The 144,179-nt window shown below is 34.0% G+C and overlaps 9 protein-coding genes and 3 non-coding genes across 15 annotated transcripts; 7 read left to right on the top strand and 5 right to left on the bottom strand.

Moving 5' to 3' along the window:
- Positions 1–37,595: 37,595 nt before the first annotated feature.
- LOC115442641 (transcriptional regulator ovo) lies at positions 37,596–54,690 on the top strand. Of its 2 annotated transcripts, none has more exons than XM_030167745.2 (4): positions 37,596–37,954; positions 50,368–52,010; positions 52,376–52,801; positions 52,912–54,690. In XM_030167745.2, the coding sequence occupies exons 1-4, from the start codon at positions 37,786–37,788 to the stop codon at positions 53,095–53,097; spliced, it is 2,424 nt and encodes an 807-aa protein (XP_030023605.2). In that variant the 5' UTR covers positions 37,596–37,785; the 3' UTR covers positions 53,098–54,690. The 2 variants fall into 2 exon arrangements, with proteins under 2 accessions (XP_030023605.2, XP_030023604.2); XM_030167744.2 differs by having other exon boundaries at positions 50,368–52,067.
- Positions 54,691–56,406: 1,716 nt separating this feature from the next.
- Positions 56,407–58,984, top strand: LOC115442642. Its single transcript, XM_037441497.1, has 5 exons — positions 56,407–56,497; positions 56,579–57,195; positions 57,706–57,783; positions 58,143–58,299; positions 58,740–58,984. The coding sequence occupies exons 1-5, from the start codon at positions 56,407–56,409 to the stop codon at positions 58,982–58,984; spliced, it is 1,188 nt and encodes a 395-aa protein (XP_037297394.1).
- Positions 58,985–60,206: 1,222 nt separating this feature from the next.
- LOC115442646 (protein FAM71B-like) lies at positions 60,207–63,325 on the top strand. The gene is made up of 4 exons (XM_030167750.2): positions 60,207–60,287; positions 60,360–60,381; positions 61,045–61,443; positions 63,179–63,325. The coding sequence occupies exons 1-4, from the start codon at positions 60,234–60,236 to the stop codon at positions 63,184–63,186; spliced, it is 483 nt and encodes a 160-aa protein (XP_030023610.2). The 5' UTR covers positions 60,207–60,233; the 3' UTR covers positions 63,187–63,325.
- Positions 63,326–63,962: 637 nt separating this feature from the next.
- Positions 63,963–85,149, bottom strand: LOC115442637 (glutamine-dependent NAD(+) synthetase). The gene is made up of 13 exons (XM_030167740.2): positions 84,916–85,149; positions 74,542–74,706; positions 72,832–73,087; positions 72,263–72,408; positions 71,043–71,292; positions 70,495–70,699; positions 69,932–70,078; positions 69,525–69,673; positions 68,885–69,040; positions 68,341–68,555; positions 67,653–67,875; positions 66,912–67,088; positions 63,963–66,325 (listed from the first exon to the last, which is right to left on the bottom strand). The coding sequence occupies exons 2-13, from the start codon at positions 74,685–74,687 to the stop codon at positions 66,182–66,184; spliced, it is 2,214 nt and encodes a 737-aa protein (XP_030023600.1). The 5' UTR covers positions 74,688–74,706; positions 84,916–85,149; the 3' UTR covers positions 63,963–66,181.
- Positions 78,716–84,617, top strand: LOC115442614 (cytosolic carboxypeptidase 2; the record flags this gene model as incomplete). The annotated part of the gene is made up of 17 exons (XM_037441496.1): positions 78,716–78,869; positions 79,339–79,514; positions 79,588–79,740; positions 79,893–80,125; positions 80,206–80,352; positions 80,425–80,683; positions 80,778–80,942; positions 81,040–81,155; positions 81,226–81,385; positions 81,465–81,784; positions 81,893–82,016; positions 82,121–82,198; positions 82,363–82,545; positions 82,617–82,765; positions 82,895–83,071; positions 83,796–83,966; positions 84,341–84,617. Coding segments are annotated over exons 1-17 (3,042 nt in total), but the record flags the coding sequence as incomplete, so codon positions are not given.
- A 1,813-nt stretch (positions 85,150–86,962) lies between the features above and the next one.
- On the bottom strand, positions 86,963–89,459 carry LOC115442640. Its single transcript, XM_030167743.2, has 6 exons — positions 89,283–89,459; positions 88,681–88,781; positions 88,408–88,519; positions 88,237–88,323; positions 88,070–88,168; positions 86,963–87,959 (listed from the first exon to the last, which is right to left on the bottom strand). The coding sequence occupies exons 1-6, from the start codon at positions 89,319–89,321 to the stop codon at positions 87,648–87,650; spliced, it is 750 nt and encodes a 249-aa protein (XP_030023603.2). The 5' UTR covers positions 89,322–89,459; the 3' UTR covers positions 86,963–87,647.
- A 299-nt stretch (positions 89,460–89,758) lies between these two features.
- On the top strand, positions 89,759–92,379 carry LOC115442639 (piRNA biogenesis protein EXD1). Its single transcript, XM_030167742.2, has 4 exons — positions 89,759–89,956; positions 90,037–90,920; positions 90,995–91,111; positions 91,551–92,379. The coding sequence occupies exons 2-4, from the start codon at positions 90,333–90,335 to the stop codon at positions 91,791–91,793; spliced, it is 948 nt and encodes a 315-aa protein (XP_030023602.2). The 5' UTR covers positions 89,759–89,956; positions 90,037–90,332; the 3' UTR covers positions 91,794–92,379.
- Positions 92,380–92,954: 575 nt separating this feature from the next.
- Positions 92,955–95,688, bottom strand: LOC115442647 (vacuolar protein-sorting-associated protein 36). The gene is made up of 7 exons (XM_030167752.2): positions 95,511–95,688; positions 94,998–95,193; positions 94,303–94,661; positions 94,008–94,172; positions 93,687–93,787; positions 93,499–93,613; positions 92,955–93,186 (listed from the first exon to the last, which is right to left on the bottom strand). Exons 1-7 carry the CDS (start codon positions 95,604–95,606, stop codon positions 93,019–93,021), a joined length of 1,200 nt encoding a protein of 399 aa, XP_030023612.2. The 5' UTR covers positions 95,607–95,688; the 3' UTR covers positions 92,955–93,018.
- Positions 95,689–97,385: 1,697 nt separating this feature from the next.
- Positions 97,386–103,467, top strand: LOC115442618 (histidine--tRNA ligase, cytoplasmic). 3 transcript variants are annotated; one of them, XM_030167709.2, is made up of 9 exons: positions 97,386–97,667; positions 97,771–98,040; positions 99,274–99,486; positions 99,828–100,049; positions 100,289–100,495; positions 100,945–101,239; positions 101,437–101,537; positions 101,959–102,141; positions 102,472–103,467. In XM_030167709.2, exons 1-9 carry the CDS (start codon positions 97,575–97,577, stop codon positions 102,700–102,702), a joined length of 1,815 nt encoding a protein of 604 aa, XP_030023569.2. In that variant the 5' UTR covers positions 97,386–97,574; the 3' UTR covers positions 102,703–103,467. The 3 variants fall into 3 exon arrangements, with proteins under 3 accessions (XP_030023569.2, XP_030023570.2, XP_030023571.2); XM_030167710.2 differs by lacking the exon at positions 97,771–98,040 and adding an exon at positions 98,244–98,418 and having other exon boundaries at positions 97,390–97,667; XM_030167711.2 differs by lacking the exon at positions 97,771–98,040 and having other exon boundaries at positions 97,390–97,667.
- A 20,171-nt stretch (positions 103,468–123,638) lies between these two features.
- On the top strand, positions 123,639–123,729 carry Trnay-gua. Its single transcript is given in 2 exon segments — positions 123,639–123,675; positions 123,694–123,729. It is a non-coding gene; the product is annotated as a tRNA-Tyr (tRNA).
- A 1,078-nt stretch (positions 123,730–124,807) lies between these two features.
- Positions 124,808–124,896, bottom strand: Trnay-gua. Its single transcript is given in 2 exon segments — positions 124,808–124,843; positions 124,860–124,896. It is a non-coding gene; the product is annotated as a tRNA-Tyr (tRNA).
- A 14,252-nt stretch (positions 124,897–139,148) lies between these two features.
- On the bottom strand, positions 139,149–139,237 carry Trnay-gua. The gene is given in 2 exon segments: positions 139,149–139,184; positions 139,201–139,237. It is a non-coding gene; the product is annotated as a tRNA-Tyr (tRNA).
- Positions 139,238–144,179: the final 4,942 nt, after the last annotated feature.

Genomic DNA, 144,179 nt, shown 5'->3' with positions numbered 1-144,179 from the left:
TTCTGAGCGAATCTAGAACATTGGCGCAAAATCACGAACCAACTGTGTGATAATATCCTAATCTTGTTTACGACAATACTATCCAATAAAAAAGTGAAATCAACATAAATAAATCGATCGTTACGTTGATTTGGATAACAAATCAAATGGTGATGTAACATTTTCGATCCCCGTATATAAGTTATCGTAGCTCCTGTATAACATAATATAACAACTCACGTGTATTTTTCCGTTCTGCAATTCAACAGTTCAGATTCAAAAACGGCTAAAATGATGCTTCTATTTAGTAACGTATTTTTGTAAAGATGTTTTTCTAGCATTTACGTTGTTATTCAATATATTAAAGTTGGAAAATTCAATTTTATCTTTAAATTACCTCACAGGACTTAGTTAAAATGTTTATGCTTAACAAAAAATATGATTCAAAATTCTAAGTTCTGAGTTACAACTATTACAGGCATATATGTTTCAACAAGGGTTTTTCCGATTATTTTCGGGAGGAACCTGTGTCTCAGAGACTAAATTATCAGAGCATCACACAACTCCCGTCGGGCAAGGCTATGGCGTTTTACATATTTTTAACAGTTCAATCTAGGTCCATTTTAGGTGTTCATGAAAATCATTTAATAAGTATTCACAGTCAAAATCAATACAAAACGTATCAGTAATGGCCATGTGATCTTCTTTATATGTATTAAGCGAAATATGCACATAAAAACCTTAGACAGACAACGTTATATAATATCACATAATATCACGATTTGTGTATTTTTTGTATTTCGAAATAGGTATGTGATAAGGATTATAATATGGTTAGTGACTAATATTTATTACAAAGCCTATCAAATTACGGAAGTTTTGACAACCTTGGACACACTACTATTTTAAGCTCAAAGTATAAACTGTTGCTGAACGCTGTGGGGAGTAGGTATTTTTAAATTTATCCCTAGAATTTATTTTACTAGAATTGAGTATAACACGATCATTATAATATTATCAAGATATAAGCTGAATTAATAGTAATATAAGTCCGACTAATTCTGTACTTATCATATGACAAATCATCGTAAAGTACTACTGCAGAGTAATACTTTAAAAATAAGTTTTTTTTTACAGATTACAGAATACAGACTCTGTGGTAAAAAAAAACTTATTTTTATTTTGCATAGAACAGTGTTGTTGACTAACGCGACAGACTTGTGTATATTATTTTGGATCTATATTGATTTAATGACGAATTTCATGTAGATAATTTGACTTTCAAACTCCTATTTGAATTGAAATAAAATATTCTGATTCTGATTCAAGCCAAATATTAACCAATAAACTGTCTCCTACTTACATATACCAGATTTTTCCAATGCATAACCCGAAATAAAATCATGTAATAACTAAATCATGGTAAACAATTCATAGCAAAAGAATAGGAAATAGAAAACCATTTTATGTTTGAAATATATTAGTTATCTAATATTACTAGTGTCTCGGTGGAGTTGGAGACGCGTGTTGAGAAGTTCTGAGTTTGATTCCGAATTCGGACAACGCATTGTGTGGGGTTTTTTTGACCGTACTAAAAAGTCACTTTATGAGCACTGAAGAATTAGGTATTAAGACCTCCTCTACATGATTCGCATTTCAACTATATTTCTAAAGAGTATTTAATCATAAAAATAATAAAATTTTAAAACAATTTTTCATTTCATTGTTCAATACAAAAAGTATTAAATAAGATGTGTTAAAAAACCATATTGGCCTTTAAACAACTTACTTAAGCACACAATTGATATTAACTAAGAAAACTTAATAATAAAAAGACGTACAACAGTACAAATACAAGGTATTGTAGATCCTGTTGTGTTAAAAATCTGATAACTTGCCAGGTAAACATTGGAACGACTAAACGACTGTGGTGAGGTGGCGACGGCCAACAATGCCACATAACATAATAATCCAGAGAATAAATTTGCCGATGCAATGTTTGCCTAACGATGTCCACTTCGATATTCCAACTATAGAAATTGTATCGGCATTCATTGTATACTGGGGTTAGACCAGTTACCGTCAACTTAAAACTTTAAATGACGGCCAAGTCACGCGCAAATAACACTTGATAAAATGCAATTACTTTACCATGCAATTAAATGAATGCTACAAATAACTTTATTAGTCTGAATGATGAAGCGTGAGCTTACTTTAGCTGGTAAGTTAATGAGATCTGAGCTCGATCTCATTTGGCAAATTGAATTATATTCACTAGCGTATGCTAAAGAAAAGATTTTTTTTTTAACTAAAATACTATTAGTATTCAAAGAAAGAACTATAAAGCACATCCTCCTTTTCGCGTCGTTTTCCTCATTGCTGATGATCGGGATTCCCTAAACATGAAGTTACCTTTCTTTTAATTAAGTTGCACAACCACACATAGTATATAAGTTTTGTTTCATGAACATATAATTCTACTTTAAAATTTATTATATTTTAAAAAGCATTATCTTATTTTGCCTTCTTACATCACTTCGTGGTACGTTACCAAATTTCGGTATTTACGAACAAAATCACGTTCTAATTCCAAAGGAAAATACCACAAATGACTTGAATAACAATCAGTTAAGTGTGCGAAATATTTGTCCCACAAACGATGAGTTCTTTAGCTATCAAAATACCTGAATATTACATCGCAGGATTAAAATGCGATAGCGAAACATGAATTATAATATATAGAAGGTAATAGAAAAATTTAAGGAGATAAAAAAAATCTAGTCATAAATCAAGAATAGATAATTTTCCAGTTTAAAATAAATATTTATTTTTTAATGTCTCGACGATTGAATTCTTAATATTCTACTCTGGTCTCAAAATCAAACCCATGCAAATTCTTAGCTCAAAAAACTTCAATGTATGTACACCTCGACTGCCCTTTTTTTGTGTCCCTGTTGCTACTCTTATGGTGGTCTGTAAAAAATTGCCCCGAGTAATAAGACCGCCAACGTATTTTATTTATAATATACTGAATGTATGTTTCTGAGGTACATGTATAATAAAGTATTATAAATAAAAATAACAATATATAAAATTAGATACAGTATTCATTTCTAACAATGACTTAACAAAACTAAGCCTCATATTAGTATTGTCTAAGACTTAATATGTCCCGTAATGACGTCAAGTCATTGACCTTGTCCTCTTTATTCGTGACACACGTGACATCGAAAGTTTAGCCTTGCAGATATTGAGCGTGACTTAGAAATTTAAAAAGCCTATACATTTTAATTTTTTCTTCTTTAAATTGTTTATTTCACAAGCGCGAGCGGTGTTATCATTTATATACAGTGACTGTTACTAAGCCCGATATTAGTTTTATTTATTCATGTATCTACTTACTATTTTAAATCAATTAGCGATTTTGAATCCATAGAAAATAAATTATTTATAATCGTATATTTGCTAGAATTCAATAACGAGGTAATAATTCTAATAATATATTTAGATAACAGCTATAGATCACAGAACGATATACTAAATACAATGTTTCTAGGGTTGATGTTCTTAAATCGGTACACTGATGAATGATGGGTGACGTAATGCTTCTCATCAGCCTACGTTGTTTTTGCTATTTGTATTTACAAATATGGACAGGAAAAATTGTGAGCAGAACTAAATGTAATGTTGTGTTTATTACTACGAATATTTAGGAGTAATTTTTTATTCTTAACTGTGAACTCAAAGCTACCTAAAGCATCAAGCAAACGCTGTCAACTTGCTTGCTCATAGTGGTTAAAATTGCTGATGCAATGTCAATTAAGACATTATCATAATTGCGCATTATTATGAAAATTAAACTTAAACTTTATCCATTTCAGAATAAATAATTTTATTTCATTACAAAGCAATATTTCCACATCCTGTTTACGTGGTATCTCCCAAACCAAATAGAAACCGCTTTCTTATTCAATTTTAGTTCTCATAAATAATTCCCGTTTATTATTTATAAATTTGTTCGAACACAGAATTAATCTACAAAAGTAAGTTTTAACTTATTAGTATTCGTTGGTAACGTTTAATAATGCAGTCTTCGCTAGATAAATCTAGACACGGAGTGTTTTAGTTTTACCTGTTTCTATAATGATTTTATTTTACTTGCAATAGAAACTCTTCACGTGAGCGTATGGTAATACACCTTATTTAATTCATTTTAACTGTGCTTAACTTTCAAGAACATTGTATAAGAATACATCTTATTACATATCAGACCGTCAACAGCTAAAAAGAAAATAATTTTGTATAATTTTAAAATGTAGGTATTGTAATTATGACTTTTGGGACGACCAACACCTCAGTTACCCCCGTGACTATGAGGGCTGCATAGTCTTCGAAACGTCGGGAATAAATTAAAAAATTGTGATAAAAACCGAAAAATAGTTTAATTTCAACATTGTACTCGAATATTCGATATAATCATTAAAACAGTTTAAATATTCCACTTTAATATATAAAATAATTATGATATTAATTAATCAGTCACTTCTCAAAAGTATTTTAGGCACAAAAATAACGTACATTATCACGTAAAGAATATTCACGAGCGAATTTTAGAAATATTTAAAACCGGAACTAAGCCAAAATCACTTCAAGGTAATGTGGACATTACATAATTATAATTCAAATTTACTGATAATATTTTATAAAGTGTAGTTGGTTAAAATTTTTTTATGATTCAGAAGTAATTCAAATAACAAATACTAGACAAAACTTCTGATTTGTTTATTTCTCTTAAAACTAAATTCACCGTATAACTAAATGAATAAAAATTATTGTATCTAACTTTTTGGCTTGCAATTACTTTATTTCCTTAATAACATTTTCTGATATAATTTTGATATCGCATAGCTTCCATATAATTATTGCAACAAAAATCGAATTACGGTATTTTATAAGAATTAAACATTTATTTATTTAGGAATTCCATTATTTGAAATTTAGAAAAAAATATATATTATATGACAGTACCACACAACTTAAAATATAGTTTTGTTGTAAATAATTGACTTAGCTATTAAGCTGCATAACACGTTAATTGTATATATTAATAACATGGTAATTTCACGAATGCTTATTGTTCTGCTTATAATGTGTTTATTAATAATACATTAGTACTAAAATGTATGAATAAATATATAAACTGATCCTTTGCTAGAATTTTACAGCTTACAAAAGATTTTCAACTTTATCTTCTGAGGAATAAATGTTAGAATATTATTCCTTAAGATTTATATTCAAGCGATCGATTGAAGTGACTACCATATTGTTAAGTTGTAAAACGCTATCTGTTTTAACAATGCCATGGCTTTAAAGCTCTATCCGCTATGCAATAAGGTAAAGAATTGAATGAAAAAACATATAGATAAGTCTTTTTGAGTTGTGCAGTAAGTTATTGCGCGTAGAATATTGCGCGGAGGCCGCTGAGGGTCGATGGCTTCTCGGAGACACGTGAGCGGTTACCGTTAGCCTGCACACACCGGAGCCTCCAACACATATAAAGAAAAATCTGTAAAACAGTAACGTTTGCAAAACAACTTCTTAAAAAATAAAATATCATCATTAAGCAGCGAGATCGGAAGCAATGGTTTCTTAAATTTTTATTTAGTTGCATTGTTAAAGTAGACGTGACTCTTTTTTTTGTACATTTAAAAGTATTAATATTTACCAATATCTTATCGTTACACTGTTTCTATACATAATTTTATTTCAAAAATATAATTGAATTAAAGGTATAGTAATAAGCAACGAAACAATATTTCATCATAGTCAAGTTGTGACATAATTGTTTCTTACTATATTTAATCATACAATGCGAATAAATTAATCACTTAGCTTGCTGACTCTACACATTATATTTTAATTTTATAACATCGTTGAATTTAAATCTTTTATACATGGTAATAGAGTCGAAAATATTAACTACACTTTGGAAAAATGTGTTGAAGTTTTATTCGTTCGTATAATACACTCGCACATACGCACTTCTTGTTGTTTATATCCTTGTTGACCGAGATTTTGTCTGTAGAATTATATTTTGAAGGATTAATTTGTTATACTTATTATAAAATTGCTGAATGCTATAATATTTCGTACATTTTCGAAATAAATCACTTTTTGGTCCATAACAACTACTTATAATTTGGTCATTTTGCTGGCAAATAAATAAAAAAATCGTTAAGAGTAGCACACAGAAGCTCTGTGTAATTGTGCTTATGGTAGAAAATATTTTAATTTCACATAAATATTTATATTAGCAGATTATTTTAAACATATTTTCTATGAAACTAAATAAATTTAGTGTACACTGTAGACAAAATGTACTTGTAATATTTTACACACTCATTTTTTGATGTTGAAGGTATTACATAATTAAAAAATATATCTAAACATACACAGATATCGCACAAATCAAATTATGACTTAAATAAAAAAACAAAAACTATATTTTATTAATTTTAACCTTTTTCACTTACATTAAAATTATATCTCATGCGTTTTTTTTCCTTAGTTGTTTTAAAAATAGGTATCCGCTACCTAGTAAGCACGTTGAAGTCTTTCTGTAGAAGAAAATGTAGTGAGAGATTATCTTGGTATTAATTATGGCTCACGATACTGTATAAACAGTTAATTAATGTTTGATCCACTTAATAGACGGGTCGTGAATGAAATAATAATATATCGGCTGCAAGTACAAATTATATTGAACTAATAGAAATCCTCAATAAGAGAATGTGCATTAAGCTTTAGTTTTAAATGTAACGTTATATGAATTGCTAAGGACATTCTTATTAATTCATTGTTTTAAAAAATATATTAATCAAAATTTTAGGTATATATTTTTTTTATGAACGTCATATTTTTTTTTTATCAACAACTATTGACGGTTCACCAAAAAGTAACAATAATTTGTATGACATAAAATAGAAAAATGGGACCAACTGAAAGCATTGAAAAACTAAATGGAGACAGCGGAGCGCCCCTGACTTCTAGATCAAAATCAAGGTTTTTGGCACATTCTTGTTTACAGTGTCGGAGCACTTTGAATACATTTTTAAGGTCGTTGTCGTGGAGTGAGGACGAGCGTGTTAAATGGGTCGGTACCAGAATGCCTGATCGCATGTACAGACGGATCGGCAGTCGCACGCAATCATCAAATTACAGGTCAAAAACAGTGGGAATTATGGCGCTTTTCTCCTTTGAAAACATGGCTAGCTGTAAATGTTTACAATATTTTTTAAGCTGTAAAAATGCAAAAAATACATTACATAAAGTTGCAATAATATGTATTGCTATTGTATTACTTATAATAAAAAACTGTAATTGAATCAAATTTATTTTATTTTAATGACAGTTTTAGGCGATATTATGTTCGACTTGAAAAATTAATTATGACTCAACCTCACACAATACATTAAAAATGTATTAATTTGTGTTGTTTTCTCACGCTGATTCATAACCTAACTAAAATAAGTGAGCAGCTCTCTGTGTCCCCATTTTTTGCTACAAACAACTTTGGAGGGCATTAGCCTCTATCTTTCTCCCTCTTCCGAATGGAAATACTTAGATTTAAGGCGAATGGCCAAAGAGCGTGGTACTTCAAAAAGTACGTGGTCTTTGAAATAATCACTTGAAAGTGAAGAGTAAAAACTCATACGTTATGTGTAGATTGTACTTACAGATACATTTACCAGTTAAAATTATAGTTTATGAAAAGAATATTTCCGAATTTCATATTCGTATATTAAAACAACATGAATATTATTAATTACACTCATTATGTAAATTGCATATCTTGCTCATAACATCAATAACTATCTAACAAAATTCCTAGTCTAACAGATTGAACTAATACAATATTGTTTAGTTTCATGGTCAAAGACCGCCATGCTGAAATATCCGTACAAAAATCTCAAGTAAACAAGGTTTAATATAATCAATCTTTTAAAATTATGCAACCTCGTTTTGCGCTGTCAAAAACCCGATCCGTGTCGGGTCCGCCTACAGATACGCACGCCTTAAGTTCCACTCTACTTTGGGTCCGAGGACCTTACCCTAGACATTGGCTCATGGCACAACGCAATAAGGTTGTCGTCGGTCATCGGCCGGCACCTCCCGCGCCTCGGCGACCTCTTTTCGTCGCAAACCAACAATTTTATATCGCCAACTACATCCAACAATGACTATACTAACGAACGCACATCTCAGAATAGCAGGTTTATCTAACATGGGCTCGAGAGAATGTATTATGCCTCAAATGCCGATGGGTCTATTTTAAATTTGACACCAAAGCCACGTTGAAATCGAGAATACATTCGTGAATTGTAATGTGCCGATGAGAGGGTATAATTGGAGTTTTATATCGTATCTGCTTTAAGATTGTTTAAATTTTCGGTTACACTCGTGAGAATGAAGCCGTGATTTCTCAATAATTTTAATCTGCTGTGTGGGAAGGTGGGGAATATTAACGTTTTTGTAGGTAATGCGTTAGTGTCCAATCGCATGTCACCTGATGGCGGCAGAATGTGATAATTTGCGAGAACGTGCGACTTTGTACACCATATACTGAAAATTACTGCTAGAAGACATTTGATACGCTATGGAAAATTCCAAATATCTCCAATTTAACTGTAGCAAGCAGGCTTTATATGATACAATGAAGATGTTTTAATACCTCGATTAGAAATCAGAGCATATTACAAAATTAATATTAAGGCAATATATTTAAAAACATAGTATTATATTCGAATGCTACTGAAATGTTATACAAATACTTGATACAATACGTATCTCATCCCATGAAGTGTTGTCGAACACTGACCAAGTACGCGGAGCTATGTCATGGGTAATAATATTTTACATGTAAGTGATTTAATCGAGTTTCGTGACTACATTGGACATCGAATATTGCACAATATAGTTTTTAATTGGCGTTCTACAATTAGTGCGCTCGCCCGATTCGCTCCAGTTGTTACCGATTAAGTTTTTACAGTCTTCCTCTGGCTAAGTCAAGTTTACAGTTAACCCGCGGACTGTTGCCAAGTTATGGTAAAAATGAAATTGATTAAATCGCCGGAAATCACTACGGGCTACGGAATTAAGAGATCAATGCACTTCGCTGGGAAAGCCGTGTGTGCAATTAACGCATTGCAATAAAATTAAAAGCAACCGTTTGGTAATGACTTGCATTTAATAAGTTCGTTATAAAGTACACTCGTGACACCTAATGTTATCGTTCTGTAATAATTTATTTTTCAAATGAAACGTGTTTATTATTTAGTATTTACATATTTTAATTATGTTAATACAATATTTTGATTAGTGCATTTAAATATAATAAGTTATTATTATGTAACATTATTTCTGAAAACTATTAGTATTATAGATACCTCTACCTTATAGGTAACATGCATTAAAATATGTACTATGATGACAAACAAACTTACAAACTATCTTGCCATGCATAGACACTATAACCGCTGGAATAATATACTCTGTCTTAGAAGTCTTCGATGACTCAAGCACTAGTCACGGTTTAAGATTCAAGACTATAGATCTAGTTGGTTCCTCGATAAGCATGATGCTTGCGACCAGTTGGGCAACACACGCTTATTATTTTTTGTATATCTGTTAGTTATCAGATCATATAATTAAGTTACCACTTACCCGACGTACCCGTCGTCAAGACAAAAAGTAAATAAAAATGTTCCTCTTTTGCGATACATTTCCAATATATTTGGATTCTTATGGTCTCCTAGCGGTCAAAATGGTTTTAAATTTTAAGTTTGAAGATTTTGACGACCTTGTTCATTGTTTCTTAATATATACTTTAATTATACCAAATCTCAAATTCTTTACAATGTGTTAAAAAGGAGTACAATGGTATTTCTTCACGTGTTAATACAAAGATTCCGCGCGTGTTCAAGGAGATGCATTCGAAACAATAACTTCCCATTTTCATACAAATAGCGAAGCTAATAGAAAACAATTTCATGCAAATTACGTAACTCTATTTATTTACCGTTACCGCGATCTCAATATTCTGATATATTGTGCAATAATTTAAGATGATGTCTGGATTCGGTAAATTTTTAAATTCAATCAGATTAACCGTACACGAAAATATCTTATTTACTTTGAAACTCAATCCGTGGACGTTTGTCAAGTATTAAACCTTCACGTTTATGGATTGCGAATTTTATCACATACCCACCTGTCATATTTTTAATGGAATTACATTCATTTAATATATTTACCGATGCCGAACGTGTCAAGTGTTTGATGGTGTGGTGAGTACTAATATTTTTGTAGTCAACATCTTCATCGCAAGTAAAATATTATAATGAAGTTTAATTTATTAATATAATTGATGGATTTTTAATTGAGGTAACAGAATAATGAGAATCGCCTGAGTCGAAGGATTTTAAACATAGGTATTTATCAAATCTAAAAGAGTTGTTATCTATGAAAGTTTAAGTAACTTCCAGCTGAAGTAAGCGAATAATTTATTTCCACATACCTTAGTTATGTCTCATCTTTTCTAATAATATGTGTATGTTTAATATAATAAACGCGAATTTTTGTATATTTGTATGTTTGTTAGAGGTAGAAGAAGAAACCGCTGGACGGATTAGGATAAAAGACTGCATATGGGTAGCCCATAATCTAGATCACCATGTAGGCTATTTTTATCCTGATAACTAACATCAATGGGAAGTATTTGATTTTTTTTAAATACATAGCTCTGGTGGCGTATAAATGGTGTAATGCATCTCTACAGTGATTTAGGGACTCTTGTAGCGGAAAATGTTTTTAGGCGAGAGAACCCGTAAACGAACAGTTAGTAATTTATAAATTTAGTAAAGAATAGTTATTTGAGGCTAAAATATGAATAGGACGGGAGCGGCAAGTATTCTCAGACCGGACACGACAAAATATAATTTTATAATTTCCATTATTTCAATGACGGGGTGTCACTATTATGACAAAGGACTAGAGTCGCATTTGTAATTCAAACGGCGAACGTAATTGCGTTTAATGTAGGTGATGTTCATACAGTGTACGCTACATCCAGTATAACATTACTTCCGTCGATACGTGTGGGCGCCCGCATGTATGACACATTTTCACTCGCTATTCAAATAAAATGGATGATACGCAGTAACATTTATTTGCAAAAACAATGGCGTTTAAATACGATATTGTATTCTTAGTGTAACGGAAATTGAAATTATTTACTAGGATCGATGCGAATCTTGACACAGTTAAATATATAGATGTCAAATAGACTCATAAATACTAGATTTATATATTTGGAGTTTTTGCACGTCCTACATAAGGATACATTGAATCAGGCAAGTAACTTTTCCTCGTGACATATAATTTAAATTATATTCAATGTTAAAATCATAGTTTCAAGGGCGGACTTCCCGGTCCATTGCCCTAACATTAAGTCTTAATAAAAAGGAAACATCTTAAGAGTAACACTCCCCGCTGACTGATGAATGATGATATTCCATTTGTCACTGTATGTTATATCCGTATAAGAGTGCACATGCATGCATAACACTTGAACCTGTTGATATAAAAAAGCAGTAATTAAATCTACATTCGCGGCAAGTTTTGGATTGAAGATCCAGTTTTCGCTTAACTTTCTTTCAAATTGTGGATCAGACCTCATCTATATAGAATGTTCTATCTCAGTATTAAAGTTTTATCCTCAATCGATCCATTAAAAACATAATTATATTTTAAAGCTCAAAAATAACACAAGATATCAATAAAGCGTTCACAACAAAAAAAAATCTGCAATATTATGTCACGATATTCGCCTTTATTATCTGCAATATATATACAAAAGATGTTAAATAACAAAACAAATGAAGCCATTAAAGCGAGAAGTTCAACAATAATTGATATGTACGTGATTAATTAAAAATAATTCAGGTTGCGTAGGGAAGTGGTCTGCGCGGCGGGGCGCTCGCGCCGCTCACGGCTGACCGGACGCTGACGCCGCCGCCGCTGGCGACGTTTCCGCCGCTCATTGTCACGCGGACGTGCAATGATTGAACCAAACTTTTATTACACCAATATCTAAATTGGGCGAACAATTCCAATTCACTTCTTCACTACCTTTCCGTTATGTGGAACGTTTATTTATATTTTCCTCGTTTTTACAAATGCGCTATGTGTGTAAAGTCGCCAGTAAGTATATGCGGCTGCCTGATGACTCACATGCAGTATGATTAATATTATATCCCCTGAGGGATAGGCAGATTTGTAATAGTGCACCCACTATTCACCGACCTTATCAATCTCATGTTACGAGACGAGCTTGTTGCTATATCGGGCACAAATTCCAATCCTACGCAATTCACTGAGTTTATCGATTAGGAAAACTCATACAATTTATTTTTATTTTATAAAATAAACTCTGGACTTTGTTCCTCTTTGTGAGTTTATCGTTCGCTTTAACGGTGAAGGAAAACATCGTGAGAAAACCTGCACATCTGAGAAGTTCTCTATAGGAATTTCGAAGGTGTGTGAAGTCTACCAATCCGCACTAGGCCAGCGTGCGCGTGGACTAAGGCCTAATCCCTCTCAGTAGTAGAGGAGGCCCGTGCTCAGCAGTGGGCAAGTATATAATACAGGGCTGATATTATAATTACTTGTTCATAGCGTTCCCATGCTGTTACTATACACATGAGGAATCTCAGTGATTCTCTCTGAAGAAGTGCATTCCGAGTCTTATCCGTACAATACACATTGTAGTCAGTGTGTAGTCCGTTTGTTAGTGTTGTGTTCCGGTTTGAAAGACATTGCAGCCAGTGTAACTACTGGAAATAATGAGACTTAACATCTCATGTCTCAGGATGGCGAGCGCAGTGCAATACCAAACAATACATTGTAATTCAAGGTATTGGATGGTGTTTCTACTGTTTATAGGCGGTCGTATCGCTTACCAGCAGGCAAACGGCAAGCTCGTCTCGTCATTCAAAGCAATAAAAAAAACGTGTAGACCGGTATGGCAATCATGAGTAACGAGCATTTGTTAATCGTCTTCACATTTGGACTGCAGTAAATCACTCAGGTTTATTCTGTTATGTGGAACATCATTCAAATGTCGTCAATGTTATGTTAATACGTAACCTTATATTTATTGCAGTTCAATACTGTTTGTGGGTGTATGGAAATTTTCTTTCATGTATAATATTTCCCAGCATCGATATTTGATTATGCGTGCTTATTTTGTTTGTTGTTTGAACCCAGTTTATCGTATAATTTCGATGGTGGTAAAGTGGACGACTAAAAAAACTGCCTAAATACGCATCGTACTTGCGCCTCGTGGGTCACATATATCATATATATACACTTTTGTCATCGATATTATCTAACTTATCACTACTTATCTCACTAATATTTTAAACATAAAAGTTTGTGAAAATGTTTGCATGTTTATTTATTTTATTTCATTTATTTAGGACTTTATTATTAACAAAAACACTGTATTAAACAATGAAGGCAGATAGGAGCTACATTTGGCACTCTTACAGTTGTTTAAATGTTTGTTGGAAGTACACCCAAAACAGCTCAACAGTTTTTGGTGAATTTTGGCATACGGGAAGATCATATCCTGAATAATAAATGTAGGCCGGTAAAAGCGTATGTTTGGTGCCTATATTTCTACTGTAGTGTCTTAAAGGCCGTACTGAAGGGGGGAAGCAGTGGACCCCTAACAACAGAGTTCCACTGATATGCTTTGGGTATCAGATCCCAAGGCATTAGAGAGCAGTTTGATTTCCTTCGTGAAATATACAATACGATTACTTCGTGTTAAGTTAATTTACAGCATTGCAGGTAATATTTTTTTTAAAACTATAATTAATCTTAGAGTATATTAAAAATTTTATTGTGTTCGCATTATCTCCAACTCTCAGCATCCAGTGTATATTATATCCACATTAGAAATCCTAGAATTTAGATACATTTTTAAATAGACGGAGACGCGGAATACCGAGTTGTGAATTATATTTTGCATCAATTATCGCGTCGCTAATTTTTAACATGAAACGTTGACTTTCCGGGCAAAACAAAGCGTTTTTGTAGCTGTAATTGATGAAAAATGTACAGAAAGAAAGAAAAACATATGTACAGAGAGCCACGAAAGTAAATGAACAAATTGAAAACTTTAAAATGCTTGTACACATTAATTTTGTTTTTTTTTTGTTTAAAATAAACTCAACACTAGGAAGTTTATATTTGTCACGAAAAAAAACATTGTTGATAGTGACATAAAAGTTTAAAATCGATTTGAAACTCTGAATTCGTTCAGGTACTCTTATGGGTGGCTGTACATGGCTTAACTTACAAATAATCCGAACCTTTTATGAGATCATTTTTAAAATTCCGTAAAAAGGACCAATTAACCCTGTTACTAAGCCTACTCTGCCTATCAGCATGACATTTAATTTAACTTTTACGCACTGCGCACACGCTGCTAATAAATAAAAGGGGTCTATGTTTTAAACAGTAAAGGATGACCAGATGATTATTTCGTAGATGGAATGTTATAGATATTTCAAGTAATTATAAAAATATTTCTTTTCGGGGCACGGAACCCTTAATAAGGTTTTCACATGATTTCACGATGACTAGTAATAAACGAAAACTTAAATGTACTTTGTCTATAAATAGTGGCATTTTTTTTTTTCACATTGAAGTTTTACTTGGTAAAGCAATTCTAAATGCAATTTGTCAATACGTTACTAAATTCTACTTTGCTTATCATCGTCAACTTAAAACTATTATCGATGTGTATATACCGTAAGATGTGATTTATTTTAATTACCACACAAACGACAAAAAATAGGTATATTCAGTGAACAAAATGTATACGAACTTTAGCCTTAACAGATGTTTTAAAAATTATCCTTAGCGACAGTTGTATATAAAAACAAATATTAACCAAAGATAAAAAGGAATAACTGAAATTCTAAACAATATATCACAATCAAAATGTAAACCATACCAAAAACGATGTGTTATTGTAATAAAATATAATATAAATCACCCACGTTGCCTCGGGAGCTAATTATAATAAATCAACGATGAGATTTTATTCTCAATAATACAACTATATTAAAAGTTGATTATTTAATATGGCATGTTCTCTTATACGGGTATCGCAGATTTGTTTATTCTTGACTCCAAGCATCACTGCAACCCTGTACCTGTTGGAATTATGAAGTTATTGAATGCTATAAGACTTAAAATATTGGAGGTTTGAATGAGAAGTGCATTATAGAGTCAAATATTTCTTCTTATTCCAAATTCTGGTTCATGTTGCTATTAATGAGCACGGAGCTTAACATAAAACAAGCGACTGCCGTTGCGTAGTTGTATCCCGTGGGTACAATATCGCTCCGCGGTCCTGGGTTCGAAGCACGAGTCGGACAGTGGTTTTAGATTTTTGTGCGCCGTATTAGCCAAGTTTCTTAAATTTCTACGAGATATTGCGATAGCCTCGTCGCCTGTCGCATCACGAGACGAAACACACATGGCATAAAGTGAATTCCCTGGTTACATCTCTGTCTACCCCTTCACGGATAAAGGTATGATGTTGTTTTAAGTTACTCGTCTCAGCATTCAGCAGTATAAAAATCCTTTTATATTGTCGAGAAAACGCAAGTTATCAGATTTCGTAAAATTTCATAAAAGTTGACAGCGCGTCATAATTGTGTAGTGACGTCATCTACCAGTTAAAACCACTGTCCATTTGGCGGTCATTCATCACACCTGATCCCTTGGGGTCATTGGCACAGCAGCCAATGTCCGAGCTTTAATCTATGACCCCAGTGTAACAAATACCTAAACTCATAGAAATTAAGTAACGAAATAAAGTAAAATATATTAGTTTAATGAAAATCATTAACAATATTCAACATTCAGTAATTAAGATTGAAATGAATAATATTTGATTTTATACACATAACCTCAAGTTTAATTTACATTTATTGGTACCATTGGTAGATTATTTCTTTATATAATAATATTATTTAATTTCCTTAGACTCACAGCAATACCTATAGGCCACGAACTGAGTGTTCCCAGCGTTAATATTTTGTATAGCACTTATTTTATAGATTTCAGTCAATTAGCCTCTGGTGGAAAACCAAACGAAGTCCTTTTCGCAATATGCTAAACAATAATAAACTTTATATTATATAATTTTTTGCATCGAATAAGATCAGAAAGATTATAATGATTAATGATCGTCTAAATATTATTCAGAAGCATAAATCAAAAAAAGAACGTTCAAGTCCACATACCAATATTTGAATAAAACTAATCCATATATTCCCTAAAGTATTAAACGTATTCCAAATTCTTGTTATTTATAACAATGTGTTATAAATTAATATCATGACTTAATCATACGAGTTTAGGTATAAATTATTCATTATAATGTCCAATGAATATTAATGCAAATGACAATGCCCTAATTGTAGTCAATATCGTAATTTCTTGATACTACTCTATTGTTGTCTGGAAACTATATTTAAAGTAATCATTTCCAGGATTAGCGCCATATTTTATTATCCCTTCACGGTAAATTTATTGAATTAGACATGACGATCAATACGGTATTCAAAATATGTATTGTACAGTCGCCAAAATTACTTCGGTCTGTTCCCGGTCTATTTTGCGCACGTTCAATGAAGTTGCCGAAAGAATTTATGTGTTTTTTGTACTCTAAATCATTTCTTAAAAGTATCTCTACTTGCAGTTTGTCATATTAGTATAAAAGATGAATACAATAGATATAATACTGCATAATTATTTTAAATATATAAAAATGACTGTACATTTACTTCCAGTTAAATTAGTTGTTGTGTTAAATAAATAAATTACAAAATAAAACCTACGTCTGCCATTTTACAATTTTCCTCCTATAAATAATTCTAATTACAAGCCGGGTTAAGGGCATCAGTTACCCAATCTAGGTTTTATTGCGATTAAGAAATACATACAGACATACAAATCAAATAACAATGCATTGAACTGTGCTCTTTCGTTTCACAATAAACGGTAATGATTTTTTTAAACAATTTGTTAGCGTTTTTGTTACCTTTTTCACTGCGGTAATTAATGGTGCCGGTCAGTTTATAAAAGATTCAATAATGACTGCATAAGATTGATGAGTGGAGCGAGGGAAGTTGTACCTCGCTTTGGACCTCTGTATACCATATAATATTATGTGTGCTTTCGGCGGACGATATAATGTATGAGAAAGAATCGATATTCGAAGTACATAACGTGAACTTTATCTTAAATTATGTGGTGATAATGCCTTTATTTAAAGCGCGCCAATTATGTCACAGAGAGAGAGGCAGACCACTGCACCGGCCCGAAAGTCAGATGAAATGATGAGGTGTGCAAGCAGTGGATGAGGCTCACACAGAGCCGTAAAAAGTGATGAGATAGAGAAGAAGCCTATACCCGACAAGGGATGGAGACAGGCTAGCTTGATGATGATAAATCACCAGTTAATTATTCTGCAAGATATTCGGATTATATTCTAAAGTCTAAACCCATATAATTTATGCGATATGTATGCACAATGCTTAAGTCTATAATTAAATATAGTCTCGTATTGCTTTTTATTCGCGAATATAAAGATAATTTATTATGCTATGAATCAACGGCCAGTTAAAGTAAATATATTTTTAAACGCACGGTTATTGGCATTTATTTGATTGAATCTCCTTCAATAACAAGTTTAAAATATACAACGAGTACTTTGAATAGACTGATAGTAAAATGCTGTGTTTATTATATAGTTAAAATCTATGCAATGTAAGTATTTTTTATAATCATCTACCATTAGATGCCACGCAGATGCTTCCAACTTGATCCCATTTAGACTTGTTCCATAGTAGTATAGTCCCAACAAGTTAACAGCATTTACCCCAGGCTATATGGCCCATATTATAATATATCCTGAACAATACATTAATAAATGAATTTATCTTAATATCAACCAGTATTGCAAAGCAAACAAGTATTAGTAACATACGAAGTCCAGAACAATGATGGAACAGTGGCATGCGTGGGCAAACTAAAGGTCAACAAGGTGTTATAATTCATCAGATAACTTGCAAATAAAAGGTCCAATGCATCGCACACATGCGGCGTCTCGTATGCGCGACTCGCGACACAGTAACCGTGTCAGGCGACCGGCGCGCAACATTTCGCCGCGACATTAGTAAAGGGGCCACGGATGAATATGCATGTGCCTCTTTGTCACATCCAACTGTTTTGAACTCGTTGTAAGTGTGTTTAGTACACACGCCATTTATTTCTGTAACGTTTCTGTTTTTACAAGTATAGATGGCGAATATTATAAATTATATTTGGTTAATAACTGCCATAACAATGGTAAATATGAATTTAGATCTGACATAAATGGAAAAAATATAGTGAAGCAATTTTATGTGGTATGTACTTGGGTACGTATAGCAAATTCAGTGAAATGCCTATTTACGATAGTCTGTGTTTTCCATTCGGATCTTATAAAACCATCCCAATACAAAAAGGAAGAAATAAATCAAGCATACAGATAATTTTTCAATTTAAGGAAAGCCAGATATTAAAGTTGCAAAAACCATCTACAAAAACCAGTCAGTCAGGAAACAGTAATAGATTTCTGTTAAACTTACATTACAACTATTAAAGTCACAATTACTGCGACAGCAATTTTATTGGTGATGGTTTCTGTTTTTATATCCAACATTTTCCTGGGGTCCTGTTAAATCAATTGACAAGAGTATTGACCTCATCTTTTAATTTTCCAGCACTCGCAAAATGCATTGGTTCCTTGAATTTGGTTGCCATAATGTTTACTTGAAAAATAATTTCAATTGCAGAACGAATAACCCTCGTGGCAGAAATGGAGTAAAATATAAACCTCGTATCAAGACGACGCGACGTCCACCAAGTTGGAGAGATGGCCTGATAAAATCGCTGGATACAGGCTTCATTTAAAAGTTGGTCAGGAAACCTTCGGAGGAGACCTGTGTTTAGCTGTTAACATCCTATTGGTGATAATGATAATGATGAATAAATTTTGGATTAATATGAAGTGTTTAAGAGTTTGCCTGAACGCGCTAATCTCAGGAACTATTAAACTAATTTTGGAAATTTTCGCTAATAGGAAGCTATTTTACTCCTGAGTACTACAGGATATTTTTTATCCCGGAATAATATTTATCCCGTAAAAACCTATTCATACGGGTGGAGCCGCTGGCAAAAGCTAGCTATTAATTAAAATTATGTAAAACTAAAATCATAGCTGCTTTAGTCTTTCTTTGACGTTTGTAGTACCCTAAAAAATATACTAACTTGCACATTAATAGCATAAACAATTATATGAATATAAAATCCATTAAAACAGAAATCCTCTGCTTTATTGTAATAAATAAATTCTTGTCCAATCTGTTTTAACATAACCTCGAACTTATTACTTTTTAAGACGCCCGTGATTACGCAAATATTTGATTAAAACAAATAAATCTTTTTGTGTAAGCAGGTGGGGAATATTGTCACGCGAATCATTTTTACAATCTGTACAGACTTGAGCTACCACAAACGTGTCCATACAAACAAATTACTTTCAATATCACTAACACCTGCACAGAATTTTGATAATATTATCATTTACGTCAAATACAGTTACGTACCAAAAGTTTATTTAAGTAAATCTGCCGTTTGACTCTTAATTACGTAAATGACGTATATTGTAATATATACTGGCTTTATTTTGACATATTCTTTTTTGGTATTTATTTTATTTAAAATCAATCTTATAAAAAATTCGCAAAGCTATGCTTAGTTAAAACAAATTTACTCGATCAGTTGTAAATCAAAACCCACCATCTTGCCTCTTAATAAAGTTTATATTATGAAACTGGTGGTGTTTTTGACAGCTATTTAAGCAATTCTTATTACATCTTAACGCTAAAACGTTTATAAGTAAGACTAAATATGTCTAGTAGTTACGGATGTGTAGTAAAATCTGCGAATAAAAACGCTTATTGACGTTCAATATGAATTCTATTTTTAAAATATTTAGAATTTGTTACTATTTGTTACAGCTCACTATTTTTCTTTTATGTTAAACGTTATGTCTTCATCCTTTAGTGTTTCCGGTAGTAGATATTCAAATGAGAACAAAGGCGAACCGGCACAACTCGCTACAAAGTATAAGTAATTGCTTTTGTTGTTCGGTCTATTTGAACTGGCAAAAATATGTTAATAAATTTCTATTATTTTTTCCGTTTTAGTTGTACCGTCTGGACAGTTGAGTATGAATCTTATATAAAAATGTACACTGGTTTATTATACCAGTTCCCTTAAACAAGATACTCCAAATGTTAAGTCCTTAAAGTAATATTATCCAACACTTAATTTTTATTAAAAAAAAACCAAACGACTGACCAAAGACATAAAGCGTAAATGATTTTTATCTTGTTCAAATAATTTGGATTTTGTTAAAACGCCAAAATTTTGTTGGCAAAATTTTGGCGTTGGTTGTTTTGCAGTATGTTCCATGATCCATACTAATATCTATCTATAAAACAAAGTCCCCTTTTCTGATTGTCTGTATGTTATCGATTTTCTCGAAATCTACAGAACGGATTTTTATGAAATTTGGTATGGAGATAGCTTAAGGCCCTGGGAAGGTTATAGGCTTTCTATCCCGGGAAAAATATAGCGGAACTTTTATCCTGGAAAACTCCATCACGCGGGCGAAACTGCGCGCAAAAGCTAGTTACAAATAAGAAAGTAACTCCGACTATATGTTCTGTATAGTCATCTAAACTACTTAACCGATTTTAATGAAATTTGGTCAGACTTAATCTAAACCCCATGAAAGGACATACATATTTTTTTAAATATATGTCAGATATCGAAATCCACGCGGATAAAACCGCGAGCAAAATCCACAATAATAAAATTTATACGCCAAAAAATGAAAACATTCCTGATTCCCGACCTGTGTGCAATTATAATAAAAACAAATATTTAAAGACAGTGGCCAAATGTTAATAACCGCCATGTCGACAAATGAGCTTGTTAGAAAGGAATCGCTAATTGTTGAGAATTGCATTCCGGAATAACAAGTTCAGATAAGTATTGGACTCTAAAAATTATACCAATTATGTGGATAACTTTTTATGACATTTGCTGTATTCCAAATTAACGTCAAGAATATATATTTTTTTAATTGTATATTGATAAAAAAATAGTTTTACGTAGGCAATAGTAAATTTTACAGGCGGTAGGTATTTCAAAGGTAATTCAAAGGGTTTGTTTTCAAAATCCAGGTGTTTATTAACCTCAATTATTCATAATCATGGCTATATTAAAAACCAAAAAGGTTTAATTATTCTTACATATATATTATAAAATCATATATGCTGCTTCCAAGAAATATTTCCAACATCGCAAAATAGAAAATTATAAACAATACTGAGCCAATCGATATTAATCTTATAAAGTATTATGGGCGTAGTCTGCTATAATGAAACATAAGTTTTAATTAATAATCCCTGGCTCTAAAGGTTTCATGTTACAATCAACAATTTTTATACCTTTAGCGCTTTATAATTTTTGTACCCAACAAAACACGGAGCAATTTACTCATAAAGAAAATACAAAACAAATACAACAGTTACTTCCCAACTATGATAACGAAGGCATCAATAAAGCTCGTAAAGGTATTGAAATAACGATATTATTTAGAGAGATAATAACGTCCAATATAAAACGTCAAGTAATAAAATAAATTTAAAATTACGCGTATCCTTTTATTTCCAACAAAAGTCTTAACTACGTCTATAGCGATACAAACAATCAAAAACCATTAGAAGACAACCATTCGATCAAATAAAAACCTGTCAATAAAATGATTTAAGTATTAAGTATCAACAAAAGGCTGACATTTAACCAATTAATGAAACAATAAAATATTTCATATTTGCTAAAAGATTATTCAAAAGCTCTCCGCCATAGTCTTCACTGTCAAATGTCAAACTTGTCATGACTACATTAATGACCTAAGAAAGTAAAATCATCTCTAGCAGACAAAAAGGCTCTACCACACAATAGATATAAACAATAAAGTAGGCTGCCGTTCCCAATTCCCAATTTGAACACGCACGTCTTCACAACACGAGGCGCGGTGGAAACAAGTTCCGTCGATAGCAATTTCGTAATTCGCCTTCGTGGGGTCTGTGTCTTGGTCAGGGCCAAGCTCGATGGTGTGCGGGGGGAGAAGGGGATAAAGGGGCGCGCAGGGGGGGCGGCGTGCGCCGGCGCACAGCGGAACGTCAGATCGTGCTGCACCGCCGAGCGCGACCGCTAAACCAGCTTCGGCACTTGAATTGCAACATCGTTTGCTTTGTAATAGGTTGGGTGCTACGTGATAATGCTTGCACTGGCTCTATTTGTTGGATACTCTTACAATACCACACACAACGCCATGTGTGTTTTATTTTCCTCATAAAAAACAATTTAGAAAAACGTCCATTATTCAATAAGATAATTAAATGAATTGAATGAATTTAATTTCCATATTATGTGGTAATTTACACATATTAATGCACCGGAAAAGATAACATTTCTTATCTTAAATTATGCCCCTTGTGTGACATTTCTCAGACGAAAATATTCGACTCCATTTGCGTATTTCCGCTTAATCTCAGCGATATAACCATTATAAATAAACTAATCTTGCTTAAAAATAACATCAAATATTTGAGACACTAATACGTTTCTATATTTCTATTATTAATGTAGAGGCAGTAGAAAATAGCATTAAGTGAATTTTTCGGATTAGTAATAAAAAGAGGTACAAAAACAAACAAAAACTTATGTTGTAAAACGCTATTAAAGAACCACATTTTAACAGCAACTGGCAAACTGCAAAGAGACATGTTCTTATCATTTAACGAATCTTTAACAAAGTGGTTGTAGAATATTATCAATATCTATATATATCTCATAGAAGCGAGTAGGTAAGTGTGCTTGCAGTTTGCGCGCGCACCGTAACCGGTCTCGCAAGCGTCGTAACGTTATCAACACTGATGTAAGACGAAGAAAGGCGTTCTCTACATTCATACTCCTCTATTTTCTATTTATTTTTTAATTTAATGACGTTATAAGTTGGTGGTAAGAGGCAAGAGATATTGGTAAAAGACTGCCTATAAAAAGTAGCGCAGAACTCGCATAACAATTCGCAGCATGGCGAAGATATCGCGCCACCTTGAGCAATTTTATAGCTCCTATTATTCAGTAATTAATCCAATTCTAACGTTCTTAATGTCCTCCTGATGGTAGCGGAAGTAATCAAGAAGTTGCTCCTTTTCTAGAGGGTTTAATTTTTTTTCTAAAATTAGGAATATTATTTATTTTAAAGTTAATAAATAAGGAAAAACCAACTTTTAATATAAAATATATATTTTCAATTACGTAAACTATAAAATAATATAAGCCGATATATAATTATTCAAAATGGGGCAATGTATAATATTATGTCTCTCAGAGCTAAAATAAATGCAAGCAACAAAAATACTGAATGCAAGTTTAAGAACTGAGTTTTATTCGTAAAATAATCTATAATATCTATCTCATTAAAAAAATTGTAAGAATAACTTCATCTATGGAAAGTTAAAGAATTCTACAAATAAAATGATATTATTAAGTCTATATAAATATCTGTACATCTATATTCAAGTAATAATACTTTACCAAATATTGTTATATGAAGTAGAACTACACGTGTCATAGTTTTGACTGTAAAATGGCTAGGCCAGCTTGACCGTGGTAGTACCTCGGTCTTGTAGAAAATAGGGATGGAATACCGATACTGCTTGGTGGGGTAAATGAGAACGTCGAATGGTATCCACTCCCTCTCTTAAACTCCCTTCCCTTCCCTTAATCGTGAACAATACAGTCCCTATCCCTTAGTGTTGTTGGTATTTATAAGCAACTGATTACTTCAATGACCCACTTACTGATTTCGCCTTCTATAAAATAAAAACAAAGTCAATCAAAACTACGCAAAATATAAAGGAAACAAATATTTTAAATGCAATCGACAGCAGCTCGTTAACCTACGGGAACTTGTGTAATATATTAGATGATCAATTAGAAGTATCCCAGACTATCAGGTGGAGCAAGAAAAGTAATTTCCATAAGTCAAACGGCCTGTAGAGGTCGTCGATCTTACGGACCAGTGGGACCGGATCTCGGAGGTAACTTTTTATACGACCAGCGGTTACATGTTTGCCCAAGAGCTGACGTTGAATGTGCAACCAACTTGTGCTGTTTATATAACATTTTGTAAATTAAAGGAATTAACGTGACGAAGCAAATCTCTTTATTATGTTTAAAATTATTGTTAATTGTTTCCAGCGTCGGTATTTTTGTATTTATTTTATGTATTTAATAGAATTTTCATAAATAATATTTGCATATTTTTCATTAATAATATTTTATTGCTTTTTAAGCATGGTAACAAAATATAAATTAAATATTTAAGAATAATAACTTATGTAATATTTACAACAACTAAATATGTTAATTACTTTAAAATCTTACTACTGTAAAGACAATAAAATCTAAGAAATATGAAATTCGAAGCAACAATTCTGAAACACCGTTTTTGTGGTAATTATAATGATAATATAATAAAATAATAATGTTTAAAAATCTACGGACCTGACACAGGATCAATTGGAATCCTTAATCTGAACAAACGAAAAGAATGCATAAATGAGTATATGGTATATTAACTTATAAAGTCATACTTAAATTCAAGAACTTTTTATTTTTTAAGAAGTTAGTTAAACTTAAAAAAAATAGTATTGATATACATTATTAGTCAAAGAAAAATAAAGTCTTAATAAAATTTAATTTTAAAATATTTTCTAATAATATTTATTCAGTTATGTCCACGCTGATTAACATAGTGTATGCGAAAACAAATATAGGTATTTGTCCACCTAGCTGATGACATCTAAACGTCTTTGCCACTTCAGTCATCGTAAATTGATTCAACAGGATACTATTCAATTATCGCTTAGGAACGAAGTTTTTAATAGTGTTTGCCCACTTGTCGCATGCCGGTTCTCTTGTTTATTTTACAAGAATTTTGTATTTACTAATAAAGTACGGTGCATTTTGTCTGTGTACTGAATTTATAATTTACTCTTAGTATGTATTTTACGTCACAATAAAAAAAATCATAATGCACTTTTTATTTATACGCTATCTTCTGCCAAATAATTATACAATTCTTGTGCGTAGTTATAGGTATTTATTGGGCAAAAGTCTGTGGGCTTAGTTCTGGCATCTGGTAGCAAAGTTTTATATATTGTTGTTTTCGAATCTAAAGGACAATAAAGCCTACTTAATATTATGATTTAGAAAAAAGTTAATAAGATATAAGCCAAACACAACACTGAGTAATAATAAAAATGTGTAAGTAGATTTAAAGATTTTTGCCGTTTCATAAAATTATAAACTAAACAAATTTTACTGCAATCAGCAGACGATGCTAATTACGAACATTATTCAAAAGCTACGGTTCCATAAATATTTGTGGTAGACAAAACTGTAAATATAGACTCGAAGGTCCTATTCAGTTGACGAAATTATGCAAATGTATGTGTGTAGTAAAATATGTCATACATAATTATTTTGTAACTAAAAAATCAACACAAAAATAATGTGAAATATTAATTGCAAATGTCAAAAAAGCATCAGACTCCCTTTCAATATAATTTCACTGGCTAAACTGAGTGAATCCCGCTACATGACCCGTACGCATTAGGGCAGTGTGTGTTGGTTATGCCCCGCGTATATACTCACCGATACACATTGTACAAGTCGTCTGCATGAGCGGCGAGCAGCCAGCAGCGAGCACAAATCGTACGGCATTCCTGAGGCGGCGTGAGGAGGCATGAGGCGGCACGGCGCGGCGCGGCGCAGTGCGGCCGCGGCGTTGCGGCCCGAGCGAGACGACCGCCCCAGTGACGTTGTGTCGTCTCGCTCCACACTCGCAATCCTTTCCTTTCTACCTGTTGCGCTGTTACAAAAACCCGGTCCTTAGGGCCGCTACCTTACGTGAATTGAATGAGGATTGCGGGAGCCTACGGCTCGGCCCATATAAAGATAGGGCAAGGGCTATTATACGTACATGACGACGAACCAAAGCTCGTTGGGAGTCTTGGAACGCTATTTACCGTGGGGACGGCGAGCAAAAAACGGCCGCGCTTATGTGAGCCGGTTGCATAATAACGGCTCGTTTGGGGAACGGGAAGAGTGCGTGATCGCCACTCGGACGCTCCTTTAGGTAAGCACTGAGCAGTGCGCAGATATAAATTAACATATGTAAGTGCGCAACTCCGGTTCCATGCTGCAACTGAAGGAAATAAACATGTTAATGTATTTATGTCGAGTGTAATGATTTTCAAATAAGATCCGCTTATTCGTAAAAAGCTCGCTCGAATTTTCTCGAGTTAGAATTGTATTTTAGAAAGTGGCTTCATGAATATAATGTGTCAATGAATTTGAATATTATGTGTGATTTAGTCGAACGCATAAGGGCCTCATGTATATCTGCAGAGATCACAAGTATCACGTCGCAGATGACGCGTGTCATCTTCTTTTGTGGCGCCGACATCGTTTGAACGACATCGTGATTGCGTTCAGTGTTCAAAATTCGAACGATCCAATCGCGATAGCACGAAGCGCGATCGTGACGTGGCTGACATTCGCCGCGCATGCGCGAGCCGTGATCTTGGCAATGGTGGCTGCGATGCGGCAACCAGCGCTATTGCGGTCGCTGTACCCGGCTCCCGTCCCGCGCGACCCGCCGCGCCGCGCCGCCGCCGCACGCCGCGCCGCGCTCGCGCACTCACCAGGCCTTTTGACAACCGGTATAGCCAAGTACTTAGATGCGCGTGAACATGGGGCTTGAGAATTTTCTGACGTTTAATTCACGTAACGAAGTGTTCTTGCTGCCATACAATTGAACTCTTAATGGAGCCTTAGGTACGTAATGTAATTTCCACTTCGTTAAGGTAAATTATAATATTCATAGATAGCGATGACGGAAACAGCAATTTTTTAGTTATAACCATGGAGGTAAAAATTCAAAATAAAATGAATAAAAGATTTCTTTCTCACACGATTCAAACAATTACATAAATGCAAAAACTGGCTCCGCATTAATTTGTGTTTGTTTAGAATTACGAATTATCATAACACGTATTGTGTGACATGTAACAAATCATAGAATGCACATTGCACACATGACAGATAAGATCTGACAATAGTTACATAAGTGCTAAGTCGTCTTTCGAAACCTATCGTAACATTGCGCGTTCCGCTGAATAATAAACAATTTATGAGTAAAGGTACCGTTGCAAAGCATTATATGGGTCACAGGACCCATAAACATGCACTACAGGTACATCCCGCTTCCGTATTTGCATAAATATTAGGGAAAGTTACACAACTTTCAAATCTATTATTCTAAGACGTTTTACTTAGTCATACGATATGTACATTGATGTTAAATCTGATCTCATTTTGACATGCGACAGACGTCAGATCCCCGACCGGCGACGGTGTGATTACACAATTGTTATTTGCCTCGAAATGAGAGGTGAGATCAATATATCAGTCTTCTGATTCAGAATGATATGTTAAGTCTTCTGATATCCAATGATATCAGAAGACTTAACATATCATTATGTCTCAAGATGAAGAACGTAGCGTCGCAGTCCAGAGCCATACAGAGTCGTTTCATTGTTGTAATTATAATTCCAATTCGGGTATTGCGATTGGCAGTCGTGGCAGCCGTCAGAATAGTAACGTGCTCGTTTTTATTCTAGTGCTTAGTGGCGTAATTGTAATGCGTATAGGGTAAGAAAGAGTACGATTACTGTGCTGAGATCCTAGGTTTAATTCTCGAGTCAAGCCAAAAATAATTAAGACTGGGTTTTTCCATCTTAAATTGACTTAGTCACAGCTCGGAATCAGAAAGTAGGCGGTGTGATACCCCCGTGTTTCGGGAAAAACACAAAGCCGTTGATCCTGCGCCTGATCTTTCTCCGGTCATGTTGGATTGCTGTCTCACCGGAGTATGAGAGTAAAAGAACAAAGAGTGCACCTGTGTATTGCGTACATACTTGAGCACTATAATATATCCTGTGTTTGTGTACCTGATCTCCGTTGAGATTGACCGCCGTGGCTGATATGAAAATAGGAGGAATTCATTAATTGATTAATTCATATTTGTTATTACCCACTTTTACTTCCTCGCTAATGAAAGACCTTTCTTGTACAGGCTGACTGTATCCAGCATTAACATCTTAATATAGTTAATGAAATTAAATGTAGAATTGAGTTGGAAGTTGATTTTTAAATATACGATAAAAGTATTTTACATTTTAAATCATTTATAAAACAATTTTTAATGTGAATAAGTTGTTTATTTATATATTAATATACCGGTTGTATAACGGTAAAGTCGTCTGTAATAGATTTCAACGACCCATCCCAAAACATTATGTATAATACTTTTGTTACTCATAAATCTCTATTTGTCTTAATGCTACGAACTAAAAGCTAGTTAATCTTTGAATATTCGATCAAATCACTGATTTTTTTTTTATAATTTTTTTCTTTCGGTATAAGTCGCGTTGATTTGCCAAAATTCAATATAGTTTATTTTTTTTACCATCTTTTAGTCTATGGGACAGAAAAAAAACTGCAAGTGTGAGCACACCTGTAACCTTCGTAGCGTCAGTTATAATGACTGTATATACATTCCTTTATAGATCAGCTGGCCCTCAATAAAAATACACATTAAGAAAATTCTTCAAGCTATGCCGCTTTATAACTCATGTCTATAAAACGAATACAAGTTTAATATAATAAGAGAATATGTCACCTCTTATACTCTTATTGCTTTTTACATTCATGAATCTTGCTCGCCCCTCCCATTAACAGTACGTAACGTATTATATATAGCCTATAGTACGTACATATAACATGTTGCGAATCACGTAGTCATGATACATAGGTGTGTGCTGAGCGCAGAGGTTTGCGTGGTCTGTTTTCCTTTAAGTTAACGCTTATAGCACGTATTATTTAAAGAGGTCAGGATAAACATCGAGTCTATTCGACGGCTGCTTCATATAAAAAGGCAAATATGTACCTAACATGATTAGTAGACGAATAATAAAAATAGTTTTTTACTGATTAAATAAATTAAACTTTCAATCAAAAAGCGATGAAGCTAAATAGGCATAATAATAGTAATATACAATAAAATATTACATATGTATATCATTAACTATTCTTCATATACTTAGATAATCGTAACGACAAAAATAATTCTAATAAATATGAAAACCCTGCCTTATCCAACAGCAAAGAATTTAAATCGAAGATTCAAGACGTTTATGGGCGTCTCAGACCCGCCTCAACTTTAATCTGCATTATGCGTATAAAGTAGGTATATTATGTTAAATAAATTTAGGCTCGCTTACTGTTTCGCTTAACCTCGTTCCTTATGTGCGGGTGATAACGTTTCTGCCAATTGGAAATTGTATTTTTAATTTTATTGGTAAAATATCACCACCGATAATTTGAGTGGATTTCGAAGTTGGATTTTTGAAGTGTACCGACTATTAAGTTAGCGTTATGATATATTGATAAGAGCTTTATTGTTTTTATAACGTTTGACTCATCAAAAGTTAACTACATCTCGCTTTATATGGACGGTGCTCGAGCTTAAGTTTGGTATTTTGGAAAAGGGACTTCCTAAGACATTATTTCACCGAATTTGCAAAGACTTTCCAAAAGATAAATTTAGATGATTCGTTTGTTTTAACACACATGGACGACATAAATGGTCAACATATCCACTAAAAATTAATCATATCCTAATGATATTACTTGTTACTACCGAATAATTCCTTTAAGATAAAGCTCAGCCTATATCCATAAACACTAAAATCTATCGAGTTTATCACTAAAATAATATATCACACAATTTAATATTACTTAAACTACAGATTAATCGTTGAGTTTACATAATTTATTGTGCTTATTTATATCATCCAACTCAGAATAAATGACAGACCCAGTGAAACCGTTCGATAATGCAACAGGTTGGACACACTCCCGCTATGTGGGACAGCGAGAAGGAAAACAAACATAAAGCCCACTCACCACCAGATAAATGATGCTAAAATTATTAAAGTTACGTGTTTATAGTGAATAGCGGCTTTAATATGTGATAATGATTGAGTGAAGGCACCTGAGACACCTATTTGAAGAGTACAGTGCTGTAGACAAGTTCCGTGGGGATACATTTTTGCTGGTGGTAGGATATATTTTACATCCGCTCGAATAGTGACCGTACAAGGTATTAAACCCGCCATAGTGGTCCACGTAAGTGTGTCGCGTTCCGGGATTAGGGCTATGTATATCTTGCTCCAACAGGCCGGCATAATTGTGTCGACTGTCGCGGGGTACTCTTTCGTCAGTCGACATTCTATTGGACCCTACTCCACTTACCATCATGTGCTGTGGGGTCACTTTGCTGTGCCAGTATAAAAAAATCCTAATCAGGATTATTGTAGTGTAGGGAGGAAGGATGGTGATCAATAAAGCGAATCGCATTCTGAGTATATACTGGATATTCTATTGATTACAATATTATAATATAGGTGTATTATTCGAGCTATTTAGTCGTCTCGTAATGACTAGACTAGTAAATAGCTTATGAATGCAAAACATACACGCCCGAAAAAAAATATCTCAATTGTTTCTACATACTTATCGCATTAAAACATAATCGTCACAAAACTTAACGTGTTAATGATTTAATTACAAGCTATTCAATTAATCACACCCATCTTAGACCGTTAAGGGAAAAAAGCTATGAAGAGTTCATTATAGTAGTCTCGTGCGACCAATTGAATAATATGACTGTCCAGTTGATCGGTAATCAGTGAACCGGTTCTAAACATTAATACTATTGCAATTCCCCGTGATGTTACGTCGCGCGTGTTTGAGCTCAATCATCTAGAATATATGGTGGAATAACCGTTGTACTGTTAATGGTGGACAGTATTGCAACTGGCTATTGTGAACAATTTCACTATAAGCCTGTTTTTAAGACAGCGTAGTAAAATTGTAATTAGTATTGATACCCTATATCCAGTATTGATTTAGCTATATTTGATAGCGCAGTTACAAAGGAAAGTGATGTAAAATGTATGAAAATTCATAGGAGCGAGACACATACAGTTAAAGCAGTTTTGGTAGATTTCAAAATATTTGTTCGTACCAATCCCCTTCGCTTTTACAACAACGCACACACGTTTATTTTTTCCTTATGGGTTTTGTTGGCTGGCAGTAGTGACTAATATCATTGACTGACATACTTACCGAACGCCCTCGCCCAGGGATTATGACTACGCCCAACAAACCCGGAAATTCTTGATTTAATAAGATTACATACTTAATAATAATAGTTCTCTCTTCAGTATCTTATAAATTATACAGAAAGTTACTTATTTAAATTAAAGTTACTAAAATATTTCATCATTCATTCCATTGTGTCACCGGTTAGTGAAATAATCCAAATGAATATCAAAACGTATTTTAAGATTTTTTATTATTTTAAGAATTTTAATATATAGAGTATATATCGTATAAATATCAGCAAACAGTAGCGGTTTTGGAATGTTCTTACTGTTATATTAATGTGTGGCGCAATCCATCGATCCATATACACGACACACTTGAAAGAAGAAGCTTGCTTTACAAGTTGTGCATTTATACTTTATTACTAAGCCCCTTAGCAGTTTGGTTGTAATTCTACGTTTAGTGGGCACGCCTTTGATCACTTATAAACGTGTTCCACATATATAGGCCACAATAAAGATATAAGTTTGTCTATTAATTGCAAATTTTTCTATGTGTATTTTTGTATATTATTTTATATATATATATTTCTTTAGTTTGCGAGGTGTTTCAAAAATGAGCTACAAATTTATTGATAGTTATTGATAAGTTAGTGCTAATTGTTAGTCATTTTTAGATTTAAAAATACTTTTCTTGCTTCCTTTCGTTGCTATTATTTAAACTAGAACTAATATTTTGTTATGTTTTCATATAAATGCAAATTATGTAATTTCATGGGAAATGACATTTTTAACAGAACGCGCAGTTGATGAAAATGAAAACAAACCATGTATTTCATTCTCACTAATGATTATTTTAAAATCAAGAATTATTTTATTTACTCTAAGTTGTTGCTTATGGTCAAATAAAATTCAATGCAACTAACACGCGAAACCAATATTAATCAATTGGTCAATTTTGACAGAACATTAAATCCCTCAAGTAATTACGCGACGTTTTAAGTCACGCACAAATACGAATAAGACGCAATTTCACGGAAAATAACTAATAGATTGTAAAAGAATTTACACAAAAAATTAAAGCTATTAATTTAAAATCGAAAACATAAAATACTGTTTATACTTGTTACCAATCAAGCTAATAAATTTAATCTGCAATGTATGATAGCCGAAATAATATTTATTTTATGTATTCATATATATACATATATATTTATAATTAATTATTATTCGAGTTTAGTTTACTATTTTCAACCTATCTTTCATGCACCTTCCATGATTATCACTGCACCATCTTTAGGATGGCTGGTAGAGAATGCTAATAGCCTAAGTCCGCCTAAAAATGTCCACATAAATAAAATAAATAAATAAAAGTTAATTTAAAAAATAGCTATACTGAAATCGAATAGTGTATATCCATATACTTTATAATATTTACGATAGCGGATTTATTCTAATATATACAATAAGACCGTTATAATTACCCGCCAAATTATTAAATATATTAATTTATTCGATAACATTAACAACTTTACATCACGTCTTCATTAATTATTCAATACTTTGAGCCTTCTTTATAAAAATTAGTTTGTATCCATCAGACTCATTTATGGTGGAACTTGAATTAATTTCAGCTCATCGTGGTGTGCAATGATTAAATATTTTACAAATTCTTATTAAAATCCGATGTAAGGTATTGTAAAAATTACAAAAGCATACATGGCAATTACTAGACCGTGTTTACTTAGTTTAGATTTATTTATTTATTTTTTACTATTATATAAAGTTATTGCGTTTACATAAACTAATTTGGTATACGAATGGCAAAGTATAAGAATTAAGGATTTAAAAAATATTAAATATTATATTTCATTAAAATATACAAGTGAAGAAAACTAGAAAAATTATCGAACAATTTGTACGTTACGTTACGTATAATTTGTACGACAAGTTAAAATAATCATGTTAAATTACCTACTGTATTAGTTTCTCAATTAATCAAACATAGGTGCCAATATTGGTCGGCGCTTCTGTAATAAACTTGAAGAAGGTTAACGTTGCCAAGAACTTGAGTCGGGGCAGTGGCGTGGAACCGGCGCAAGCGCAGACGACACGGGCGCGGGCGCGAGCAATCATTGCACAATCGACGCGCACGCATCCACCGCAGCGCCGCGCCTGCCGCCACTCAACTGCACTCCGTCTATATACGAAGACAGATTTTTATTAAAGAAGACTATTATATTAAATAATCGAAGTTTATGCTACTGGTACTTACGACGACACCCTTGCGTAAAGTACTTAACGGTAAAACTCAAAGTTAAACTCAAAATATTCTTTATTCAAATAGTCTTTCATAAGCTCTTTTCGATCGTCATAAGTCTACCAACGCTTCGGAACGTATTACTGCTGTTATGAAGAGGCTATGCAAGACACTCTCTCCAGCAAGAGGATGATTTATAAGTAAATTACAAGTCCACAGACGTATTAATTTTTTACTGTTACTACTTTAAAAGGACATATAATTAAGATTTTATTACGTAATATATAGATCACATAAACAATAATAACAGTGAATAAAAATATTTACTTTGCATAAGCCCCATTTCTTCCAAGATGATGTTTATCTACGGTCTACATCTTATCACAGTTATCTTGTGGGATCACCCACGTTTCCCCGACGCATCGCAGACGCCTTCACACACTTAAAAGCTCATTTGTTTAAAGCTCTGTGTGATGGCCATATATGTTCCAGTAATAACATACTTATCATATTTAATCAAAACTAAACCAACCAACTTTTGTTATAAACCACGCATCTCACGAGCTTTCTAGAAAGTGCCTAGAATAAAGGATTTTAGGTTTTGAGTTTAAAGGCAAAGACTATATAACTACAGAAAACGCTTTTTAAGAACTTTAAACATTTTTATTTTCATTGGCTTTGTTTAAAGAAATATATCACGATATTCCTGCCTTACATAAGAAGTGACTGACTTGAGTCATATAGAGGTCGTGTTGGTAGTGAGAAATATGCCTCACTACCTAAAGTTCCATACGTGGTACAGCTAAATGGTACTGCTAAAACCTATAATAGGATAATACGAGGATTTTGCCGATGGTGTCCTTATTGATCTGAACTCTAAAGTGCGCGAATCACAAATCTGTACCACGCAGGGATAGCTTCGACAGCCCTTGGATGATTTTACATGATGCTCCGAAAAGAGTAGTGGTGTTTTCCCGCGTAGGTCAATACCCTTACCAAATTTAGATCCGAAATGATGAGCGATTTTTTATAGCCAAGTGTCGCTATGCTTCGAAGAGTACAATAAGTTGTCGGTTCCGGTGTCATCCAAGTCTATTTGTCAGCACTGTCAGAAACCTTATGAGCGGTTCGATTTTAGCAATGCCGAAAAATTTAAAATATCTGTTATGTTGACTTGAGGCAAGGAATAATTACTCATCATTCAGACTTAATTTGTATAATTGGCAATATACTTATAACACGGTTTTGTGGTTATTAATTGTCTCGTCTAAATAAAGTTTCCGTATTTTGTTCTATTGTATTGGCCTATCTTCCCAATGTTGGGCAAAGACCTCTGCAAGATCCTTCTATGAATCGCGATCCTGCGCTGTAGTGAAGCAGTTATTTTTAAATGTGACTAGTTCTTCTCTAGTCGCACGTAATGCTTTAAATTTACGATATTATTACATCTCAAATCTGAAACGTAAGTTGATAAACAGCGTCTAGTAAAAATGAAGTAAAACACTCAACGACTGTTTTTTACCATTGCATACAAAAACGAACGCAGACGACGCAAAATTGCTTCCATTTTTTATTTGCGTTGAAAAAAAAGTAAAAAGGACCATTTCGGTAGCATATTATAGTTTTGCTTTATTTTTGTTACCGAAACAACGTCTTAGCACCTTATAGTCTCGTTAGGAGCATTTTATTCCCACAATAAAATGATTTATGATTAGTAAATGGTAACATTTCCATAGTTATTACTGTTGATTCAACGATACACCTGGAAAGAGTAGGTATATTTGATATAATCTATGCTACTGAATCTCTTAATATTGTAAATATAGAATTAGAAATTAAAACCTGATTCAATTTTATTTCATAAGCAGGGACACAAGACAACTTAATCTTCATAGATAAACCGTTATTATACGAAAACGAATTTTTACACTCCATTGCATTACTAAAGAGGTTTGTCAAAAGATTTGCGGTGGACATATCTTCTGTAATATAACACTTCGTACAAATAAATCCTCAACATAATAATCCCGGAAGATGTTAAAAAATTTTACACTTGGCTACCACTTCCTTACATACAACTTGTATTAGTTGAAATATTTGTCCCGATTATCCTGCAAGAGGACAAATTTACGAAACCAGTAACCACCTACAGTCGTAATCTTATTGTCGTTCGCAAAATGTATATCACAGAACCGTTGATTTGTTAAATAGGCGGATAATTCATCTAAAATTAACATTTGGAATAGGCGTTGTTCGCTAAACTGGAATTTGCATGAACAGCAACATGGCTTGTATACGGCACTTAAGGTGAAGACTACGAAACAAGAAAAACTTATAAGTATTACTTAAATAATCTAAAATGTACGATACCTTGAAAATACTCGTTTAAAGGAAAGTCCTAACAACGTGTTACTCCGAACTGACTAGCGAATAAATAAACTAAATATAAGAAACTTTTCCAAAGCACTAATATGGTTTAATGATCCTTCCAAAGGTAGTCGTACTTTAACGGAGCGGTGTAGGCTATAATTATGTATGTAGATAAAAACTCTTATACGCAGGTATTTACGTATAATAGCAAACGGTCGCTGACTTGTTAGTATTGTGCCGACGTTAATTTAGAAACCATTTTTAGCAACTGTACTAATATAAATATGAACAGTTGTAATAGGGCTAATATAAAAATAAATGATAATAAACTACCCAATGCCGACATTTGGCTTACAAATTTCCGTTAAATCTGAACTGACTTCAAAGGTGCCGACATCAGAACCGGACCAAACAAAAGATTAAAATTCAGTTTCACAAAATATGCTCAGACAATTGAGATTGTAAAGTTTATTGACGCTGTTTCATAAACTTTGTTTTGTAAATCCCTTCGTTTCTAAAAGGAAAAATTTCCTTCCCGTCTCTGTTCGTATCTGTATCTATTGTTTTGTAAATCTCTCTCTAGATTGAAATATGCCGACAATGAAGTCTGTGGGGTCTATACCTGAAACTCGCTTAGTTTTAGCTAAATAAAAATACGTTATGAATATGTAAGATAATCCCATCTCCAAGCGCTAAGAAATAAACATAACTCTTACCTGACTTTAGGGCAATGTCGAAGTTTAGAAATAGCGGAATACGTAAAATTATTCAATTATTACGATAAGTCATAACATTTTTGAAAACAAGTTTGTACTTTATTTTTCTCACAAACCAAACCAGGTCGATGCACAAAATCTCGAAAAAGGAATAAATATGCCTTTACCGTAGGCACATCCACTCCTAATCAGGTTAAGATAAATGTCATGTCATTTTCCGAAAAAAGTTGAATACATATTAATAAAAAAATTGAATAATCGCTATGCGTTTACCGCGAAAGTACCATGTAGAGTATTCTAATGAATCTCTTTTCATTGATCTACAGAAACTTAATGACAATAACAAAAAGTGAATTTAACTTGATAACTGTTTGCAACTGATTTCTCACTCCGCTATTTCGAGCACAACAGGGGACAAGCAACAATTAACTAATCACAAAAGGGTCAAATTATTCGACAGGTATTGTTGCGGCAGCGTCGGCTAGGACAAAACAAAATAGCACTTTTACTGGAATTTGTGGTTGTGTGCACGAAGCGGTGGATGGCCGTGTGGCCGTGCAGAGGTGCCGGTGTGGTCGGCGCGGTTCGGTGCGCGGGCGCACGGGCACACGGGCGCTGGCGCAGGGGCCCGCGGGCGGCGCCGGCGCAGGCGGGGGCGGGGGTGGACCTGTTCGGGCAACGGTGTCGCGAGCACCGCACACTAACTCTCAGTTCTTTCGCAGCGGCCAACGGTATCGCATGTGCCGCTAGCCTCGACGCACAAAACAAATATCAACAACGCGAGGAAACTTAACGTGCAGTGTTGTAAGATGCTAACTTGTGGATTTTGAAAGACCAAGTGACAGAGACGTAAATAAGGATCGAGTGCAGTGTTTACTAGCGCCCGAAAATGCCGAAGATCTTCCTGATAAAGAAACGGCTGCATGAGCAGCAACTGGGCTTGCAGGAGGGGCAGGAGTTGCTCGCCAGCAAGGCTGATCCCCTGTGCCCAGGCTCGCCTCTCGACGATGGGCCCATACCGCTCTTATCCAAGAAGGATAAGGACAGGGAATGTGTTGGTAAGTCAAACCACTTGTAACATTCTGAGTTTCTCATACTTGGGTATCTTTTAATCCTGTCTTCTAGACATAGACGCTCTTTTGCTTTCTTTATTATCTGCATACATCCTCACAAAATCTTCTAATATTTTCGGTAAAAAATATACAATAACAATCATGCACAATTTGATCACATTAGTAATTTTACCTGATCATAACTTTCAAAGTTAAATACGTAAAGGCTTTATTGTTTAATGATGATCATTCAATCTCGAGCTAAAATGTTTGTCCTTTCATGGTGTTTTTATTTATAATTTCCTTCGTAACGGCCACTTGTTTGCCCAAAAAAAGAATACGAACAGAATCCAGTTCTGGCTCGACACCGCTAACGAATGTCTACCTGCGATCACTTGCGTTACTTACGTGCTTCCAATCTATCGTTTCTTAATAAATTGTGCACTTTTGGAAATGGGAATAATACTGAGTTAATAGATAACGTTATTAGCACTGTTACATTAGGAAACCGCGCAATATGACACAACAACCGGTTATAATGTACCACTAATTCAACGTAATTGATCATAATTATCCACAAATATAGTATGTGCGGTGACCGCTGTTGCACATTTTAACGGTCTCAGGTAGTTACCAAGCGTGAATCACTGATATAACTGTCGTGTTTTTGAGTTTTTCCACGAACTGTTTACTCTCATAGACGTGCTAAAAATTCAACATCACGTATTCAATTTAACTCGCTTTATCATTTCGTTAATACCTTGCGTCGTATCCTTTTGTGTCATAGATCCTATCGACTGTCGCGATTGTGATTTGAATAGAAATGTGATAAATGTCTAAAGGAAACTAGGATCGAATCTTAAATATGAAAGGAGGGTTTGAGACCAAGTCTTTAGATTCGTGGAATTAAATATCTTTTTTGTACATCACACTTAAATATATAGCCATATATGAAGTATTCTATAATTTAGTCATATCCATCAAACGTAGATGGGTCATGTTGACAAAACGCGTAGTAAGGGTGATCTCAATTATGAGTTACCTCCGCCCACGGTAAGATCAGCATAAACAATTAAACGTTCCAGTTAGAATACATGACTAAAAGAACGCAATAGTAAATGAGAGACACGCTGTGGGACAGGAACTAGCCGGATGATGGCACGAGGTGTCAATGGTTGCGGCACAATGGCTCCACTTCCGCTCGCCATCGCCACTCGCTTTGTATTTAGGTTAGTCACCGCAATCTCAGCTGTCATTTCAATATAATTAACTTCCATGACGTATGCGTGTCCCGTATTTGCATAAAATTTTCTGCGCATAGTTGGCTCGCTTGTTTGTTCAACAGTTAGTTTCAATTGTAGTTTCTGTGTATAATTCGTGTTTATTTTGCAATTCATTTAATTAATGTAACATGTTTTATTTCTAATACAGATTTTATTTTAATTAGGTTTCATTTTCATTATATTGATATTGTTCTATTTGCCATATTTAGTTTTCCTTACAGTCTTAATAATATAACTAAGTCCTAGATAGACTCTATAAGTATTGAACCATATAACAGAAAAATAGTCTTCATAAGAAAATTTATTCAGTTTGTTCTTCAATTCATTTTGTCACTTAAGTACATAACATCGAATATACATATAAGTAATGACTGAAAACTGTACATTACAGAAAATTATTGTCCAGAATTTAAAAATACGTAACAAACACGGAAATGTATACCACTATTTAACTGTATTTCACTATAGAATAAAATTATATGTCAACCATCATACAGCTGTTTAAATGTATTTTATTTAAACTGCGAACTGAGAAATTAAAACCAGTAGATACCACGCGATACCACATAAATACCCGCATCATGTTTATCAGTTTTGCTTGTACATTTTACTGAAAAGCCTTTAATATTTTGTAAACAAATAAAGACTAACATTTAAGAGTAAATTCTAGGTAGAGACCGTTATATTATTGTTTTATTAGTCGTACTGAATGACCGAAATAAAAACAAGAAAGATAAAACGACAACAGACATATGGTCGCCTAATATCGAGGCTATGTATTGCGTAAAAATCAAATAGGTATCGATACATATTTTTGCTTGTATCATAACCAGAGTTGACAGAGATGCAGCTAGCACATTCCTTGACTACAAATAGAAGTATAGTACAATTGCATCTTGTGACCTAATTGGTAGTCTTATCTCTATATTAAATATAAATTATTAATTTGAATATCTCTACCCGACCATTGAAACCATTGACTATCGATTTTAATAATCCAACTCTACATTTTCAATAAACTAAGGCGTTGATTCAATAAACTAAGGCGTTAATTCAATAAACTAAGATGTTGATTCAAAAAAAGAAATTAAAACACTACATTTAAAAAAATATATAACAATTTTAATTACAATAATAACACTTAAAACCATAGCGACAAGTAAATTGAAAACAAAACAATAGTATCAATGTCGGAACCCGCATGTCACGTACGCGGCGACTTTAAACACAAAAATAGAAGTAAAAATGTTATCCAGTAATTACAGGTGCGTTTTCACCTGTAGCGAAAAGGGCGCGGATGACTTGTTCGCGAAGGTCACGCCCTGCATGTGCAAATAGGGGAGCCGACTACTTATTGTGTTGCTCATTTTGTGAACAATAAATGAAATAAGGTATCGTTAGGGGAGCAGATTTCGTATCATTTTGACTGTAAATTAACTTGGGAAGACTAGAATTTAGATAGTAAATTAAAAAATTAAGAAACGCAAAATAACAATGTCTTGCCTAAATACGTTAATTAAGAAGTTTATCACACGGAATATAAACCACATGCAATTACTTGCGTTTGTCAAAGCTTTTGTTTTTCTGCGGGATTTGAACCCGCATACTATCGATTCTTAGTTGAGTACTGCTTCACTCCGTCTCGGATATCGACAAGGTCAACCATTAGAACTAACAATACTAACCCACATATCGATATAGCAGACTAACATATCAGTAACCTTACACGTAATTTGAGAAGCTTTTGCCTTATTATACCTTGAGGACAATGCATGAGTAATTGTTTTCATTATGTAAAGCAACGGTAATTGTTAGGCTCACGTTAGTCGTGACGTCATAATACAATCATTACATGTGTGGCTATCGCTCAGTTAACCTCTATATGAAAAATACATTTTTGATTAGGCATAAATAATTTTAAATTTATTTTATATAAACCATTAACATGAGATGAACAGTTTTATTATTTGCATAATACTAGAAATATGAGTTTGAAACTCAAAGGCGTGAAACTCGATCCAAAAACATAAGGATAATATAATATGAATTAGCAAACAATGAGTGTTGTTAAATTAATTCGCTGCGAGCGTGTCAAATCCCGTTACATATAAAAGATTTCAACGAGGTTCTCTAACGTCGGAAAAAATTCTTGCCAACTATTTCCATAGAGACACGTTTTGTTTTATCTTAATTAAGTTATTAACTTAAAGTTAAATAAAAAAGTGAGACTTCTCGTGTATCTTAAAATAAAAATTAACCTTAAACCTAGGTGTTCACATGTAATTGTATTATGACATTTGTGCAGTAACAACATAATCTAAAATGTGAAGTGTGTAAATAGCCTCCTCTTAATATGTTAGATGACCTTACTACTGCCTTAACTTAGCAATTTAACACGAAGGCTGCATTACATACAGTAAATAAGTGATCATTAATCATAGAAGCATAACATTTGGGTAGCACGTGTTTACTTATTATAAAAATGTACATTAGTTTTGACTTAATATAGACTAAAAAATATTTTTGTTTCAAGAACATCATTATGATTTACTATGACGTTCTAAGTATATTACAGGCAGTTCTTATACTTAACAGCACTGTGCCACGAAATATTTTTGTTCTCTTGAGCGCTTAATAAACACTGGTAGATTTGTTGCTTATTTCATAATTATAAAGAAATCTTATGCTAAAATTATGTATGTAATTACTGGATAAATATGTTAAATGTAATGTGTAAAATCAGTCATTATATTTTCCCTGCAATCAAGCCGTTGGTCTGCTCAAGACGAGTGCGTCGCTCGTGTTAAACGTATGCGCGCGCACGCTATTGACGTTTGTATTAAGGCCAAGGGACCGCGTCTCGTCTCCAAACGCGCCGGAGCATAACATCACTCAATCCATATTTTATTTACATAAGGTGCAAGCCCTGCATAATACCCAGAGTCGAAGAAATGAGATTAAAAATAATCCGAGCTTAGTTGTTTTTGGATTTAATGAGGCTTACCAGATACAGGTATTCATAGTAATAATGTATTGAATGATACTAATCTCAAAGGATAATAAAATAGATTAGCAGATTAAAAAATCCTCATTAACGAGAAACAATAGTTATAGCATAATACAGCTTCTTTACACAATGAATAAAACAAAACCTCGTTATCGCTTGTTGCCATTTGCGAACAGTAAAATCTGCATCTTTACGAGTTACCGAAAAAGAAGAAATGTATTTCGCCATGTGGCCGAGGCTATTGTATCGTCACGTCCATTGTACTACGGCTACCTTTTTAAGGTTTGGCCTTTTCAAAGATTGGCGATCATAAAAAAGCGATTAAACACTGAATAGGTACTGTAAATCTGTTCTCGGAACGATTTCAGTAAATACTCGTTGCTATTCCGAATCTCTATAATTGTTAAAGAATATTGTATTACAGCTTAACTTTTTCTGTTAGTGAGCTCGTGTCAGTTTTGGAATGCGATCGTCAATGTGACCCTTTGATCGTCGTGGATCACTTCGCGAGACAATGTCAGTTCTATTGTTTATTTTACGCCCACTCACGTCCACGCTAATCATCATTCTCTGTATCTATAGGTAATCGTGACAACCAATGAATAATTTAAAGCATATTTAGTTGATTCATTTATACATATTATTTCTCAGAAAAGTAAAGTATTATAATATTTATATATATTTCATTTTATTATCAACTAAACTGTAGTGTTAGAAATGTAGAAAACTGACTTTAAAATGTGCTTCGATAGCAAACGTTAGGAGCCACTAGACAAGGGCATGGCATTTTTTTTTTTGCGCGGCCCGAGCAAGATGTGGTGCACGTGACGACACGTACGAGTGTTCCGAATGTTCGGAGCGACCACTCGCCGTCACACATGTCCTATCCTGAGCCACTTCGATCACTTATGCACGAACCTTGTTACAATCCATTATTTGTACCTGCTGATTGCGACGCATCTGCCTTTTAGTGCCCGTATAAACGCTAAATATAGACGCGAGACATTTAAATTGTCTAAGTGTCAATGTACGCATTCGTCTCTGCAATTACTTTCAATGTGAGTCATCATCAATTTTCTGAAAGCTACCTACATAGATTTTGTGTTTTTCGTTCCACTAACAGTTTTTTGTAAATACCTAAGTAGCCAGTCATTTATATGAAAATAAATACTTAAATTTTCGATATTAACACTCACACCCGCATTGATGACGCATATTAACCAAGTTACGTTATTATGTAATTCAAATCGAGTTATAATTACCATATAGTATGCAATCATCTCATTAACAACTAAAATACAACTTAATTATAACCGCAAGATCGTTTGCTAAATGTCGTTTCTCGTTATCGAGGTAAAGTTGCGGTGATCGCGGCCGCGAATGTACGGGGGGCTTCAACCAATTTGCTACATTGAGGAAACAATAAAAACAACCTCAATGGCCTCGTGATTGATGTTATAAAGCATGGGAAGATCATCGGACACCGCAACAGTACAGCTAGTTTACGTTCTATAAATGTAAACGGGAAATAATTAAATAATTTAACTAGGAATGCAACAACATTAATACTTTTGAGGACTGTATTTTTTTACTGTTACTTTTTATTTTAAATATAGAACGTTAAATTGCATTGTTTATATAATTTGAAGCATGTGACGTGTAGCCTGCGCTCATCTAAGTAACGGCACGCACAAACAGCGTGTGCGCGATTGTATTCTGAACGTTCGGTTCCGTGCAGCACTTAGTAAATTATATACACGTGTAAGATAATCTCATTAGTTACGTCAATTGCCATTAATTCGTTCCTTATTAAGTTACAACTGTCAAAGGAAATTGTTTGATATAATAGATTTTAGCCACAATGCACGGTTAACCAATTAAAACGGTTACGATACAAATGACCATATAGGAAAATAATATATATAGTGCCAACATCAGTAACAAGCTAGATATTTATACAGTACAAATAAAAGGTGCTTAACCAAACACTTGACAATAATGACATATTCCGCTACAGAGTACAAAACAAACTGTCACCGACTGCATTAAGTGTTAGACACGTAACGGCACGTAGAATCCAAAAGGCATTTTCGATAACGAGGTCCATTTGTCATCGAAGGAATTGCTATTTGTATTATCTAACACATTTACGACCACCGACGAAGTCCCTTATGGCTTTAGTAATAAAAGGATCACGATATTAAATTTCTTAGCATTCAAAAGCTCAGATCCTTAAAAAGATCGTAGTAAAAGATTCGGAATTTATGTAAATGTCATATAAAACATGTGTAGATTAACGCGAGTAATATAAAATAGCGGGCGGTTAGTCGACGGTAAAATCTTGCGATCGTAAGGTCATCTCTTCCATTGTTGTGTCATGGAGCAATAAAAGATAATCATTTCGTGTATTTTGGAGCAATTTACTGTAGACCGCCCACGAACAAGCGCCTTTGAGGACAAACTGGTACATTCTAGTACACTTATGTGTTTTATAACAAACAACAGTGCGAGCTATTTGTCACATTATCTTATTCCTGTGTACGGCGCCAAACGTCATTGCGCCTGCATTAGCATTCTTTGTTTCACGTTTAGATATCCCAAACAACATTACAATTCAAGGATCATCCAACTTGTTTGACTTCCTAATGTGCTCTAGATTATGACAGATCAACCCATATCATCGACGGCATAATTATTCAATGCTCTGTATTCTAAGAATAATGATAACGGAACAATTTCGAGACAGGATAATAAACAAAAATTTTGTTACCTCCAATGAAAACGAGCGGTGCAAAAACAATCTCGCCTCCAACATACCGGATTTTTTTGTATTAGCTAGTCGAATCAGTCGACTAGCCTTGAACACTTCGCTAAACATATTTGGGTCATTAACCCTCGCCAAATCTGGTTGTGATTCACGCCGTGATCAAAATAATAATAAAGCGTTGAACAGTTTTTGTGACCGTTGCTTTAGAAGCGACGTATTAGAATCGCCGTTTTTGTACAACAGAATTGGCTTTGAAAAACATACGGAAGGTTAAGCAATTACATTTGGTAGGCGGCGCGGGCGTAGGAAGGCAGTACATATTACTCCGTTCCGACTCACGGCTAGATAACGAGTGTGCGAACATACTCGCGCTAAGGTTGCGCCGGCGAACAATCGCGCCGCACAATTTAATAGTATTTTCTTCCTTCCTTCAATGTCAGCGGTAATTATTATGCGAAACACTCTCAGCGCGAGATAACGTCTAATATTTAACTGTAAACTTGTAGCCGAATATAGAGACGTGTACGAAACCTGCACATGTTCGTACGGTGACCACATGTAGTGAAACCCACGATAAATAATTCAAAACAAAAAATGTCCTTCAGAGTGACCTTTTAACCGCTTCTTCACCGCGGCCGGAGCGGCGCGCTACCGTGTACCGTGTACTATCGGTACTTATGGAAAAAAGACTTCAACGGAATTTTATGTGCTCTGCCCGGAGCGGTTCTTATAGCTGTCTTACGTTTTATAATGCGTTAAATGCTAACAGCGTCCGATAACCCCGGCCGTAGCGCGCAAGGACAAGCGAACCCGCCTGCCGACCGCCGCCCGCCGCCCGCCGCCGCCTCTATAGTTTTTATTAACGCCTCAGGCTAGTTTTACTGCCGGCTCTTGATGCGTGTATCTAATAATTTATTTTAATATTTGATAACTATAATTCCTATAAAATTCGATGTAGTGCATACAACAATCAGATTCTTGCGATCATTTGTTTTTGGATTTTTATATTAGTCTGTATGTGAAAAAAGTGGTTCAACCCTTTTTTGGGTGGTGAACGCTTATTTTATTTGGTGCTGAGGATTTCTGTGTCTGATTAGATGCCTTTGCAAACCGCTCTTTACTACGTCACATGCCATTATTTATAAATATATGATAAAATCAAACTAAGGTTTGAACAAAACGTCGTGCAACATTGACGTACTATCCAAATAGCAGCAAAATAAAAAATATAGATACTTAGTTAAAAGCTAAGTTTCCACACTCAACAAGAAAAAGGATTAAATTTAATACAGATTTAGTATGGTACTAAACGACATTGAAAAAACGTATTTTTGAAGGTCTTGTGTTCGTTTAAATTTTAAAGCTCATGGCTGTAATGTACAGCTATGACCATAATTTTGACAAGGTGCTATCAATCAACAATGGATTAGAATACATTTTTGTAGTGATTAATATATCAGTAATTATACAGAACAATATTAAAGCGAATGTGTTAAGGTTATTAATGCTATGGTAATGACGAAATTATTGTTCGGTAATATTGTTAGCGCTGGATGGTTTATGTTTATAACGCGAATTGTTTTACTAATCTGGTATATTTGATGAGAATGGCGCAGTTTCTTATTAAATCAATGTCTTTTTTTAAAAACAAACATTTTATGAAAAATTATCAATAACTTTTTTGTAATTTTTACGAAATAATCGAGACGCACGTACAAAAATCATCGCGCAAATAAATTACCAACAACTCAACAGAGAGTACTATATTTTAAAAATCCTTAGTAATGCTAAAATAAAAACTGAACCGTGCCGCTCGAGAAACGCTAATTATTGCCAAAATGTGATGCGAAGAAGTCTGTTAATGGCCAAATAATGAACGTTCGTTGCCAAGGTTACGCCGGTTCCTCTACAGGAAACGACTAACAGAATAGATATGGACATGGTAATTACAGACCTTGAATTACCGTTTTAGAATAAAAACCGCACTATTTTAATGGCGTAGTGTTACAGTTCTTGTTTCGTATATTTTTAGCTGGACAATATATTCTATGGTAATGTTATAAAATTGAATTATCTTCATATATTGGAGAATGATATTTAAAATATAATAACACAAACAACATAATAGACATGAGTGATAACATTTCATGCATGTGATATCAGTCGCATGTCAGGCGCAGTGCAGCGTCATGCATGCTTTATAAATCTAAGTTATAGGTTTAATAACTACCTACTGTTATTGGGTAGACGTGGCACTCACCATCAAGCATGGGACTCAGTCATTTCTCAGTAGCAAAGAAAAACTTAAAAACAAAATCATGACATACTTATCGACGTCCGACTAGAATCTATTGTGTACTTCAATGCAAAAATATCTAACCACCAATGAGTGTGTTAGATCTTGTGTATTTAGAACATGACACATAGAACGAGGCCTTGTCTGGACCAATGAATCAGACAGATTTATTCATCACAACCACGGTTGTTAAGGAAACCGCTACAGGCCACGGCACTTGCGGAATAACTAAACTGTTTAAAGCAAAGTGACCCTTAAATATCCCGTCTTATTTTCTTATATTTCAGCATAGTCATCGTAGTATAATAACCTTACAATATCCAACTTATGCTAATAAAGACTTAGTAATTTGCCCAATGCAAGTTCATAATATTTTTAATTAACTGTCTGAGAATCATACTCTACTAATTAAGCATTAATTGATAATGAAAAACAGGCGCTCTAATATTGAAAGCAATTTGCTTGCTTCGGCGGTGAGGTTAGGGGTGCGCGATACGACTTTGCTTTGAGGTCCTGGGTTCGAATTCCAGGTCTGGCAGAGTGATATTGACTTTTTCAACTTGAGTAGATATTGACATCAGCCCGGAATCTGGAATATGTGCCCGGTATGGCGATAGGCTCGCCCCCTTCATATTATGGGATGGAACACACAGGCAAAACATAGGTGTCCTGGTTGAACCTTTACCTACCCCTTTGGGGATAAATGCGATATATTTGTGTGTGTGTGTGTGTGTGTATGTGTGTACGTGTGTGTATTTAAAAGTTATCTCTAATTAGTATGGGTAATCAAGCGTGATACTAAGAATACCTATTAATATCCAACCCGGTTGATTTGCAAATGTCACGCGGTCGTTGCTTGGTGCGAAATATCATCTCGCTATTTTTCTGTCATTCTCGTATAATAGCTACTTATATTTATGGTCCAATTTATCTATAACTACTACATAGCTGATGTTTTTAATCCCCTGCTGAGTGACGTCGGTCAATTTATTCTTAGAAAAGGCACTTTTATTACCCAACTGAATACATTGCATATTTTGTTTTTGTATTGTGTTACATACCAAGCAATTACGAATAAATGAAATTAAGACATAGCCAACAATTACTGCTGAGTCCTGAAAGATTAACCTTCACATCTGCCGTAAAAACTGTATCTTGCCAGTTATTTATGAGCATGCTAATTTACATTAAGACATACTTGCGCTCATGAGCCTCCATCGTACAATTTAAATGTTATCGTTTCCATCTCACCACATGCACAAGTACTGGCCGCGGCATTCCGAGCCTTTTAAAGCCCATTTTATTCCAAATTCGTGAGTTATTTCAAAGTCGGGATGTATTTTTTACAAATAGTCGGACCAATAAGATCTGTTAAGCCATTCCTAGAGTTGCAACTAACCTTATATTGCATGCATACAAAGCGTGTTCTTAGTGTCGTTTTTGTTAAATTACGTTTATTATTCATATATAGAAGATGCCAGTAACAAGTAGTGATTGGGATTCGATATTATTTTATAATTATATATTTTTATAACACAACATATAATTTTTTTTATTGAAATATTAAGAAGTCTATCGCAAAAGTTTAAATTATATTCCAAAACTACTCGAGCCCGATTATTTATTGGTATTTAAATGTCGAAATAAATCGCAAAAACTGTTCGTTTTTGTTTGCATCTAGACAAGCTTATTTTTCTAGCATTCTTTTTTTACCATTACTTAAGACAACAATACACAAGTAAAATAAGGACCGGATGCAGGTCACATTATTATAGAAAAATATTTTGTTTAATTAGATGAAACTGAAATTATAACTCTGACAATGAAATTATGTGATAGCATTTACGTCAGAGAAGACGGAAGCTGAACAAATATGCAGATAATAAGTTGGATTTCTGTATTTTTAATAATGTCGACGTACGACGAGCTCTTAAATTTAAATATAATAAAGTTTTAATATTAAATATTAATCTCCTAAAAGCATCGCGAAGTTTATGCATTATGAACAATAAAGTGTATTCCTTATTTAAATTGGTGCTGTCATCAACACCCATCTTCACAAAGTTAAGATTTCGGTCTAACTCAATGCTAACGGAAAACGAGACATTTCTAAGAAATGGTCATAACGTATAAAAAGCAAACATAAAATATTTACGTGGCCATTTGTGAGGCTTAAGTGTCGCTATAAACATTGTCGACGGATATACGCATCCTCTTCGAAAAATGAACGAATTTGTGTTTTAGAAACATTATTTGAAATTAGACTGCAAGGTACGCTTCACTGCGTAGACGCATACAATAACGAACAAAAAATCCCCGACAATGCCAGGCATCGTCCTTGAGTCCCTAACAAAAGCCGAGAAAGGGCAAAAGAACTCGTTTGGGCCAGCCTTGGAACTTTCACTCGCTACCTACGGGCTCTGTATATTTCGCTATTATTGCACTTTTTTCTTGCAAGCTTTTATTTTCTAGTCCTGCTCATCGCATTGCGCTACCACTAACCAATCATATTTTATTAAAGTATTTTAATATTAGGTATTAATGATATTTAACTGTAAATATTTTGACATATGTTTATGTAAATAAGGTTGCAAATAGATTCTTAATATATGTATTATACTTAAAATATATATTATAAAAATAAATTAATCTAAGGAAAGAAAAAATATCCGACAACGGTTCACTTAAATGACAAACTATTTGAGCCAAGTTAATACCCATTTGAACAAAGTTGCTTTTTGTATTCCAATTAAATATTACCACTAATATACATATACACACACATACAAAATAGGTGGGTGTGCGTGTGTGGAGGCGAGCATTACCGTTATGGAGGCACATACCAGTGACGTCAACGAGGCCTCATACCTCCGACGCTACTTGAATACTTTAGTAATAAGCCGAGGACGAATACCCAGTAGTCAATACTTTAAAGAAAACGTTCGAGTATCCTCTGAAATTAAATTACCTTATTTGAAAACAGAATACCGAGTAATTGTATGTTGTTTGTTCCAATAGTTTTTATATTTTATATGATAGTTATATGGTTTGTTTCTTTTATTTCAGATCGTGACGTTTTTGGAGATTCAAATGGAAATAAGAGCACACACGAAAAACGGACAAAAGAACCAAGAAGGTTTATTTCATCTATACTCGGAGGAGATATTCCATATGGACACAGAGGACATGTGCTTACGCAGGCGGAACGAAAACAGTACTTACCTGTCGTATCCGAAGAGAAAAAAACCGAAGATAAACCTTTAATAAAAGAGGAAAAAGATTCACTCGACAGTGACCCAGTCGTGCTTCCATCACGAAATACGCCATCTCCAGAATCAACGCCCTCTCCCGGAATTGATAACAACGTAACTTGTCAGAAAGTATCGGTCATACAGAGAACTCCATCGCAATCGCAGTTTCGTGACAATAAAAAGGAGTTATCAGATGTTACTATTCCTACTACACTACCTACATCTGATCCTGAACAGGATCAACCCATTGACTATGTTATAGCAAAAAAGCGCGGCGAGACAGAAGATGAGGAAACAGAAAAGAAAATAAGGGAGCAGAGAAGAACAAGTAGTTCAAAAATCGCTAATGGAATTTTAGCTAGGCCTGTTCTGGTCCTTAGAAATTGTCCTGCTAATAAAATTCCTGGTATTTTAAACGCTGCTGCTGGCCATGGACGTTCAACAGGTGGAACCGGCTCTAGCAGCGGATCCCAAAGTGGTGGTGGCTCAGGCAATTTCAGTTCGGGTGGAGGTGGAACTGTCCCATCATCAGGTGGCGGTGGAGCGATAGGAGGTGGCTCTGGCAGCGGTGGTAATGGCCGAGATGGCCGCTCAAACTATGGACCCAACAGTCCTCCAACAGGCAGTCTTCCGCCATTTTATGAAACTCTTGGACCATCGACCAAAAGCGGTCAAAATACTTTTAATGCAAATAGTAATTTTACAAATGAATTTAACATTATCAATGGCTTCAACATGGATTGCGAGAATAATGAAAATGCCACTAACTTTCCAGAACAAAGTAAACAATATTCACTTATGCAAAATGCTCACTATGGATTAGCACTTAAAGATGAGGAAATAGATTACGAAAGTAAATTAGAAAATTTAGGTGCTATCGGTAATTACGGAAATAGTTTTGACCCTATGGTCGTAGAAATGACGGAAGATGTCATTGATAATTATCAATTCAATGCAACGTTGACGTTTCCTGGACCAAATGAAGGAATATTAGGAAATCTATCTGATTCTACTGAGGACTTTGCTAGTCTTTTAAACAATCATGAGATTACAGATTCTGATTTAAGGGAATCATCATCAATCACACCCGACTCTGTACATAATCCTGTTGATATTGAAACATTATCCTTAAGTAGACAGTATTACGAAAAAAACTACTTCGCAATCGCCAGTCAAGAACAAAGTTCCTCTTACAACTTTGTTAAAGAGCGGCCAGATTTATTAATGCAACTGAACTCTGCTGCCCTACTGCCACATAACGAAGGTCAAATGCAACAGCTACAAATTCACGTTCAACTTCAACAACGCCAGCAGATCTTGTCTCCTGGTTTCCCGTTCCCTAGTCACTCCCTGGACCTGGACTCCCCAACTGGTGTGTCGCTGCCATCGCCCGGCGGAAACAACTCTCTGGACGGGAGCAGTCACATCGAGAACTCATCCCTCAGTCCTGCCGCTGCTGTAAGTCTGAAGAAAGGCTCTGTCACCGATACCAAAATTCAAATCTTGCAACAAAGGGTAAGCATTATTTGATTTTAAGGCGAAGCTTTGATTCGTTTTTCTTCTTCAATGTCGTCCATTGAAATATTTATTTTATAAATAAATAAGAGAAAGACGACATCGAAGTTTGGTAATATAAAGATTTTACTATATTACGCCGAGCCTGAATCAACTTATGCTTTAACTTACTGTTCTTTGTACAAACTTTTAACTCAGCCTTATAATTAAATAATGAAATCAAAACTTACCTTGATTTTGTTCTTATATTATATGAGATTAATGTTTCGCGTTATTTCATCGATGTAACTGTATTTATCTTCTTGCAGTTGGGTCTACCAGCAGAGCTACCGTTGGAGTTCATAAATGGTGGACACGGCGTAAAAAATCCGCTTGCAACAGAAGCGAACGCGAGGCAAAGAGAAGAAGAGAAAAACAAACAAGTATTAGTGAGCGAAGACGATCCTACGAAGTTCGTTTGTAGAGTCTGCTCGAAAAACTTCAGCTTACAGAGGCTTCTAAACAGACATATGAAATGTCACTCGGATGTAAAGAGATATTTATGCACATTCTGTGGCAAGGGATTCAACGACACCTTCGACCTGAAACGGCACACGCGGACGCATACCGGGGTCAGGCCCTACAAATGCAATTTGTGTGAAAAATCCTTCACGCAAAGATGCTCACTAGAATCACACTGTTTAAAAGTACACGGTGTACAACACACATACGCCTACAAAGAAAGGAGAACTAAGGTTAATATAACCTCTATTATTTTATCTAAAGCAATATCAATATATTATTTTTAGAATGAGTTTTAAAAAGTTTCCTTATCAATCATTAATCAAAATCTTTCCTCCTACAGATGTACGTTTGTGAAGAATGCGGTCACACAACATCGGAGCCTGAAGAACACTACATGCATCTCAAAAAGCAGCACCCTTACTCACCGGCCTTGCTGAAGTTCTACGACAAGAGACATTTTAAGTTTACGAACGCTGCGTTCGCGAATCAGCTGTTAGGCCAACTACCAATGCCAGTACACAACTAAATGTATCTTCGAACATGTTAAACTGCAGGCGTGATGACTAATGGTTCTGTATTCAACAAGAAGTAAATATTCGGTCTGCCAAATCCTTGTTTAATTACACGTTCAAACATTATTGGAATATTTGCTCTTGAGTGAATACAAACTGTAAAAAAGACTTATTATTGATGGGGATCATGAAAAACCGAAGGTACTTAATTATTAAATTTGTATTCCGTCCGCCTTTAAACTAAATTTTATTCCTCTGTAACAGTTACACCAATTCCCCAGTGCTGCTTTCAAATTAATATAGATTATTAAAAATGTTATTTATTAAATCGATGTCTTCCGAAGTAACTGTTAACATTCCAAGTTATCGTGAGTTTTTCAAAAGACTAATACATAGTTCGCAAGAACGATGGACATATCGATCTTTAGTCCCCAAAAATACTTAAATTTTTTAACAGTCAACGTGAAATTAATCCACTGGCCTATGTAGTTAGGCATGACTGCAATTAAAAAATCAAAGTATCGGGTATTATGTGCAATCTTTGGTGATGGTACGGGGTTATCTTTAAGTTTAGCTCTTAAGTTAGATTAAACAGTAACGTAAGTTCGAGTATATCTCAAAAATTGTGAGTTTCATTTCAAACCAGCGGGAGTGTAAAAACATTGAATAGTTATGAAGCGGACAGGATGGTGCTAAACTGCCAGTCGGTTTTGCTGATTTGAAATGAAACAATCTTATGAATCGGATGACAGATTTTGTCCGATTCATGATGTAATATTAAAGCAAGACTTTGTTTACAAATTTAATCCACGATATAAGAATCTCTTTCCTCGTAATAGTGATACTAGCTTCTAATTCTCAAATTATAACACAAATTATGTCACAAGTTTTATATGTTTGTACCTACCTATATAGAATGTTATGTTTGTTCTTTGTTTGTACTTATTATAAATATCAAAATTATAAAATTTGATGGTGAGATCCGTCGATGATTTCACGACATGTCGTACCAAGTAAAAATGCATTTCTAGAAGTATTTATATAACTTAATTAAAGTATTGATCGGTAGCAGACTGTGCTGTGAGTGTGAATATGTGTTTACGTGTGAATGTGTTATTTAATGTGTCGATTGTTATAATGTTTAATGTAGACGTCAAGATGTTCTTGATGAAGAGCTTCCGACTTAAGAGGGTTTAAGACTATGATGCTCAATTGATACATTTGCGCTTTCACAGCGAAGCTTGTGAATAAAATATGTACTTAATATATTGTAAATATGTCTAAATTTAGAAAATAGTAGTAAAATTTCCAGAAAGTAATATTACCTTCTTATTTTAGCTATACCTATTTAGGTTTTATGAGATTTAAAAATGATAATTGTTAAAATATTTTGTACAATTGGTAAGTTTCGTTAGGGCTGATCGTTTTATATTGGCATGTCGTCGATCGGACTCGTTCTGATATATTGTGATAGCGCAATGCCTTGGTTACACTTCTCTGTTGCATTTATTAGCATTTGATTCCATTGTCAAACTGTAGTTTCATATTTTAGAAACAAACACTTTGTTACTCTATATTGATAAGCAATATATCATGATTAAAACATTTTTCGTTGTTTGAATATCAACCTTACACTATTTTATCAAAAATCGGCAAACATAACCTTTAAGTATTCGAAAGAACTTGCATTCAACACTATGTTGAATAACATGGCTTCCCAAAATAATTACGTATATATATATCTTGATCTAGTTTTATGGGTGTATGAATAATAGTACCTGAATATGAATAGTAAAATATTAAAATGTATAAGTCACAAACCATGTCAAGATCAAAGTATTTTCACAAGATATGGAAAATTTCTTATAGCTACAGAAGTAGGAGGAGCTGTTCCTATTGCCACTTCACAATATTTTTTTATACATCCTCAAGTTTATGAGTTTGTTGGGGCTAATGGAGATTTAGAACTACTGAATCAATTTTGAAAATTCTTTTAATAAAAGGCTTCATTATTCCTATGTTTATGGGCTACTTTTTATCCCGGTAATATTTTTCAAGTGCGCGGGCCAAAGCTAGTACTATATAAAGGTCCGATTGATGAACATCAAACTGACATTCTCTAAAAACTACTAATGGCAGGATTTAAGCAATTCATTCCCACTGATAGCCTAATACATGTTCTTTATTACTTGGAAGTTCTTACGCGGAATTTTATAATGTAGTTAATTTTTTCCTCAACGTATTACCGCTGAAGTGTTGAATAATAAATACTTAATTTCGAAGTCAGAGGTGGTTGTCCTAAAGATAGAAGTGAACCCGCGACCTTCGTTTTGGCAATTCGTTCTACTTTACGCTAAACTACTGCTGCTTGTAAATATTAATCAAGCAAAATCCTATATAATTTAACTTGCTAACATTATTTACTAGGCGCTTATACGGTTTGTAGCAAGAAGTTTACGTACTACTTCATAAACGATTTTTAAAAAAAGACCTAAAATAAAATCATTGGTCGGTATAACCAAGTGACCACCGTTGAAACATGAAGTAAAAAATATAGGAAAGTTAATAAAGGTTTTACGACTACTTATAGTATAAGTATTTGTAAAATAGGTAGAGTGCGTTGGAATAATACCGGATCATGGGGTTAGTTTTAAAAACATGGTAAGAAAAACAACTTACATAGTGCCACCGCTTTTACTATTCAAAATCGGATTTTGTGCTTTATTGATTTCGTCTGCGTCTATGCAGAAATCAAATCTATACTCACTCGCTAATATTAACTATGCTCCTTCTCAACACAACACCCTGTAAAACCGAACACACGCCGTGTGCTATAATATAAGGTGTCGAAAGTACCTATATAAGGCACATGAAGTACCTAACTACATAAGGCGCGTTAAGATTGTAAGGAAAGCTTCTAATGATGTTATTAATTGTATAGATAAATGACTACATACACCAATAGTATGGGTCTTGGGAGGCGTTCAAATCAAACCTACGAAATCCATGAATAGAAAAGAACCAAATTAAGAATTTATATTATCTTACATGAACAAAGTCGTAGTCTACTATTGGTATATATCGAAGGATCATTATAAGTTAATCATAATTAATTTCATTTTTCTGCTATCTACTATATTTTATAGTACATCATGATATTTTTGATACAAAAATAATACGCCCCTCGGGTGATATTTAGCCTTATTGCATATTAAACGATTATAGTAATTGTCTTTTAATAACTTTTACATATACATTGATTTACCACACGTGTTTCAGTTATTCAGTGTGTTTAGAAATATTCACCTGAAGAAGTTACCGCTATGGACCCGACAGAAAGTGAAAATCTCATGCGTGAATACATCAAGAGATTCGATCGCCTAATATTTCTACGATTGAAATATTCTGGATTCGGTAGATTCGATATTAAAAAAAATCGTATAGTACAAAAATCATTCAATTCTATGGTGTTTAACGTACTCATTATAATTTTAGCGAACATTGGAGCTTCAATTTTATTATCCACGACAGCAACACAGGATCTCAAATTGCCAGAAGTCATAACAATTGTGCATTTTGTTACGTTTGCCAATTTAATGTTGATTAACTTGACCTTTTTTAATAGAAGGTGTGGATATCAAATATTGGCTAGCTGCATAGAAATCGATGTGTTCTTTGGAGTTAAAGAAACCTCTTTTATGAGAGATGTCTCGACGAGGAATTTAATAGTATCTTGTTACGGAGTAGTCATCACATCACTAGTAGTTGTTACTTACATGTATATTGTGTTCCTGGTTTCTGTGAAAGTACATATCATCGGTTCAATATACTTCGCCTGGCTATTTTGCACTTATGACGACTATTGTCTGTTTCTTTCGATATTGGGATTCTTATCGATGAGAGTGAAGTATCTCAATGTGGCTATAATGAAACTTTCTTCCATGAATGCTGATTATATACCAAATGTAATGCTTTTTGATAAATTGTTTTGGAAAAAAAATTATGATGATAATATAGCATTTCATACGAGAGCAGGACAAAAGGAGTTCGCGCAGGCTTTCAGAATGATATTTCATCTATTAGACTTGTTGACAAAAAGCTACAAATTCGCTGTGAGTATAAAAAAAATGATTTATCTTGGCGAGCCTACTGCCATATGGAACAACAACTTCTTCTCGTGGGATGGAAACAATCTCGATATAAGAAAATAGATATTTTCGGCATATAGTACGATGCAAGCTATGGGTAATTAACTTGGGGGCAGCCCCTGATTTATTATCACAAATTAATAAATAAATCTTACCTTTCAGTAGGATCTCATGTTGATAATTGCCTAATGTATTCAACTATTTAATAAACAAAGCTTAAGTTGTCATTTAGGAGCATGCTCTCAGCTGAGTCGGTGTTGTTTAAAAAGCAAAACTCAGTTGTCAAACTCCGTCATATGCTATATTTAAGATATCATTTGAGATGTAGTCGAGATCCATATATCAAGTAGCAACAACGTTAAGATTCTGACTAATTTGACAGCGTTCAATTGATATCGCGCTTCAGAGCGAAACTGAGTCGCATATATTAATACCGCCCTAATATTTAATGATGCATTATTGTGTTTTTTACAGTTGACATTAGGAGTCTGGACGATCGTCGTGGGTACTTTTGTATCTGTTCAAGTATTTATTATCTACATTAAATCTTCGGTACGTTTGCTACTCTTTTCTTTATCTAAATATTTTTCCGTCTATATACTATCTTACGAGATTTTGAAATACAGACTTGTTTAATGAACTGATTTAATGAGCGATTCAAAGCGCCAAATGAATGCTAAGGCCATATATTTAAAAGTCAGTTTAGATAATTTAATTATTTCCCATGAAAGGTAAAATACTGGGATGAAAAGTTATATGAAACCAGTACATAGTCTACAAGTGTGCCTTCATCTAGTTCCGTTCAGCTATTTCTGACTCTACAAGTGAAATACCATAATTTTCACAAACTTTTGCATTTATAATATTAGTAAGATGATTCCCTAATGAAATCCTAGCATTATATTTCCTAGCATGTTGATCTACTGCGGGCAAGCGTCGTAGCAGGGTGGGCAGCCGGTAATTGGTTGTTTATATTACTATTTGGCCAACAAGTGGATCTGTTTTATCAACAAGTAGAACAAACTGTCCTAATTTGCTCCTACATTCAACTGAAACCAAACGTATCAAGTAAGTATATCAAATTGTAAAAGGATACTCTGAAAGCATAATGTCTCTGCATAATGAGGGATAAAACACAGTCAGTGGAAAGTAAATATTATATATTTTCAAAAAAGTAAAACATCCTCAATTCAAGTTCTTAGTGTTAAGCTAATTTGTGAGAACTAGTTCTTTTATAAACAATTAGTTTTCGCGCTAAAAAAATTTTCGGGATCAAAAGCAGCCTAAAGCATAGGCATGCTATGTAATTTGCTACTAGTGAAAACATTTCAAAATTGGTTTAGTAGTTCCTGAGATTAGCGTGTTGATACAAACTCTTCAGCTTTATATAATAATTCAGATTTGAAAACTGTAAATCTCAGAGCTAAATATTAGAATAACTAATGGTTAACATTGCTAAAAGATAAAATTAAAACTATGTCCAACCTAATTTTTTTTCATGTTTTCAGCCGACATCCATAAATTAACTAAAGGCGTTCTCCGTACTTTGAGCGTGCGCAACAGACGACGAAACGCCGGCTTATTTCATCTAGACACGGGCTTGGTGTTTCGAATTGCAGCTTCGACATTCGTATACATAACCGTGCAACTGCAAATGGCTTTTCCCTCAGTGAAAGATACTCAAACTACAGCCAATGTCACTTCTACTTCTGTCTGTGAATTCATGCCGTCTTATACATGCCCAGCTATTTAATGTGCTATAAATGCTTGACGCTAATGTGTGTACGTTCTTTGTTGATATCAAAGAATGGGTATTACGTAAATTGAATTTAAGTTGTAAATTGTTTATTCAGTATTCACTTATATTTTTTAGAATATTCAATATAATTTGTTAACAATAATTGTGCCTAGTTACTGATTATAATTAGTTGTGGTAAATAAGTAGTTACCTACTACAAAATATTTAATCTTGTGCTTCTATTTATTGTGTAGCGAATAGTGGTAAAAATTTGTCAAGAAATAAATTAATAATTAATATAAATAACCGGTATTTTTATTCGATATTTATCAATGAACGAAACGTAATCCGTGAACAGTTAATTCTTCAATTATTTCCATTATGTATAGCAATCCCTACGTGACTAGTAAATATAACTATTGAAATATTGCTCGTGGTGCGATATATTTTATATCCGCTCGGAGAGAGACCACCGTACACAATGTACCCTGGCGGGTTAAAATAACCCGGAACGCGGCACACTTACGTGGACCACTATGGCTAGTGGTCCACGTAAGTGTGCCGCGTTCCGGGTTCAGTCTTTGTTTATCCGATTCCAGCAGGCCGGCATAATTGTGTCGATTGTCGAGGGGTAACCATCTCTTATCAATCGGCATTATACTGGACCCTATCCCACTTACCACCACGTGTAGTAACGTAATTTTGTCGAGTAAAAGCTTATATGTTATTTTGTCGAAAATAACATATAAGCTTTTAGCGTATTTACGTTAAATTTTTGAGTCCACTGTCGAGGGGTAACCATCTCTCATCAATCGGCATTATTGGACCCCATTCCACTTACCATTAAGTACAGTGGGTTCACATTGCCGTGCTTGTATAAAAAAAAACAATATGACGTAACTATCTGTTATGAAAAAACATATAGGTATTTAGTGTACTTATTACGTTTAAAACAAGTCATCCAGATAAAAGCCATCACTTCAGTCAAACAATTTGTTTTCAAGTTCGTCATTTTGATTGATGTGGCCTTTACAAGGCAACAAAAGCCCAGACGTGGACAGATTTTGGTAGTTTTTACAAACGATTTGTCATTTACGTTATGCGTAGTTATTATTATTATTCTCCGCAAACTATTGTTCAAATATTCTTTAAAGTTTGTTTGTTCAATTGTATTAGTATTCTGACGCCATGAGCACTCAATATATAAATGGTAAGCGAGTTGCCGAAATCAGTGTAATATGTGTGTTAGTATCTAGAAGTAAATATGATGAAGCAAGTTGTCATTTTGTACGTGGTCGCTGCACTGTTAGTGCAAACTGTAAGTATTGTTCTTAACTAACTTTACAAATAAAATACGACTTGCAATAATAAATGTAAATATTTTTCTCAGATGGCGCGACCAGACGGCGCAGGTAATATTATGGAATTATAATTCGTTTATAGCATTGATTTCCAGTGGTCCAGGTGGACCCTCAGGGATTCACAGGAAACTTGACGGGGGTCTACGTTGGCATCACCAAAGAAATTGAGGTCCACAACACACGTCACTTCTTCATCCGCGAAAGTCTAGGCAGAAGTGCAATTAGTGCACCCATTTTCTATGTGATAGAGGCGAGTCCATCGCCATATCTGGCACAAATTCTTGACTCCGGGCTGTTACTCAGCGGAAAAAGCCAATATCACCACCCGACCCGAGATTTAAACCCAGGACCACAGACTTATGTTATACTGCACATGCAATACAACTACGCTCGGTAGCGTATAAAACTTTTATAATAAATGTAAGTATCAATCACAATTAATCACAAAAACGCAAGTTAGAAACTCAGATAGTCACTCGAGACCACTCTATTTTCTACCTGTAGTCAATAATTTATCAGTCAGTTAGCAAATTTTGTCTACAACGATATTGGGCCTACGCAGCCTTATTTCTAACTACAGTCTGTCAAAAAAGAAATGAAGTCATTTTCCGAAGCCTTTTATCAGGTCAGTGAGATAATGGTAGGTGAAAACCAAAATCCCATTACTTACATTATAAGTCGGTAATGTAAAACTCTTATTTCAATTATCTTTAGCCGCGGTAGGTACAATACAATCGGCAGAAGCGGCAGGAACAGCTGGAGCAGCAGGAGCGGCAGGGGCGGCAGGAGCGGCAGGAGCGGCAGCAGCGGCAGGAGCGACAGGAGCAGCAGGAGCGGCAGGAGTAGCAGGAGCGACAGGAGTAGCAGGAGCGACAGGAGCGGCAAAAGCGGCAGAAACGGCAGGAGCGGCGGGACTCGCAGGACCGCCAAGAGTGCCAGTAGCGCCACGACCCGTAGGACCGGCAGCGATGCCAAGTATGGCCCAGGCTCCAGCAGCGATAAGACCAGAAAGCATTTCCTCAATGTTTGGAATAGGCAATTTTGTAAAAAAAGGCGAAGAAACAATTGAAAACATGTATGGCTCAGTTAAACCTCTTTTCAATGGTTTCCTTGGTAAGTAATCTCTTACGTCCATTAAATGGCGTCTTTCAAGTTATAAGTGAAATACAGAGTAGATTTAGTTAGTTAGTGGCTCGTCAATCACTTTTCCTGTTTTTATAAAAACATATTCTCAAATAATATTTTCTCACAACTAATTTCGTTATAAATCTCAATGAGAAGAACGCTAAAAGTATAAATTTATGTTCTTTTAATTTAGACAACCGTTTTACATTTGTTTAATTTTCTCATCACCTCCTATGGTTTTCGGAACGATACCGGATTAGATTTCCATATCATATCACAAGTATAAGATTTTGTATCATCCTTTTTTAGTAATCATCTAATGAGAATTAATGTCTACTAAAACTATCATAAAAACTAACCTTTATTTTGCAATAATCATAAAGCATTTTGCACAGACTCCAAATTATTATGTAATTACGGTAAGACGATGAGTAGGTAATCTCATTTCAATGTTGCCAAAGTTTTGCAATATGACCCTTAGCATTCAAAAATCATGGTTGTTTTTAGTTTAAACCGGAAAAGTGACCCCACTGCATTTGATGATAAACGAAATAGGGTCCAGATAGTATAGACTGATGAGCGATAGTCATCTTTCGCCAGTGAACACAATTATGCCGATTTATTTGAAACCGGTCATTCAGAAGCTGGTTGTTATCTAGGCGGATACAAATCGCTTGCTCACTTTTACAAGAGCCTATGTTGTTTTTTGCATGAATTCAATTATACAGGGTGTCCCAGAAAGTAATGTCAAGCGGAGGTCCAGAGATAGAGCACCCCGTGGGGTATCCGAATCACCCCCATGTATGTTCCGCGATTTTTCATAGTTTTCGAGTTATGAATATTTTTCTGAATTTTTGTAAATTGTGGGTTTGAACGATTAAATGATTTCTTTTAAAAAAGTAGAAGACTTATTCGAGATTTTTGTATTGCAACAAAATTTTCATTAGTTGCACTTTTTTGCTATAAACAATCAGCTTTGTAACTTTAATGAAAATTATGAAAATGTTGGTGTAAAGTGAAAAATTTGTTCTATGAATTATGACTTAAATGCTCTTCTTTAAATTTAAAAACCTAAACAGGTGACTTCGTGGTTCTAAGGTAGATCAAAAACTTATCCAGACTCTCAACTTACATATTCATTAAAAAAACATAGTCCTTCATAGGGGCTATTTTGGCTAAAATCAGCCTTAAAGACAGCAAGGTGGAAAATTCTTAAAATGTGCCATTAGATTACAATTTTTTTTTGACTTCTCATCATTCTTAAGGTTAATTAGTTTGTTAACTAACCAAAAATTACTGCAAGAAAGCTATGAGTTAAGCATTTGGTATATTCTTATGTTTAAGTTCAATTAATTTTGCACGATTCGTTCTCGTGGTTTAAGGGTAGTAAAAGTGGGTGTAACTCTTTTACCTGGGGTGATTCGAAGACCCCAAGGGGTGCTCTATCTCTGGACCTCCACTTGACACTCCTTTCTGGGACATCCTGTATATATTAGATGGATACTATTACAATAAAAATTCCAATAATCTAAAATACAAATAAAGAGAATGAAATGAAATATTTTCAAACCTTTACAAAGATTATTTTTTTTAATTTAATTTTTTCTATGTCAATAAACATTAACATGGAATAACAGTGAGCCAGCGAAATAACCCACCAACAGCGAACTAATACTTATAACTATAGAAAGTATATGAAATAATTTTAATTATTTGTCGACAGGGTTTTAGAAAATACAACTGAAACACAGCCCAGTAAAGCACGAATTACTGCTACTGTTATTCGTCATGAATAATTATCGACCAGAAATTTTGTGCCCTTTGATGAAAGTTAGTAGTTCTAAAATGCATAATAAAATATAAAATATTATGACTTGTGTTTTATTTTACAGGATCATTTTGACATCGCGTTACTAAATGAAACCACATACTTATCTACTTGGAAATAACACTTTACAGTTACTTGAGCAGTAGATGAAAAATATTTTTTTTAAGTTTCGAACAAAATAAATATTAATTAAAATAAATTTTAATCTCTAAAGCCATTACTGCTACTTTAAGATAATTCGTTACAGTGGCAACATCATACTTTCAGTCATAAATACATCGTCGGACACGCCATATTCGCATTAAACTATAAAGTGATAAAAAAATCAGAAAACTAAAACCTGGATTTTTCGTAAAAATATTAGCTATTAATGGATGATTTTTCGCACAATGTCAGCAAAGGTGAAGACGAGTATGTGGTTTCATTTAGTAAGGCAATATCAAAATGACCCTGTATAGTATCTGCCTACGTATATAAAGGGAAATGCGGAGGATTTTGATAATATTAACACGTTTCTTGTCTTAGGTTATATTAGCTTCTGACAAAAATAATTCCTCTACGAATATTCTGCAAATATAATTATATACTGTTTAGGGCTTTATAATTAAAAAATCGATAAATTTACGTAAACATTGGTCATAGATTATAAGAAGAATACTTATTTAAATAAAAAAAAAAAACACAAAATTAAACGCCATGATATTTAATAATTATGTTACATTTAAAACAATCATAAGAAAATAATGATTTAAAGCTTGTCTTGTGCAGACGACTTGAGTCTTACAGCGCTGTTATGCAAATAAGAAAATTAAAGGTTTATTCCTTAACTAGGTTATATTTAAAACTCAAATTCTATTGACTAATATCTTCAAGAACTGAGTATTTCACATTATTTGAATACCTGGTTTATACAGTATGAAATATTAACGGTTGAGCAAATATACGCAATTCGGCATAAATGTGTTCATGTTATAATAATAAAAACCATTTACGAATACGTCAATTAATACTATTGTTTTTGTTTAAACTAAAACTATTTTTAATTATCAAACATTGTTTTATGCGACACACTTTTTACTTTAAAGTATATGATTTTACATGAAAATGTTTTTTTTAAACAATGTATATCATAGTTTTCAGTTAGTACTTAGTATTTACATTTAAATTATAATTAGACAAATAATGTACACAATTATTTTTTCTCCACCTTAGGGCCTTTGCACACTACATTTATTAACCGAGCTGACACGTGCTTTTGATTGGCTCGTCAATTACGCGTCATCAGCGCGTATTAACAGATGTATGCGTTTATATCAATACGAACGCAAATAAAACGCGCTTCATACAGCCTAACCAGCGTGAAAGGGGGAGGGGCTAGAGGGGGGGGGGGAATAAGAGGCTCGGCGTATCTGAATGTTTGTGAGGAAAATAAAAGGCGTATACCACATACACTGCGTCCGTATTGACGGATCTGCGTGTTTATACCGGATATAAACGCAAGAATCCAGTGTAAAGGTTTCAACTTGTCGACTGTCTTGTTTTCCGAGCGTCCTAACAACGTTCCACTGTGTCATCGTTTAAAAAACCTCGTATGCAAAGGCCCTGACGCTTTTTTGCCTTAAACGACTAACTGTTTTACTTATAGATCCCAACTAAAGTCGTTACTATTGTATAAAAATATATATATAATTATCCAAGTTTGTATTAAATATATTTTGTACGATTTGTCGACATTACATATTGTACGTGTACAGTAAACTAGAGAGTAAAAAATGCCGACTTTTAGTGGTATACATTCATACAGACAATACGATCCCAAGTAGGACCAAACGTTGGTTCAAATGTTTGACTCCTATCAATCGATTTCAATAAACATTCTCAGTTGATAATTCTGTAATAATCCCACGAATAAACTTATCAAAATAATTCATCTATTAGCATGTCAAAAATACTTTATTCTGATTAGTCGTTTTGATATTTTATTATTTAATATTCTAACTGTGAAATACCAGCTTATATGCCATATCTACCGCTTGCTTTCTATGTTATGGCAAGATTTAAATGCAATCATTTATTAGTCATTCACTGATCTCCCGTGGCTATTGTTATAGCAACATAATAAAAAATATTGTTTTGATTAAATTGTGTAAATCACTTAAAATTCTAGTCGACGTATATAAACGTAAGTTATACTTCACATAATTATATAATGTGTGTTGACAACACCACCATTAATAGTACACTGATAACCTTATCCTTACTGCAAACAATTACGTTCTGATAATTCGGGAATTATTATCATGAGGATCTAAAAGGAACATCGATTAATTCATTGGTTTAATAAAATAACGTTTAGTCTTTTTCTTTGTCCACATTCTTACACGATACTATCACAAATTGTATTAATAAGCATTTTGTGCAAAAACATAGTCGTCTATTAAGGAACTTACTACATTTAGGACGCCTTTAAGCGCCTGCGCAGCTGCACCGCGGCAACAGTGGTGCAGCCATGTTGCTTGGGAAAATGCATAACGATTGCCACAAAACAAACGACGATAAAGTAAAAGAGCTAAGAGCGGTTTCAGTTTGTCGCTAAACGCCGCGCGAGGTCAGCGCGGCAGTCTTGAGAGTCATTGTTATGTGGATTACCCTCGCCGCGTGTTCGCCGCCGTGGTGACGCGCTGCAACCGCGCAGCTAGTCTGAAAGAGCCCTTAGCATGTCGCGTGAACAATATTTTAAGTGTTTTAATATCGATAGCTGTTACAATGCTAAACAAGCAAGAACTCCTAAAAATACCCAAAATACAAGGATCATGGGTGCATCGCCAACCTTTCCAGAAAAAGTCTCATGGACGCCGGCTTTTTCGTTAGCAATGTGTTGTCAATAATAATTACGAATTATATGAGAACTCCTTTTCTATCGCCTCGCATGAACGGTGTGTTGACACTCGAGGATGAGGTGCTGGGAGTTAATTTGCCAATTTCCTGCTTCACTCTGTTTTCAAGCGACGCACCACGCTTGTCCTTTGTCATTTGTAACACCTGAGAATAAGAATGGAATGCTATATTTATGATACATAAGCAGTCTCAGGCTGGGCAATACCACTGACGACTTGCTGTTGCGTTTTATATAGTACCCCGCTCCCTTCTTTTTCTACTCCTTCTACGCTACTATCTACGCTTATTTCGGGACTACGGATGTTTGGAGGCGGTGGATATCACCTACTTATACATATGCTGATCGGCCGTAATATAATTTTTTGTAGTTCAGTTTCCGTACAATTTTTGTTTATATAACTCACTTAAAGTATAAGCAGATGTTTATGTTGTTAATTGTTTTTGTAGAGTCGATTCCGTAGTATAATTTCAATTAGGGCATAGGTTTAAGGAAGAGAATCTAGTCTTAATGTAATTTAAATAATAAATTTTGTTTAAGTATTGTTTATGATGATTGTATTCTGTGCTATGCCTAATAAAAAAAAAATATTAAAGCTGATTTAACGTCCGAAGCGTCGACATTGGGCCGTAACACCGATGAAACTAACATAACCGTTCCACTCACCCCCCAGAGGACGGTAACGATAACGCGTATTTTACAAGAAAAAAAAATATAGAGGTAGGTACTTACAGCGTCATCGATGGCTTTGAACTGCCAGTTCCAGTGCACGCGGTAGAGGAACGGCCGGTGGTCGAACCGGTTGTCGTCCGGGCTGTACGACTCCGCGTGGTACGACGGCGTCAGCACCGTCATCTTGTGGCGATTGATCGCGTAGCACCGGAAGAAGTGCTTCACTTTCTCCGCTACCTGTCACAGTTGAAATAGTATTATAAGCTCACGTATATTCCTCAAGAGGGTACGCAATAACAATCTTACTGCCGTCGTATGTCTCTTTGTCACAAATTCCAAACCAACAGCCGTTTTCAATAAACGATGCCAATCTCAATCTTCAAACCGATTCTAAGAATGAAGCAATTAAAATAAGTCATTTGTAAGCATGTCAAAAAACCTTTGTTCTGATTGGTCGATTTTTGAGATAGATCGAAAAAATCGATAGGTATCGTTTATTGAAAATGACGGTGACACGTTTTTTTTAGAATGATCAACTATCCACATTTGTCAATTATTCCACATTGGTATCAAACCGAGCAGGACTGAACTGACGGATTAACTCTTTATAACATGCTACCACTATGGCATAATAATTAATTAGTGCTGTGGAGGCCATAATATATTTAGCGACAACGATAATTAGCGATTGAACCATTGCTGTCGCTGTCCTCGCTGCCTTAACTAGAATGACCTTTACCATGAGATTAATTAGTTATTTGACATAATAAAAATAACATATTAATAATCTGTCATATTCACCTCCTGCGGCGTACACTTATCATGCCAGGTGTGCACCAGTTTCTGGAACATGCTGTACGGGCCGCAGTTGTTCGTTTTCCTCAACCGTCCGAACTCCGACAGCTCCGCGTACGTCATGCCCATGTCCTGTTCGTCCGTCTGTGTGATCTGACCGTCAGAGAGAGGCTCCAGCTCGGCCGTCGGCGGCGCGTTTAATATCTCCGATAGGGACGGTAGGAAAAATCTTGAGGATAGGAAAATTTAAGTATTAAATAAATAAAGTAATCCTTGTAATTTCATTCACATAATTATCGATTAAAATCGAATACATATATCAGCAAAATACGAGCATTTCACGTTATTTCTACATATTTTCTTTTATGAGTACTTTAATAATCCTACTAATATTATAAATGCGAAAGTTTGTGAGAATGGAAGTATGTATGTATGTTTGATTCTCTTTCACGAAAAAACTACTAAACGGATTTGGATGGAACATTACAGTGATATTAATTATACATCGGAATGACATATATAAGCTACAATTTATAATGATTTTGTGTAATTTGGTCATAATATAACGATACATATCAAGTAAGTCGGCAAAAAAACATTATCCCGGAAAACTTATTCACACGGGCAAAGCCGCTAGCAAAAGCTAGTAATATGATAAAATGAATACATTGTAGGTCCTGTGTGTTGTACACACCTATTCTTAGCATACTGCAGGAAGGCCTTGAGATCGGTCTTGGAGATGCCGCCGATGGGGTTGATGTCGGCGCTGGAGCAGTCGTACTTGGTGAGGTAGCCGCGCAGCGCCTCGTCGACGTTGGAGGAGCCCAGCACGAGCAGGCCGCCGGGCCGCCCGCGCACCCACAGCATCAGCTGCGCCAGCAGGTACGACAGCACCATGCGCAGCCGCGCCTGCGCACGCGCACACACTCAGTCTAGGGTACCATCCCTCCACGCCCATGTACGGGGGGACATAAATAACTACCCATTTCCAATTCCTACAGATAATTGTCCTAGTATTGTAATTATTCATAAGCAAATTTGACAATGACATTTTAAGATCAATTCAAATTGTAATATAGTCGATTTTTATGATAAATGGTTTCGCCAATTTTGGTAAAAGTAATAAAATAATTCTCAACATAATTTACGACAAATAACTGGGCCCCTAATTATAACAATATTAATTTAACAAATTGTAAAGGTTTAAAACTCTCTGTTATATGTTACAGTTAACTTACTTGGATGTTCTGTAAAGCGAGGTTCTGACGTGGACATCCGCCGCGATTCCTGAACTTGGGTATGAGTCCGGTGGCCGCCGTGAATATGCCGATGACGGCGCTCACCGCCGCGTCGATCACGATTGGGAAGTGATAGCTGCCTATCTGACTCGCCAGCTGAAAAAAAACACGAAAATTGTTGTATTTATTTTAATAAGAAGTATTGTAATTTTTATGTTATAACTTTTTTCGTATTTTGTTCTTTATAAAGAAAAGAAACAGATTGTCAGAATATATTGAGTTCTCGAGGAAATGGCTTTTTCTTGCGTAATTAATAATAATTATTAAAATATTACAAAAATTCAATAAAATAAGGCCTATTTTCATATGTTAAATTAAGCTGAAGATATTATAAATAAAACTAAGAATACTTTAGAAACATATAGGAAAAACTGTTTTAGAAGTCACAAAATTCCGTCTGGTTTTGGAAATATTCACAATTTTATTGGTCTTAACTGTTAAGATATTTTTTCAGTCATACACAATGCTAAAGGTTAATTTACATAGAGAAGAAAAATACAAAAAAAAAAAAAAAAACAGAAAAATTGACCTTAATTTTTTCACAATGTCAATATTAATTACAAATCATAAAGTCTAATACCTGTGACGCTCGTTGTTTGGTCTCAGTGCTAGAATTTTCCGAGGCCATGTAACATGTAACCAGTAACCTGTTGCACAACTCCATCGGGTCGGTGGGCGTGTAGTCTGATTGGCAGAGGATTTTACGCACGTCGTAAAGCACTTGTGTTTCTGGAAAAAAAAATACACTAGAATACTTTGTTTTTTTAATTGCTTACATTTTTATTTTTATTAATAACTGTGTCAACAATTTCGATGAATGAGAAAATAGATTATTAATATTTTGGGATACCATTTTTTTAAGTTAATTAATCAATTCAAGAATTCCCGTAAATAATAAAAAAAACAATATTTTCTAATCTCAGGATTGCGTACAATGAGTTTCATAAGGGAGATTTTGTAGTAAAAAATTATACAGAAACCAATTACCTCCTTTTTGTATGGCATCGCAAATCTGCGTGCACATAGAAAAGACAATACAGGCGGTGCTGGTGGAGTCCACTCCTCCACTAAGCGGTAGGAAGAAGCCACCTTGACCCGACCTTCGCAAGTAATCCCATAACCAACACGCTGGACCTGGCAAAAAAAAAGGTTATTTTCAAGGTGATAGAGTTGTGTTTTGGACCAACTTTTTATGTTACCGAGGGAATTTGCTGCACTTTTAAGATTGCCTGGCATTAAGCCTATTCTAGAAGATCTATTCCCAGAGTCAAGGGTGCAATTGCTTAAGTTATAATTATAATTAGTTCCAAATAATTTACCACAATAGTGGTATCTTCTATTGATGAGAAGATACACTTTTTGATCACGGTTGATAGACTTAACATAAACAAATTCACCCTAATATAAAAAAATCCATCTTAAAGTTACAGTGAATTGACTCCAAAAGTCTTCATTTCAATCAGACAGCGATATAAAAAAATATTTCTTTACATGAAAAACGAATTGAGTAACTTTCACTTAAAAGTTAGATTTACTTAAATATAAATTACCCAGTTCAATTTCCTCCTCAGGCGTGAGATACTTCCACTCTATAGGGGCGCTGGTGGTTCGGTACAGATCGTCGTCGTCGGACAGAGCACAGTCCACGTTGACGCGGGGGAACGGCTTGTTGGACGCGGCGAGGTGAGACCGGGAGCGAATCTGAGCTCGGTACGAGCGGATGTCTTCTAGATCTATCGTCGCTGTAATTACTTCCTGTAATTATTTTTTTTAATTATGCACGAAGAAAAATACACTATTGTTCTTTCCTCGCACTAATCGCAGTCGCTAAGTTCAAAAGAAAATATATACTTATTTCATTACTAAATTATTTTTTAAGTATAGAAAAAAAACTTTTTTGTATAAAAAAAATCATCCGATGTCGCAAAAAATTCTAAAGAAAATATTTATTTTATTAATAAAATATTTTTAAGTATGGAAAAAAATCCTTTTTGGGGAAAAAAATAAAAACTGACGCAAGAAAAATTGAACTCTAAAAATAAAAAAAAAACGGAAATCATAACTATAAAAAAAGAAATAAAACATATGGTAAACTCACCACATCATGCAAAGCGAACTGCAACCCCCGACTGACGATCTGTCCGTTAACAGCCACGCAGGAACACCCGTTGAAGTACACCCTTTGTCCATCGCAGCCTCTCAGATTACTGAACAAGTACGCGCCGCCGCTCTTGAACGTGGCGCTCTTGACGAGATCTACCGTCACGTACGCCTTACGCAGTTCCATGTAGCTGCCCGAGCCGTTCACTATGATCTCGGCGCCATCGAGGCTCAGTGGTATGTGGCGACTATACAAAAATAATTGAAGGATTTTATGTACAAAAAATATATTTCACCCAAAGACATTAAACTATATAGTTAGTTATAGATAGGATATCAGGGCCAAATTTTTGCTCAAAAATTTATTACTAATTTGTAGTAAGCTCTCTTATTTGAAATGTCCGTATGACAAGATGTACCAGCGTCTTTAGATACAAGAATAATATATTTACAGAATATGTGCTAATATTTGCATTAAAAATGTGCCAATCATGATATGGAAAAGATATCAAATATTAGCGCATATTAGCACATTAGCGCAAAATTTTTGTATGTCAATCTTCCCAATATCCGCTCTATTTAATCTAGAAACTCTGACTATTTGATAACATCAAATATTTTCGCCCATTCCATAATAGAAAGTGTCTGATAAAGTCTAGATAAGTTACAGTCATATTTCACATTGATTTATATAATGAAAAGAATCCTCAATCGACGATAACAAAATAAAATTGAAATTTTTGGGTTCGGCAACCTCTAAACATTTACTCCAATACGCCGAAATAAGTCACGAAAATAACAAATAAATCTTTTATTTCACAACGCAACGCTATCAATATAATAATATAATAATAATAATATCAGTCCTGTATTATATACTTGCCCACTGCTGAGCACGGGCCTCCTCTACTACTGAGAGGGATTAGGCCTTAGTCCACCACGCTGGCCTAGTGCGGGTTGGTAGACTTCACACACCTTTGAAATTCCTATAGAGAACTTCTCAGATCTGCAGGTTTCCTCACGATGTTTTCCTTCACCGTTAAAGCGAACGATAAATTCACAAAGAATACACACATGATTTTTAGAAAAGTCAGAGGTGTGTGCCCTTGGGATTTGAACCTGCGGACATTCGTCTCGGCAGTCCGTTCTACACCCAACTAGGCTATCGCCGCTCGATACGCTATCAATAAATAATGGTAAATCTAAACGCTTTATTACCTTTGCGGATTCCACAATTCTTCGCATATTTCAAATCCAATACACGTGTCTTTCGTAGCAATGACTGCATCGCCTATGGGCACTGTCGACTGATTCGTGATCGCCGATATCATTCTCGGTAAATAGTAATCTTCAGTTTGACGTTCCTTGAGAACAAATAAAAATTACAAGCTTTCATCGTCCCATCGAGATCAAATTGATTGACATTGATTTCTAGTTCTCCTGACATAAATTACACATAGATTTTTTTACATCAATTAGTATTTACAAATAAAAAATACTGAATAAGGCAAGTTAAATGGAAAAGTTATTAGTCCGATCGGCCGATATATTGCCCTGATTGTCACATTCAATCGTAAACCCACTATTGGGTCACGTGTGGGAAATGGTAATTTAAAGAAATAGTTCAAGACATTAACATCAAATCGAATTTTACAAGAAAAAACAGAACTAATTTAAAAAATGTTCCAATATATGATACATACCCTTTAATCAATTCTACAAAAACGTGTTTTCTTTTTTTAAAATTGCTTAAAAAGGGCTTAAGTGGGGAGGAAGATGCTTATTACCTTGGTCCAACAAGAAAACCATCTCGTCTCTCTATAATTCCCGTCCTCACACAGCATCATCTTAGGCCTGATGAGCAGTATCTTCTTATTATAGAAAGCCACGCGACAGTTGTACGACACGTTGCGATGTTGCACCGGCATACCGACATCGACCAACATATCTTTGCAAGTTGGTGACTTGAGCAACTCGGCCAGCACTTGCCAACTGTGCAAGTATGTGTCCGGCTCATGGAAATGATCTTCACAACTGTAGCCACTGGAAATGTTTATACTTGTATAAAATGACACTAAAAGATTCGTACATCTAATACTAATCTATGCCCTGCGGCTTAGATAATAAGTACTATGTTGCTTGGTAAAATTTTAAGGCACTTTTGTAGTAAAAAATTTATCGTGGCGGGTCAGACCGGTTGTTAGCGTCACGATGCTCCCTCAGTACGTTTCGCTCTTATATTAAATTAAAGGACAATATTAAAAAATATAGTATTTTATTATAGTAAATCGTATTTATATCCATAAATAAACCACCCTTTTATGCATATTTTCTGTACACGATAGATTCTATGTTTCCCATCTGCCAGATGTACTGTAACGGCTCCATTTTTGCGTACAATCCTCCTACAATACTTTTTTCTTTTGAAAATACTTAAATAAAACCTAACATGTATAAGATTATGCAAATAGTATTTAAGATGTAGACACGCATTTTGCCTCCGTGACATCACCAATAATAAAACGGCCCAACGGAAGACCAGCGGCGCTTTATTGCCAGCATATACGCTGAGTTGTATACTTTTGTAGCAAACATAGTTTTTGTCATTTTTGTTTTATACGTATATACATTGTGGGTGTTTACAAATAAATTCTTTCTTTCTTTCAGTAGTTGTTAACCTATACTGTACCCGACTTTCCGAACGAAACATCATAACTTGACCCAAAATTGAAATCAGATCAAATGCAAAATTGAAAGCATAAAATATTGAAATTCATAACGGGCGAATAACGAGTTCATATCCATAACGGGCTTGTTATAGCCAGTTCTGATCAGATAACAAGAAAGAACAATTGAAGTGTGTTAGTATACTTATAGCGAGTAAGCCTTATAATCTTTGCTCTAGATAAACGAAGATACCGCGTTGTAAAAAATAAAATAAAAATAAGCCGTCATTCCGCATGTCAAATATAACGTGGGTGATGATAATAAAACCAAATGAGGTGACGTAGATACAATTAATGAAAAAACATGGTACGCTATTTTGAAAGAAATTAGATTAACTGTTTCATAGAAGGAAACGAATAAATCTGTAGAATTTCCCTGAATACCGGACCGGCGTGCCTTTATAGAGGATTATGTAAAACAGCCAATTGATTCAGATTTCCAATGAATATTAACGGTCAAGAAACGCAGCTCGCCTGTTATAGGGAGGAACCGACTTAGTAGTTTATAGTAGAAAACAAGTAATAGGTAATATTTGCATTTCTGTACAATACCACCTTGCAACGACCAAGGGTGAAATCTTCCGAATGGGGACCCGACACAACATAATATAGGCACTATTATGCTTAATTGCGGTCTGCAAATTAACGGTAATTAGATTTTACATAAATTACAAAAGGGAGTCATCAGAAAACGGATTATATGGACCCTTCCCCACTTCTGCCTTGCCAATATACTAAGCTATACATAATTGTTTTGTCAATAAATCTTACCATATCTCCAACTCAGGTCCAGTGCGATAGAGGGCGCCCATTTCCTTAGCTTCTTGTATTGATTGTAATATTCGATTCATGTTCCCTTCGAAGTCAAGAGCCCATTGGTTCAGCGTACAAACAGCCACCGTCACTTTCCGACCCATGTTTAAGGACTTATATTATCTGACAACAAAAAAAATTATGTCTCAATAAAAGTCTATCAAAATAGAACTACGGGCCGGCGTGACCACGAAAACAGTCTTTGAATCGTCGGGAAAAAATTATGATATAAAAAACCGCGATAAAATCAGCAAAATTTTATTTTGATGTCTAACATTCGCGAAAACATAAGAATTCATTATAAAATAGTCCAGTTAGTATAATTTAATTTAAAAAATATAAATAAATCAAAACACTTTTCAGAAGCGATAAACGCGAACGTTTTTCTCTTGGTGTTATCAACGCCCGTGTACAACAGTGTCAGTGACGTCACCGTCAAGAAGAGAAAAGAGAATTGACTAATTGAGATATAAATTGTGGTAAACCACTAGGCTGAATCATCATTTCATAGACAAGTCATACAACCCCGGTTACACGACCCTAAAAATTATGCTGAAAAAACTGGTTGGAAATCTCATCTACTATAAAAAATTATGCTACTACCAAAAAAAACGAAATTTCCTTGTTCTTTTAAAATTTCGCTTCTACTACAATTCCAAACGATCTATCAGAAAAGGTTAACGTCTTTATTGTAACAAGACTATAAATCAAATCTTAAACCGCCAATTTGTCAACAGTGTATCCATCAGTAAAAACGGCAAACGAAATTGACTTCCATTGACGGGATGAATGACAAAAAACAATAAGTTTTGATAGCGGGACGCCGGATCGATCCGCGCCAGTCGGTGCCACGGCGCGGCCAATCACCCCACAAACTTGGGGTTCATTTCACACGTCGTTCGAAGTGCCAAACTCTTACGCGTGTCGTATGGAGTGTGTCCTAATTAATAAACGGGTCAGCAATAAATTATGCGGGAATAAAGATTTAAATTCTTAGGAAAACTCGACTTCCACAAACAATTACGTAACATTTTACTAAAAACTGTACCATTAGGAAAAATAAAATGTAATTAATTGCAAACATAATATATCAACCCATTTTTCAATTATGTCTATTGCATTCTACATAATTGAAAAAGGTTTTTGGAAAAATGTTGATCCTAATTTTTTTTCTTCATTTTAACATAATTTGAGTAAATAGCAGCGCTCTGATCAAGCGATCAAGATATTCTTTGAAAAAAAAATATCATAAAGTCTTAATTATAACAACTGAATTGAAAAATGTGAGCGATTCGCGAAACCATATTCTAGAGACCATTAACAAATTCTAAAATACATAAAAAATGAAGTATTTTAATGATACTGAATATTGATAGTATTACATGAAATTACAAATATGCAAATTCTGCGTCACTTTTCCATATCACGAACTTATTACGTAATACAATATCAGACACTTATTCAATCTATATCCTTTATCACCCTACACAACGGAATTCGTGCAAAATACATACAATTCTTTATTTAATTTTACTAAACACACAATTACCTATCAGTAAGACACGAATATTTTTAAACTTAATAAATAGTGTTACTATCTATATGTATATTTTTAAAGTATGTATGCAGATAAATATCGTTCTTACCTGAAAAATTCCGTGAATAAGCTATGAGTAGTTTCAGAGAGTCGTATCGATTTTACTTCAACGTCACCGTGGTAACAAGCAGGCACTGCCTATGTTATATAATGTAAACATATGTGTATTTTATTTATTTGACTGCCTCGGTGGCGTAGCTGCATAACATGCTCGGTACGACTAATGCTCAGAGGTCCCGGGTTCGAATCCAGGGTCGGGCAGTGATACTTGGGTTTCTCTGCACAGTATCTGCCCGAAATCTAGAATTTGTCTCCTATGTGACGATTGTCGCCCCGTGATACATCATAGGGCAGAACTCACTTGACGAAAAGTAGGTGCCTTGTTTGCACCCATGGCTACCACTTCGGTGATATAGGCGTGATATGTGTTAATTCGATTTTGTCTATTTCAATTAATAATAATAATAAATAGCACATTGTAACCATGTACATTGTTTTATTAGTTTTATAAATAGCTCTAACATAAAATAATAAAAATTATAACAAAAATCACTAAACAAAATCTAATTTAAGTTTAAATTATTACGTCGTTCTAAACTTCGGCAGTGTAGAAGAGTAACATAATTCTTATGATTGATGTGTCGCAGACGTAAAAAAGAAATAGAAGCTTCAGAAATATATTACTTTATTAAGTTACACGCATTTTTATGCCATATAATGGCTAAACGAGGACACCCAGGGGGCGCTCCTCCCTCTGAGATATTATATGCTAACTCTCATAGTGTGAACTGGTTGACTATATTGTGCGTGGTCCTTCAAACCGGAACAACAATAACCGCTTAAGTAATGACTTGCTAAAATGGACTGAATGGCAGAAATAGGCATAAAAGTGGTACGTATAAGTACCGTCACACTTTGATGGAATAAGTGCCCCCTTAGAATGTGGCAAAAACACGACACGAGAGTCCATGTTGTTTTATTGTGATAGGTCAATAGACTAACACGTGAATGATGCATTGGCCTCTCGAGATATCCTAAATAAAAGAACATGATCATCTTATTCCTTTTTTAAAAGGATAACGATATGTAATTTAGAATTTTTAGAATCAATGACAGCTTCGGTATCCTAAATAGTGATATTCCCAGATCATCGGTGCAGTAAGCATTAACATAATACAAACATAGTACAAATAATCCATTATGCATCAATTCCCAAGAATTATTAATCAAAACTTAATTAAGAACATTCATAGTTCTCGTTTTAAAAATAGCCATGCAATTATAAGGCATTAAGGCAGGAATTTATTTTTCATTAGTCATTTGTATTATAGCCTTCAACTGCCGAGTTCATTTTGTAGAAAAAGTACAACGACAGCCATGAAACTGAAGTTAGATTGCCCGGAAAACTTTACAGGCAGTATTTATTCTGTTCATTGCTATATCTATATCATTAAAGTTTACGACTTAGTAGGCGAATGTTTTCGTTTTCTACACGAGCTTACCGGTTTCCTATAAAAGTGCAGTCACCTTAAAAGCTTTCGCAGAAACTTACACTGCAGTGTTCAATAATTACAAACCATTACTCATACATTCTAACATCTACATACAATTTGTAACACACAACGAATTAATTGCATTTCAGCACACTAACATAACTTTATGTGTAAATTGAACTTGATATCCCGTAACAAAATTCACCATGTGATAAAGGTTATATTAACGAGACAACACGATATACGCCTAACAACCTGTAGTTGTCTAGACAGAGGTGTCGACTGGAATTTGTAAGAGCCAAGCACCCCAGCCAGACACACGCCTACGCAAAATGCCTTAAGTATTGCTTACACGGAGTTCCTTATGCATTTTATGACCAGAAATAATGTGAGCATAATTACTTAAAGTGATTTAATTATGGAAGAACAGAATTTGGAACTGGAGAACGAAATTAGACAAAGTGGCAAAGGTAAGTTAAATTTATTAAAGTTTAAATTAATTTACATAAATATTAAATGTGTGTGTTTATAATATTCGTGCACCAAACAATTAAAGTAAGCTTATCATAGGTACAGACTTCGTGCGTTCTGTCTGATCCCGCATCAAAAATACGATATCAATCATAACGTTTCGGTATCACAATTTCTATACATTCCAAGTATTCGCTTGAATAACTGCCTGACGTCATCGATCACCTAATAAGCTTTATACAATCGGAGCATGACACTACTAGGGCAATCCGGACAATCGTCTTTCATCCAATAACCGAAAGCATGTACCCCTATTTTTGACGTAGTCAGTACTGTTTGGAGCGTCGCGCAACCCGCAGGGCTTACACGCCCTAAACTTTATCAGCCTATTAAACTTCTAAACAATTGTGTAGCCATGGTAACAATATACGCGAGTTACGGAGGACAGAATCACAAATCACCGTTTATCCGTGCGTACGAATAGTTGCGAATGTTGTTGAATGAAAACTTATTTAAAATGTTATGGTGGAAACACCTCGAAAGCGCTCAAGACAATGTAATGATAATCGAAATGGAGGAACAAAAAAAAAGGGAATTTGTTGATAACACGGCGGTGACGTTAACACTACCAGCAATCAATCCGATAATACACGATCATCTTTTAATCGCTAATTTAGAACACGTGAAAGCGTTACAAGCATCTCTGTTTCCTATATACAGCAAAGGTAAATTCGGTACACCAACATGGAACATACATAAGTTGGGTACAATTATTTTAAAATTTCAACTAAAACGATAAGGAAATATTTTTATATGACAAATGTACATATTTATTAATTTGCTATGTATGAACCCAAAATTTATATATATCCACAATGATTCACTAGTTTGACTCTAATAAACTAAGTTACCTCTAGCAGTGAAAACAAATAAAACCTATATTTTGTACTCGCTTTTCATAGATAAAAAGGCGCGCTGTAGAAAGTAGCGTGCACGGGTAATTAGCCGAAAGTGAAGTCTTCAATAGGAAAATTGTTGTTGTTTTGGAACATTTTCTGTGAAGGTTTAATTTACTACGAAATGTAGTCACGAGTACAATACTATGATTTTTTTGGGAAATTCGCTAATCAAATAAATCTCCAATACATTTACTCTTATCAGCAATCAGTAATAGAATAATAAATCCTATTTCAGGGACGTTTATATCAAATTTTCTCAAAAACAACATAAAGACAAATCAATTAGAAATCAACACAGACATAACAACGTTTCGAACTACAGCAAAATTAAAAGAACCAAGAGACTTATTTGCGCTGCCAAAAGAACTTGATTGTCCACAGCAAGCTCCACGATGGCCTTCGGAATGCCAAGTAAGGAGTTTTGTTAGTACCTATACTTCAATTGGCTCTAAATTACTAATCTAATATTAAATCAATCAATTAGGTCGTCGAAGACAGGATACAACACATTGTTTGGAGTCCTGCTACGCCAGAACCATATTACACTTCAACTGGGAAAGAATTGAGACCGCAGCCTGTAGGCGAAGAAGCAGGAACGGTTGTATTCCAATACTATCCTATGAGTGCGGTAAATTACGTAAGTTACAAACTCACCATTTTGCAATGATATTATCATACTGTTAAAAAACAAGTCATAATATATGCGCAGGTTTCAAAAATTATAAAGTATTATTTTAAGTATCTGATATGTTATTAAATATCTAATGGAATATATTATCCGAATTTCAGTTCAGTCGATCTACAGTGGGTGGGTCTCGATTATACCTATCGGCATGTGCCAGTGCTGGTGGTGAAGATGAATTAAAATTCGAATCACGTTTCGAAAGCGGCAACTTGGCAAAGGCAATACGAATCACATCAGCATACTATGAACTCCATCTGCGGACGGATCTATATACTAACAGACATATGCAATGGTTTTACTTCAGAGTGTCTAATACGAAGAAACAAATGATGTATAGGTAAATTCATCAATACTTAAATCTGCATTGCAAACTTTTTTGGCTGTTCAGCCAGTTTTAAAATAATTGTATAATTCCAGATTTTCTATAGTCAATTTATCAAAGGCTGAAAGCTTATACAACGAAGGAATGCGACCTCTATTGTACTCAACCAAGGACGCGCAGTTGCATTCAATCGGATGGCGACGATGTGGTGATAACATAGCTTATTATAAAAATGATTCCACGTCAGTAATTATTTATCTAAATTCAATTAATTAAATAAATTAAATAAGGACTTAATGTAATATATTTTACAGGAGTGAAGAAGAGGAACAATTCCCAAGCTACACTTTAACGTTCAACATTGAATTTCCTCACACGGATGATGCTGTTTACATAGCACATTGTTACCCTTACACGTATTCAGATCTACAAGAATATCTATCGAGATTACAGTCGCACCCGGTCAAATCAACGTTTGCAAAACTGAGGCTTTTATGTCGAACATTAGCTGGAAACAATGTGTACTATTTGACCATCACGGCTCCCCCAAACCCAAATGAAATGGAACAAAAGGTTAACCATCTAACTCATTTGCTGTAGTTTAAAAAAATAGAGAATTAAAACTTTATAATTAACAATCTTCTCAAGGCTATTGATATTTATTTAGAAAAAGAAGGCGGTGATAATCACAGCGAGGGTACATCCTGGAGAAACGCCATCTTCGTGGATGATGAAAGGTTTTATGGACTATTTAACTGGAGATTCAAATCAAGCTCGCGAATTGCGTGAAAAATTCATATTTAAACTGGTGCCTATGTTGAATCCGGATGGCGTGAGTATAAAAGCATTGTTCGTACAAAAACGAACAGCAATAATGTGCCATAATTTTTGTGGTATAATTTAGTAAATAATATTTTTCTTTTGTATAGGTTATTGTTGGCAACAATCGCTGTTCGCTTACCGGAAAGGACCTAAATAGGCAATACAGAACCGTAATACGGGAAACGTATCCACCAGTTTGGCATACCAAAGTAATGATACGTAGGTAAGGCAAATGATGCATTTCCGTGAAAGGCACCCGCAATAGCTATTTCAACTCTTTTTAACTGTTATAGGCTACAGGAGGAATGTGGTGTTGCAATGTATGTTGACTTACATGCGCACTCGCGAAAGCACAATATATTTATCTATGGATGCGAAAGTAGAAAAATTTCTGATAAGCGGTTACAAGAACAAGTTTTCCCATTAATGTTGCACAAGAATGCAGCAGACAAGGTATAAAATACAAACAATCTACGGTAATATTAGAAACATCAACTAACAATTTTAAGAATTTCAATACTATATCTTGCAGTTTTCGTTTGAAAATTGTAAGTTTCGAATACAACGCAGTAAAGAAGGCACCGGAAGAGTTGTTATATGGATGTTAGGAGTGGCAAATAGTTATACAATGGAGGCATCGTTCGGAGGATCAGAATTAGGGAGTAGAATGTCAACGCATTTTTCAGTCCAAGATTACGAGAGTTTAGGCCGAACATTTTGTGAGACACTGTTGGACTTTTACGACGAAGATCCCAGTAAAGAACGACTGAGAACAAAAATAGTAACAAGGCTCTTAAAAGAAGGTTCCAATGCCGATGAGCCGACTAACATAGATCTGTCTGATTACTCTAGGTGAGTTGATGTGATCGTCCCGCTTGAAGATCGGGAATAAATTAAGTATTATGGTATTAATTGATTGAGTGTTATCCGTATAATACATTTGGATTATATTTTTGTCAGTGATGAAGGTGATACTTCTAGCAGTAGTTCTGAAGCTGCAGAGACAAGAGAAGGAGTCCAGAAAGCACAACCCGTACCGCCACCGTCGCCAATATTTCCAGATATCAATAGGTGTATGATTGAGGTAATTACAAATAAATTAAAAATTAAAACAAGAGGTACTGTTTTAGTACCAACATTAGGCGATTAAAATAATAGAATTACATTTTCTCTATTTGTTTGTTTTAGAAGACAAGAAAATTACGACCTAAATTAGAAAATACAAAAAGGCAGGAAAAGAAGAAGACCAAACGAGAAACCTTACAGGTAAATAGAGGCTTTTAATAAAGCTATAAAATAATTTAAATCAATAGCTTTTCTACCTAAATTGGTAGCACTAGTTAGAAGCATTACCATCAGTATGCAACTGGTTTAATTATTTGCTCTTCTTACAACTACTACCAAATAGTCTCTAATAATATTTTTTCCAGGTATCAAGAGCAACAATTGATTTAACGTCTGATGCAATGTCAGATGCGTCTTCAGATGCTGAATCATATGAAGGTAACTTTAGCCCAGTAAGAAGAGCCCACAAAATATTTTGCAGTTCAGCCAAGGCAAAACCCAAAAAGAAGAAAAAAATGCCACCTGAATTAAAAATTGTTCGAGCACCAGTAAGAATTTATTTATAATTCTGTTAATAAGACTTTCAACTTGGAAAATTATAAATTTCTTTTCTTTTTAGACAAGTGATTCACCATATCATTCGGATCGCGAGAGAAAAAGCAGAAAACCCAGAAGACCCCGCAGTGTATCTATGTTTAACCAACCAACAGATAAGCCAATGTTGCATCCAGCTTCATGGCATCAATTTAAATGTCTACCTCCTGCAAAGTTAGTCATTTTTAACATAGCTTAAAAAAGTATATTTATGTCTACCTCACACTGTTGCTAACTTTTTCTGAATATTAAAGAAGCACAATAGACTCCATTTAATAACTATACCGGTTTTAAATTTTGAAGGTGTTTATCAGAAATAAAAGGCAGAAATACACAGCAAGCAGAACTGCAAGTTAAATTGAACTCCTTAAAAAGGAATGTATGGAGTGGAGTTTATCCTGAGGAAAAGGGACCATTGTCATGGGGAATTTCCAATTTTGCCATGAATTCTTATTTTACTGATAGTGAGGCTTTACTAAGGTATGTTACTGGTATTCTCTTAAAAAATATTTGGATTTCTATTATAATTGCTACAGAATATGAACAATGGAATGAAGCTCTCATAGTGATTTGTACCCTTTTTTTTACCAATACAGAATCCTGTATTCCAGGATGTAGAACAGAATAAATTTTAAGGATTTTTTTCAGTGCCTAGTGTGATTTATTCTATTTGGAGACTAACACCCATATTCATAAACATTAGTTATCTAAGGATAGAGCATTGCTGTGGTAATAAGTCTGTTTCTCAGCTTTGTTTATCTGATAGCCAACTAGATTAAAGTTGTATCTTAATATTAGCCAATCACAACGGTAGTATGTCTACGCACTGCAAAGGCTGCCATGCCATCAGCACTGAAAAACAGACTTGTTATCACAGCAATACTCTGCTTTTAGATAAATAATGTTTATGAATATGGGCGTAATATGTACTGTAATTGAGTTTATAAATATGAGTAATATATTTTATTACAATATGTACAAATTGTTGTTCATTTAGGCCAGTGACAACATATAATATGGACTGTAATGTTATGAGTAGGTGGTGCAGGGATTTGAATCATAGGTTGATTTTTTATGAATGTTTACTTGTCATATTTTGCCCAGGAATTAATCCACCAGAGAGGTTTGAAGTCAAGTACATGTTTTCAAATTTGTTTAAGCAAATCATATAAACAATTTCTTTTTATTATTTTTTTATGAACAGATCCTGTTCTAAAAAATTAGAAGAAATTGAGGGAGAAAGAACAAAAAGCAAAGATGATAAGAAGAAAAAGAAAACAAAAAGTAAAAAGCAGACATCAAAGACACCTAATAATACTACTGAGTCCCTAGAGCCTTTGAACAAATTGACTAAAACAACAAAAAAGAAGGGAAAGTGGGTTTCTTTATGATTTCCATTAATTTTTCTTTATTAATATAAAAGTTTGTAAGTTTCCCAAACTCCATTAGGGTGTTTTAGGATTATGAAAGAAATGTCTACTCCATAAGTACTTTAAAATAGGAAAAAATATGTTTGTACATTAAAGTAGGTGTTTACTGTTTTCTTATTTAAGCACAAAAATGGATTTAATTAGGCAGGTTTCTATCAAGTAATTTATTATTAATAATAATGTAACTGTTATATTCTGAGTTCATTTTGTTTATACAGTTTAAGAAACATCTTGTTTATATCCAATGTATCCTACTATATTAATTCATCCCTAATACATAATAATGCAATAACTTATCTAAAACATTTTATTTTTACAGGTTAAAACACACAAAATCAGAAAGCTCCTATGGAAATAATATAAGCTTCACAGATGTACCCCGAAATACACAGCAACCAAGTCAAAAAATAACTTCAGGAGAGAGCAGACAAGCAAAATTACATTTTCGAAAAGGTGCCTATGTGGCCACTGCGGTACAAAACAAGAAAAACTCAAAAGCCAATAATGTTATTTCTGAAAATTCAGACAGCGACTATTCTATTCAGTTGACACAAAAATTGAAGAAAAAAACAAAAAACAATAGAACAAAATTTTCAAAGGGCTTTACTGAAAATAAAAATAAAATTTAGTGATCTTTTTAATTCATATCCTATTTTATTTTCAATAACCTTAAACTTGCTGAAGTTATGAATTAATACATTTTTAACCACTGTTACGAAGATTATAAATTGGAATTTCCAGACCCTGGATGATTTTCTCAACCCTATTCTCCTAAGTCAATAATGTAATGGTCTTGTATTTATTTAATTACACACCAAACTTGAAATGAGGTGTTATATTTACCGACAATTTATACTGAAAAGTAATTACATAACACAATAAGGTATTACTTACAGAACAGAGAAGGCAATTACGAGAGCTATATCATTTATCCTAATGTTTCGTAATCGAAGTTTTAAACTTTGTCTAATTGATAAATATCAAAACAAAACTCGACAAACTTGACAGCAACAGATCTGACGACATTTGACGCAAAGTTTGACATTTAACACTGAATTTGTCGTTGCTTCTTTGTATTGCTTTTTCTAGTCTGTGTATTTTTATTTTTTAACTATGTGGTAAAGACTAAAGCAGTCAGACGGTATAATATATAATTAACCCTTGCCGGACGGCCCACAGTGGATCGAAAAGGCAATTTTAGTGACTTAGGAAATAATTTTGTGTTTATAATTTTTTTTTTACGCTAATCGCTAGATATTATTAACGCTTACAATATTCATTCTTAGTCATTTTTTGATAAACCTTATAGTTTCGGCTAAAAAAAATATTTCTTCTTTTTGATGTATGGAACACACTATAAAAACCTAAATTTCTACGGAATCCTGAAAGGTCTTGCTTTGAAACCTTTTTTTTATTAATTTTGGTCTATTCTACTATACTTATGCACTTCGAACGTCTGCATCGACCTGCCACTCTTCCAGTTATACGAGTTGAAAAAAATGATTAAAATGATAATATTTTATATTTTTCAAAACGTTTTTTATGTTTATCTTGGGCAAATTTAATACTTACTAAATAAAATTATGTAATAAATTGATGATTATTACAGCTAATAATAATATTTGGGAGAAAATTACAACAAATAATTTAATTAAAAAAGGATTATCCCTATCTACTCACTCATCACATCACATCACATCAGCCCTGTATTTATACTGTCCTACTGCCGGGCACGGGCCTCCTCTACTACTGAGAGGGATTAGGCCTTAGTCCACCACGCTGGCCTAGTGCGGGTTGGTAGACTTCACACACCTTCAAAATTCGTATAGAGAACTTCTCAGGTATGCAGGTTTCCTCACGATGTTTTCCTTCACCGTTGAAGCAAGCGATAATTCACAATGAATACACAAATATTTTTTTAGAAAAATCAGAAGTGTGTGCCCTTGGGATCTACTCACTACCACTACTATTTTGTAAATTTTCTACATTAATAAATTCTAGCTCTTCTGGTTCTGTTGGCAAATGCAGAAGATCCATTTTTTTTATTTTAATAAAATTCTTTGGCTTTTGAAGAGAGTATCAATACATTTTGTTTTGTCATGCGGGGTCTAAGGCTAATCTTTGGATCAGACGACAAAAGAAGATTATGGAAGATGTCCTCATTTGTCGCTATCCTATTTATTTTCCGGGAATGGTTTTCTCTATAATGTCGGAAGTTTTTATTACGTGCTTCTGCGGCTTCTTTTGACAGCTTCCCAATGGGTATGGCACCAAAATGTTTAATTATATCAGCCCCATGCATTAATAATTTGTGTACAATGGACGGCATATAATACCAAGGATATAATTTAACTTATAGTTCTGCGGTTTCATTGCAGAATATAGAAAATTTAATATGATCAACACGCTCTCCAGGTGCAATGGCTTGAAGAATCACATAAAAAAATTTCTATGAGTTGCTCATTAATGCCAGAGATACGCGCTGTTGCGGTTTTATTTTTAAAAAATCTTCGGGCAGTATTACCGACGTTAGTACTGCCTGCTCCTTGCTTTACTACATCAATTAATAAACCGCATTCTTCTTTAAATGCTCGTTGTATTGCAGACTTTTTGTTCTTGATTTTATCTTTATCGTCACCCCTGCAGCTCTACTTTTTAACTTCCAAACGATAAGATATGTGGAGTAGGCACTCCATGCATTTTGTCCAGGCGTACAACGATGATAATCCATACTGGTACATTTCTTCATCATTATCTCGCAGATTGTGCGATTTCCATAGCATTTTTTCTTACCATCTTGTGTCAAATTTACATATTTTCACAATTTTTTCAACTCGTATAACTGAAGAAGTGGCAGGTCGATGCAGACGTTCGAAGTGCAGAAGTATAGTAGAACCGATTAGGATTAAGTAAAACCTAGTTTCAAAGCAAGACCTTTTAAGATTTCGCAGAAATGTAGGTTTTTATAGTGCGTTCCATACATCAAAAACACGAAAAATTTTTTTTAGCCGAAACTATAAGGTTTATCAAAAAATGACTAAGAATGAATATTGTAAGCGCTAATAATATCTAGCGATTAGCGGAAAGAAAAATTGAAAAACACAAAATTATTTCCTAAGTCACTAAAATTGCCTTTTCGATCCACTGTGCGGCCTCCCGACGCGCTTCAAACTAGGACAAATCCGGGGATTTCCGAACGAATGGCAGCCCTAGTTATAGAGCTTGCTTTGGAAGGTTGTTTACTAACAAAACCAGAAAATATATTCACTTTCGACTTTTTAAAGGTGCGAATTTTATAATTCTTCTCAGTCTGTACATCATTTAATTCTTCCTATTAAGCGTTAGATTAATATCACGTATGTACTACTTAAAATTTTTACACAATCGTATGTAGATATGTACTGCAATGAAAAAATTCTTAAGATTTTTTAAAGTTATCTTATCAAAATACCCAACATTCAACTCATTGACATTAAGATATTTTCAATTAATTGTTTTTATAATACACTATTCTAATAGCTGAATTTGAACTACAACAAAACTAAACAAAAGTAAAAAAAACTTCTATCCACAAAAAAAACTGTAATTACATTCCTATTTTGTATTCGTCTAATGCTTATCAAACTTTAACAAACATTAGTCAACCAACTTGTTTCTGTTAGATTACTCAAAGATGAACAAAATGAATTCGCAACAGCAGTGTTTGCTGAAAATGCCAGTATTCTTAGTTCGCCAGCGGTGGAAAATTGTAGAGCGTTGCTAACTCTTGATCCTGAAGAAGTATAACCCGGTACTTGGGGGTCACCAGTGATTGGATTAAATGAACCACACCGAGCTTTGGCTAATATACAGGAAGTAACGTTTGTATAAAATCGAACATTATCAGCATCTAAAGTTATATTAACTCCTGTCCTTGCTTCCCTGGTACATTGAGTTATCTGAAAAAAATATATAAAGTATACTTATATGTAGAAAAGGTCCAACATTAAAAATATCGCACGTTGTAAAAGCATCTTTAATATTATTATATTTATTTTTAAATTCGTACCAGGTTAATAGAGTTTGTCCTGCGTAGACATCGCACAAAATCACAATACCCCATGTAGCATCCCGATGGTTGTACATTTAAAGCAGATGTAGATAATGCCTGTAAAATACAACTAAGTTCGATTAAATCCAAAGTAAACAAAATAATATGCTTTTAGATTTACACACCATGAGAGCTGTAGCACAAGTAGCATATGATGTATTCGTAAAGTATTGAGTCGCACAAGTGCTCAATGCATTCAATTCTTGAGGGCCCTGAAATGTATAATTTTGCAATATATTTATATTATAAAATATAATTCGTAAATACTGTAAACAGATGCATTTGACTGTTCTCACCTCTTGCATAGCAGTTACCCGCGAGAAACACGTTATACAATTATCACGTAAAGTAACATTAGTGGGCTGAGCGGTACTACATACCAAATTCAATAAATTTTGTAGTTTTACACTGGAATTAACAAATTTATAACATTAAAAACATTGAAGATCTGCTAATATATTAAAGTACGTATAATTTGGCTAATATATTAAAGTACGTATAATTTGGCTAATATATTAAAGTACGTATAATGTTTAATTAATAAAACTAATATTCAATAATGAACATACCCATTTGATGGACAAAGCGCTGCAATTTTTTGCGATTTCCATTGTAATATTTTATTTTTAACTTGACTTATATCAAATACTCCATTTGTTGCAGCTCCAATCTGATAATTTAAAAAACCGCCATATTATTAATACCAAGTGTGATGACGTAGCTATACAATAGGTAGATCCCCACACCAAAAAACTGTGCAAATATTAGAAATGGCCATTTTTTCTCTTTATGCAATTAGCATTTATATATTACGATATTTGTCGATCTTTCGAGAGAAAATCACTGTTCAATGAAAATCAATGTCTACTGCAAGTTGAGTAGTTACTACTTACCACAAATTGATGTGCAATTATATTCAGATCTAAGTTATAAAAACAATGTAATTAATGAAGTAAATGACTGACCTCGCTTAAATTCAGTAAATTCTGATTTTTCCATTCGAGGATGTTTTTATATATTTCGATAATATCTATAAATGTACCGCTATTCCCAATCTGTAGTAAAATTGAAGACAGATATTGTTGTCTCAATTTTCCATAATAATTTAAATTCTCATTTTTTTGTGATTTTATTCGCAAAGACGGAATATAAAAGATAAAATATAACTTACTAGAAATATGAAGAAAATGCAGTGATGAATTTTGATCATTTTATACAAAAAGTTGGCGTGGATTATTCTGTGTATTTTATTACGGACGTCATGATCTAAAGTAGACACCAATCGGTAATGTGAAAAAAACTAGTTACATTAAATAGTAGTACATTAAACTGTTTTATTAAAAAAATATAACACATCTATTCATGGGCAGTGACCGTGAACATTAGAAAGCTTTGTAAAGTATAAACATTGTTCAGCAATAGAATGTGGAACATATTCATGTTTATCATGCAGTTCCGTATTATAAAACTTATTGCTAAGATTTTTGAAATTGAAAATGCTATTATAGTAATTTATATATTATATATTTATGCTGTAGTATCCTCGAGGTCTGGAGGAATTTAATAATATATATATAATGTAGCATATTATAAAAATTTAAAATGAGCAATAAGATTCTTAACATCTACTTAAGTACTTTATATTCTTAACCGTTAATATTGAGGGGTTAAATTTGTAGTTCATTCAAATTAATTCCATAGCCTTATTGTCATTCATTCACATTCATTCATTCATGTGATCGATCATTGATGAAGGCCGGAGTATACCCGATAATTATTTTTTTTTGATTTTACAAATTATTTTTCTTTTATTTTTGTCTTATAATGATTGAAGGGCGTGCAAATGTAAGTACCAATAATATTTTAAGTTACCCGACTTCTGTAAATACATTTTTCAATAACCCGATAACCTAATTTTGTTTCAGGAGCTACCCGATTTTCAGGTCTTTCGGACGGTGATTAAGTATTGCTTAGTCATTATAATCGTACCTGTTTTATCGTTTTTCTTGGCAAAAAGTGTTCTCTTCGATGGCATTCTTCATTTGGCACCAGTCAACAGCAGCGTTTATTCGGCAGTAGTTGCCGTAATCGTTCTTCACGTTACACTTGGATTATACATCTATAAAGCGTACGGTGAAGCGGAGACTCCATCTAAACCAGTTAAAAAAGATTAGATACATACTATTGACTAATAAAAACTCCATTATCACTATATTTCAAAATGGAGAAACTGTACATGAAAGGAGAACTCATACAAGTCCACACAAAAAACTGCGAAGTATTCGAAGGTAGGTTCTACGGGATGACAAATGACAAGTCTAAAATATCGCTGTACGACGTCAAGGAGTTGCCTCAAGGCGACACAAGTGATGGTATATTCCATTACTATGACAATGAAATCAGGGACATAGTCAAACTGCAAGAACCAACTGAACAAAAAATACTAAAAATATCACAAAAGGAATGTGAGGAAATTATTAAAGTGTCAAAGAAATACATTTATATAAATCAAGTTGACAACACATTTCATGAAGCGATGACTGATTTGAACCAGTACAACTACATTGCCCTCAGCACTGATGGAGCAGGTATGGGCAGGAAATGCAAAATGCCATTTTTGGTGCTGTCTACAGTACAACAGATCTACATATTTGACATACAAGTGATGCAATATCATGCTTTTGATGCTGGCCTGAAAAAAATTCTAGAGAGTGATATCCCAAAAAAGATTGTCCATGACTGCAGAAAGATATCTGACTGCTTATATCACAAACACAATGTTAAACTGAAATCAGTATTTGATACACAGGTATGTTTTTAACAATAATCAGATGTTCCATTTTCCATTTTTATATTATTAACCATACATTACTTTATTTTAAGGTGGGTGATCTCATTATTATGAAAAACAAGAAAGGATGCTTGCCGAGTAAGGTCAAAACTCTTTCTGAATGTTTAAACACCTACCTTGGATTGCAACAGAATACTATTGATGATAAGGTAATATTAATTCTTATGTTATTTTAATCTAGTTTGGCATGCAAACAAGCAGGGGCCTTATTTTTTATGACAGTGTATTTGTTACATGACCACATTTTGTTATTTTCATGAAATTAGCATGGAAAAGTATTCTGTATGCCAATTTCGATTGTATAAATGTTACACAGCGCATTATGTAATTATTACCCTTTCAAAATGGGGAAACGTGTGGCATTGAAAATAAGGCCCATGACATGTTATGTTAAGTAATCTTCACAGCTAGTCAACACTTGCATATTGAAACAATGTTATGTATAGTTAGCCTCAAAAGAAAGGAATTGGTACAATGGAAGAGAATGGTATTTTTGGTTTTTTATCTAGAACCCTCCAAAATTCTACTGAACCTACTTTGTTTAATAAGGTTTATTTCAATAAATATCCTATTAATTTAAATTTTCAGCTTGACATAATTCAGTGCACTGAACGTCCACTAGCAATGAAAATCAAGGACAGTCTTGCTAAGAATATAGCATTTTTACATCGGTTATCAGAAATAATAAGTGAAGAAATGCAACTGCCGTTTTACAGAGGTGTAGAATATTATGTTGAAAATGTGCGGTCTTGTGATGACTTTAAGGCTTGGGAACTTTGTGGTAAACTCACCCAAGTACCAAAAGATTTCAAGAGCGCAATTGAATATTAAAACATTCCGCTTCATGTAGAATAGATGTTTGAAAAACGCATTTTGTGAAAGTAGTGTTTTGGCTTTTAGAGTAGAGAAAAGCAGTATTACAACTTTGTCCAAATAAAATATATATATTGTGCAATAATGTTATTATAAATTTTACTAAAGTTGAAATCTGCTTTAATGATGTAATTCTGCTATATTTATACTTAATCTAAAATTGTCTTGATAAATTATACAAATAAGCACATTACAATAATATGGCTTCAATGATTTCATATATCTGTGATCACTCAACAAAGTGTCTAAATAGCTTTTTACACCAAATGTAAAGTTGTTGGTATTATTTTTGTACTTATGGAATAATAAGTAAAGGCACTATTAAAATATTTATGTAACTATATTGTATTTAAATTTCTTCATCATATCTTATAGATGTAAGAAAAATATAACTTATAAGATTGAGCATATTTTGTGAGAAGGTTTATATAAAATGGAAAGTAGTAATGGATGATGTAGTTTTAATCATAAATGTGTTTATCTTGTATGAGCCAGCCTCTGTGAAGTTAGAAGCATTGCTTTTAATAAACTTTTGTGCTTCAAATACATGTTTTTTAATCCTTTATTATAAACAAGCCTTGTATTTTAGCTTGTTATAAAGAATTACCTATTCTTTGAAGTTACATAATACTTGGCAAGGTGACCCTGGCAATTTAATTTTGTGATGGGTTACGGGAATTCGTTATTCACACGCGATATACAACTTCATTTATGTCGATTAGGCACGATATTTAGAGTATATTCGTTTTTTATCAATTAAGAGGTAGGCAGAGTTGCAAATAGTGCACTATGATTGGGATGAGCCTATCTTCATATCGAACAATTAATCCACTCCAGACTAATAGTGTGCAAGAAAAGTCAACATTAATTCATCCAACCTGGGGTTCGAATCCGGTCATAGCATGGCAACTCCACTGAGTAGGTAAATGGTGAATTATAATTTGTCTGAAAGTTACGGGTATCTTAAATTGAGAGTTTACTGGGAGGCGTAATGGCTTCGTATAACATTAGTTATGTGCCAGTAAATTATAGAACGAATAGTGTGCAAGCACTTTCGCTTTCTGAATTATAATTTGCATAGGCTTTCGGACTATTGGGTTTAAAAAGTCAAATAAATACTTTAACAAAAGCAATATATAAATATTTTAATAATATATTTTACAACATAACAATATTAACATTATTAGGCATTCAGGAATCGATTGGGGTAGAAAGCCAACCCCTCTATGGATTCGTCTCTGCATGCAAACCCAAGACGCTCAGTTGTGAAGAGTCGTTCGCGCGCCAACAACACTGAAACACTGGCGATTTGGGACAACTTTTCCGGTGTTAAGAAACCATTCTCTTCAAGCTGAAATAAAAAAATATATACATTGAAAGCCTTCGCCACTATCGTCAGATGAATAACCGATCGAACGTCATTTAATTAAAATATCATAGTATGTATGATATACTTAGTAGTGCCTGCAATACAATTCATAGTAAACTGTTAAAACTTTAAATTGAAATGGAGGATTTTCCAATATATAGATACCTAGCTTTATCTGAGGATTAACTAAAATCATATAACTTTTCAAGAGGTTTTAAATTCTAAAAGGACAATAATAAGATATTTGCTGAATACAATTATTTTGTTAAGTATGCAGAAAGTTAAATCAATTACCAAATTACTAGTCGTTTTAGCAACTTCTTCATCTCTGTTACTGTTTAGTTGTAACACACATGCACCACTTGGGAATTTTCTCAGTGACATTGGTGCGCCAATTGTTTGCAGTAGTCTGTAAAACAAAATTTGTTTATAACAAATATACTGTTTACATTTCAACAAATTAGCTTGATGTATAAACATACTTGCAGGCATTTAGCAAATCTTCTGGAGATATCAGTTCTAGACCTCTTGCCCTATTGACACGGCACCAAACATCTGCCAATGACATTATTCCACCACAATCCTAGAATACATTAATTATATTAAAATCATTGATATTTTATTGAATTATTCATATTATACAACCTTATTGTGTATAAGAATACATAGTTTAATAAGCTCAAGTTTTAAAAAGAAGTTTATATTTATTTACATTCTGTTATTTTATTTCCCAAATGTAGTAAAATTTGAGAACATTATAATTTAATAGACTTTAGTCAAAAACACATTGCAATTATAATTACCATTAAAACAGCCACCATCATGTCAGATATTTGTTGAGCTAAGCCCATGTAATATTCAGAATCTGATCTAAATGCATCCCTAGTTACCGGGTCATCTATACCTAAGCTCATGAGGTAAGACTTGAATCTGATTGTGTCATCTTCAGATATATCTCCTTGTTTTTCCTGGAAATAAATTACTTTTATAGTCTTATAAGACGTACCTCAGAGACTGTTATGCAAAAATCAATTCTATGTATAAAATAGATTAATAAATAAAGTAAAAAAAAAACATATAGATAAAGATGAGTCATACCCTAATCTTAGTGGATATATTTTTGGATATAGCCACCATTTCTTTTGCTTTCTCCATAAGTTTGGTGAGATCTTTGAAAGCAACAGTGATGCTCTCATCTGTGGCTCTGTGTTGTTCCTCTATGCTTCTTTCAATACCAACAATTCCAGATCGCATTTTGGAATTCACAGGTACTATTGGTTTGTGACTTGAGGAAGGGCTTCCAGCACTGACAGGAGATACTGCAGTGCTGGTTCTCTCCCATGCTTTGGCTGCTACGGCTTCAGTAAGTGCTTTATAAAATGCTGGATCAATGCCATCTTTGAAAGAGAACTTCACAAAATGAAATGGGCTAACTACGGCTGGCCCTGGTCTCTTTCCTGTAAAATTGCAGTAACAATAGTATGATATATAGCAATGCAAAAAATGCTAGGTATTTTAATTTCATTTGAGATAAATACAAGTAATAAGTAAGTTCATATTGACAGGAATAGTACAATCATGCATTTAAATTAGCATTTGTAAATACTGCATAAGTGAAGTGAAGTAAAACCGAATGAATCTGTATTTACTTTGTATTTTGAGCACTTATCTCTATTTGGCTATTTTTAATACTTAGACAATATTTACCAGTGCTAGGTATGTTGTACTGTCCAATCCTTGACAATATCCTACATGCTAAATAAGTTTTGAATTCATCCTTTTTTATTATTTACCTGGAAGTGCAGGCCCTAGATGCAGTATGATTCTTTTAGGGCCTCCCAGACCAAATACTCCACCACTTTCTTCTTCCAAACAAAAAACATAATACAAATGAAGTGCCAAACACGTAAGGCCTTTAGGTATGTCCCCAGGCTTTCCCCACAGTATCCTGTGTGTGGTCAATACCACTTCGCCATCCGTGAATTGAGTCTAAGAAATGAAGAAGAATATGAAAAAAAAAATGTATGAACCTATAATATTGATTAGATTCCGTCAATATTAACATTACCACCAGGAATTCAGTTCTCACTAGAGAAGAATGAGCAAGAAACTCTAGTGTTGCTCTTTTCAAAATCAGTTTAAGATATAAACTACAGTACACGATACAGAAAAAATATACAATATGATTAATACACAATATTCTTAATGAAACTTTAGAGAATGTGGTGAATGCAAAACTTTTAAGAGTATTTTCATCACATAATTATCACATTTAATTTGGAAAATTGGCACAAATTGTTTAACACCTTATCTTCTCCATCATATATCTTAACATTTTTGTCTCTTTTAACGTAATTTTCTCCCTCAAATAAACGAGCATCAATATATTCGAATCTATCCATTATTATATTATTGTTTATATCTTATAATGAAAACTGTAAGCGAACAAAAAGACGATGACTGATGGACGATGACTAGTGTTGCCAACGCTTTTCGGTGGAACCCAAAAAATTGTTCAACTACTAGAATCAATAAATAAGATTTTGCGTCACTTCACCGGAAATCTGCTAAGAAACTAATTTTCCAAATATAAATTTCTTTCCGGTGCGGCGAACTTATTTTTGATCGCAGTAGAATAATTTATTCTATAACTATAGAAATGTTTACACTATTATTTTAGTTGTTTTATGGAACAAAATTAATAAAAATTTCCTGACACTTCGCGATATTTTTGCGCTAAAATAGCAGAAAGGGGGCTAACCGTCACTTTTACTGGTACGGTCGATGACGGGATGTCAAATTTGTCAAGTCTTATGTCATTGTTAAATTGTATTTCCATACTGGGTATTTATAAATTCGTATAAGAAAATCTTGAAGTTACTGCAACAAAATACGGTAAATCTACGGCATAAGTACATATGTTTTTTTCGCAATCAGATAACAATCCTTTGCCGTCTTATGCTTATTTCAATAATAGTCACGGTTCTCGAATCTTCTTTTGGAAGTAGAGTGTTTAGGTTTTAGCCCACTCTTTTAAAGTTCCACGTAAGATAATTGTGTTATATGCATTTCATCACGCCTGTTTCTTTTTTAGGGACACATATCGATGTTATCAGTTAACACACCTACATTGCACTAGACATGTTAGAACCCATGTAATATAAGGCGAACACAACAATCACACTCACGAAAAACTATCATAACCATTTTCAAACATTGAAAATTACTATATTTTTAAGAGCAATATTCCGAGATCTACGAATAAATTCGTAGATTTGGCAACCCTATTGTGAAATGTCAACCAATATTTTTTTAATTCATTACACTAATGAAGTAAAAGCTAACTTATCTAATCGTGGCTTCGCCCGCGTGAATGCGTTTTTCCGAGATAAAAGTCCCGATATATTTTTACCCGGGATAAAAATAGCCTATATCTTTTCCAGGATCACAAACCATCTCCACACTTTTATTGAAATCCATTCCGCAATTTTTGAGGGGACTTTGTTTTACAATATGTCGCCTGCTGTTTTCCTGGGACGAAAAGTAGTCTATAGAACTCCGGAGTAATTTAACTTCCTAAGCTGAAATAAATTTCAAAATCGGTATAGTGATTCCTGAGATTAGCACATTCATATAAATTCTTGAGCTTGATATTATAGCCTAGCGGCGATAGCCTAGTTGGGTGTGGAACGGACTGCCGAGACGAATGTACGCAGGTTCAAATCCCAAGGGCACACACCTCTGACTTTTCTAAAAAATCATGTGTGTATTCTTTGTGAATTTATCGTTCGCTTTGACGGTGAAGAGAAACATCGTGAGGAAACCTGAACATCTGAGAAGTTCTCTATAGGAATTTCGAAGGTGTGTGAAGTCTACCAACCCGCACTAGGCCAGCGTGGTGGACTAAGGCCTAATCCCTCTCAGTAGTAGAGGAGGCCCTTGCTCAGCAGTGGGCAAGTATATAATACAGGGCTGATATTATTATTATTATTATTATAATATAGTATAATATGTATAGATAAAGGTATGGAAATTAAACCTTAGGACATTTATTGTAGAAGGAACTTGTACGTGGCTAGACCGACGCGTAAAATCTGGTTATAATGTAAGTTCATCTTGATCGATACCCTTTTTTTATTATGTAGTCTATTCTTTCTCAACTATATTTTACGTGGAATGGAACGAAACATAACCTAACAAAAAACTATTGTGGTTACTTTCAATTCAATGGTTAAGAAAAATGAAAGGAGCTATAAATCGAGAGCCTAACCTGCAATTACCCTGAGTACTTTTACTTGTAGCAGTGCAACCTTGAGATCTAAGTTAGAACATTTGGTTTGGATTTTTTATTAATACATAAATTTTAAATAATGACAGACTCTGCAGAAAGTTTATTGTTAAAAATAAAAGAACAAGGTGATTTGGTTCGAAAATTAAAAGCTGCCAAGGAATCCAATGAAAAAGTAAGTTATTCTGTATGAATTATAACAATCAGTGTCATGTGGTACATAAATTGCCTGCATCATTGCATCATATCTTTCCTTATTAGACTTTTTAATTTTCTAGGGAAAGAAAATCATTGCTGAATATGATTTTGGAGAAATAGACAAACAATTATCACAGTATAGTTATATTTGTGGCTATATGCCATCTAAATGTGACATAGAATTAATAAGAGATTTAAAGAATTTAGATTTTCAAAAATATATACACATTAAAAGGTGGTGGTACCATATGGGGAGTTTCAGCAATTCTGAGATATCATTGTTGCCTGATTCTAATCTTCCAAATATAATGAAAGTAACAAAAGAAAGTTCTAAATCCATTGATAACCAGGTTTGTGTATCACAAATATTTAGTAGCCTGTTTTGAATTTATTTTAGCTTTATGGATGTAAATATTATAATGTGGTATTTGATGTTGCCTTTTATTGGTGAACATACATTGAATCTCCACATATGGTAATTCGTCAACCTGATTTTCAAATAATTAATTAAAAAATGTGCTTAAATGTAATAATTTTCTTTTTCGGTACAAAGTATTGAGGTTACGGTGACGAGATATCATATTGGTGATTATACAAGAAAGAATTAGTGAAGCATGTCGCTCAAACTGGTGAGGTTGTTAAAAAGCCATGCAACAGTGATGAACTTGCGTAACAATGTTCTCAGCAACTGTTTCGCTAAAAGTATTACAACATCCTCTTGCCACAAGGTATTGGAAAGTTTATTATAGGTTTAAAGAAATAATTAGTTTTGTTGTATTTTTTCAGTTCCTTTGCAATGTATTAAGATACTTTATTACCTGGGTTTTTCGGTGTTGCTTGATTGTTTATGTTATTTTTATTATCCAAAGAAATTGTATATTTGCTTTAAAAATATGCATTTTTTTATGTAACTTCTACTCCATTATATTTCAGTAGATAGCTTCAAATGTTATAGAGATCATAAATTATGTATTTTTTGTCAAAACTAAGTAATATAAATAAGTAGTTTTCACAAGTTTTTCACAGTGGTATAGGATCATATTTTAAATGAAATATATAGCACACACACTGAAATATATAATATAGCACATAAAGTAACATGACCATGATGAACATCAAGCTTTTGTATTGTATTATTTGCATATAATATATAGTAGTTTAATATGTGCTGCGGTAAAAACATTCCTAAAATTGAAATTAAACTAATTTACTACTATTTTCTACCTGGTAGATATTGTAACTTTGACTTTATGGATGAACAACACCTCAGTCCCTCCCGTGACCATGACGGCTGCAAAGTCTTCGAAACGTCGGGCGAAAAACAAAAATACTAAAAACCGCAATAGAATCCGAAAATTAGTTTAATTTCAATGTCTAACATTCGCGTAAACATAAGAAATAATTATACAGTCCTAAAATATAAATTTCCTACAAGTTAATTAAATGTTAATGTAAAATTTTATTAAATGTTTAAAAATAATTCACAACAAAGACATGATAAATCTCCAATGTTTATCTACACCCATATTACAATATTAAAACAAAAATATTTGATTAAAAACAAAATTTATTTCTTATTCCAGATACAAGAAGAAGTGTCAAAACTGTTAGCGCTTAAAGCGCAGCTGACCACAGAAGATGCTGGTCCACAGAAATTTACCCTCAAGACACCAAAAGGAACTCGGGATTACAATCCCCAGCAGATGAGTATAAGAAATGATGTTCTCCAAAAGATTATTACAGTGTTTAAGAGGCACGGAGCTGAGTGTATCGATACACCTGTGTTTGAATTGAAGGTAAATAATATTTTTTTTAATAATGATCATTTTTTATTAACTTGTTTTTATTATAAAGAAGAAATGTATCAAGTACATAATATGTGAATGATGATATTAAGTTGCGCAGATACATGATTTAAATTACCTTATGAATTATTCCTATTGTCATAGTAGATTGCTATTGTTAATAAGGTAAAGTATGTTTTGGTAACCAGAAAAATAGAAATTAAGTGAAACTTCAATCACAGAGATATTTTAATATATAGTTGAAACGGTTGATTTTATGTACATATTATGAAATTGTTTTTGCACATAAAATTGACATCAGTTCTATATTTTATTTCACATTTCAATTCCAGGAAGTTTTAACTGGAAAATATGGTGAGGATTCAAAACTGATTTACGATTTGAAAGATCAAGGAGGAGAGATATTATCCCTGCGATATGATTTAACGGTTCCACTGGCACGGTACTTGGCGATGAACAAAATAACTAATCTGAAACGATACCATATAGCTAAAGTTTACAGAAGAGATAACCCAGCTATGACAAGGGGCAGATACAGGGAATTTTATCAGTGTGTAAGTTTAATTGATTTAAACAATAACATGCACATATTGAATGGGTTACAATCAACTCGCACACATTCCAAAATTATTTTACATATATATTACATTCCATTTGGCTTTTCAATGTCCATAACATACATATCTAACGTAACAATTACAATGAGAAATATACAACGTTAAAATAATACAAGACAATATTTTAATGGCCAAAAAATCAGTCATATATAATTTTTTCATTTTCTGAATTCCAGGATTTCGACATAGCTGGCGCGTATGACCCAATGGTACCAGATGCAGAGTGCCTTAAAGTAGTAACAGAAATATTGGATGCATTGAATATTGGTCAGTATGTACTGAAGATTAACCACAGGAGGTTGCTCGACGGAATGTTTGAGGCGTGCGGAGTGCCTGCTGACAAGTTTAGAGCAACGTGTTCTACTGTGGATAAGTTAGATAAGGTATATAGTTTTAATCTAAACTACATATTTAGTTATTACTTTGGAATAATAATCACCTTTGGTAAAATTTACATTGAAATTTATTAATTTATTATTATTCTGCTATTTATTTAATTCAATAAGGTTTTAATCTAGGTATTATGTAAGATGGTAGAGAATCTTTAAAATAAAATCTATAATTATTTATAGACTATACTAGCTTTTGTTCGCGGCTACGCCCGCGTGAAGAAGTTTTTCCCGAGATAGAAAGTAGCATATAATCTTCCCAGTATCGTAAACTATCTCCATATATCACATTTCATAAAAATGCATTCGGTAGATTTAGAGAAAATCGATCACATACAGAGAGACTTTTGGGGATTTTGTTTTTTAATATGTTGAAGATTCATTGAAGATTATAATAAATCAAATTTGATAACCTATTAATGTTATATATTCATTTATTTCAGTCACCTTGGGATGAAGTGAGGACAGAAATGATAAATGAAAAAGGTGTGACGCCTGAAGCAGCAGACAAGATTGGTGAATACGTGCGACTAAACGGAGGCACGGAGTTGGCGGAGAAGTTGCTAAAAGACGAAAAACTGTCTAAAACTAAGGCCGCAGTTGAAGGACTCGAAGGCATCAAATTATTGTTGGAGTACTGCGCACTGTTTGGCATTAAAGACAAAATACTCTTTGACCTCAGTCTAGCGAGAGGCTTGGATTATTACACTGGTGTGATTTATGAAGCTGTGTTGACGCGTATGTAATTTTTAATTAATATTTCTGAATATATAAGGTTTTGTTCATGTGTTATTAACTTTTGAAAGCATTCTGCTTTGAAACTGGTTGTGTCTTGGAATCAGATCAAACGGTTAGGCTACATTGATTCGAATAATGTTTCATACTAATACGAAATAAATCATGAAGGTGAAATATAAAATGTATTTATTTTACAGAGCCTATTAAAATTGGAAATGAGGAGCAGACAGTTGGCTCTATTGCTGGAGGTGGCAGATATGACAACCTCGTTGGAATGTTCGATTCTAAGCACAAGCAGGTATGATAACTTATTTCGGTATAGTTGTAAAATACAATAATTGATATGACGGTTTAGGGTATGTAGGGATAAAAATTTTTTTTTCCTTGAATGGTAAAGTGATTGACTACTTTAGACGGGATAGTAACAAAGATTTATTGATGAGGGAAAAAAATTACAAAATTAAATACAGAAAATGTATATCAAGTTGGTACAATGTAGATCAAACTACAATCAATAAATATTGTGTTAAACACAGTAAATGTACATCAAGTAGGTACAGTGTAGAAAAAACTTATTGTCAAAAAATATTGCGTCTTTAGTCGTATATAAACGGGCCAAAAACATTTATTTGTTGTATTAAAATTAATCTCACTGTGAAAATTACTATATGAACGCATAAATATATTATCACAATATTAAAAGAACATGAATTCTTCAGGTGCCGTGTGTAGGCGTTAGTATCGGCGTGGAGCGCGTGTTCTCCGTGCTGGAAGCGAAGTTGGCGGCGGGCGACATCGCAGTACGGACAAGCGACATCGACGTGTACGTCGCTTCTGCGCAAAAGAACTTCCTCGAGGAAAGAATCAAAGTCTGCGCTGAGCTGTGGGACGCCGGTATTAAGGTTGGTGTCAAATACCTGTATGTGTGAGGTCAAAGGCGGCCTTAGGGGGCAGCGAACTGGACAACCATAGGCCTCGCACTTATAGCTTTGCGCGGTGCCTTGGACGACCTTTTTTTAACGATTCTACAAATGAAATTGAAAGAAACTTTAAAACCGGAAAAATATTTTTTTTCTCCGCCCGGGGCCTCGCATCTGTTAGTGCCGTCACTGTATGGGGTATAAATTATTGATATCCTTAAAAGTAAAAACTCTGTTAAAAAAAACATATTTCCAACGGAAACTAAATTGCCTTGTCAAAAAATGTTCGTTAATAACTTCTATTATTTTCAGACCGAGCAATCGTACAAGAAAAACCCCAAAATGCTGAACCAACTACAACATTGCGAAGAGAATGGCATTCCCTTAGCGGTCGTGCTCGGCCAGTCCGAGCTAGAGCGCGGCGTCGTCAAAATAAGGAATATCGTTTCAAGGCAAGAGGACGAGGTGCCCAGAGACAGTCTAGTGCAGGAGCTGAAGACAAGGATCTCTGCGCTTAATAAAGAAATTAACGGAACTAGCTAAATAAATATATATATTTATTTAAATGCTACATAAATTATTTGGTATTTACTGTATTTTTACTATTGTATTTAATAAAGTACTATAGCTTGCATCTCTTTTTTGATACTTGGAAGTCAGTCTGTCTAAATATATGGTTTAAAGTATTTGTTATGCTGAACTGCGGTTGTAATCATTATACCATGATAAAGGATTTTGCAAGAAAGTCGTATGCAGAGCATTTAAATTCAAAGAGAGAGCATTTAAATTCCTGTATAGAATTGATACCAGTAAAGTCCACGACAGCACGCCTGAGTTTATAAAATTGATGGGAAGCAGTTACACATGGTTAAAAATTTTATTGAAAATTTTTGGTGTTTATTTTTTTTTATGTAATACCTAGATATAAAATTGTATTATTCGGTACTTAAATTCGCCATTTTATTTCTTCAAAGTATGTAGCTTCGTAATGAAAATGACAAAATGTAATAGGAATCGTCGCTAAGACATTATTTATTAAACTTTTTGTAACATTTTTATAAAATAGCAATAATAGTAACTTGTTACTTCTAAGTAATTGTAAACCAGTTAATAATAGTAGATAATTTTTTTCTCAGTCTGTATATCAATATAGTATCATTCTTTTGTAAATCAAATTCCTTACTAAATCAACGTTAAGCAAATGTTTGTTATGTTTGAATGGATCAAACTTTTTGATCCTGTTTAATTTTAGTATCAATTACTTTTATATGGGTAAACTTTTCCACAATAAATAATTAAATAGTAAAAGCATTATGATTTCTTACCTTAATAATTTTTTTAACAAACAATTTAACCGCCTTCAAAAACCACATAAAAACAAAAAATAATTTATCATTACTTATAATATACTCGTTACCAATTTTGGAGTTGGTGCCTCCAAATTATTTTTTGGTTTTAAGTGGTTTATGAAGGCGGTTTAATTTTTTGTTAAAAAGGTTTTATTTTTTGCTTTTTTGTGTTAGTAATAATCATGAGACCAAATGGCAAACGACCCTTCAAACATAAAAGAATTTACTAAATCAGTCGATGCCTCTTCGAGTAATTCCGTTCTGTTAAGGAGTTATACCTTCCATCATCAGCTCAGCTACATAGAATGATGATTACCATACGCAAGTACTTAAGTTACTTCATAAAATTTGTGAAAAACGATGTTTGGGCCTATAAAATTTGAAGGTTGCCCTCGATTTCTCCAGGATCCAATCATCAGATTCTGACTTGGTGACTACGGGAAGACACTGTACACTTTAGAAGTGTAGTGTGTCTTCCGTTTCGAATAAAAAAAAGAATTTTGAAAATCGGTCCACAATTGGCGGAGTAATTGTGTAACAAACCCACAAAAAAAAAACTTACAGTCGAATTGAGAACCTCCTCCTTTTTTGAAGTCGGTTAAAAATACCACTAGCTTATATTTAAAAATTTATCATAAACATTGTTGTACTTCAAATTAGTATTTAGAACTTATCACAGGCTAGCTTTTGCCTGCATCTCCGCCCGCGTGAAAAAGTTTTTCCGCAATATAATATATCATTTTCTCGGGATAAAAGTAGCCTTTGGTTAATGCGTCTGACCGTGTCGTGTCGACATCGGCTAACCTTATGCCAAATGCGTTGATCTGTTTCCGTGTTAACTTCTAACAAATATACAAACATTTTCCTAAACTTTCGCATTTATAATATTAGTTAGATTTTGTAGTTTTTGTGTTGCAAAATTTGGTACAGTAGTTAATAAAGTTGTATATTACACATTTCGAAAGCAAGTGTATACATACCTATCTAATATTATATTATCGTGTTGTCCCGATAGACAACCATGACATAACGTTTCTTGGTGTTTATTTCGCTATACGTATCTAAAAAATCCCATTCTCATACCAATGTGATCTACCAGTCAATAGCAGTCATGTGTAAGTTTAAAAAAATACTTTACTAGTTTTTTAAATATTTTGATACGATGACCTTCTAGTCGACATCCTCGGTTCTATTGGCCTCGATTGGTCCTACAGTCGGGCTTGTTTTGGCGGCTCGATACTGTCGTGTCATGGACGCGTCAGTTGTCGGTTTTACTCATTGTTCCCCACACTCTGTGGTTCCTGTCTTTGTGCTTTAATGCGCCATGAACACTACCACGATTTTGGTCATTATAAAACTCTTTATACCATATCGCTCTCGTCTGTCACTCTCTTAGCACTGCGGAGGCAACATCAAATCGTGTTGATTATATTTGTGTGATGCGATGACTTCTCGGTACAAGTTTTATATTGTCTTAACAATTTGTGTAGCCATTTTGTCATCACAAATAAGTGCGTCAGTGTTAAAGGATGCATTGGAAGAACATCTGAAAGACATCGCCCACGATGAAGCAGAGGAATCAATTAAACACGACAAGCAGAAAGGAGAAAAGGTACATCAACTCGAAAGCCAGCTGAACAATAATCATAAAAATCATTACTCTAAAGCAAACGACGAAGCGAAGTATTTGAAAAAAGACCATGATTCTAAATCAGTTACAGACAGTGATGCTTACAAAGGATACAATTCGCAACAAGATAAATCTGAAGATAGTCATGCTACAGGATATAAGAGAGGACATAAGAAAGGTCATCATAAACAAGGATTTCAAAATTCGTATCACAAAGACGAGTCTTCCAATAAGAGCACGTACTTCGACGATTTTGATGACGAAGGCAATCAAGCTGCTTACAATAGTAGATTGAATAATCATGATAACCATGGAGACAGAAGATACCACGGCTCGCATAATAACGGTCAAGAGTACCTACGGGACAATTACCACGGAGGCGGATATAACCGATACGGTGATGTCGGTAAAAAACATAATACACATCAGGATTACGGTAAAAAATATTACTTAGACGATGCTTTAAATTACAATAAATATCGAAATGGCCACAACAGTCATGACAGAGGAAATATTCAGGATATCCACAAATACAGAGCTCCGGCAGTCCATCGCGACCCTGGTTGGGATTGGCAGCAGTGGGACGATCGAAGAGGCTGGGATGAGTCTGATTGGCGAAGAGAACCTGTTTGGCAAAATGATCGTGGATGGCAAAATGGCGACAGATGGCAACAGGACCAAGGCTGGAGTAAAAATTACGGTGGCCCTGGATATTACGACGATCGTGGTTTGAGACATGACGGGGGCTACGGATATGGACCCTACCATGGTTACGGTTACGGCTACGATGAATCTCGAACTGCTCCTGTTGCGGAGATCCCTAGAAATGCGCCTGTTGTTGCCCATAGAAAGCAAACCATTACCATTTATGAAGATCCCAGGTATGAGAACAAAAACAATGGACAACTGAGACGAGAGGAGGGAGATTATTTGCAATTAGAGTTTAAACCCAGCAACCAACGTTATGCGACTGCGACCTATGACGATTCATATTACCGAGCTCCAGCAAGGGATGGTGGTGTTGAATCTAGCAAAATCAACAAATTGGTGTATAACTATAGACGACAATAGAGCAGCGTATTTAATACATTTAAAATTGTGGCAAGCATTCTAGACGTAGATACTCATGCTCTTACAATATTCTTATTTTATTATTATTGCAGTTGTAGAATGAATGCTCTTATCAATTAATTTTATAACATGAAAAATATTTAATTATATCAACAAAGTTCATTTAGGAATGGTGTTGGATAATTAATACATATTTTTCTTGTAAATAAACTCGTAAATTAGATTCCTATATTCCACGAAATAAGATTGTGAATATATTTTAAATGCGACATTCTAGAACGTTTCATTCCATCTTTTCCTTTGCCATAAAGGGTAAATTCAAGATATGCGAATATTAAACGTGTCTGTATTGCATATTTACGGATATTCAGTGAGGCGTGCAATTCAAACAGGTAAAGGCATTGAAGGGAAGATTCCTTGGGGCAGTAGCTACGTGAAGGGTACATGGACGGTCACTCGGGCGGCATATTTCAATATGGTGCATCTGGCACGGTTGAACGCCTTGAGCTCTCGACCGTGACGCCGAGCTGGCAGGACCGTGCAAAATCGGTGTCAACGGATGAGTTAAAAGTACCCAGGATATAATTATTGCATTTAAAAATATACATAACTGTACGTGCTTATAAGTATTACTTACATAATATCTTATCTATTATATCTACCTTCTCGATGTATTGTATTCAAAATTCAGGGTTCAGTAAGTTTATTATAATCAAGATGGATCACCATCTTATCACTGGAAATTCTTATTAACCGTTATCATTATCTTCTGATCACACCGGTGTTATTCTCAACGTAACTTTAACTGCCAAATTCCTACTGAATAATATAGCTTAAGCGGTAATAAATTATTATCTAAATAATCGTTTCCACACCAAGGAGTCACAATTTGCCTACAGCGCAGTGAACTCGTGCAAAATTCACAAAACTCCAGGGTATCTTTGACAATAATTTGAACCAAGTTTCCGAATTAAGTCGCTTTATTACCCTTTCTGCTTTAATTAAAAGACATCGTTATTGAGCCACTACCCACTCGGTAGATATTTTTCAGTGCTTTTATTTGTAATTTAAATTTTGCAACCCTTCGTTGTGGTTCCGCTTTAGGGGGATAAACTAATTTAAACGTTAAGCTCCCGACAAAGTCTCGTTTTATAATATGTATGGTCTGGGCAACATTTTAAAATTGGATTAGGCGAATATCCATTCAGAATAAAGAGCAATTTATTTTAGCTTTAGGTACATTATTTTTTGTCCTTTTGGAAGTTCTAAAAAGAAAATGTACAATGACAAAGAATTTTGTAAATACTTAACCGTTGTTTTTACAATTTAGATTTAAGTAGAGATATTACGTTTAAATTTTAGATAAAATGGTTTAGACTTGAGTGGTATTAATTAGCTCTGATTTGATTATTATATATGCGGTCAATAAATTTTAGGTTTACGGTTAATATATTTAAAATAAAATATATTACCTCGGTATGGCTCGTCAACTTAATTCCGAAAGTTTGTTTTACCTCACCATTCCCTACACCATAAGGAATTTATAATTAAACGCTATGAATAAAAAACAGTAAACTGAGACAAAAGTTTTGTGAATATGCATATTGGCGGCCAATTTGCAATTTCAAAAATATCCGTCCACTTGTATTCCTTTGTGAAAAAACGAAACTGAAGCTTTGATTTGTGTTTTGCTTCATTTTTTGAAGTCAATAGATGAAACATAGTTTACATAAAATTGTATGAATTTCAATGGCATTAAACGTGTTTTGATAAGTCCCTATTATTTGTCTCATGAATAAGAAATATAACATGGTTGATTTTATTAATGTAAAGAAATCATCAACCTTATTTTATTTTTGATTAATAATTAAATTATCCCGTCGACTACTCATAACAAGGCAAACAATATTTCCGTCCTTTGATAATAGACAAGAGAGAAACTATGAAATTGAAGATTTCCGGCCTATCAATGTCATAGAGAACGAAAGATTTTCGCTTTGTAGAGCCTTCAGTATAGCTAGACAGATTGGACAAACCCTAGATAGATTTTGTCATCCAAAAACTCACACAAACTTTTTGCCGGCCCGAGAATTATTATACTAACTATTAAGTAGGTATGTACTCGATCATTTGTTTCAGGAAGTAGGTACGCTGCTATTATTGCGCTACGGCGGTAAAATTCCATTTTTATATATTGTAAAGTAAAATTTATACGCCGATTGATTCATAGTCGATATACTTAATCATAAATTTATTCTGAGGGTATAATGATTCGATTTTTAATATTCATTTACAATTTACAATCACAAATAATCATCCATGCTCAGAATTCTATGCTTTTATATTTATCTCTATAGAGTTGTTAACGACTTGTGTTTAGTACACTAAAGCGATTTCGAAATGGGTCCCGAATAACACGCCAATAATCGTTAGCAGCGATTGGAAAACAAAACTGTGATTATGGGGTATTATCTACTATTTTCTGTCTCTTTCGTTTGCCTTGAATAAAGTATTTTTGTTTCACTCATCACGAGAGGGGATGGACGAGATAGTGGAGTTATTTTAACGAAGTTTCAATGGTTCAAGTCGGCTCGATGCTGGGGAGCCGACATCTATGTTTCACCAGCTGATGGGGTTGATGAACTAAAATGTGGATATATATTTTTCAATATTAAATAACATAACATTTATAAAGTTTTAGAAGTAAACAAGTTTCATTTACATAGTGAATTGTTGACTTAACTCTGTGTATAAAATTTATGAAAACACAAGTAAGATAAGTTGACAATAAAACTCTAGCATGTAAATATAGTACTTATGGGTTATAAATACCTATTCTAAATCTTATTAGACGCAATATGTTGAAAATGTTGTATGTCCTTATGCGTAAGTAACTTTTCTTCAAGGCAGTACAGTTACCCACATTACATGCTACAACAAAAAAAATGTTTATCTCATGTACCTCACACGAGTTTCTTAAAGAAACTATGTAGCCTATAGTTACAATAAAATACGACTTACTACAAATGTATTTGTAAGCTTGTTTTCTAAGCAGTCGCTTCAGTGCTGAAGGTATCTCACAACAATAGACTCAACTCCGCTGAGCGTTATCTGCCAGTGTTTATTGTCAGAAGTTGGCGAGATGGCCGTTTTGTTGCCGATTCCCCGACAACTCGGTTTAGATGAGCAAGTTTGTCGTCTCATGTCCATTTATAGTTCACGATTTTCCTTGATGTTTTTTATTTATTACACGTGCTGCATTTTTGTATTACGGAACTAGATTTCGCACATTGTAATAGATTTTTAGTTAATTCTGTTTTAGGATAAAATCTTTCTTGACATATTATGATATATTTTTATGCTAATGAACGTACCTTATTTTGATATATTTATTTTATAAATTAGGCAATAAATTGATAATGACAGAGACACAAATGAGTCGCTTTATCGTACCGATATGTCGTAACATGTAAATATGCCTTTCAAAGGGGTATTCATTCACTCGTGACGAATCCGCCGCCTGTAGCCAACTAATTGCTATAAAATTAAGCGCTCCCATGGGTTTTCTCCCTGTTTTTGTTTTAATCGAAAGTTTCTGCACAAAATGTCATTGAGCTTCAACATTCATAAAATAGACACGATTGTTAAATTTTACACAGAAAGCAGTAATTCGGCCTATGTTAGATTTTTAACTACATATGTAAGCACTAAACACTGAAAATACTTAGAAAATTAAAAATTATTTAGGATCGGCTTGGCTTTCTTAAGAATTCTTCATAGATTAAATGTGTAATGTAACAATTATGATGCAAATATACACACTCACGCTTTTTATCGAATCTGATGCCTCAGCACTGTCGTCGTACTGTAATGCAACTACGCCGCCGAGGCAGTCAATTTAATAAACATGAATTTAATGTTAAGCTATGGGCAGATGAGTCAACATAATATATAAGTTTTATAGTTGTGATTTGCACCACATCACAAAGTTTTGCTGAGTGGTCACATGCCATTTTTTATTATTATTTGTTATGTTATGTGGCGATAGCTTAGTTGGATGTAGAACGGACTGCCAAGACGAATATCCGCAGTTTAAAGTTCCAAGGGCACACATCTTTGACTTTTCTAAAATGATGTGTGTTTTCATTGTAAATTATCGCTTGCTGTAACGGTGAAAGAAAACATCGTGAGAAAACCTACATACTTAAGAAGTTCTCGTGGTGGACTAAGGCCTAATCCCACAGAAGCAGAGGAGGCCTGTGTCCAGCATTGTCATAGTATATAATACAGGACTGATATTATTTATTTTAGTCTGATATTATTTATTAGCCTGGGCTGTTTTTGGCAGAAACAAACACTGTTACTTTTGCAGCAATTACGACCTTTGTTTTATGGCAACTTTTATGGTTTTCACTTTTCAATCCGCGAAGAAATTGGCTAATAACTTTTAAAAGTTACAATATAAAAACGTGAACGAAAAATTTCACAATTGTTTCCATAGTAGGAAAGTCGCTTTGGAATTACTTTTAACTACACTCTTACGGATTCCTATTCTGTATTTTTTCAACTTTTAATGGTTCTTGAGTAAGCACGGGCTCGAAATATATCCCATTGTGTTAAAATAAAAGGCTATAAAGTAACAAAATGTTGCGCGCGATAGAAAAACATTAATTTACCGAACCCCAAAACGAAACTACCCATAATCGACTTACCGATAATAATGTTGTGCAAATAACGTTGTGTACACAACTAAACGTCACCTCTTTGTTATAAGTTTGCGTATGGCGCGGCGATGTTCAAACAGCCTTCAGGTAAGTTACGGCCCCTGTGCAGTTTTGCTTATTAACGTTACCAACATGGCGGACGTTTGCTAAGATTTCGGTTTGTCTTGGCATTCGTGCCTTGCGGCGGTCTCCGGGCATTTGGAGTTGAGGCTAGTGAAGTACGTCGCTGATACACGTGTTTGTACGATGTATGCTCTATTTCTGTGGGAAATTTAATGCATTATCTGGATTTAGAATATAGATTTGCAATGAGAAGGAGTTTTTGTTAATGTAGATCAGGGTTACGCACAATGTACAATGTTTCTTACGTTTAGGTACAGGTATAGGTACCTTATAACAAGAGTTATATTGTGAGTATCAACAGTCAAATCATTTCAGAAATTCACGATTAACACACGAGTAGGTAATGCTACAAATTACAATAATAAGTTATAAAACCAATTAATAATTCGTATTGAATTCATTTAACATTTTGACGAGGAATAGAAACCAGGGAAAGCAAGGTGGTCTTTGCACCTTCGGAATTCTCAGTTACCAATGAATCCCACCAGCAGGTTGCCACTTCAGGTAAGTTTTATGCGAGATATCAGTACTACTTTGATCGAGCCGGTCTACAGATGTTTCTAGGATGGCTCTACGACTTTCATTATTTAAAGAGATGATTTCTATGTAATTTTCTATTTAGAGACCATCTTATTTATTTCTTCAAAGTAGAGCATATTGGACTCCGTTTCGCTAGATATTTCCTTGCATCATGTAAAGCGCGTACACACCGCATAACTACAAGCCGAGGTACAAATCGTCCGACTACTTCGGATAGCTGCCAACCTGATATGTGTACTTATAGGTAATTACATACTGTATACGTGTGATATAAACTCGTCAATTTATTTACTTGGTGCATAAACTTGTATGAATAGTTTTTATGCAGTTGTTAATATAAAGAAGTATACAGGGTATAAGGTATTTCTCATAGCATTTCAGAATTAGGTAGTCAATGTTGAATTTACGAGAAAGTTTGACAAAATTATCTATTATTGATATACAATAAAAAAAAATTACCTTACCACAAGTATAAAATGCATGTGTATAGAATAATAAATAGGGGGATTATTGGTAATAATAATGGTTATAGAAAAACCTATATAATTAAATAGTTTACAAAAATACTATCGCTATCTTGAGGTATTACATATTGACTTGTTAAACATACACGTACTACTTCTAACTTCATATATTTAATTGTGTAAGGTGTGAGGCAACAAGAGCATCCCTATTAAGCATTACAAACACATGGAGCCTCCGATGGAAGAGCTTAGTAAGTGGGCTTTAGCTTCGTCTTGTTATCTCTACAAAGTTTGAAATTTGCAAGCGCCTCCGGCTCTCGACAAAATATGAGCCGCTTTGGAGCTAAACTGTAACGCTCGACAATAAGATATCCGGATCAATGGGAACTTTGTTCGTGAATGTTCCAGAATTTTAATCCAACTGTTGAATGAGTTTTTGAAAATTATTTAAGAAAAGATCTCTGCAAATTGAACTGAACTGCAAGGAGCTAATGACTGGAACAAAAGATTCAATCATTTTCTCGCTTCAACTGTATGACTACAAGTAAATGATATCTTAGTACGACCATGAAACTAGGTCACTGTTTAAAAAAACTTCATTGATTTTTATATTGGACTAAACATGCGAATATAAAATACAATACAATTTAGGTAGGTATTTAACTTTTTTACTATGATGCTTTTATAAGACATACAACAGGCATAAACTTTTTGAATACATTAATAATATTTGTTAGTATATGATATATTTGAGCTAAGAACAAATTACTTCTTATTTTTGATCGGATGTCGCACCTATTTTTGGAAACTTCATATACAAATATAAGACGGTGGTTTCTGGAGATACCTTCGTGAATTTTAATAGCGCGTCAGCCCGCCACAATTAAAATAATTACATCGTAATATTTATCATGATATAAAATTAAATTTCAACCCTTCGTTGCTCAAAGATATCAAGTTGAACATCGAATAAATGCCGCCATTTCTCATTTTAACCGAAGCAAAACTTAATAACCCCTACTGGAAACGTAATAATTACGAGTGCTCAGTGCGAGATTCTGGAGAGAAATAAATGAGAGCCATTAAGAGACTCGCGTTTAGATATTTCATTCCCCTTGAGGAAGACGTTAGCGGGGCCAACGGTGTGCTACTGATGTTCCTTGTTCCCACGCATTTGGACAAAGAAAAATTGACGAATCTCTTCATGGATCAGTTTGGTACATTATTAACACTCTTGACGCTGTAAGTAATAAGAAATCAACTATCTAAATATATATTATGCTTAAAAGAATTTATAAAAATATTAACAAAACTTTTACATAATAATGCACAAATAGCTTGTAGGTATAGTATTTTAAAAACGACCAAATTCCATTTCTCTTTATTACATAAAGTAAGCATACTTATTTTTACTTAATATGTCGTCTACTAATAATCGGTATAATAACGTATCCATTCAGATGTTATTTCAACAATAAGGAATATTAGAATTACTCATAAATAGCAATGAAAACACACACACATACACACTTTTAGTTATGTGTAACTGTGGTTTGTCGGTTCTTTAGAGATGGTTGCTGAATGTTCTTTGAACAAGTAGCACCTGACAAATTATCGCCGCTTAGAAGCAATCCTCACATTTGTTTTTGCTAAATTTGTGATGTGTTTTTCCAGTGTGTGGCTGTACTGAATGTTTTGCCTACATGTTTTGCTACAATGCTGCTAAATATAAAGGGATTGGTTATTGTGGGTTATTTCAGTTTAAAATATATATAATGTTTTATATATTTTAATATGCAGATATAATTTCGGATAATTCAAGTGACTTAGTTAAGCTCTAAATTAAACTGGATTGTACGTCAAAGTAATCATTAAAAAAATAATTTTAATCTGTTATGATTCTTAAGTTATGGCTCTTTGCTATGGTTGATCTAGTGGCAAATATTGTGATTGGTAAGTCTACCGCGTACTGGCGAATCTTTGAAAGTACCAAATTGTGTATTCAGTGGCCACGAATAGGCATGATTGTTTTAGAAAAGTTATATAGTGATGTTATACAAATCGATAAACATAACGCGTAAGAAATTGCGAAACAATAACATATTTTTTTTGTATTGCAAATAATATAAAATTAAACAGTGGCGTATCGGCACGCACGGAAGCGTGTTGACAGCACGCTGCGATTGCGGACGCGGCCGCTCACGCAGAAGCGACCTGTTTGCCTCACAAATAGCTATCTATCCACTATTGACATATTCTGTTCGGTTTTATTGATGATAGTGATGGCTTTTTTGTCGATAATTTTTGGGGTTGAAAATGTTTAATAAAAATAATGTGGTTAGTTTGTATCATTGAATAACATCCTTGACTTAAAGACATCGTAATTGGTTATGTTATGCATGTTATAACTGTATAGTCTAATCAATTTGAGTAGCTAATATTGTTACCTATGTCACAAATAGTAGTATTCTTTGAAATTTTTTAAAATAAGTGCAAAAATGTATCGTATACGGTAATTTTAAATTATTGCGATAATACCATGAAGTTAATTTCAATTTTAATTAGTAATTTTATAAATAGTATTAATTAGTAATTTTTATATATTACTAAGTGTCAGTTTCCGTTAGTGCAGATATCTGAACATTTTAATGCTAGTAATATATTATTTTATCGACAAAACAAAGGCTCATCACTATCCGCAACCGCAGTAGGCACGCGTCATATCAGTGGCACGGTGCGTTCCGCATATAGAGCGTGAGTTTTTTCCACAAAGCCCCTATCAAATCGACACCTATACGCCACGGTTTTGGAATTCTACGAGTTTCATGAATGTAAAAAAGATGTGAACTTTAACAATAATGCTTGAATTAGAGTTTAGTATTGGAGTCATAAACTCTATAATTTGATGCATTTATTTTTGAATATTTATTAGACAATAATTGGACAGTTGTATTTTTGAATTGGTAGTCTCTACGGAACAAGACCTTGTCAAATTTTGCGTAGATAAAGAAGAAATAAAACTGTTAAAATATATAAAAGTAGTGTTGTGCTCTCATTAATATTTAAATAATAAAATAGGAAACATATGAATTTGCGTTAAAATAAAACGTGTTTACCTACGTATGTTTTTTTTTAAATCATATACTTAAAGCGAAATGTAACAAAAACAACAGCAATTATTTTCGAAAACTTTATTTGTACGTAGGTTTCGTCACGTGTTTCCTGCTGTGATACGTCAAATAGTGTTAGGACTATCTGACGCGCGATATGTAGATGTAAACGTGATCAGGAAAGTTTATTTATACTTTTAGATTTGTCATGTGCCGGCAAAATGATAACAAAACACTACTAATAAAAAAAATGACTTCTATATTACATTTTGTACCTGTAGGTATCCAGAGGAAAATTGTTTATTCATCAGACTCTTCATGTTCGTTAATGTCCCTGCATATAATTTTTCTTTTCAAGAGGTAACCAGCCGCTCACCTGATGGTATACGCCACAACTGTCAATAAATAGTGGCACATAATGTTGAGACACAACAGTCGTTATACAATGTTGCTTGACGGTAACAATAGACATTGCGCGGGTTCCTACCCGAACACACTCTTGCATAAGAAAAATCTACGTAGAAGGCTCTATCAAGATAATTTGATTTGAATAGCGAAGAAACACAAGAAGAAACTTAGCTTTACAACTACACGCTTTTTATGTATAGTCGTTTCATCTAAAAATTTATGAAAACAAGTCAAATAATATTACTTTTCAGGACCTGTTTTTCCCAAGAATTAGTTCAAAGATAACAATGTTATATCAGGCGACAGACGCATGAACAGCTCCCAACAAAAGGGCCGTAAGATTTTATTACGTGCAATCGGTGCCAGTAAACCTCGAGATTGTACTCCAGCCAACAATTAAAGGGAGAAGATAAACCCGACGGCTCGGCACTCCTTTACTCCAAAATATTATGCACTTACAATTGTACTTAATTTTGTCGGGTTTTATTATATCAAACGAATGGTAAGTTCGTTACATTAGAATTTTCGTAGAGTTCATAGATTTGATTTAGCATTTAGAATATGTGTAGAAATTATGTTGCAGTAGTATTTTGTTTAAATAATGTGCAGTCTTTACTGCACAGTGTGGGAGATAAAAAATCGTTCCACCTTGTAATTTTGATAGATGAATAGTCTTTAAAATATCGGGACGAAAAATTACAACATCAAGATATATTAATTTTATTTCACTGACTAACATTCGCGTAAACTTAAGAAACCATAATTCTTAATATAAAATTTACTTGAGACCACAATAGAGATTACAATAAAAAATTACATTGATTTATATGGAAATAAATATAGTAGACACAACATGAGTGGACACAAATATTGTTAAGTACTAATAGTCAAAAAAAATAAATAAAACAAGCTTTGTCGATTGAATAATAAATTGTGCTATATAATAGCGCGTTTAAACCAAATTCATAAATCCAATCCTTCAGAATACGTACAGAGGTGAAACCGGCAACAAAGAAGCCTATTAAATCAATTACCAGCAATAAATTTCTATAGGGGAGGCAATTTGAATAAGCGCGGACTAATAACGCTAATTTCGTTGCGCATTGTCCATTTAATAAAATTTTATCAAACATTGTCTGGACACAGATTTCCCTTTTGATTGTGGTTCAAATGAGGGTGGAATGCAACGTCATTCGTAAAGGTTTATATGAAATCTGGATTTTATTCAATGTTACCATATAGTCGAAGCGATTTTAGTTCGTATTAAAATAATGTAGGTAATTTAAAATAATTAGGGAAATTTGTATATTTGGAGTCACATTTACTTAAATCATTATTGAGATGAGACTATAATTGACAATTGATTTAAATTTTACAATAAATAACTACTTTGTATTTTGTTTATACTTAAAAAAAAACACTCTAAACTGCAAAGGAAATAAAAACACATCTAAACACCGCTACATAAATTAAATTATACCGAACTGTATGAAACTACATAAGATAAAAGATGTTTATTCATTTGAAAAATGTGACACAATTAAGAGGAGACCTCGAGCGGGAAATCCTTTACACTCATGTTTTCCTCTCAGTTTTCCTAATGAGTGAATTTTACAGTGTCAATAACCGGTTGCGAACAGTTCACCCTAAGCTGGTGACATGGATTTCCAATAGAATAAACACAATATTAAAAGGGTTCATAGTAGGTCATTAATTTTGGCATAAATAACAAAACTTGTGAGGCGAATACGAACTTCGGTCTGTCTGGTTTATTTTCTATCTTTCTTGTTTCTAAAATCGAATTATATTTTCATCATTTGTTTTTAAATAATGTTGTAGTTACTGGCTGGTGTTAAAAGTTAAAATCGGCATGCAATCGCAGTTATATTGTGCAATAGAACAAAAATAAGTAAGTGATATAAACTGACAAACTTTAAATACTATATAATGAACAAAATTATTTAAAAAAGAGTAGCTCTGGGAGCAACGCTTTTGTATAAAATATAATAACAACTTTATAAAAATGTAATAGCATTCCCCACTAGTTGGTAGCACGCCCAATGACTTTGATATTTTCGAGGGTATTAATTAAAAAATTATAAAGCTTCCCCCTCCTCCCTCCACCGCCATCGCCCCGCAGCTATTGTTCCCCATCACAAAGCATTTATATCGCGGAAAAAGATAAATATGCGAGACGCAGGTAATTGCGTACGCTTTTATTGAGCTGTTGTTTGATTTCAAAGGCTTTTATTGTGTCCACGTTTTATTGCGAATATTTGATGTACGTACTGCGCAGTTTAACTGACTTGTATGGAGCTCAACCACACGCGTGCTGGAATGCTTTTCATATTTACAAACCCTAATTGATGTCCAAAAAATTGTTTATATAAAATTATGTATTGATTATATGGCATGTGATTTATAGATAGAAATCCTAAAGTCTATTAGATATTCATAAGATGATTTACAGAAATCCATTTATTTACAAATTGTTTTTTACCTTACCTGCTAATGATCCGGCGATGAAAGATAGCTTCAATGATTTTCCAGAAAAGTGTTTCCCTCAGGAAGGCGCAGGTAATTATGATTGAGCACAAAATGGATAAAAATAACTCTGTGTATTGTTTCAGATGTAATTAGGGTTTGTGGTCCCGGCGGGCAGCGAGCGCAAAAACGCAAGTCAGAAGACCTTACTGATACAGCTGGGAGTTGTATTTCGCTTTCCTCATTTTAATACACTGTTGTGTGTATTTTTTTACGCTTTATTTGGTTTATGTTGACGTTACTTAGGCCCTGTTTTTTGCTGCGACACCTTTTCCATTAATCTTGGACTAAGATTTTTTTGCTAGTCACTTCTGAATGTTATTTTAAATCTATGTTCATTATCTAATTTTCAATTATTCTAGAAAATGTTCTCTCGTCTTTCACTTTCGATTGCCCAAAAGTAAATAATGGCTTATATGTTTTGAACCCCACATTGTGTGATGTTACTTATAATTAATTTGTCTGAAGGAATGTGTCATATTAAATTAACACGTCAAGTTTCCTCCGCGTTGTTAGCATAGCGCGGCGAGGAGCGTCGATTATGAATATTAATATGGCGACATCGCAGGTTCGCGGTTGACGTTAATTCGGATAGACAAATCTTTACGTGGTTTGTGTTACGAGAGCTTAGGGCATACGTAAGAGGCGGGTATTTTAAGCGGCGTTTTATAACATACCTTGTGTAGGTTTTTGTTGATTTTGGTATCTAAACAATATTATACGTTATTTTTGCGTGCTGGATAAGGGTGGCACTTTCCAAAAAGGAACCTATTATAACAGAATATAGGTACTATGCATAAATGCGGTCTGCAAATCGTTCTAATGATAATTAGCTTTTACATACATTCCGAAAGGGAAGCCGACAGGAAAAAGGGTTATATGGACTGTGCTACTGCTGAGTTGTTTTTCGGTTACATCTTATCTTACAATTTTTAATCTTGTAAACAAATTAAATTTCATAAATAGTTAACTATTATTTTTCGTCACTTCTCCCTAATTTGTTTTGAAATTTTGGCCGAAGTTAATTTACTCGAAACCATAAACTGCTTATTCTTCGCCATGATTAAAATAAACGGTTGAAAAGACATCTGAGTTGCATTAAATTATATGCATTTTGCCTTTTTGAGAAAGTAAAACCATTTTTTACGTACTAAAAGTATTAAAACAGTGATCTGTCTTCTCTCAACAATGAATTTCACAACTTTGTACTCACGTTAATTTAAGTCAATTTAAATCCGGCTTCTTCGATCCTCATTGCTTAAGATAAAACCATAATTAAGCGCCTTCCCGATCGATTAACTTGAGCCGAGTTAAAATAGACGCTAACTCCTCGAGAAAGGTTTACTCTGGCGTGAAATGGCATTAGGTTTTCGCGCGTTTTATGCGCCTTCAGAATAGAGACGAGTCGCTAAGAAAGGGGGATTTGATGGGAGATTGACTTAATTAGGCACAGTCGTTAAATTAGTGAAAGTATTTTTGATTGATACGACTTAAGTGGATTTGTTCGACGTTTATAGTAAATTATGGAAGCCGATTATCTCCGTCCACTGGTGACAATGTATTTTGTAGTTTATAAGACATTTTGGGTATTGCTTGAATAAAATATTATATCGATATCAGCAGGATTGCCTCGGTGGCGTAGTTGTAGTGCATGCGCGGTACGGCAGTGCTCTGAGGTTTTAGGTTCAATCCCGGGTCTGGCAAAGTGCTATTTAGGTTTTTCTACTCACTATCAGCCCGGAGTCTGGAATTAGTGTTCGATATGGTGATAGGCTTGGCTCCCATCACATCATGGAATGGAACACACTTGGTGAAAATTGGGTGGCCTAGTTTGTCTCTGCATATCCCGAGGATCGGAGATAAATGCTTGATTTGTGTATGTTTGTTTGTTTATGATATCAGCATCAAAACCATGTAATAAAAATAAAATGTTGCATATTATCTATTTATAATTTTGTTAGGGTATTACTTACTGATTATGAAAGGTAAGAACAATATATTTAAACAATATAACAGGTCTAAATAGTCTCACGAACGCTATTCTAGAATTCACTTACAATAAGGCTACAGGGAAATTGACTAATATTTCATTGCCTTCACTATTATCAACCATAATATATTGTGTGTAAGATATAAGCATTATGCGCTAACAACCAAAAATGGGCGTTGTTATCGCACAAAACTACTATAAATAAGGTCGTATAAATTAATAAACATTTCTCGTTTGAAACCGTAATGTTAGCACGTTCTTAACTAATAAAACGGTTTCATGTCAACCAGCAGTTAGATTATTACCGTTATAATTAAATCAAGCATTCTTTCTTATGTTTCGTATCAATAATTCAGTAAAGGAGTTGTGACAGGGCAATTTCGTCTCAAGTGCCGGCTAGCCCGAACTTACCCTAAGGTAAGGTGGGCCGGCTAATGTCGGCGGTCACAGCAACGATGAATGCAAATAAATGTTAATTATTCAAAAAGTTTTTATTTAGGGTTAATTTTCTTAAAAAAGTTCCTAATGTAATAATAATAATTAATAAACGTAAAATAAAGAGAATTGACTATTAATAACAAGTTGCGGCTTCACTTAATTATATCGATGTTTTTTTCTCGATTAGGTATAAAAATATTTTAATAAAGTAATAATTGATGACATTGACATCTTTTGTAATGAAAATCAATGTTACACTTAATACCTAAAAAATTCATTTTAAAAAGGGAAACTCGAACTTATGTACATTGCAATAATATATGGAATTTTTATTTTACAAAAAGAAATATATCGATAAATAATGTCCATCACTATAGTTGTGTTGCGTGACGCTGATTTTCCCGTGTTACGATATAAATTGGCGTCGACGTAAATGTTGTTCGAAATGTCAGTTTGACCTTATGCAAAGCGTTCGACCGCCCCTAAATTATATAATAAGCTACTGTTTGATCTTTGAAAGGTGCCCTTTAGTATGATGCCTGTCAAATTAACACGTAAATATTTGATACGTGGCTCGTATCGATAACATGAAGCTTGGGGTTTCTCTAGCTATACATACTAGACTATGCTCCTGGTAGAATTGGAAGATAGTATGGATTCCGACTCAAAATCGCATCAATCGATTGAACGGATTTTGATGAGACTTGAGACAGGTATGGCATTCGGTCTGGCATTATGTATGTACATCTAGGTTAAGAGACGTCTCGTTCAATTATTCAGTGCATATTGCATACACGGGTGGTGACTGACTGTATCTAATATGCTTCGTTAAGGTTATTTCACTGCAGTATAAATTACAATCAGTTGCGTCTTATGATGTGCCTTATTAGTTGTGGGGACATAGGTAAGTATGTAAAAATATAAGAAAGAAGAGAAAAGACAAAAATGAATTTGTTTTAAAATAAATAATCCAACGAAGAACTTGCGTTATTAATTAACTCATTTGAATAAAGCCAAGCGCTTTCTATTTCAAGTACGAAACATTTTTTGAGTAGATAAGTTATTCTGCCGTAAGTCATTAAGTAACAGGTGCTCTTAATGCCTATTTATACTGTTTTAAAGTTTTTCGCACAAAATTAGAATATCATTTGTTTTTATAATTGAAATGCATAGTGGCAGAGAAATAAGTTCTTTATAGAATGTAAACTTAATTTTTTTATTTTACATACGTGTCGGGTGACTTAAAAAGTGCTATTTTCAATAAGTATGTGGTTATTTAATTACGCAATGTCGTAATGACCCTGTATAAGAGTATTTTAATTGTATGGTACTAATGTAACCAGAAAATGACACATTTACGTGAGTAACCGATGTTACTCACAACTAAAAATTCTTTAGAAAGTCGTTAAGGTTTGTTCAATGCAAGGGGGTTGTCCGATATGGGACGGGTCGGAAACGGCGCGACTATCGCCGGCCACCGCGACTGTTTCTATTCAAATTAGCTACCACTTGACCGCATAAAAATTAAACTACTACGGTAATTTCAACGCGTTGACGTACAATGCCGTCCAAGTATAGATAAAGGCTTAATGTAGCTGTAGAAAAGTGTTAATGAATTAAGAAATATATATATTTACGTCGTTTATATAGTCTGGCGTATAAAGTGGTGGATGGTGCCAACTAGACGACACGTCACTATTTCCGGACCTTGTTCAAATGCGTGCAAAGGAAAGTTCTGTGAAGTTATTCAGTTCACTTAAAACATTTGTACTTTCACAAATAAAAACAAGAATGTTTTTTTTTTATTGTAATTGCATATTTTATTTCATAACAACATGCATTGATGTTTTAGCCTTTGTTATGACAATTATGTCTCAGTAACGAAATATCTACGATAACCTTTGGTAGTGCACTGTCTATGAAGATTGCAGCATATATGTATAATTTAACGACTTCATAAAATTGGTAGAAAAAATGCAGTTTTACAGTAGGAAAAAGATAAAAAAAAATATTGTTGATAGTCGATACTGTGGCTGCATATATTTATTTAGAAAATTAATTTTCAGTCTGCTCTATTGAGATTAATATACCATTATATATTTAGAAAGAAACTAAAGAATAGTATTCGCTTATCTCTATTGTTGTTACGACATTGTATATGACGCTGTTACTGTTTTAAAAAAAATATTTAAGAAAACCCTTTGAATCAATTGCAGCATAACACTTATTATAAAATGTGATAATAAAAAATGGTAGGATGCTTATGGCTCACAATGCAAAAAAAAAATCACGGATGATGGACTGTTTAGGAAACGCACCCTTCCGGTCACAATACCTTATTTAAATAATATTGCTACTTCTATATTACGCCAAATAATAATAAAAATTATAAGATGATACTTGTTTATAAGTAATTCTCATCATTTAATTTATTTCTCCGTATTCCATCGCATCTCGTTACTTTAAATTGTACATACGTATATAGCATATTTGTTTCATAAAAAACGTTAATTTTACTATCAAAGTACTCGAATTTTATTTCGTGAAGTACTAATTATTTCGTGGTATACCGACAGTCAGCATGCCAGGGCTTTAAATATAGATTTCTAGGCATTTTTGCTTCCTAATTAATGCTTATTGTAAGAACATTCAATAGTAACTACAAACTATTTACTTTATCAAGCCCTGATTAATAATTTGCAAAACACTAACTATGTTTAATTTTAGTATCGTATGATCTGTCCGTAAATAGATGTAATACAATATTTATTAAAAATAATTTATAGACAAACATTATAATAAAGAAAAATGGACGCTTCTCTTTAGCGCTGGTATAATATCTTAGACGCAGTTTAGTACTTAGTAAGGTTTAAAACAAATATAATGCGGTGGACTTAAAGACTACATTACACCTTAGATAATACTGTGACGAAAAGCTTTTTTATTAAAATGTATAATGCACTTTAAACATTTGACTTTAAAGGATAATATTGCAATTTGGTAGATTTCCCCTCTCTTGATTACATATTTTGTGCATGCAAACGTAAGACAGTGAACGTGATACCAAAATTCTCGCGAAATAAACACGCCTTCGATAGCTCAGTTGGTAGAGCGGTGGACTGTAGTTGTGTATATAAATTGATATCCATAGGTCGCTGGTTTAAATCCGGCTCGAAGGAGATTTTTTAGAAAATATATTTAAAGCATCAAAGTTTTTGCTAAACGACAATAATATCGACAAGTAACGACCGTGTCTAAACAGGTCTGCAGTTATCGCGCTATTAGAAATTAATTTAAAATTGATTACAAATTAGTTCAACTAGTGATTAGAACTAAACTCAGGTTTAATGTTATAACAAGAGATTTAATTAATTATTTATGGTAAATTTTAATTTTAAAATTAGTTGTGTAGCCCTATATGTAGTTTATTAAAGTTGTATACCTGTTAGTTAACCTTTACCTAATTTACCCTTATTTAATCCTTCTTTTACCGAATCTCTCAGAATTCTTAGTGTCTTCCTGACAACACTATTTTCTAATGAATTTAAGGTTATAGCTTAAGGTCCATTTTCATACATTTTGTTTCACCTTTAATCTGGGTAACTAAACAAGTATTGGCAAGTAAAGAATTTAAATTCACGTCTAGTTAGTGATTAGTTCTCGCAGTTGAAAGAAAAACGGAAAAATAATTAATATGCATGGATATTTCGGCCTTTAAAATTTCGTCATATTAAATTAAAGCCAGATTAAAGGTGAAACAAAATGTATGAAAATGGACCTTAAGCTATAACCTTAATAAAATTCAGTTATCCATTACTGGTGCCTGTTCAGCACAACATTTTAATATAATTTAAGATGATCTTATAGATACTCAAATCATTTGCTTACCGTAGAGTTTTATCTGAATAGGCTGGCTAAAGCAAAACTACTGCGTAACAGGAAACGAACGCGGTAAGGTTTGTTGAATTTTACGGCGAGTACGACGGAAAATATATTTTCCTTTTCCTAATTCACATACTATGGAGGTTGTCAACACAACTACAATTCTTATGTCAGTGTTGCAAACAGCAAGGTATGTTTAAGGTCTACGCGTTTAAATATTATTTTATGAAAAAAAAGTTTTAAATATAAATACTACATTTTACTCTATAATCAAGTGACAAGTTCTAAGCTACTGCCATTCATAAGTATGATATTTTTTAAGGGTTTTTAAAATTTATTACTGAGCTCCCGTATCTTAAGAGTTTAAAAAGTAAGTCCTTCGAGCCGGATTTGAACCAGCGACCTATGGATATCAATTTCTATACAACTACAGTCCACCGCTCTACCAACTGAGCTATCGAAGGTGTTGGTGAAGTTGCTAAAACAACGACTGATAAAGAACGCAACGCATACGTATTCAATGTGAAAGGACTGCTCCGGTTCGGACGCACGCTAAAATTGCGTAATTTATTACATTTCTACGTGGCCATATATAAATTAACCTAGTGGTCGAATTATTTAAATATAAATATTATCATATTAATTATCTTCCAAGTTCCAACTAGTCTGATTAAATGAACCCCGCCGCCGTGAAGCATGTAAGCCGGGTGCCTATGATTTTAATACAAGTTGAGGTTTTAGCCCGGCATGCGCCTTGCACTCCGGTGCACCGTTGTCAAATCCTCCATATTATTAACATATTAATTGAGTATTCAGGTTTAAGGAACGTCGGGATCCGACGGTTAAGTAAATCCGCTTTGCAATTGCGACACTCGTATTTGATACTTGAGATTTGGAGTAACATAACTAGAAAAATATAACATAAATTTAAAATGATATTTAAAATTTCTATTAATATCATGAATAATATATTTGAATAAAACTCAGATTATTCCTTTTATTGTTTGTACCCCAATATTTACTTAGAATTCGGTTTCAAAAATAGACGTGAATGCCAGTATATAACAGTCTATGTTTGACAATGTTTGGTCTGTTTATTTAGATGTCCTTTGTTAATATGGATTGTTTTAATTTGTCAAGATTTGTAAAGCATATTGTTTTGTTGTTTATTACTACTGGGAAGGCTCCATTTTTTTGGTAGCAAATAGTGTTTGATGAATTTAGTAAATAATGTAATAATATATTATAAGTAATTAATATTATGTCCTGTGAGTAAACATGATGCAACCCCGTAGGTATTATATACTGCGCCATTGCTGGGCATGGTCTCTTTTATTGAGAAGGGTGCTGCCTAATGGATATCACGAATTAATTAATTAATTTACTTCCTTGGCTCCATCACGGCAGTCTTGTGTATATTGGTAGACTTCATTATATCTTTGATATTCTCGAAGACAATTCTACGGTATTTAGTTTTCTTCACGATATTTCTTTTCGTTAAAACGAAAGATAATTTGTAAAGAACACATGACATAGAAAAGTTTGAGTTGCTTTTAACCGAGCCCGGGTTCGAACCCACTACTTTCGTTGCAGTAGTCCATTCCACTCCCGAGGCTACCGCCGTATAAAATATACTTATATTTATGATTTGTATAACTTCATGTGTTAGTAACTTCATATAAGTTAGGCGACTGTCTCCGAACAATAGCAGTTGGAACTATTTAGCGAAGTTTGCTGCGTCAATAGAGGGCGCCACCTCGGCGGGAAGTAATAATTCACTTAGCGGGAATTAACTCGCAATGTCTGCCACCGCGATTCTCCAGAGTTTTCCCGAACATACTCGAAAGTGTTTATTTATTTATTTATTTATTTTATTCGGTCTACCAACGGCTTTTACAATATTACATGCTATTACATTTCTTATTATAAATAAATCTTAACTAAAAATAACAAGCCAACTTATAGGTAAACACAGCTTGCGATAAAGATAATGTTGTTACTTAAAACTAAATGACAATATTGATAGAATAAAAAATTGCTCTTAACCAAAACTAAAAGTTAAACAATGCCTGAACGCTCAACATGCTCCAGTATGCTTTTACGGTAATTGTGTAGATTTTGATAGTTGATGTCTACAATATCGCAGTAATTGTTAAGTATTTTGCTCAATCGACACATAGGTGAATTTGCACCTGTGATTGTTTTACGAAGAGGTGGAACAAGTGGCTTAATTCGGGATCTAGGATACTTAAATGGCACCCTAAAACTAATTTTCTCCAGAAGTGATGCACAGTCAATTTCATTTCGCAGCAATTTATAGAGGAATTGTAGGTCCATAAGATCTCGTCTCTTGGTAAGTGAAATCATTTTAAAGTGTTTTAGTCTTTCGGAGTACGATAAATATTTTTTATTACAATTTGTTAAACGAGTAAGATTCCACAAAAATCTCTTTTGTATCCTCTCTAATCGCAAACAGTGAGTGGAATAGTGTGGGCGCCATACTACACTAGCATATTCAATGATACTGCGCACGAGACTATAGTATAGGATTTTTTTAGTTCGTACATTGCGAAATACTTTACCATTCCTAAAAATAAAACCAAGCATTTTCGATGCCTGCTTAACAACGTTGTCCATATGTGGTTGGAATGTCAGTTTACGATCAAAAACAACACCGAGATCTTTAATTTGTTCAACTTTTTCAAGACGATGACAAGAAATATGGTACATGGAAGTTATTGGTTGCAGTTTTTTTGTGAAACATTGGTAGAAGCATTTGCTTAGATTGAGCGACATTCTATTATCAGTGCACCACTCAAATAGATTATTGAGATCATCTTGTAACAGACATATGTCACTGGCGGAGTTAATAATTTTTGCAATCTTTAGATCATCTGCATACAGGAATGGAGTAGAATGTCGAAAACAATTAGGAACATCATTGACAAAAATATTAAACAAGATGGGTCCCAGGTGAGATCCCTGAGGGACGCCTGATAAAATTTCATGCTTCACCGAGCTATAACCATTGACAACCACATAAAAGGAACGATCAGACAGATATGAATTCAGCCAGGCCAGAAAACACCCAGATAAGCCGTAGTGTGTAAGCTTTTGGATTAGGATGTTGTGAGATACACGATCGAACGCCTTACTAAAATCTGTGTAAATAACATCCACCTGTTTGTGTTTGTCGATGGCTTCGGATAAAAATTCCGTGAAGTGAACTAGGTTAGTAGTGGTTGATCTAGCAGGAACAAATCCATGCTGATGTGGAGTAATTAAGTGTCTACAATGAGATTGAATTACGGGACATACCAGAGATTCAAATATTTTGCCAAAGATAGAAAGGATGGATATGGGTCGATAACTTGTAACCAGAGAATTATCACCACTCTTGTAAATAGGAACGACCTTAGCTAACTTCCATTCATTCGGGAAAGTACCAGTACTCAATGATGTGTTGAATATTCTGTGAAGAGGGTCAACTAAAAGAGAGGAACATTTGTCGATAAAGACAGGAGAGACACCGTCAGGTCCAGCACCCTTGTTCAATTTTAAGCTTTTAAGTTTTTTAACAATGGCGGCTGGACTAATTGAAAAAGTACTAAGATTCACTCCGCAGGGTGAGTTATTATTATAATTACAACCGTTGTAACCACTATCGCCACAGTAGACTGAAGCAAAATATGTTGCGTATAAGTTGCAGATGTCAGTACCATCTGATGCTGATGTGGTGTCATACGAGAGTACAGCAGGATATCGGCTGTGATTACTTTGCTTTCCTTTAATGTATGACCAAAATAACTTTGAATTCAGGGAGATTGCATCCTCTATGTTTTCAATATATAGGTTATAACAGGCTGTAGCTAGTTTGTTACATCTTTTATTTAAGATTTTAAGTGATATCTCATCCAAAGGGTTCCCGTATTTTTTAAATCTACACCTGAGTCTCTCTTTTTCATTTATCATCCTTATTAAATTACGGGTGAACCAAACAGGTCGTCTGCGAGATCGACAAGTTTTAACAAATGGTACGAATCGAATAGTAGCTGTCCTAATCACTTCATAAAAAATAGATACCATATCATTTACATCATTACATTCCCGAAAAAGTTCAGACCAATTTTGTTGTTCCAGATACTGCTTTATTAAATCATAGTCTGCCTTATTGTAGTTTGGGGCAAGGTTAGCTCTATGTTTAAAATTTTGTTGCTTTTTAATTACCAAGGTAACTTCGATTGGAGGATGTTGAGGGTCTATATTACACAACGTAGCCAAAGCCTTAGTAACACAACAAGAAGGCAAGGTCGTAAAAATGAGATCGAGAACTTTACTTCGATTATTTAGGATAGTATTATATTGTTTCAATTTATTAACGAACGTAAAATCGAGGAGTAACAGGGATAGAGGAGTACATTTACTTGTAAGTGTCGGGTTGGACACTTCAGACCAGTTAATAAGGCTTTGATTAAAGTCACCCATTATACATGTGGGTACACTAGACGTTTCCAAAATTTTGTTACAATTATTGATAAAATGTTCTAATGTTGTTTTATGAAGAGGAGGTGGAAGGTATACAGCACAAAAAAAGATTCTACGGTAACTGTTTCCCATTGGTAAGTCTAAGTGCACCCATAGATCTTCACAATCACTTTCCCACATTCTAAGCCTTTGTGAATTATATCGCTTATTGACTGCAATTAAAACACCTCCACCGTCCTTTCGATGATGAAAGCCTGACGATTCCCTGTCCCTTCTATAAACGACGTATCTATCGTCAAACAGCTCACAGTCGTAAACGCTTTGGTTGAGCCAAGTCTCAGTCAGAATAACAATATTTGTTTGATTTGTTCCTGCTTAGTTTGTGTTCAACTTGATGTGTTTTGTTTTTATTCTATGAAATACTGTTTTTATGTGCTAAATTTGTTTGAACAGCACTTTGTATTATTTGGAAATGTATTAGAGTTTATTTGCTGAATTTATTGTAAACTTCATATCCATCTTCGAGGTACGGTACGATTTTTATTAATTTTTAGTAATATTCAGTTTACGGTCATCACCAATAAAAACAAAAAAAAATCATGTTCATAATCAATATTTTAAACATAAAATTCAGCTTGAATTCTCAGTCCAATCATAATGTTTTTTTATGTTTAAGCGAATGTTAGACATTAAAATTAAACTATTTTTATTTGGGAGAAAACTAAAATAATTAAAACCGCGATAAAATCCGTTTTATCGCGGTTTTAATTAATAATTTCAAATTAATAATTTCAATTAATTAATAGAGGTATTATATTTCTACCAAAACATCTTCCTTTCATAATAACTACACATAAGGCAGTATATGTCATAAGGGTACAACAGGGCCAGACGGCGGGCGGGCGTCCCTGTAAACCCATCCTGACATTCACTTAATTACATAGATTACAAGTTGACATTTTCGTTTGCCACTGCGATTTAAACTTGACTGATATGGATTAGCCATATCCATTGCAACGGGTTTGTCGTTTGGGAAATATCTGTTTATGTGGCAAGAAATTGTTTTTGTTTTGTGTTTTTAAAACTGTTCTTTTTATTTATCAGTAACTTATTAAACTTACTTCCTTTTTTTCTTTGATTAAAGTTGTAGAAGTAGGTTAATTAGTTAAGGATTACTATTACTAGGTGTCTTTTCAAAAGACTGAGCCATTCACCATAAGAAAAAACCTTGTTTTATGAAATACAAAAAACAAAGTTTCAGATTTCAATGACATCGTTATATTAAGAATGGAATTGATGTATTTAGGGAGCGTTGTTTAACGATTTCACAAACATGTAAATAAATGAATTTTGGGTGTACCTTACGAACAGAACTGTCACGGCAAATATTAATCAAAGTCGAAACTGTACCGGCTAGCATACGTAAACGCATGTAGGGGCATTTTAATTATGAACCAGCGTAATGATCATTTTTCATTCTTAATTGCCATTTTCATGCATTTTAGCTAATCATCATTATAAGAGAAAACATTTGTGTTAAGCTTTTCGGTTTAAATACGTTGGAATAATGTCTATGTTTGCACGAGTTTATATATAGTAAATGTTAGTTTCCAAATAGTCATAAAAACATTGTCGGCCTGGGGCTAGTCGTTGATTTTCCATACATGAATATTCCGGGCTGTTTGGCATTCACACCGCGGGGCCGGTATCTAAACATCGGGAGAGCAATAAAACTAAGCACACGACAATCCGACGAGCAATAAAAGTCGACGAGATCTCGTACAAAGTTACTGGGATCGGTTGGTTAAAGAGTTGGATTGTGACGTCACTTCGCTTTCATATCACGAGCCTAAAACCCGCTTAGTGTATGCGATGCCCTAGCCGACGCGACGCGACGTCGCGACAGTTTTAGTGGTGTGATTTTGAATTGTCGATAAAATTATTATTAACTTTTAATTTTTATGCTTTGATAAACTTTCATAATGTTTTATCATGTTAATAATTGATCTTTTCCTTACCCAGAAGACAAATCAAACACATTGTTATGTGTATTTTATTCCCACAAAACCATTTATATTAGAACAATTAAATAAAAAATTAAGTTCTTTAAATATGGACCCGTTTTGAAAAGATATAGTGTAGTAAATCAAGATAAATTTTTAGACGTAACCAGTTAGCAAGCCTAAAAATAAACATCTTTTTATCTAAAACTACTTACTATGACTATTTCTAACATTAAAAAAATATTTTTTTGGTTTATTATATTTTAATATAATCAAAGGCTTCGCCGACAATGCATCGACATCGACATACCAGCTCTTTACGCTTAAATACTCGGTGTAGGTAAACCCGAGGCTGCGGTACACGGCTCGCCACCTGACACCATTATGCTATTATAATATTTTGCTACTTTACCTCCTGATGTCTTCTTGACGACGCAGTGAATACGAAATCCTCACGCCTCCCTCCCACGAGACTTCGGTTTGATTCTGTAGGAATTTATTGGTGATTGTATATGTATTTGATACTGGTGGCTTTGAAATGACATCGTAAAGTTTAGTTTATGTTTGTTCTACTATTTGTGTATCCCCTTTTTTAGTTAGAAGCAGTTTGGAAATGATAGAAATTTATATGAAAATTTATGAATGTTTTTTATGAAGAATTAAATAGTATTTTCATATTTGAAATTTAATTCGTAAGTTTGAGGCTAAGATGTACTTACCTATCGACTTTATATGACTTCACTATTGTTTAACATTTGTCTTCTATGTGTGGATAAATTAGTCTCTTAAAGAGTTTCTAGTAGCCTTACGCAGCTGGTTTTTATTTTTACACCTATATACTTCAGTGAACATATAACATTGTAATTCAATAAAGGTTTTTTTATTGGTTGTTTGTGAAAAATCACAGACATTAAAAAAGCGCTTCACAATTCATTCCTATTCTGTGTTTTCCACGACAAAAGTTGAAAATATCTGGCCAAATAAAAATGTGGCCCATGTTTCTGCGTTTGCCGCGCATTTATTTTTTATTGTGAGGGTTCCGTTCGAATCTGGCGGCTGGATTTTTGTTTAAAATTGCATTTTTATATTTGGAACGCGATCCGCGACCGACATGGCGGGTGACAAATACTCGCATCGCCGTCATGAATGACAATTGAAGAGATGTTTTTTTATAAAGACGGCTCGATTTTTATTTTTATGTCAAAGAAATTGCCTCCATAAAAATGGTGTTGAAGTGATGAGCGTAATATTTTACTGTCGTCGAAAAGAGGCAATTGTGTTTGAATGACAAAGGGAGGTGTCATTTTTAAAGATGTTTACCTTCGGTGCGTAATGTAAAATATGACTGTTTAGTAGGTAACGTAGGGCGAGGTTGAATTAAGCTTGTTTCATTGAGCTGCAACTCTGACGGCACTCCGCTATGTCAGGAATTTACTCACATGGCGTAGGTATTAGCTACGTGTCGTCGAGTACACAAGTCTAATGTCCACTTAAAATTTGTGTTAGAACTTAAATGAATGCATCCATTGCGACTTATAAGTGTCAATTCAAATTCTTGTCACTTGTCTCTTTGTCTTACAACTACTTGTTATGTCTTTTGTAATACTGGATATATTATAAAGATTTTATTTACAAACTCTATTTAATTCCTATAATTTGTTACGTCAGATTGTGGGACTAAATTGACATTATAGATTTATGGCGAAATAATATCTATTTGAAATTAGTTTTAGACAAGGTTTCCAAATATAGAATCTTAGCAGTCTATAGGCCTCGTTCAAGTATTACGTAGCTACCAAAGGAAGATGGGGATCTAAACAGTGATTACATCAGCAATATTTATTTAATTATTTTGCACTATTTTGTCATTTTCGATTGATCACAATGAACATCTATACTAATATCATAAGGCTGAAGAGTTTATTTGGTGTTTTGTTTGAACGCCCTTAGGAAATACTAAACCGATTTTGGTTTTTTTTACTAATAGGAAGCTACATTATTCCTACTTTTTATCCCGGTTAAAGCTTTTCCACGCGAGTGGAGCCACAGACAAAAGTTAGTTGTGTTATATATTGTGTTGATTATAACATCCACATAGTCTTCAGCAACAAATAATGCCTTAGTCTACCTGAATAATATCTTAATGACACTTTATAGTTGCCGCTTAACTACAAGAATCCTGATAAAAATTAAACGATATATTTGTAAGCAGCGCTGTCCGCGACTGTACATATTGCATAGTCCTAAACCCCACTGGATACATTTGATTAACCTGACTAGACAGGCTCCATTGATTTACAGTTTGGCATCTACTTTAATCCTAAGCAAATAAATCTACCTTAATACTAAATGCTTGTAATGTGGAATTAATACAATAAGAATGTATAATTAGCTTTTATTGTAATACAATGCTAAGACCTTGAATTGTCTTAGTGCATGTAATTAGTACTTGTCACCAATGTTAACGGGATTATTGACAGTCATATAATTTACGATTGCGATAAGGTCGCTAATTGTACTTCCTGATAGTTTCTAATCTCTATTGTATTTTAACTTTCCTATACGATTCAGTATATAATAAAGAGTTTAAATAAATAAATATTGTCATAAGGATTTTAATAACGATTTATTAAAATATAGCTTTTTCCCGCGGCTCCGCCCGCGTTTTAAAGTTTTTCGGGCTAAAGTTTTCCGTTATAAAAGTCACGCTATATATTTTCCCTATGTTCTTCCTAGGGTCTCAAACTGTCTTCATACATCCAAATTTCATCTTAATATGTTAAGTAGTTTTTGAGTTTAACACGTTCAGGCAGACAGATGCAGCGTGGGAATTTGTTTTATAATATATTTTTGTAGAACTTTTTAAGAGGAACAATCCCGTCATACATATGTGTTGCATCACTTTAACCGTTTACGCAGCGCACGCAACGGAAGCTCTCAAAACTAATATTTTTTCCCCGTTTTTGCAACATGTTTCATTACTGCTCCGCTCCTATTGGGTATAGCGTGATGATATATAGCCTATAGCAATCCACGAATAAAGGGCTATCCAACGCAAAAATAATTTTTCAGTTTGGACCGGTAGTTCCTGAGATTAGCCATTACTGCTCCGCTCCTATTGGGTATAGTGTGATGATATATAGCCTATAGCGCTCCACAAATAAAGGGCTATCCAACACAAAAAGAATTTTTCAGTTTGGACCGGTAGTTCCTGAGATTAGCTATTACTGCTCCGCTCCCATTGGGTATAGCGTGATGATATATAGCCTATAGCAATCCACGAATAAAGGGCTATCCAACGCAAAAATATTTTTTCAGTTTGGACCGGTAGTTCCTGAGATTAGCCATTACTGCTCCGCTCCTATTGGGTATAGCGTGATGATATATAGCCTATAGTACTCCACGAACAAAGGGCTATCCAACGCAAAAAGAATTTTTCAGTTTGGACCAGTAGTTCCTGAGATTAGCTATTGCTGCTCCGCTCCTATTGGGTATAGCGTGATGATATATAGCCTATAGCACTCCACGAATAAAGGGCTATCCAACGCAAAAAGAATTTTTCAGTTTGGACCGGTAGTTCCTGAGATTAGCGCGTTCAAACAAACAAACAAACAAACAAACTCTTCAGCTTTATATAATAGTATAGATGGTACTTGTTGTGATATAAATGCACATATTGTTTTAGATAATAAAAAGTAAAAGTTTTTATCACTTAATATTGACACTCTTTGAAACTATTGGACCGATTATACTCAGAATAGTTGGTGGAACGGACTGCCGAGACGAATCTCCGCAGATTTAAAACCAAAGGGCACGCACCTCTGACTTTTCTGAAGTTATGTGTGTATACCTTATGAATTATCGCTTACTTTAACGATGAAGGAAAAAATTGTGAGGAAACCTGTATACCTGAGGAGTTCTCGATATGAATTTTCAAGGTATGTAAAGTCTAGCTATTCGCATTAGACCCGTGGTGGATGCTTAATCTCTGTCAGTAATAGAGATGACCCATGCCCAACAGGGCTGGTATTGCAATTTCATCATCATCCTCAGACACATAAAGTCGACTGCTGAACATAGGCCTCCCCTAAAAATTTCCAGATGGACCTGTCAAATATTGCATCAGTCAAATATAACGGTCTATGAGATACAACAAATATGTTGTAAGACCAATAGGTATTACAATCTAAGCACCTTCCAGACCAATTAAGGAAAGCCAGACCTTTACCGTAGTATAGCAAATCTGATTATACGATATATGATAATAAATAGACTTGCAAACGTCATTGGCTTCAGGCGTACTAATTAGTTTCAGCTTAGCGTGTTTCAAGCTAATTAGTATATAATTATTACTGGAATGGAATGTGGAAGCTTCGAGAACCCTCTTCATTAGTACATCTGATAATAGAGAGGTTGAGCCATTTGACGTAAACCTCTTGAAAACAAGGAGCAGATGGTGAACAGTTCTATAGTTATAAGGTGCTATGGCGTGTTATAACATTTAGTGAGAATTTTAACATATTATTTTATTATTATACTTATTTAATCTAAATATCTCGGTGGCGTAGTTATACTGCATGTGTGGTACGGCAGCGCCCTGAGGGCCTGGGTTCGAACCCCGGGTTGGGCAAAGTGATTGGGTTTTTCTGCTCAGTAGAAGCCCGGGGTCTGGAATTTGTGCATGATATTGCGATATGCTTGCTCCCTATCACATCATGGGACGGAACACACTTGGCGAAAAGTGGGTGCCCTGGTTGCGCCTCTGCATGCAGCTTCGGGAATAAATGCGAAATGTGTGTGTATTCAATATAAGACGTAAATAAATACGATGGTATGATAAGGCGGGCAAGCCGTATGCCTAATGGTTACATGATCGCTCAAATACACTCTATCATTCATTTAATAAATTACTTTGTAAGTGATATTTGTTCAGTTATTGAGTTCTATATGATAAACAAGTTACCTTACAGTATTTTTAGTAACTGGTACGTATGTGTTTACCTTTTATCGTTACCGTCCGGTTGATCGTTAGCACGCCGAGTAAAAGCGGCCGATCGGCTGATGCTGGACATTAATCGCCCGTTAGCGACGCATTATTCACGGGCACGCGTTGCATCGAATCCGCCACCCTGTATCACCCTTTGCATACCCACCACACATACTACCATACGTCATTCAACACCACACAACTTGTTGTAAACTCTATACCGTTGTGTTAAAGTATATTGTGCCAATCTGGAACAGATTTGTTACGTCGCATTTGCATAAACATAACCGTTTAACTAATCCAAGCCAATATATTCTCTATTTCCCAATGAATAAAATTAATTCCTTTTTAAATTCCTTTCATACGCTCATTCAGAACTGATAGCTATCGCTTTATGGAATATCACTGTAGCTGAAAATAGTTCTTCCATTTAAAACGCTGTAGTATGAGCAATAAAGCATAATTTCATTTGATTCATAAGCTATTTGCGGAAAGGTATTTATTTATGTGGATTCAATATGGCATTGCATTTATTGTGCCAATATCAACAGTCACAGTTGCAATGGACAATTAATTATTTGTAAACAATATCGTAGGTCGTGCATGGTCATAAATGGCTTGTTTTTGATGTGTACACAGAATCTTTAAACATTGCTACTTAAATAATTTAATAACTAGCGTTATATGCATAACCATAGGTTAATTGGTTGGTTTGCACGACAGCAAACCTATAATTACATTCGGTTTTTTGTAGGAAAGCGGTATGTCTTCGGTCGAAACTTGCTACCCCTAAAAGCTGGCTAAAACTGAGTGGAATACGACTTTGTTTTAAAAAATTACGATATTTATCGTTTATTATTTTGAACTCGGAACACCAAGCGCCAATGTCTTAATAAGTTATATATACAATGTCTATGCAAATATTTTATAAGTTGCAAGTGGGTATTATACAATAATCTATTTTAATGGTAGATTGACTTAAATATAAAGCCTCGCAAGCCGTGAAGTGCGTAAACCGATCGGCGCGTCTGATGGAGCAGAAGGCTTCTGCTCGGCCGAGCGTGAAGATACCGCGATAGTGCGGCTCACTACCTCACTATGGGACGCTCGCCGGCTACCCTGTCGACTCGCAACTAGTGCTACTCACATAACGCAGGACAGAATTAAAAATCTTAACCGTTAGATCTTAAGAACGAGGTTGAATTAACACGTTAATCTGAGCATCGGGTGAACCTGAGGTCGTTTTTATAATAGGTAGGATTGGTACATATTAGTGTGTGCTTGAAATTAAATATACTTACTTAGTTTTAATACGATCACGGAAATATTACCCCACTGCGTCTCATGGTAAGTGTAGTGTAGTCCAGATAGAGTGTTGACTGACGAGAGATTCTTGTCGATCGAAACAATTATGCTAGGCTGTAACCGGATATACATAGACTGATCCTGGAATGCGACACATTTACGTGGGCCGCTTTTGTGGTTTTACCAATATCTGATGACCTTTAGTGGTAAGCGCTCTTGGAAACGATACGCCACGAGTTCTATCACAGCACCTAGATAAATATTTGTCGATCTTTTGTTTCGAGTTTACGGAGTATGTTACGGAGAATTAAGACCTAAACCTATTACAACCTGATTTAATTTCTAATGACTCATGTAACCACTGTAAGTAAATACTGTTAGTCATTTATGGATAGCGTTGTAGGTAGTACATTGAACAATATCAACATGCATGGCAATTAAAGGTAACGCATTTAAAATATTTTTAGTAATGTGTAAGATTTAATTCATTTAATGCAATTACCACTGTTTGTCCTTGAAATAAATAAATAAAAAAAAAAGTGTAAAATCGAAGTAAGAACATTGTTATCTCCATACATTGCTCTCCCATAGGCTACGATAGTTGTCAAAATAAATATATATAAATTCTTGTTCCAATTATAATTAAATATTAACTCCTTTATAATACGGCGTGTTGTTAAATAAATTAGGAAAATACTTGAAAATTAGGTTGATCCACCTTTTGTTGGAAACGGCACATCTGTCGCACAAACAAAACGCAACACTGAAAACGGCCCTCGAATTTAATACTCCCAAAATGAATATTTATAAAGGCGTCAACTGTTAATCCGGTATTGTTACAATTTTCGCATCTCGTGACTGATGATGTCAAGACAATACGGGGCTCTTATGGTTTGTACACTGCGGGCCAAACAGGGTTACGTTTATATTTTATTTTATAAACAATAATTTGTTTAATTGTAGATTCTTTTAAAATGATTGATTCGTTATATTACATTTAAAATAGCAACTAATTTAATATAGAAACTTTTCACGTTGTGGTTACTACTTCCAAGATGAATAAAAAAACATAGATTGATTAGTTAGACTTGTGTTAATAAAATCGTACGAATTTGAAAAATGGTAAATTTATAATGTAGATTTTCTTAAAATCAAACTCATGTAAATTGTCATAATATAACACGTAATTTTAATAGTTGTTTAGAAATAATAATAATTATTCTTACACATTGTTTTGACGTATCATAAGTGCAACTTTGTTCCCCTACGTGATAAATAAAGTATTTTATTATTTATAATACAATTATTGATATCTAACACAAATGGCCAGCAGTATACTGCTAAGAATACTGAACGTTCATCTAAGGAATTAACGAACAAAAGGCTTAAGTTAGCTTCGACGCCTCGTCTTTGTTTGAACGATTCATATAAAAGATCTCGGGCTTAGCAGCTGACGGGCCGTCGTTTACAGATCAAATCTGCTCTTAATAGCACTTATGCACAATTGTTGAGTGTTTACTAACAATTGTGTAAAGCATATTTATTTTGATAATAATGATGACTACCTTGGTGGCGTACTTGTATTATGCAAAGTGATGTTGGGCTTTTCTACTCAGTATCAGCTTTGAGTCTGTAATTTCTTGCCTGATATGGCAATAGGCTCGCCCCCCATCATATCATAGGACAGAATGAACATAGAGGAAAGCGAGTGCACTAGTTGCGACAGCCTATCCCTTCAGGTATAAAAGGATTGAATGTGTGTGTGTGTGTAATAATTCTGTATCATATACTAACCCACTACTGGGATTGGGACTGCGTTACTACTGAGATGGTTTAGAATTTACACCTTAGTCTTAATCTAAGCTGTGAATGATAGCATTGTATGAAATATTTTAATTAATCTAATTTTTCGCCATGGATATTACCAAAAAGGAACTCCTTCGAGCCGGATTTGAACCAGCGACCTATGGATATCAATTTATATACAACTACAGTCCACCGCTCTACCAACTGAGCTATCGAAGGCGATGAGAAAGTCGCTAAAACAATACTCGATATGCAACTGGTTACCAACAAAACACGTACGAGAGTTACGTAAAGCGACTTAACGTCACAAGTTACAACACTTCACTGACCACTTGATAATATTTTAAATACGTAAATGTAGTCAGTAGTAAGACAAAAATACCAACCCTTATACTATATACTGTCCAACTACTGGACATGGGTCTCCTCTACTAAGAGGATTTTTTTTTGTATCGGATCCCGCAGTCAACTCCGAAGGAAAACTGCGAATGGCACACTGTATTCCTCCGGCTTAGCAACTACAAGGACATGGAGGAAAGTTGGGAGAACATATCTGGGGAAGGAAGTGTCAAAGAAGGACAACGAAACCTATTAGGATGTTAGGAGGGGAGAAGGCCAGGAAATGTTCGCGAGCCCTCATAGGCCTCAATGTGAACTGGCAACCACGAGGTATATACAATACTAAGAGGGTTAAGGGCTTAGTACTACACGCTAAGTCAGTGCGGGTTGAGAGAAAACTTTTCATATTGACTACTGACGATTCGAGTTCCCTTGTCAGGCATTGCATGTGGGGTAAGAGAGATCGACATTCTTTCTGGATAGCTGTCGGAAGCAACGAGCTTCTTATTAGTTGACAGTATATTAGGTCACCCACACATCCAGTATTTTATAGGGACAAAATACCCTTCATATAATATTGTTGGATTTAATTCTATATCAAGAATTTTACCAAAATATCTTTTAGAATTAATAACATAGTAATGAAAAGTAGTAAATACAGTAAATAATATATCGAAAGACAAATTGGACAGCGCGTGCAATAAAACGGTAACATTATAAATGGTGCAGATACAAATCAAGGCACCATTTGCAACTAAGGAGATATTGCCCACTACGGCACGTCTTAATTACCCATGCAATAAATATCATAGATTACTGTTCGTGATATATTTAGTTTGTTTTATGTTCAATAAGGTATTTAACAAGAGATTTTAATTAAGTATATTCCATTGAACCAACACAGTTAATTATAGAAATACACCAGTTATGTCAGTAAAAATCATTGATAGTTTAATTAGTAACACACTTCTTGAATAAGTCCAAAATTGATAAAAAAAAAACAAAAAATTGCCGAGTTAATAGCTACAAATTCGGATGAAACGGAATGCATTAATAAAATCTTATCATTCTGTATTTAATTAATTTTCGCTTGTAAAACAAACCGTAAAATATTTTATATGCGATTGTTCAGTTTAACTGTAGAGCGGAAGTGGGAACATTTCATATAAATTTGTTTTGGTATATTTGTTTGCATCGATATTCATTAATATTTAATTGAATCAAAATTTTATGTGCTTTTTGTATTGTTGTAAAACATAATTACGATTAAACTTGTTAATTGTTTAATGAATGTTTAATTGAAATCATTTTTTTTTACTTTCGGACTGAATTTAGGTGTACTTGCTAATCAAGATATTCCTATATAATTTATTACTTTGTACCTTATGGATCTATGCATATTCACACGCGGAAAAGTATTACATAATGTCTGCAAGTATAAACAATTCTCTTATTACTACAATAATAATATTATTTTATTATTTTTGAGAAATCAATCTATTCTCAGCAAATACAGCATTGAGTTCATTCCTTATGGACATTTTCTTAGTTAACAATAAATATATGCAGAAGATGTCATTAGCAGTTATATTAAAGACTAGCTTTTGCTCGCGGCTCCGCCCGCGTTATAAAGTTTTTCAGGCTAAAGTTTTCCATTATAAAAGTAGTAGTTTCCCGGGAGCCTATGTTCTTCCCAGGGTTTCAAACTGTCTCAATACCAAATTTTATCTTAATACGTTGGGTAGTTTTTGAGTTTAAGACGTTCAGGCAAACGGATGCAGCGGGGGACTTTGTTTTATAATATATTTTTTTAGAACTTTTTAAGAGGAATAATCCCGACATACATCATTGTTGCATAACTTTAACCGTTTACGCAGCGCACGCAACGGAAGCTCTCAAAACTAATAAATTGTCCCCGTATTTGTAACATGTTTCATTACTGCTCCGCTCCTATTGGTCATAGCGTGATGATATACAGCCTATAGCACCCCACAAATAAAGGGCTATCCAACACAAAACGAATTTTTCAGTTCAAACTGGTAGTTCCTAAGATTAGCCATTACTGCTCCGCTCCTATTGGTCATAGCGTGATGATATATAACTTAGAGCACTCCACGAACAAAGGGCTATCCAACGCAAAAAGAATTTTTCAGTTTGGATCGGTAGTTCCAGAGATTAGCCATTGCTGCTCCGCTCCTATTGGGTATAGCGTGATGATATATAGCCTATAGCAATCCACAAATAAAGGGCTATCCAACGCAAAAAGAATTTTTCAGTTTGGACCGATAGTTCCTAAGATTAGTAAACAAATATAATGAGAAAGCTTCGAACTGCTAAGCTATCGGGAGTTACACGTGTCATTGTGATTCAACCATAAAAGATAGACATATGCTGTCGTGGGATATTTTTTACATAATTTTAAGGAGAACATTTCCGTCATACATGATTTCTATGTAGCTTTAACCATTAAGGTTGCACACGCGACGGAAGCTTAAAAATGGAGTAACTTCTCCCGTTTTCCCAACATTTCCCTTCACTGCTCTGCTCCTATTAATTGTAGCGTGATGAAAAGTATACTATAACCAGCACAGGAGTATGACAAATAATTGTACCAAGTTTCGTTAAAATCCGTCGAGTAGTTTTTGTTTCTATAACGGTTATACAGACAGACAGACAGACAGACAGACAAAAATTTTACTAATTGCATTTTTGGCATCAGTATCGATCCCTAATCACCCCCTGATAGTTATTTTGGAAATATATTTCATGTACAGAATTGACCTCTCTACAGATTTATTATAAGTATAGAAGATAAATGCTAGCTTTAGTAACATCTAAAGTATTTATATTCCATGTTTTATAAACAAATCATCACATATCATGATTTACTGTTGTACTAATCTCTGTAAGGTGCGGGAAACATCTGTGTTGTGAGTAAGGATCGTTGTCCCGAACTGTGGCTGACGTAGATCGATGCCTCGACCGCAACGTAGTCACCGGTGCCACAAGACTAGAGAATACAATGCTAAGTGACTGATTGCGGGGTCGCGATCTGATGTCACACTGAATTTATTCACTTACATTCTTACACATAATATACTTTAAGATATTTATTTATTGGGTCCATTATTAATTACACTATTACATTCATAAAAAGTTTAGAAAGTGATTGTAAGAAAAACTTAGTCTAAATACTTGTTTATAAAGTACACATTCAATAATTGTACTTACTAGACGATATAATTTTGCAGGTATATATAATTTTTATTTACTATAATTTTGAGGCTATAATTGCGTTTTTACAGTGGTACATTTCAATAATGTAGTAGTTATCTGGTATTGTTTTGCAAAGTAATATATAGAGTGTCACATATGGATGTGCGGCCGAGAAATAAGACATGTTTCTCGCATATAATATAATATATATAATAGAACAGGCATATTAATAGCTTGAGCAATTTAACCCAAAATAGTCATTGTATCTATAACAATAGAATACAGGTACATTAATTATTTATTTTAGAACTATCTTTTGCTTGGGGCTCGGCTCCCGAGAGATACTTTTTCTGGGATAAATATTTTCCCGGGACTTAGGAGCACTCAGGAGTCACACACTACTATTAGTGAAAAAAAATCGAAGTCGGTTTAGTAGTTCCTGAGATTGGCAAACAAACAAACAAACTCTTCAGTTTTATATAATAGTATATACAGAGTATAAATATTAACTGACTGTATTACGCTATATTAAGTAAAAAAAAATACAATATCAACGTTCCTCAACTCTATTCAAACTGTACATCGTTTTAAAAAACGACAAACATTTCAGATTTCATTAAAACAGCTGCAGATAGAGAATTTTGGATATGATGCATCAATCAACAAATCGTCGAGCCCAGCCAGGTGGCGGCAGGCGGCGCGCGGGGCCCAAGTGGCGTAAATAATTGATAAATTGCCACCGCACTCCCCGAAGTGACCCGAACCCAAACTTGGAATTTACGACCATTTAATTGTAGCTTAATTCCCAAACTAGTCTTAGCTTGTGATATATTGTTTGTGAGAGAGTTGTATCTGATTTAACGCAATATTTGCGGTCAAATGCGGTATACATTTTCACGGTGTTCCTAAATTTGTAAACTGACTTATTTGTGATTATCGTATCGTAATCCTATTACAACTCAAAACTGGAATATAAATAATTTTTACTTTAACAACTCCCTTCCAGTAGTATAGTGGTGGAGTGATCCAATGCAGTGTCGACGAAATAACTCTTTCATATATATAAGTTTCCGAAAAGGCATTCAAAACCGGGTCCTTTCAGACCACAACTCATTTATGTTAGCAGTAAACCAAAGAATAAATGGAACAGTATATTAAAAAGTTATGCATAATAAATCAATCAAACACCAATATAATAAAATTGATTCAATGCCTCAAAACATGATTGAAATTAGGTAAATTTATAAAGGAAAATGACGTTAAATAACATGCTATCAATTTTTACTCAGACAGTGCCCGTGGGTTGATACCGATATTAACTCTGTAATTGACCCGTCATCCACCCTTAGGCGGGCTGTGTGAGTGACTTTTTTGGTTATTAACTAGTGGACTACCGAGATTTTACGTTAAGGCTGATTTTTCAATGCCCTGATTAAATGTATGCGTCAAATGACAATTTAATTAGAGAAATCAAATAATTTATCGATCGATATAAATGAATTTTTATCCGTTTACACGTTATATTTTATCTTAGAAATAATTTCTATCTGATGATTGGAAAATCTACCTTTAATCATATGGGTGATATTAATAAATTTTGAATTAA

The sequence above is a fragment of the Manduca sexta genome, chromosome 22 (genome assembly GCF_014839805.1).
Source record: "Manduca sexta isolate Smith_Timp_Sample1 chromosome 22, JHU_Msex_v1.0, whole genome shotgun sequence".
NCBI lineage: Eukaryota > Metazoa > Arthropoda > Insecta > Lepidoptera > Sphingidae > Manduca > Manduca sexta.
This window is presented reverse-complemented; position numbering and strand designations above follow the sequence as displayed.

What these genes read in the sequence shown, in the direction of transcription:
- LOC115442646 (XM_030167750.2), top strand. Translation starts at nt 60,234, where the DNA reads ATGATGAAGCAAGTTGTCATTTTGTACGTGGTCGCTGCACTGTTAGTG. An exon ending in CTGCACTGTTAGTGCAAACT is followed by an intron (nt 60,288 to 60,359) that starts GTAAGTATTGTT and finishes TATTTTTCTCAG; the next exon opens with ATGGCGCGACCAGACGGCGC. An exon ending in GGCGCGACCAGACGGCGCAG is followed by an intron (nt 60,382 to 61,044) that starts GTAATATTATGG and finishes AATTATCTTTAG; the next exon opens with CCGCGGTAGGTACAATACAA.
- LOC115442641 (XM_030167744.2), top strand. Translation starts at nt 37,786, where the DNA reads ATGCCGAAGATCTTCCTGATAAAGAAACGGCTGCATGAGCAGCAACTG. An exon ending in TTCAAATCTTGCAACAAAGG is followed by an intron (nt 52,068 to 52,375) that starts GTAAGCATTATT and finishes ATCTTCTTGCAG; the next exon opens with TTGGGTCTACCAGCAGAGCT. An exon ending in ACAAAGAAAGGAGAACTAAG is followed by an intron (nt 52,802 to 52,911) that starts GTTAATATAACC and finishes TTCCTCCTACAG; the next exon opens with ATGTACGTTTGTGAAGAATG.
- LOC115442618 (XM_030167709.2), top strand. Translation starts at nt 97,575, where the DNA reads ATGACAGACTCTGCAGAAAGTTTATTGTTAAAAATAAAAGAACAAGGT. An exon ending in CACCTGTGTTTGAATTGAAG is followed by an intron (nt 99,487 to 99,827) that starts GTAAATAATATT and finishes TTTCAATTCCAG; the next exon opens with GAAGTTTTAACTGGAAAATA. An exon ending in TTATGAAGCTGTGTTGACGC is followed by an intron (nt 101,240 to 101,436) that starts GTATGTAATTTT and finishes TTTATTTTACAG; the next exon opens with AGCCTATTAAAATTGGAAAT.
- LOC115442640 (XM_030167743.2), bottom strand. Translation starts at nt 89,321, where the DNA reads ATGATCAAAATTCATCACTGCATTTTCTTCATATTTCTA. An exon ending in GCATTTTCTTCATATTTCTA is followed by an intron (nt 88,782 to 89,282) that starts GTAAGTTATATT and finishes TTAAATTATCAG; the next exon opens with ATTGGAGCTGCAACAAATGG. An exon ending in GCGCTTTGTCCATCAAATGG is followed by an intron (nt 88,520 to 88,680) that starts GTATGTTCATTA and finishes TGTTAATTCCAG; the next exon opens with TGTAAAACTACAAAATTTAT.
- LOC115442642 (XM_037441497.1), top strand. Translation starts at nt 56,407, where the DNA reads ATGGACCCGACAGAAAGTGAAAATCTCATGCGTGAATACATCAAGAGA. An exon ending in ATTGAAATATTCTGGATTCG is followed by an intron (nt 56,498 to 56,578) that starts GTAGATTCGATA and finishes TTATAATTTTAG; the next exon opens with CGAACATTGGAGCTTCAATT. An exon ending in ACTGAAACCAAACGTATCAA is followed by an intron (nt 58,300 to 58,739) that starts GTAAGTATATCA and finishes TCATGTTTTCAG; the next exon opens with CCGACATCCATAAATTAACT.
- LOC115442637 (XM_030167740.2), bottom strand. Translation starts at nt 74,687, where the DNA reads ATGGGTCGGAAAGTGACGGTGGCTGTTTGTACGCTGAACCAATGGGCT. An exon ending in GAATTGTGGAATCCGCAAAG is followed by an intron (nt 71,293 to 72,262) that starts GTAATAAAGCGT and finishes ATTTTTGTATAG; the next exon opens with TCGCCACATACCACTGAGCC. An exon ending in CTGCAGTATGCTAAGAATAG is followed by an intron (nt 67,876 to 68,340) that starts GTGTGTACAACA and finishes CCTATCCTCAAG; the next exon opens with ATTTTTCCTACCGTCCCTAT.
- LOC115442639 (XM_030167742.2), top strand. Translation starts at nt 90,333, where the DNA reads ATGGAGAAACTGTACATGAAAGGAGAACTCATACAAGTCCACACAAAA. An exon ending in AATCAGTATTTGATACACAG is followed by an intron (nt 90,921 to 90,994) that starts GTATGTTTTTAA and finishes CTTTATTTTAAG; the next exon opens with GTGGGTGATCTCATTATTAT. An exon ending in AGAATACTATTGATGATAAG is followed by an intron (nt 91,112 to 91,550) that starts GTAATATTAATT and finishes TTAAATTTTCAG; the next exon opens with CTTGACATAATTCAGTGCAC.
- LOC115442647 (XM_030167752.2), bottom strand. Translation starts at nt 95,606, where the DNA reads ATGGATAGATTCGAATATATTGATGCTCGTTTATTTGAGGGAGAAAAT. An exon ending in TATATGATGGAGAAGATAAG is followed by an intron (nt 95,194 to 95,510) that starts GTGTTAAACAAT and finishes TTCATTTCTTAG; the next exon opens with ACTCAATTCACGGATGGCGA. An exon ending in CTAAAACGACTAGTAATTTG is followed by an intron (nt 93,187 to 93,498) that starts GTAATTGATTTA and finishes TTTTTATTTCAG; the next exon opens with CTTGAAGAGAATGGTTTCTT.